Source organism: Pagrus pagrus (assembly GCF_965226575.1).
Source record: "Pagrus pagrus genome assembly, chromosome: 2".
Taxonomy (NCBI): Eukaryota; Metazoa; Chordata; class Actinopteri; order Spariformes; family Sparidae; genus Pagrus; species Pagrus pagrus.
Genome location: NC_140186.1, coordinates 27,875,059 through 28,019,237, shown reverse-complemented (window position 1 = coordinate 28,019,237; position 144,179 = coordinate 27,875,059). Strand labels below are relative to the sequence as shown.

The window sequence follows — 144,179 nt, the reverse complement described above, 5'->3', positions numbered from 1 at the left end:
AGAAGCTCTGTAAGTGTCCTGGCATTAATCTATAGGAGTTTGAAAACACTGAATTACTGACTTATTTTTCTCATATAGTTCTGATATAAACTATATATTACTGGATTGAAATCTCATGGGCCTCATGATGCATCAATCATCTGGAGGCTGACGTGTAAGTAGCTCAGGAGAGTGGAGAGAGAAGACAGAGTGGGTAACTGGTCTTCAAGATCACACATTGGCTGTTGTAGGCTCTAGGCCGGCTTAGGGGTTCCTATCTACTCAAATCAGCTGTCAATCAGATGGCTGTCATCTCAGGATCTCCAGCATAGAGATATCTCTTACCTTATCTTTTTACAGATAAAAGCATGAAAAAGCATCTGTGATGGCAGTTTCTTTGCCCATTTGGCACTATTTAATAATGGGATACTGTATTTTAGACTAACTATGTTACTGAAATGGATTTAGTGGACATTTGACAATAAGAGAAGACAGTTTTTTTGGAGTTTGATGCACTTATGAAACACCCAGACACTTTGCTGGTGAGTTTGCAAAATTTTGTACATGCTAGTTTGTTAGCTTGTTTGTTTGTTTGTTTGTTTGCTGATCTTGAAACATGAGTACAATCACAAGAATCTTGGCTTTCTAACGATGTATTGCATGAATACACACCTAAATTGAGGCGTTTGCCCATTTGCTTTGCTGTTTGTTAAAGTTAAAGTTAACAGGTTACAGAAATTCCAGACAAAATGTGAGGATAAAAATGAAGAGCATGTGACATTCACATTCATTCACAGCTTTTTATTAAACATGTAATAGAATACAGTTGGTGTCATATTTATTGTTCACACTGAATGTCACCTGGTGCCGCTACAATTGTGACGTGACAAGGCAAACAAAGGAGAGATAATCAGAGAATAACTAAACAAGTGAGAGAAACATAGGCTGCGTCCGAAATTCCAGACCAACATGCAATTTAGCACGCTGAAAAAGGATGTGAGATTTTTTTTCAGTATGTCAAAGACCTTAGCATGAAGCCAGTGGTATGTGCTGTGCATACTATTTGCAGGTAATCACTGTACACTACATCGGGATGAATGCATTGCAATGTACTGATAACTACAACAACAACATAACAGACAATGGCGGACAGCAATCAAGGCAGCTCTGGCGTAACGTCAATAACACTTCAATACGTGTGAGGTTTCACTTTGCTCGGTGTCATTTTTATTTAAAATTTGTTCTTCGTTGGCACAGGTTACCACGGTTATGCATCTGCAACCGACATGACGTGATGAGCAGTGCTTCCAAAAAGATACTGCTGTTTGTTCACAAAAAAGTAAGTTGACCGATAGTACACAGATTGGGTATGTAGGCCTAGTGCACAGTATGCAATTTCGGACGCAGCGACAGAAAGAGGAAGCAAGAGGAGAGCACACATTCTTCAAAATAAGACACTGCATTAACAATGCATAACGATTACAACACTGCTCAGGAGGTGGACGGAGGAGATGAGGCACAAAGCTCTGAAGCAGAACAAGAACAAGATGGAGTGAGAGGGACGATGCATTAATATTTTTATGAAGAGAAAAGGTAGATAGGACAAAGTGTCCCCAGAGCTTTGTTCGAGAAGTGTAGAGAAAAAAGAAATTATGGTCCATTGTGCCGTGCCATCAACAATTGGTATAATGTTTTATAATGTCTTATTTTTCACATCAGCAATGCTGCAGAGGAGAGCAGACCTTGTGGGTTTATAGGAGCTGCACTGTGTAATGAACCTTTGTGCCTCAATTGCACAGAGCTCCAACTGTTCCATTAGCAGCACAGCCAGTCCAAACTGAACAACAAATATCCAGTGTTTTTCATCAGCTTTGTGATTTGTGGTTGTTGAGAAAATTAAACGCTGGGGAAAATAGTCTGCAGCTTTCCTGTTTGTCATGTCAAAACCTGTGAACAGGCACTATCTGGGCTCCATGAAAATGTCATCTTGCTACAGGTTATAAAAAGTATATTGAGATTTCCATGCCTGCAGTGACGGCCGAGCTTGGATGGAGTCCATCAAAAATTGAAGCCATGCATTAGATAAAAAAGAAAGACAGAAAATTATGATTCTGTCTTTGTTTGAGGTCCAATGTAGCAAATAGAACCAATGTAGGTGGGTGCATCGATTCGGCTGGTAATGAATCAGATCCAATCAATAAAGACAGATCAGAGCCAGACCTGGTGCAGCTTCCCCGTCATACTTTCTATGAGAGGCGATTATTCGTCCGTTTCTCAGAAATCCTAGAAATCTCCATACCTGAAAAGAAAAACACAAAGTAGTGTATAGAAAAATATAATTACAGAAATACTGTATTCTGCAAAAATCACCTGAATGCTTGTTTGAAATCATTTTTAAATTATTTGCATGAGCAGAGAGAACTGCTATAAGGTTTACTGCAGTGTAGACTTTATCAAGTTCTGATTTTGCAAATCATTTCTGGTTGCTGCGATTGTTAGCAATTTAACTTTAACAAACAGCCTTTTATCATAAATGACAAACCAGTTTGTGATTATGCCATGCTACCTAAGAGCCCACTAGTCTTTATCAACAACCAGATAACAACAGTATAGGTTAAAAGCAATTTTACAACCTATTCTATACTTTTATTTTGAAACAGCTACAGCTGCATTAAGCCTTAGTCACTCTTCTTAGTGACTGCTTATTCTATGGTGCATAAAAATAGCTCTACATGTTTTTGAGACATTTTGCAGTGGGTTTTTTTGTTGTTGGCAGATTACTTGAACTTCGTCTTCATCCTGCTAAAAGGTGTGTTGTTACATATCTTAAAGTGTCAGTGTGTGTATGTGACTCACTCTGTGTCATCAGCGGTGGGTGTGTTATAGCTTTGGAACAGCGGCTGCATGAAGAGCCCCAGAGTTCCCACCACGCACACCAGGATGAAGATCCACAGGAACAGACGGTCTATCACCATGGCTACGTACTTCCAGTCCTCTATGATCTGGAACCAAACCAACAAGATGAGACTTTTGCGGCTTGTTAAGACACATCAAATCATGAGCATAAAGTACGTGTGTATAGGAGCAGACCTTCAGGGAAACACTGTGATTGAACTTGAGCATGAGCTTGGTGAGTTGGTCTCACAATGACCGCACAATCCAGCTGTTTTATAACTGATTGTTTGCTAAAACCCTGAATGGTAATCACCCAGGGAAAGCTTATCTACTGTGAATAGGTCTGTCAAGCTTTGGCTTTTGCATCAAATAGAGAAGCCTGGTTAGTAGCCCCACACTTAGAAGCTTGACGCTGAAGTTACCCCTGTAGCATGACTTCTGGAAGCACCCCCCAATGTAGTAGTATAAAGAGTGTCAACACTGATATGTTGATATGTTTTTAAGTATTGTTGTGCAAGTAAGTAAACTAAACATAAATTATGTAACAAAAGTGACATGAGGAAGTTTTTTCCTAAACCTAACCAAGTCGTTTTGTTGCCTAAACCTAACCAAATGGCAACCATTTGACAGCATTAACAACAGTCCAAAGGTTATAACATGTCATAATATTTAAAATGTTAGTCAGCAAGCTTTATTTTGAAAGTTTTTTTGTGCCTAACTGTTGCTAGAGGGATGAGTACAGCGATAAGTGTAAAGTATGTGTTAAACTGTTCGTCTGCTCCAAAGTGACGTTGTTAGCATGTCTGGCTAACTAACTTAATACCCACAATAGTAACCTGGCGTTGACTTCCAAGGCTATGGAGCACATCATTAACTAACATGAACTATCTACGTTAGTTTGTGAGGTAAGAAAAAAAAAAAAAGATGACGCTCTGCCAGCGTTACTTTAGAGAGCCTTATGTTTCCTAAACCCATCATTTAGACCTCATGATGGTTAAGAGTAAAAATATACCACTTTAAAATACAAGCAAGCACGTAAGCTTTTTCCTCATTACAACTCATTACACTTCAATGCCAGAACAATACTGATACTTTCTTTCAATTCCTTCTGCATGGATCAATGCTGACACGATACCTGGGACATGTAGCTTCAGCCTTAGTTGTGCATGTTCAAGGCCTTTTATTGGTGTCTTCTTTTTTAATACAAGTCAGCTGGAGACAATAAAGTGCTAACTAATGCTACTACTTTTATTTTAATGTTAAATCATGGAGCTTAATAAGTTATTAGAGTCTTTGTGATCAGAAGCAGTGTTGTATTAACTGCTGCTGTGGCAAAGAAGATTTTAGGATACCAAATGCACATCAGTGTATAATTTTAACTGCACTGCAGCCGGCAGTGCTGAGAGCAAGAGAGGCAGCCTGATGAAAAAAATTTGCCATGAGCAATTACAGCTGCAAAACTTGTTTGTAATATTTATTAAGTGTGGGACTTCTGTGGAAGTTTGGAGGCCCAGAGCCACAAACATGGGGTTAGGGTTAGTGCTGAGATAAGTCAGTTTGTATTTGTATCAGAGGATTACTGAGGATGTCTGATATTTTATGTATACAATAGAAGATTGACAGGGTGTAATAATGTCACAGCCGTACTTAAGCAAACACTGAACAATTTAAGACGTGGCATGTTTCATTTCTCAACTGGCTCTAAAAACCTCTTCATTCCTTGTGCAAATCTTCTCATTCTCCCATGTTGTACCTTTGTCATTACACATCTCCATAATCTGTTTTTACATGTCTTTACCTCTTTCATCTGTCTCCACTATAATATATTCTATCTCTCCATTCTTTCATCCTTTGATCCTCTCAGCTCATCATCACATATCTATTTTTTTCAAACCACGCCTTTGCCTCCTCACCCCTTCATCATCGTCCTCTGTCTTCATGTGCTCAGAGATGTATTTCACTCCGTCCACTGCCTCCTCCAGGTCTGCGTCCCACTGAACGGTCAAACGCTTCCGGTATTCTGGGAACCCACCACCTCCATCTGGCAAGTCACCCACCTTCCAGCAAAACTTATGTGCCAAGTCCTCGTTCACATAGAAAGATTCGGAGTCTGTTCGCATCCCACCGAGTCTGATGTTGGAGTACTGCCTCTTGTCTGTGCTGGACTGGGAGTAGCTTTTCCCGACGTTACTCTGGTTGGCGTACTTCCGGCGGAGTTTATCGCGGACATTGGAAGAGCCTGGACGCCTCATGAGGAGGAAGGTGGGCAGTCGGGCTAAAAAGAGGCGCTTGACCCAGTCGGGCATGTGGTGGGTGGATGGGGAGCGGTGGTGCACATTGAGGACGCAGACAGTGCACACAGTAGAGAAAGTGACCAGCACCATGGTGAACATCAAGTATTTACCTTGGAGAGAGTGACAGACAGAGAGGGAAAAGATGAGATACCTCCAACAAATAAATACTGTTGCTGCATGCTTTTAATCACCCTGCTCTCAGGCATTAGTCAGGCAGTATTCAAATATCGGTGTCTGAAAAAACAGCTGGTAGCATGTCCAACATGGATGAGTATGTCTCAAATAAATGCTCATTTCTTTAGGATGTACATATCATTAATTCCTTCAACAACAGACCCGGGTTGCACTCATCAACTTCTTGTTCCAAGGTTCAAATTTTGATAGAAATACTCTTTTCATTGACTGAGCAACTCCAAAGGCTTCTACTTGTTTTGTTCTCGCTGTCAGGTTGCTGTCAATAACAGTCAGCACTTCATGCAGATGTTTCACATTTAATGCTGACCTAGAAAAAAGGAGATGATGGGTGAGTTTAAAGGTCCCATATTATGCTTTTTCTGAGGCTCAGATTTTCATTTTGGGCGTGTACCAGATTACGTTTACATGCTTTAATGTTCAAAAAACAATTTTTCTCATACTGTCCATTTCTGCAGCTCCTCTAGTGCGTCCGTTGTAGTGCCTGTGCCTTTAATGATTTCTTCTGGAAAAGCTTGTTTGTTTGTGTCATTCCTACTAATAGTTAGCTCCCATATCCCTAATTTTTATCAAGTCTACACACAGTTGTGCAAAGACACACGGTGACTGACCTATGAGTGGCACTGCGAGAGAGGTGGGTGGCACTATCTTTGATATCAGCAGCAGGAACACAGTGAGCGCCAGCAGCACTGAGATACACAGCGTCATCTTCTCCCCGCAGTCTGACGGCAGGTAGAACACCAGGATAGCCAGCGACGTGATCAGCACACACGGGATGATCAGATTAATGGTGTAAAACAGCGGCTTCCTCTGGATCACGAAATCATAGGTGATATCCAGGTAGGTGATGTCATTGGGGTCCTCGTTTTTGCGGGCCGGGAGCGAGACGATGTCCCACTCCCCGCTCGGCGTGAAGTCGTCGCGGCTGGCGAAGTCGCTCGTGAGGATTAGATCCACTTCTGTGTGGTCGTAGGTCCAGGAGCGGAACTTGAGGGTGCAGTTCTGCTGGTCGAAGGGGAAGTTCTGCACCTCGATGGCGCAGGCCGACTTGTAGATGGCCGGGGGAAGCCAGAAGATGTCTCCTGTGTTGGAGACCACCGCATTGCAATAGAAGGAAACCTCGTACACGCCATCAGCACTGTGAGAGGTTGTGGGTGAGAAGCACGATTAGATCTTACAATTACAATCAACATTTAAATAAGACATATTTAAAGTCAGCTGGGCAGAACTGTCAACCTCATTAGAATTCAGGTAATCAGACAAACTCTCGCTCCTGATTGGCTGCAGTGATATTAAAACCAGACATTGTTTGAGCACTTACTAATCCCTTTCACCTCAGCGAAAAACAGGCTTGGAAGAGAGAGAATGCAGAACACTTTAATTACGAAATCCCTGAAGAAAAACATGCTTATTTTAGCAGAAGATTTCCTGCTTCTGATGCCTTGATGGTAAAGATGAAGAAAACCTCCTGGTACTGTAACTCCACCACAAAGGCTGTAAATGTAGTAGTGTTTCTTTTCATTACGCAGATTTATGGGCTGTATCATAAAACCAGAACGACTAAATCAAACACTGACAAGCTGCCTCTCTCTTCAGCAGGATGACATGCACGTACTCACTTGTTGTAGAGCACTATATCAGGAAGCCAGATGTGTTTGGATGGTATTCGAAGTTTCTTGATGCCTTCGTACTTTTCTGGGTCCCATCTGAGCCTGTAGTCATTCCACTCCTGCAGAGAGAGTGAGAGACAAACACACCCACATACTGTGCATTCATTATATATGAAATTACTGTATGTGTGCACAGGGTTGCTAGAAACACTGTATCTTACCTGAAACAGCCACAAGTTGGTCGTCATTATCTGTTCTCGCTCATTCTGCAAGAAAACAACAGTCAGCTTATCAAACTACGAGCATCATTTTGATAAAATGTCACTTTACAATGCACACGGTTGAATTATTATAACGCTAATGCTCCACTGGGCACTGATTTTAGCAAAACACATAAAAGGTCAAACTCAAATACCAAAGCACACCCTCAGGGAGTGGATGCAAAAGCATAAACATTTATAACACCTTCACAAATGTCACAAATGTGACACAAAAGTCCAGACCAGAACTGAACTGCATCTTATTGTGCAGAAGTTTCAGGGTGCAGACAGTCCACATGAGTGAATATGCATAGTCAAAAGTTAAGGAATATAACACATTACATGTTGTAGTGTTGTTCTGATTACAGACGTCAAGTATGTCAGACTGAAATCCCACTCTGACACACAAGGTGTCAGAGTGGGATGTGAGCGCAGCTGGACGGGGCTAATGTCAAGTTAGCTGATAGATACGTCAGTGAATATATTCAAACTGTTGGCTGACTGTTTGTTAAAGCAACATTACGAAGAAATGGAATTTTCTGCAATTATCGCCCAACCACAGTCTTTGAGACACTCCTGTCGTAAATACAAACCCCAGGTCTGTAACTATTCGTCAGATGTGATGTAGGTGCTGACTACAAACAAATCCCATTACGTCATAATAATGTTATGTGTTGAAAACTTGTATCTTGAAGTAAACATGTATGTAACCTGTGATCCTACCCGCTCACTGAAGTTACACAGTGCAGAAACAAGTGATAGAGGGGCCGAGTGGCTGAGACAGAGACACCATTCACCCTATTACAAGACACTGAACCATCAACATGATTCTGAAGCTGATATTTAAAGGTAAAAAAGCTACATCATGTTGCTTTAAATCACTTTGTCTCCTCTTTCTAACTCTTCATGTGCAATACAGAGAATGAGACATGTTTGTGTGGCTTTGGACTTGTAGGAGAGCCCTTATAGGTAATAGGTAATGTGACCACATATATCTATATAAGGCATAAACATTTTATGGGAAATCATGTTTAGAAGCCTATATCATGAGACAGAGGCTTAGTGGCTCAAATGTGATGGATGTTTCCAAATTCCTCTGATACATTTGCATCTTGTTTACGTCTTGTTTACGTCTTGTTTGTGGGAACATCTGTTTGCCACAGCACAGCCTTTGAAAACCTCGGCTGCAGCAAGGACTTCATTCAGTATACCAAAAACACAGATTATCCAGGGATGGATTACTTTGAATAAACCAAATTTCCAAAAGGTTTCATTTGCTACTTTGCATATCCTGTTCAGGGTCGAGGGAGGGCAGCCTATCCCAGCATGCATTGGACATGAGGTGCTGCACATCCTGGATTGCTCACCTGGCGATCACGGGCCTAACTCAAAGAGACAGACGAAGAGATTCAGACTCTTTCACACCTACTGGTAATTTAAAGTTGCCAGTTCGCCTAACCTTCATGTCTCTGGACTCCAGCAGTGTGATTCATTATCATAAAGTTTTTATCATAGCATACACGATAATGTGATTTTTATTCAGTGCTGTTAAAATATTAATCTAGCTGTATTACTTAAGTTTCATTTAAGAAAGACCAGGTGATGTTATTGTACTGAAGCAGTTACAAAGTTACCACACAGTTACAGACCCTTTTCAGGGCAGACATTTTGACTTATCAAAATACATTAACAAATCACAAATACAGTCTATACTTCTAAATACTTCTGTGTCATGATGTGGTTGAGCATTATTTCTATCCTACACGGTTCAAGTAACATTATAATAAAGTAATTGTTTAACACATTCATAATAAATTCTACAACTTCACATCCGTATTCCAATGCATTGTGGGTAATTAAATAAGCGAAGTCCAGTGAAGCCTGCAGCCCAAGCAGACTCTCTGGAAGTCTGCAGAAAGTCTGCTTGAGGACCCTTGCGGACTGCATTGATGAAATGTGACTTTGGACAGCCCTCCAGACTTCCCACAGACACGCCCGCAAAGTCTGCGAGTCTGCGAGTGCGGTGAAGTCTGGATATTTGGATGCAGCCATACAGATTTCTTGAAAGAAAACTTTGGACTTCGCTGACAGAGCAGAGGCCTACGGAGCAGAAGACTGCACTGATCAAAGGACCTGCGCACCAACACAGCAGGCTCATTAGACCTGTAGTCTGCTGTAAGCAGACTTGTTTCACATAAAACATTTTGACATGTCACAGCAGAACAAGGACAGGTGCAACTGATGAAATTAATGAGGTCTGAATTTCATTTAGCTGCTTTAGTTTCAAGGTCCTGGTGTTGTGCATGCTGGCTCAGTGTCACACTGCCATGGCTGACTGGTACCCTCAAATAGAACAGAGCCATTCTTAACGTTGTTAGGGAGATCTGTGGGTTTGAACAAGCCTGAATGCCTGCTGCGAAAAAGGCCTGTTGGGTGGAATTATATGATGCAACTGAACTAATAACAATGATTGGGGTCAGGGTGTCCTGCCCTGATGGAGCTGTCGATCAAACACGGCTGGCACCCACCCACATGGTTGTGTAAAGGGCACTAATCTGGCTACATAAGGCAAAACACCTGTGTTGGGGACTAGGTCAAATATCTCAGTGTGACTGTGTTACTACGTGCTCCAAGATTGTTATGAGTATGCCCAAAGTTCTGATGCAACTTTCGCTCTCAGCAAAGTGCGGACTGGGTGGCCACAACGTGAACTCAAGAGCCAGTATTTGAAAAGACATTTAAAAAGCAGAGTGGACAAGAATCGCTAGAAGCCATAAGAGATATGTATCCAAGTTGTCAGTTCCTGGTGACAAAACAAAACAAACAGGGTTACAATTCATGCTATGTGACCATGCTATGAAAAATGAATTACGATAATATGTATAAAGGGGCAGTGGCGGACTCAGGATGTTTGAGGGGCACCATCAAATTTTTTTTTCCTCAATAAAATAATAATAAAAATCTAAATACTTACCACACTGATGAGCTGAGACAGCGACACCTGTATGGAGATGGTGACCTGTTGGCTCTTATTGACAGCCGGCCGGATCAGCTTGTTGTAGCGCTCTGGACCCAACAGGTAGTTCACCAGCCGCTCCTCCGCATTCTCCGCCCTGCTGCCTAAAACAATGCAGAGACACGGGGAGTGAAAACTCATTAGTGAACATTTTGAAAGTGCTATAAGCCCTTGGATGCATGCTTTGTTTACAATCTTCACAGAGCAGCATGAGCATTTATTGCTCTGCTTGAAAAGAACGGTCTATTAACAAACCATAAGCTCTGTTAGCAGGGGCATTTTGTCTCCCTTTCACTGTAACACTGAATACAAAAATGTCACCACATTATCTATGTGTGCGTAGTTCCAAGCATGATAATCTCTCCATCGCTGTGTGTTTTCAGTCCAGTGTCGTCATGAATGATGAACAATAAACAAGTTGGCTGTAAGTGAAGTAAATCTACCAAAGGGTAGCGAGGCTGAATCACATGTTCTCATTCAAATGAGTGTGTGTGGTTGTGCGTCTTGCAGTGTCATGCTTTACTGCGGGGTTTTCAAGCAAGAGAACAAACAAAAATCCAGTCATGCATCCATCCCTGCGAGAGGATCCCTGAAGCTTTGTGTTTCCTCAGCCCTAAATCATTGGTTATGTAAAAGTGATCGTATGAATAAGTCAGAGGCAGAATGCTTTTGACCCTCTCTCCTGGCTTCCACAGCCATTACGTCTACATTGTCAAACAAAGTGACAACAGCGCGGAGAGCGTTTAATATCTGGAAGGCTTCACCCCCTCTGTGCCACATGAATTGTCTGGTTTTTGTAAGATTGCATGCAGGGAAGACTGAGCGAGCGTGGATGTTCTTTTTTTTCAGAGGCACCCTGCTGTTTCAAGCCTTCATGTGACAGTGAACGCCAGTGTTTTCTTGAAAGCAAGAGAGGAAAGAGAATCCACTAGAGCTTGATGGAGTCAGTTTATTTTAACTTCAGAGATAAGTCATTTGCCATAAAGTACCTGAACCTGAATAGACTGTGTAAAAGAAAAACGAGTAAAAACATTTGTTAAATTGAGGGTTAGCCTCATAGTTAAAGGTGTGTTGGTGGTGATGGTTTGACTACAGCCTGCAAATTACTCTGTAATTATTGAGAACAAGAAGCTAAGGAGAAAGAAGATAGCACCTTTGTTTTAAGGGGCATATAAACAAAACAGTTAAACACATGAGACCAGAAATATCAACTCTTTTATTCCATAATTCTTCTTCTATATCAAAACCTGGCATCTACATTACCCAATCTAACTTGGCCTCCACATCAGTCAGGCATTTGGGCGGCCTCAACCCGGTCTCAAGCAGAGATGAGGAGCAGCTACACAGGTCTGGTATGATCACTTCTTTCATCACGCACATGGACAGCTGCGACCGCCACAGACATGTTGTATTTATTTGGTTTTATTTCTTGTTTCAGCTTTTTGGCACAATAAAAACTCAAGAATGAATCAAATAATATCGCCTTCCTCTTGGTTCTGAATGAGTTTATGATCCTGTGTATACATGTGTGATATCTCTGTTGCTCATGCGCTCATCACAATATATATTATTGCAGTCGTCAATACAGAACTTGTTATCAAAGTACTTGTTACGGGTCGTCCTATCAAGTACTCATCAGGACATCATTCCCCCAAAGAAGTACACACTGACGTCCCTGACCGTACTTTGACACTTCACACACCATTACCACAGAAATGTTCTTTTCCCACTAATTTCCGCCTTTCACACATGTACAGATGTTGTAGCATTGTGACCATGCAGACAGGTCCACATGGTCATAACAAAGTGGAGGTGCGAGGATGTTCTGACAGAACCTCGACTTACACCCTCTTATGCTCTCACAGAAACCATGATTTTGGTTCAACTCTGCAAACCCACATATCTTCATTCTTAGACTTGACGCTGTTTCAAGTGACATTGGAGCTCCCCACTTTAAGTGACTGTACACATCCTTAAAGGGGTGATATTTATCACCACTTTTACACGTTAAAGTGTGTTTACAGGTCTTCAGGAGTACTACTGTGTATGTGAAAAAAGTAGTATACTGTACATAAGTAGTCTCTTGTCCACCAAATAGTTTAACTTCCAGTTAATATTTTATTGGCACCGTGTATGTAAAAAATATTTACACTGCAGTTTATATTATTGATGTCTGAGTGCAACAAGGGATATTCAAACTCATTAAAAGTAGTGTATATTATCTTGGAACTGGCGTTTGTTTTTGTTTTGTTTTTTTCATTTCTATGTTTCACGACAGCTTCAGTTAAATCACTGATGCAACGTCTGCAGAACGGTGCCAAACATGATTACATAGTACAAGGCCTGGGCTTCTTCCTCTGGTCTTCAGGGAAATACAAACACTCAAAACAACATGGTGGAAGACACAGAGAAGTGCTATGTGCCTTCTTGGTGTATTACATCATTTCAATAATTCAAACCTGGATTTCAGGGTATCTTTGCCTTGATGGATGTTAAAGAATAGCGCTCGACTGTATTGCCTGCCATACCTGCTCTTCGTCAGAGTCCAGTTGTTTTGCAGAGCAAATATGATCATTGATGAGTTCCTTTTATTCTTGTTTCTGTTTGATTTTTTAAAGCTTACTGACAGATGAGTCCAGCCTGCGAGCTAAAGCTAGCCTCGACTACAAGCCGATGCAATTTTGTGGGCTTAAAGATGCTAAAGTGAACCCTCTGTAGAAGAAAACTTGAATCAAGGTCAGGTTGATAAAAGTACGCTCTTCTTTTAGGACAGTAGTGGAGACATCCGTGTGTTTTGCCTCAAAGACGAGAGACTGTGCTTTCTTAGCGGTAGGTATAAAATAAGCCTCTGTAAATTATTCAAAGAGCCCATCTGCTTTTACTTACAAGTATTTTAAGAATATGAACGCTACACACAGTTTTAAAACCCTGTCTCTGAGGGGGGGAAAAAGTTATTGCAAGGAGTGTTGTGGCTGCTTGTAATTCAAAAACTCAAAGACACAACAAAGACGGACCACATCCTCCCTCTGCGGGACACCCAAGGGCCCTCCAAGTTTCTGGCTCTTTCTTTAGTTTTAAAGTTTCTTGTTTAACTCCACACCAGCGTTGTTAATCAGATGGCACAGAATACACATATAGGTAAGACAAGTTGAGTTAGATGTAAGATGATTTGCACAATGGTTGTCTGAACACACGCGCACATTGGAAAGTGTGCGTTGTTGCTATTTACAGAAACAATAGGATACAAAAAATGCAATGTGTACTAAGCAGAGCTAAGTTACACTCAAGGCTGTAGCTATCAGTAAGGGCACTGAGGTCATCTTCTCTCTAGAGATTGAGGGATTTGGACAGCCTGAGGTTTTGTTAAAATACTACAGAAACACTCAGACAACATATTATGGGTTATTTAAGGCTGGTTTTTCACATGCTTTTGGACCCTTTATATTCCTTTTTGGCTGTTTCTGCCTAGAATTAAAGTAAATCAAAGTAAATGCAAAATAAAAGAAAGGGTTTTGGTGGTTTTTGACCACAAAGATACTCCTGGCATGTGGAGAAAGGTTTCAACAGCATTTTACCGTCAATGGGGGAATGAAACGGTCAAATGATTAACTAGAATGGCACTCAGTAGAGCAAATACCTCCACCAAGGCCCATGTCCCCTTTTGTATTCACTCATAGATACCAGCCACCTAAAAACAGACGATTTTTTTCATCAAGTTTTATGTATTATTTCCTGAGAAAATAATGTAAGTAAAAAAAAAACAATGTTAAAGAAAGTGAGAAAAATTGATGGATCCGCCTCTTCATCCGGATCTGCACTAAAAGTGAATGGGGTCTATTCTGGGCCGAGAGCCATCCCCCAGCCAAGTTTCGTGGAAGTCCGTTCAGTAGTTTTTGTGTAATCCTGCTGACAAACCAACCAACAAACAGAAACGTACAAGGCGGAGGTAATGAAAGAAAGCGATTTTTAGCGGTTTCTACCACAATTATAGTCCTGGTATGAAGAAAAGATTTTGAATGACATTTCACCATCATAGGGAGGTAAAAACTGTCAAATGAGTAATTAAATGAAAGAAAGAAAGAAAGCAGAGTGGTGTAGAGAACGTGAGGGTAGCACTGGTCCTTCAGGACTGTGTTGGGATTGGTTCAGATTTTCTTGCATGTGCCCTTCTGCTTCTAGAAGAATATAACATTTTGACATACACGCATACATAGCCTACATACATACAGTGGACCATACTGTACCCCCACAGGTTTATTTTAAACCTGTAGTTACAGCAATCTGTTATAATTAAATGACGAAAGAATGGTATCATGGCAAAAACCAGAAGTTAGCTCAGTCTTTTCCTCATGTTCTGCAACTTCTTTAGTGTGTGTGTGTGTGTGTGTGTGTGTGTGTGTGTGTGTGTGTGTTCATTTATATCTTTCATCTTTTCATAAGATTGTTTGCATGATGGCAAAGAAGTTGTGTGTATGAGCACCGTGAACAGCCTCATCTTCTGGCCGGTTTGAGCTCACAAACAAGGCTCCAGCTGCAGCTGAACATCTGGAGATAACACTTTAATCTAAACAACAGCCTTTTTAAGACATACTACTCACTGAACTGACAACCTTTACTTCGGGACATTTATTTAAAGGATATAAAAAGAACTCACTTGTGAGAGAGAGGATGGAGAGCAGGAGGACGGTGTTGGTAGTCATCTCCTCTCTGCGTCCCTGGACCAACTTGCTACTTTTTTATATCGTCCTCCAAAAACAAATAATCAGTGTTTATATTCCGTCGTGATACAGTGACTTCTCTCTTACATCTCCTCTCTTCTCTTCTTCTTCTCCTCTCTTCTTCTGCGCGCTGGTTGCCACTCACCTGCTCCGGCTGGTTCGTCCGGTGCTGTGAATATTGAACAGCGCACACACACTGGAAGAAACTTTGGCTATTATGATGAACGGGCGATTTGTAGAAAATGTTTATTTGCCAAAGACAACATGTTGGTCATGTGTTTTTAAGTCTACGCTACAGAGGAGCTGCGCTGTCCTGTGCGCCGCCGCTTCCGCCTCAAACCAACCACGGTGGCATTTAAACCGCTTCGGTCCAACAAACCCCGCAGTTCAGATGAGTGCAAGGCTGTCGTCTCCGTCCACAAAAAAGGAAATCCTCATTTAACTTCTTCTGAGACTCAAACGAGCGGCGCTCACCTGCTTCCGGCTCGCTCTCCTCTGATGGAGCGCAGACAAGTTAGGAAATTGGCGCAGTTGCTCGAAGTGCGGCGCGCACCGCCGAGACGCAGCTCGCGCATCTGTTCCTCAGGGTGTACACTTGCAGTTAAAGTCCGAAAAGAGGCCGGGAGCGATTTCTTCCGTGAAAAGTCCGCGTTGCCCGGAGGAGAAGCGGGAAGAGGCTGTGTGTGTGCGTAAGTGTGTGTGTGCGCGCTCCTTACGCGTCGGACCGGAGTGTAAAAGATTCACGTCACGGCTTGAAGTGATGTTCAGCTGCCAGTCTGCTCTGAATGGCCTCTGTTCTGCCGGTGGGGCTTTGATAGCCTACTTTCCGTAGCACCAAGTGAACCCGGAGTTGAACAATAGAGAAGGGAAAAGACACGAGAGGCCACAGCACACGAGCCAGTGCTCCGTGCATCCATCGGATCTGTTTGTTCTTCTTACACATTTACATCAGAGCCCTTATAAGAAGACTAAGTTTAAAGCTGATTGTTCAGGCTCAGTTTTCCCAGAACAATATTAGTTTGAAGATAAGATCACGGGAGTATGTTTTGAAATGGCACAAGCAGACAGCCCGGAGTGCCAGCTGTGAGCAGATGTTGTGAGATTGAGATTTTCATGAAAAAACATTTAAAATGGAAAAGAAAAGAAAAGAAAAGAAAAGGAAAGAAAAGGAAAGAAGTGCAAAATACAACATGCATTAAAAACAAACTGCTCTTGCAGATAGTCATGGAAAAACAGCAACACCATGCATGGCTGCATGGCTGCATTGCTTTTTTTTCCCAGTTCAGCCAGCATGAAAACACACTGCAGTGCTGTGAAATCTGGTTTAAGTGGGATATCTAACCTGAATGCTAGGCTACATGCCAGCATCATTCCCTGCCAAAGTGTCACTGAGCAAGACATCCCTGCAGGCACTGCTCACTCACTCTGCACTGACTTTCATGTGGATTGCATCTGAATTGCATCAAGAAAAAAAATACCATTTTTTTTCTCCTCTGGACATCAATGACATATGAAACACTGCGCTTTGAATGATAATTTTAAAATTTAAAAATTCTTATAATCACATACCACTACCCTCATTGAAAAGACAAAATCCACAAATATATAAACATGTTGTTTTTGTTTAGTTAAAAAGTGAATTTGCTTAACCCAGGACGTCTAATATTTCTCTGAAAAGTCCGTTCTCACTGTAGGAGATTTAAAGTTTCCACCTCACACTTAGTTACATACTTGACCACGACTGGTTTCCAAACTAGTTGTGATCCCACAAAGTCATCTTTATACACATCGTTAACTGAGATTTAAGGCGATCACAGAGAAACTCATCATTCTGTACAGTGAGGGAACAATGAGTAAAACACATTTTAGAGCAGAGGCTTTGAAACCACACAAAAAACGTGGGGTGGGAATTTGCAGATTTCTTTATTTATTCACCATCAGCAGGCTTTCTGTATCTCCATCCTGGAGATTAGCTAACGCACAACATACTATGTGGATTGTGTTAAAGGTGTCATTTGTAAGGAATGGCAGTAGCTCCAAAACTATAAGATGGAGGAAACCCTCTTACTGCTGCTTATTTTACATTACTTGCTACTCTTTGCGGGGGACGGCCTTCCATTCCGACCCCAATAGCCTTTTGGGAATAGCGGGGTCTTTAGAAAAAATGGGAAACCACACCATTACGAAGAATGGAAGTCTATTTTCGGAAAAGCTGGGTTTCGGAAAGGCGGGGTGTAACCCTCTTTGCGGTAGCTATCTCTGGTCGTAGCGACCAGCCGCCATGCTAGCTGCTGTTAGCAAGTAGCTCATTTAGCTGTTGAGCTAAGTTGCTGTATTAGTTCTGCCCACACCGCAACTTTGGATGCCGTTGGGAGAGTCAGTGGGGCTCAGGAGGAGCACAGGAGGGAAACAGAACACTAGGAACACAGGTGAGCAGGAAGTAGAAAGTGAAAACAAGACACAAGATCTAACTACAAAATAAAACAGGAAATAACTCAACAAAAACCAAAACCATGACATGTACAATTGTATTCTTCTGTTTAGTAAGGAAAATAGATCTAAAGAGTGGTATTAGGAGACAGGACAGGAAGGGGCTAGCCCTTTAGCATGCTAACTTCATCTCAGCAAGACAGCAAATAAAGATCTTTGATTTAATGTCAACACTGTTGTTGGTTCATTTTTTGAGCATTTTAAACAAAAATGTCCTCAAAGAGACACTCCTTTACAGAGGAGCTGTGTCTGCAGTTACTCTTACTGTTAAGACCATACGACCATGCATCCCTATGTGTGGGAGTGGGGGGTTGCTTTTATACTCATGCCAGGGGTATTTTTAACAGTTGGACCGGTTGCACACAGCTATGATTTGCCATCACACTAAGAGGAGAGGCATGTCACAGGCCACTCCGCTGCAGAGGTCACAGTGAAGAGAGAGAAGGGCTTAGTGGGTGTGAAAGCAATAAGGAGGAGAAGACGTGAAACGGCTGCACATCTTTTAGACATTTCTGCGTGTCGCACATAAATAAACCATTGCAGATTCAGCCGCTAACACTCGCAAGCATGGATTCCTCTTGGCCAGGGGGGTGGAGAGGTTCTTTGATTGTGAGACTATAAAACATACAATGCACACAGGGGATTTCTAAAAAATAATTAACCTTATGCAAACATCTTTGGGGAAAAAAACACATTTTCATAATTGAATCTTAATCATTTTTAATTTTTCAAATGTGAATTCATGCATACACGACCACGCCCCCCCTCACACACACACAAGACAATCTCCTTCAACAGAAACAGTGATGTCAAAACAACAAGCTGATAACTGATTTACTCCGGTGCCATCATTTAGAGGTCTAGCATGTGCATAAATCCCTCACATCCGGGCCATATAACTAACATATTACTCCTTTACACGGCCCACTGGAGATTTCAATCTGCCTTAATGGAGGTGTGTGTCTGCTTCAGCCAAGTTAACTGGCACGAGGGCGCTGCAGCGTACAGCGATTCATAACAGCCTCCCTCACTAACTCCAGCTCCATCACTTACCTTTCTCTCTCATACAGGCAGGTTCAGGCTGCCAAATAAGAGTGCCAAGCTGATACCTGTCATATTCAATATTTATAGTCAGGACACACTGCGTTCGGTGGGACCGATATATCAACATATTACACAGAGGAGGAGTTACACTGTTAGCGCTCCGCACTTGTTGGTGTTTAATCTTTAGCCATCTAGATAAGGTCTGCTGAGTGTGCATGTTGGAAAGTTTGCTGAGCCTGCAGCAAACAGCCTCCCTTCCCATTCATAAACACACACACACACACACACACACACACACACACACACACATATTCACACCTGGGTGAGGTGCTAATGTGAGCCAATGAACAGCTCCAGTGGAGGATTGTCATTCTCTCAGAAAAACCGGAAAGACCAGCTGCACCAGCAGCAGCATTGTGACAGATTGAATCTTTATATTTGTTCAGTTTGTCTGATGCATAGTTTCATTTGGATGAGATGATCTCTGAGAAATACAAGTACTTCAACCTCCCATCGATTCCAAACCCACCACATGTACAGAAATATAAGGCTTGAAAATGAGCGCGATGGAGAAATTGAAATTAAGGAATAAAAAACTGCAGATGATTTTATTTATTCATATACAGTGTTTGCAATATTTCAAACTGAGGGACAAGAGGCATAGTGACAGGTTCAATGAACAGGTGTACTGCAGGAAAAAAATGTACAAGTCCGGAAAATCCATCTAATGCTTAAAATCTGAATTTAAAGAAAGAAATCATAGCAACTCCCATTAAAAGCTGGGAAACAAACTCATCTCTAATGTAGTATGTTAAACAGAAAATGAGTCAAATGAATCAATAACACTGTCTGTTTGTCTCTTAAAGGGGCACTCCAGCAATTTAGTATTGCTTAAAAGTCAGAGCCAGGCCACAATTGAAGCGGCAGAAGCCGAGATATCCTGACTTTAAGTCGCTACTATGGGAATAATTACAAAAAACCCGGAATCCTACATTTCCCATAATGCAACAATGTTAGCTTTTTGCCAGGCTAGCTTAAATTAGCATAGGAGACGGAGGAAGTTAGCTCAAACAACACTTCCAGCAGCTTTAATCACTGTGACTGTATGCACGTTCTCCAGTGCCTCGTCCCAGGGCCTCTCTCCGCTCCGCTAACATAGAGCAACAGTAGCTAATATTTGTTATGGTGTGAACATAAGCTAACGACCGGTCCCCGTAAAATCAGTGATGAAAGGATGCACTTTGTGGCGGACAGCGGAGCAGCACATAAATATTCAGTCCTATCAGAGGAGCGGGCGAGGCTGAGGGTGGATCTGATGCAGACAGCTAGGAGGCAGGAAACAAGCTAGAGTGTGAGTGTGTAACCATGAAGTCACAAGAGTCATACAGGGGAAATGTCTTGAGTGCAAACAAGAAGTTAAGCACTGCATGATGGTTTTCTAAAAACACATCAAGATCCCAAAAAAGATGCCACTGTGGGTTCACAACAAGTGCTTATGCAAAGGTTGTGTGCAGGGCAGACTGTTCCAGGGGAGAGAGTCACTCCATCATCTTGAGCGTGAATCAGAGCTAGCGGTGTACAGGATATGTACACCTCAGCCTGAGAGCCCGAGACTGGGAGAGAAGAGTAGAGTCCAAGCATATTAATGGTAGATGAAGCAGATAGAGGCCAAAGCTCGCAGGAGTCCTGTGCTCTGCTCAGCATAGCTGATAAGCATGATGGTCATACAGATCGAACACAAATCATCAGAGCCAAGGGCATCAGTTAACCTTCCCTGCAGCTCATGTCGTTTGTCATCACAAAAGTGGATGATCTGGCTGTTTACGCTTCCTGAATTTATTCACATCCCTCCTGTTTGAAAAAATAAGCAATGAAATATGACTATTACTTGAAACCTGAATACAAATATAACAGAAATCTGTTATATTTTGTAGTTGCATGTATTGCAAGACACTGTCAATATTGTCCAGGGAAAACATTGCCGACACAGACAAGCTGGCACAGGCCCACACATCGACACACACACATTTAAGGGTAACAGTTGTAATCTGTCACTGCAGTCATCAAAGTCCCAGAGCATTTGCCCTGCAGTTAGTCCTCCCTCTGCGCTCTTACAGCATCACATTAACCCAGGTTTCATTGTGGGTGCATGTGCATCCAAATGTGGCTTCTTACGCAACACATGTGAGCGTGTGTGTGTGTGTCTGACATTTTGTGGGCGCTGGACTATTTTTGCAAAAGTGCGCACTACAGTTTCAGGGCTGGAAAATAATTGGATTTATGATTTCTTAACAATTGTACATAACAAGACACAAATCCTACATAAGCTAGGCAATATGTTGATCAACCTAAACATATGTTGTTTACAGTGTATGTTGCGTATAAAGAACTTTTTCCTGCTCACTCGACATATGGTCTTGTTAACAACAGATATTTCTGGAGATGTACCTGCTTTAAACAACACAACAACATGTAAATTTGCATCTGATGAGATCCGCAGTCACCGTTAATCTATTTTCCTTACTGACACAATTTATTTAGTGTAACAGATTACATTTTCCCCGGTGTTTTGGAAGCGTTTCAATCAGTTTAGGCGGATTAGCTGACTGGATGCAAACAGCACACCTACATCTTTACTTTGCACTCCTTTCATGATCATCACATCAGATGATTAACCTGTCACTGCAGCTCTGTATGTGACGGCTTCAAAAATGTGTCTAGAACAGAATTTTCCAAAGGATGCAGGTAAAATTAACATCTTATATTTCCTCTTTCATTACCTTTTGTATGCTGGAAATAAAGCTTCCTAACAATTAAAGCTCATGAAAGCTGACCCAATCCTGAAAAAACATAAGAGGGATAGAAATGGGTGGATTGATATTATGTGGTAATGCGTATGCTGCATCATTTTCACCACTAGATGGCAGCAGCAGCAACTTAATGACTGAACCAGAGGCCCCTGTTATGCTGCAGTCAGATCATGGTTTTGAAGTGATGAAGGTTTGGTTATTGGATTAACATTAATAGCAGCATTCAGTTATTATGCGAAACATATCTGGAACAAATTCCGAGAAAACTGCAGGTCCGCTCCAACTCTCACCTCTTTTAAATCAAGGCTGAAGACCTTTCTGTTTGCCGCTGCCTTTCACTGAAGCAATGTCAAGGCTTTGAACTGCACTGTGACTTTTATTTTCTAGTCTTGTCTCTTTTACACCACTTCTCGTTTAGCTTTCTTTCCTATTTCTAAACTTGTTTTAATGTTTTGTTTCTTGATTCTTTGTTTCTTTCTATGCTCCTGTAAAGCACTTTGAGTTGCCTTGTGTCTGAATTGTGCAATACAAATACACTTGCCTTGCCTTAACCCTAACCCTAATAAGTACATGTCACATGTGAGCACAGTATCAACTGAAAGAATAAAATGATTTGACACAGGATTGTCAGTCGATACTGTGCTTAAGTGTACACAACTTTTTTTTTTGATCACCATGAATCAATTGCCACTTGGGCAGCAGGTGAAATAAACTGTTGATTTACTGAATCCGGTTAAAACTGGAGGAATGTCAGTGTTGCTGAGTTTGAACTTATGAAGAGCTGGTGTAGCCTGTTCCAGAGGTGCACGGCGAGTCGCCTGCTCTGCCAGGTAGGTAATCCATTAAATTAGAAGTCCTCATTTACTGCGTCTGTGATAAAGATCCCAAACACATGTAAATACACAAAAAACATGTGGATGTAAACGAGCTCTCACAGTCACTGTGTCTGCATCCTACAAGCCTGTCCACAGGGGCAAGTACAGTTCAAGTCTATAGAGTGTGATACTTTAAACCAAATGACACTCCATCTTCTTAAAGGACCAAGAGATGAAGGCTGACTCATCATCGCCCGTTCTTTTCCTTCACCTGAGCACAAATGAGACGACAGTGGGCCAGCAGAGGACAATGCCCAGTGTGTTTTAAGTGAGGGACTGTCCTATGCAAGACAAATGAAGTGTTGTGCGTCTGACATTAAGGAGGCTGAGCCAAAAGTCTCGGCAGCCTTCCTCATAGAAACAGATCGTCCACAGTTTTGAACTTTGCAAGGCCATGACTCCTCATGAAGAAAGTGTTTTACTCATCCTGCAAAGCTGGAGGAAGAGGAGGATGAAGAAGCACTTGCCAGCCTGGTTAGACACGTGTCTGAAGCCCTCACAGTCCTCTCATGTTCACAGTTTGGATCAAACTTACATTGAGTTTCTTTGTGGTTTTTCAGAGGTCATAGTGGAGACCAGCAGCAGGAGGGCGGGCTGTCTAGAGTAGAGGATCAGAAAAGCTTCCTCACCAGCCAAAGGTCTGGTCTACATGAGTAGTCTTCATTTATTGTGTCATTTATTACTTTTACGTATCGCATTCATTTTCACTTTTCATAATCATCTGTCAATAAAACTAACGACTGACTTTGAAAAATGGTTTTGTGGTATTAGAATATCAAAATATTCCAATGTGACAAATACGTTCAAAAGTCAAAAAGTTAACTACATAAAACAGGATGTAGAGTTATTGGAAGCTGAGACTGCATTGCTGGGTTCATGTGGAGACACTCAACTGTTGCTCCTGATGAGTTTCTCATACGGAGACTGTACTGGAAGTATTTAGACAATTATTTGGTGATGAAAGACGCTAAATGGTTAAAGATGGCTTCCAAATATCTGTCCACTGTAGTAAACACCATGCATGAAACAGTGATGTAGGTTGTATGCCTGTAGTGGTATTGATTGTGTTGACAGGTATTTATATTATTCTGTCTACTCCAGTTCAGCAGCACCACAAACTACATCCTTCAAAAATAGTAACAGAGTTGAATCAACGCCTCTCTTAAGGAAAACAGAACATCACAAGCATCATGAAGGGAGAATTCATGTCAGGACTGTTGTATCAGACCGCATCAGGCTTAGCTACATGTACCCCTTAAACTGAAAACTAAGAAGTGTGTATCTGATGCACGGTATTTCTCTTACTACTGGTAACAGACAGAGTGGTGGAGATGAAGTGTGCCATTGCAGGGACGGTGATTTTTATGGAGGTGCCACCATGCAGACTAGTGACTCCTAATAAAAATATGAAACATGAGCTGAGGTTAGAGCATCAGCAAATCATCTATGATTGTTACATCATTTTAATGTAACAGGTTATTTATCTCAAGAAAGACAAGTGAGCTTAGGTGTGACATTTAAAACTCTGTAAGAATAACTTCTTAAAACATTCAAACAAATGTCAAATTGTGAGAAATTAGTGTCGGCTATGTAAAAATGACAAATACTGTTTGTCTTTTTTAAACCCTTTTAATCTATGTAACAAGTGTAATTTAAAGCTATGGTTGACAGAGGCTTTGCTGAGGTGTGGCAGCTGGACGAACGTCTTCAGAATAATACCCGGAGCAACACCTGTGAGAGGGTACCACAGATTACAACTACACATATAACTACAACTTTTGGATTGAAATTGCTGCTTTCCTTGCAGCTGGACTTACTACACATTAAATGTCCTTGGTTGTAAAAGATTTAACAATACACATTTTATTCACACCTATTCTTCCTCAATACAGATGTCTCTATTCTTATTACAAAGAAAAACAAGGGGAAACTTGTAATCCTGCTCTTTTCTCTCATCTTTGTTTCCCTAATAAGAATGATACATTATAAAATACATTTTTTTAAAAGTACAGTACGGTGCAAAATACAATAATAAATCATAAATGTCATTTTGTTATTCGATTTTTTTTATTTTTGATGATACATGTGACATGTATCTCCTCTCTTTCCTAACATTACAGTACAACTTACTAAAGCCAGGACCATGTGATAGACCAGATACACCTGCAATGATTTAAACCGTCCCCTAGATGGTGTTAGATACCTGGTGGGATTAGCTAGATAGAGTTATCTACCATTAGGTACCAGGCTGCCACAGCAGCTCAAGGTTCAGCACTCTGGACAGTGGTCCTGACGTGGGGAGTTGTCCAGTCAGTAACCGCGGATTGTCGTTCTGCTTCCACAATGATTATCATGTGATGTGCTCTCAGAGACTAGTGGGCTGTGTAAGGTAGCTGTGAGCTATGTCATCAGCTGAATGTCACAGTTTTTTGCATTTAAAGTCGTAGCACAGACATTCAATTATATTAATGTGTCTTAACTTCTCTCATTTGGATGGTTTGTGTTTGAAAACATATCTCTAACTGAGTGGTCTTGGTATTAAGTGTCTCATCAATTAATGAACTTTCTTGTATAGTTTGAGAACAGCCTTCCTCTGTGCAACTGTGCCCTGAAAGGCACGAGCCTGCCCTGTGCCATCTGCCTTCTTCTGACTTTAAAATTTAAATCACTTGCACTGTATTTAAAATGAAAGTCAAAGGCATACATGATGTGCTGTATTCCGAATTGAGCATAATGTGAATAAATGTCACTCAGGTCAGAGGTCATGTGAGCTAGTGTTTACAGGAGTATTCCTCTTGGATAAGAGAACTACACTGCCACCAAGTGGCTTGTCCCAACTGCACACCACTCGTCTGTCTCCAGCTCCTCAGTGGAGAAGAAATTTTCTTTGTCGAGAAATTCATTTCAGAAGCGGAGGAAAGAAAAACTAGAGGACACAATGTCTTAGAAGAGGATGTTATACATTTATTATTGAACCAGCTTTTGAAATCCAAAAGACGGGGTAAGGGATTAAAAAAATCATTGCACTACTTAATAAAGTATTACTAGTAATAACTCTCATACAAAATGTACAAATGTTTGTTAAAAATTTCATTATCATCATACCAGGCCTTCAAATGATTTTGGTTACAGATATAATACATAATGAAACTACTATGACACCATTTTAATGACAGAGTTTCATAGAGTTTAAAAGGAAAAAATGTTCAAACAACCCAACAACTTGCATGGAAAAGATTAGCGAAATAAATCGATAAGCACTAATCATACTGGTTGCGCCTTTTTCTGAAAAGACATAAATAGTGGGACTGAGGTAATTGCTAGTGTACCAAGCAACAAAAAACTGTCCAACATAATACAATCCTAAGACACAAAATGGATGCATACAGTCACATTTATGACCTTTGACCCCAAAGAAAAAAGATGACAGAAAATATATTTTCCCTCCATTCCCATGGGTATTACATGATTTTATACATGGACGACGCTCAAGAATTGTAAAAATAACAAAAAACAAAAAAAAACTAAACCCCTTGGACACTGATACGCTGTTGCCTTTGCAAAACTCAGGTTTAAACAAATGTCTTGGTCTGACGTGGTGACACTGGACAGATACAAATTGTACCTGGAGAAAATGAAGGTATATTAAAGGCATCTCAGATGCAAGACACTGTGGGTGCCTGGCAGAACTTTTCAAACCAAACTTTTGTCTCTGCGATCTCTATAAGGCCTATGTTAGATTTTTATCTCGACACAAAACACCAATTGTGATAAATAGTGATAAATTACATTAGATAGCCTGCTCTGTGCATGAGGTGAACATCTCTGAGTTACATTATCACATGCTGACATAGACCTTACAGAGATATATTATTATTATCACCAAACAGAGCTCCAAAACCTCTGGAAATGAAAAGATGTGCAGTGAGAAGAATATAAAGAATCGACATATTGGAACAATGTAGAAGTTGATGTAAAGCTGATGTAAAGAACAAACCGTTTATAGTTTTAATGCATTCTAATGTTTGTTGTCAGACACACACGGACTGTGGGAAACTGATCAGTGGTTTGTTGAGAATGAAAAGAGTGTGTAGGTCTTAAATCTACGTATTAAAGTGCTCAAGTGTCAAATCCACCGTGTGGTGAAACAGTAGATTTAGCTGTGACCTTGCAAGTCTCTTCAAACTTGCTCCTCGTCAATGATGGGCAAAACATAGCATATCCATATCTACCAACACTTGCAGAACGCTGCTTGGGTACCAAGACAGATATAGACACATGTTTTCAAAGGCCTCATTCCCAGAAGAAAGCTAGAAAACTGAGCATGTATGAATGTTTTGGGGACATTTGTAATGCTTTTTTTTGCATCCACCTTGTCAGATCTGTAAGATTCAACTGTATTCACATGATGTGCCTTGGGGTGAGCTCAGTGGATATGTCGAGAAAAATAAATATTCCTGATCAGTTTCCTTTAGGTTAGGACGTATTGTATCACAAAAAAAAATGTCTTTCAAAAGCTTCCAGGCTTTACTAGTTTAAGACAAGAACAACGCAGATGGAGAGACATGGAGTGATGGAGTCAAAGTTATAAAGCATGATAGTGACATGACACAAAAGCATTGTTAACTTCCCTGGAGGTGTTCTTGGTCCTACACTTTGATTTTTGAACAAATCTTGGCTATACAAGGTCTGAAGTAACCCTCAATCTCCAGTGAGTCTAAATGTTAAAAAAAGTAGGATAAAGGTCAAGGAAGTCAATGCACTGTACCACATGAACTGTATAAATACCACAGGAGGAGAAACACACACACACACACGCGCGCATTGCACACAGACACACATATAGAGAAAATAAAGTATATTTTTCACTGTTCCAAAGTAGCTCACTCTTGGACACACAGTGTACAGTATCTTTGTTTCACTCCATACAGACTGCTATGATGCTCAATGCAAGGATAAACATATGGAAATTAAAATGGACTGACACTGTTCAACCACAATTATAACGAGCCTCGTAAAAATGACCAGAATAATAACGACGACATTATCAGAATCTTTGGGCTGTCGATTCTCCCTAGATGTTTGTATACGGAAGTCTTTTTACTCTGTCCATCACCTAGAAGACTGAACGGGCCGCATCAGTTTGGAAGGACTTTAAAAAGAAATACACATATACATGTCCACCTGCACATGACACTGTATGTGTTTCAAAGGCCATTGATAGTAAGGGGTAACCATGAGCAGAAGGCAGGGTAGTAGGAGCGTAATAGTCCAAAACAGAAGGCCTAGGAAGTTCAGCGATAAAGTGAGCATGAGTCAGTAGAAAGCTGCTGTTCCCAGGTGAGAATTACTGTTAAGTGTCCTGGGTGATAAAACAGTGAGGGAATAAGGAGCACTGGTCCCAGTTATGTGGCAGAATGTGTGAGCGGAGGCGTACGATGGAAAGAGTTCACTGATCGGTTGGTGCATCCATAAGGGTGTCGGGGACTGTGGGTGTTGGGTGCTGATGTGAGGTCACTCAGAATCCCGCTGGACCTCTGAGGCATCGGCTCGACAGATGGGGCAGGTTCGGTTAGCCTAGAAGGAAAAGAAAACAGGGAGACAAGGGTTAAACGGGTTAAATGTGTAACTTAAAGATAAAATACATACAAGGGATTGACCGATTTTGGTTCATGAGGGCCGAAACTGATTATTAGTATCAAGGAGACCATTAACCAATATTTGGAACCAATATACATTTACAGTAAAAATGGAAATCTTTGTGTCAAAATTTGTGAGGGAATGTAACCAACTATAATTTACTAAAGTAAAGTACCCGAGTATAATTATGAGGTAGTTTACTTGAGTATTTCCATTTTACACTTCCACTCCACTACATTTATTTTATTTGAATTTTTTCAGCTTTAGTACACTTAAGTTACTTTGTGACATGTAGCCAATCAGATAGTGTTGTGGGCGGGACATTGAGTGATACCACAGATTGGTGACAACAGACAGAGAGAGGATGCTGCGTCGGAGCAAAAGTGGCACAAAGTTATATTGATTTATTTAAATCGAGAATCGGACACAAAGCATGCTTGGTAGTTCTTTGAGACTATTTCTGCCTTCAATAACTGAATGAAATGGGGCAATTAACGGCCCAGGGCTGAGACAAGAACAGAAGAGTGACAGACGAGCGCTAACATGTTCCACGCCGGCCAGTAGTTCACCAGCTAGTCCTATGAGTTGTCACTACATTACCGAGCTTCCAGAACCAAATATTTTTTGAAGACGTTTTGATGAATTTCGTTATTCCGCGAGTCTGACTGGACTTTAAAAAGGCACAGGGGGAAACAGCTGACAAATTTGCATTCATCCAAAAAGCTTACTCACCTTGAGCCACTTGTCGACACACTTGGCGTGGAACTCGTGATTACACGGCAAGACCCTTAGAAGCTGGCGAGACTCGAAGTCACACATACATACCACACACCTGTAAGACAAAGCAAGTTAGGTACCATTTCAAAACAGCATTTTGTACAAATGTATACCAACTCAAACCTACAGCCACCCACAAGACACAATTACACACAGATTTTTAAGGAAGAAAGGTACTCACAGTGTTTGCTCAGACTGATGGTTGTTGGGGTTGAACCTGTATGATGGAAGCTGTTCAATATCTGCTTTAGTTAGACCGCGGGGTTTGGCTTCTCCCAGACGTTCTGCCAGGTTCAGTAGGGCCTGAAGGTTTCACACAGAAAGGCATCATTTAGAGGACAAAGTTCACAATGGAAACACATTTTGAGACGAATGGAAACTGGATTTCATAGCACATACGTGTACGTGTGAACAAATTCATTAATTAATTAATTTTATTCATTAATAAAATATATTAAATCTTTATGTGTATCATACGACAACATTATTCTTGGTTGTATGCTGTTACGGCAGTTTGTGCTACCTCATAGTTCTCCACTTCTCCGTCGTCCACATCAAGCTCTAGACTGATAGTGGGGGCCACATTCGGGGGCACAGGAAGCATGGAGCTGTAGGTGGTTAAAGACAAGGTACACAAATTTTAGGAGATGTCTCTGAGGCATACTCAAATCTATTGCAATTACATCTGTATATTTCCAACATAAACTTGAGGAAGTGAAAAACACTTACAGGAAGTAAGGCAGGAAGCTGGGGTGGTAGGCTGACGGGGGTACAGCCTGCTGAGATCGGTAACGCCGGCTAGTGAATCGGCGAGGCATGAAGTGGGGATAGGGCTGCAAGAGATAAGACAAAAAGAAAATACATTTATTCCACCAAGTGTCACTGCATCACTTTAACGTAATCATATGTTACAGTCCAAGCAAATGATGATGTCATTTAATGGATGAACTCACCACTGTAAAGAGCTCCTGCGACAGAGGGTCATGGTGCGAGAGGAACTGGAGTGGTGTGGAGGGCGGCAGGGTGGAGGGAGGCTGGTGGTGATGGTGGTGGTGATGGTGGGCGTAGCTGAAGCCTCCACCTACTGAAAGCTGTTCTCCCAGAAGCTCAACCTCATTTTCGATCCTCTGTAAGGGCTGGGAGGAAACACACAAGGTTATCCAATGTGACAAATGCATAACAGGTGTTATGGTGGGACAATAACTGGGCCAAGGATGTGTACAAGTAGGATACTTAAACCAAACTAGGACAGCAGAATATAATAGAGGTCTGTGTTTGATGGCTTCTTTGTTCTTAGTGGTTTAATGGTGCAATTAATGCTGAATGCTGCAGTTACTATGATGAAAGTAAAATGCCATGTCTACACGGTGATGACCAATATGCCAATTCACTTTACGAACAGGAAGACACGATTATAGTTAATTTCACTCTGCTAGGACCGTCAAAAAATTTTAGAAATCTGTCAGTTAACAGTGATGCAACCTTTAAAACCAGACAATACTAATTTGATCTCTTTCGCGTAATGTCTGGAGAGAATAAACAAATTAGTATATTCATTTTTCATTCTTTAATGTGCAGAAATCAGAGCAGATGTACCAAACTGGTACTCTTAACTAGTTAAAAGTTGCATGATATGATGTAACAGTTTGTCTTTTTCGTTTTACAAGAAGTCACATGCTTGGTGTGGAGTTTCCCATTTGTACATAAAGTTAACTGACAAAAATGTCATTTCTGGTTAGAAGACACCCCTCTCTCACTGACAAGATAGAAAGAAATATAAAAGTTTGTATTAACTTTTTATTGAAGTTTATAAAACTACTAGTGTTAAACTAACCACAACTTCTCAGGCATTAATGGCTTCCTCTCAGCATACCAAAATCCATACCATTATTTTTAGCACAAAATGAAGCGAGTTAATATGAATTAATATCATAAACCATTAATGAATTAAAACATTAATCATTCACGTACCGATCGTGGCTGTTGCGTCTGAAAAGGCAGGAACTGTCCTGGTGTGGGGAGGTGGGGCGGGTGATGAGAAAGGTGGGGCGGATGGGGAAGCAGGAACTGTGGGTCACTGGACAGCAGCGAGGGAAATGCGTAGGGCACTGGCAAATGTTGCATTGAACATGCCTGTAGCATCTGGAATAGGGGGATATGAGACATAAGATATAAGAGATAGAAAGGGCAGTTTAAATGCATGTTCTCTCATCACAGTGATTGCAATGTGCCAAGTCTGTCACAGGGCGGCAGCCAAGACCTGAAAAATGAACAAGCCCCTTTAAACAGGGAAATGCTCTGCAGGTCGTCACTGCTTTTTACGCACTTTTCTTTTGAGCACCTTACTTTTTCTATGGTTGAGCCGTAGGAGATGCTGTACAGCACAAAATGTACTTTTATTATTACCAAACAAAACCCACACACTCTCACAAACTGCACACTGCTGTGTCCCTCTCACCGGGTGGTAGTGTTGTCCAGTGCTAAAGACCACGCTGCAGGCAGGGACTTGTTGTTGTGAGGAACAGGTAGGGGGAAGGTGCTGGCCACTACACAAAGGCGCTGCAAGACCGTGTGGAGGGACTGGGGTCACTGTGTAGGAGACTGGTACACTGGCCTGCTGTAGCTGGGGAGAAAACACACCACAGTTAATATGCAGCCTCACTCACACACACACACACACACACACACACACACACACACACACACACACACACACACACACACACACACACACACACACACACACACACACACACACACACACACACACACACACACACACACACACACACACACACACACACACACACACACACACACACACACACACACACACACACACAGTGTCTCCTGGCTGTCTCGCACATAAATTATTTGCAGACTAACCTGTTCGTGCAAGTCCATGACCATGGCTCCCTGCTGCTGTTGCGTCGCATGATGCTGTTGCTGGTGATGGTGGTGATGGTGGTGGTGGTGAGCAGCCGGGTGCAGTAGTCGTGGCGACAAGGTAGGGGGGTGGAAAGCTCGGGGCTCCTCCAAACCTGCCGCGCCACCACCGGCTGTGGGAGGCTGGCCGTAGGCGCTGGGTGTGTGTGTTGGGTATGTCTGGTGTGTGGAGGGATGTGGGTTGCGGTGGTAGTTTTCGTCCTGGAGATCTGATGGCGACAGGCGAGGTGCGGGGCCCTGGGTGGAGGGGTGGTGATGGGGAGGCAGGTGACGGGCGGGTCTGGAGAGACGGCCGCGCTGACGCCTCGCTGGCGGGCTAGAGGTGGGAAGAGAGGGGAAAGTTTCACATTTGGACTCTCAGTTAAATTGACAGTTCACACATGGACAGAAACATTTATTTTTTCCTCATACCTGTAGTGCCATTTATCATCTAGATTGTTTTTGGTGAGAGTTGCTGAGTTTTGGAGATGTCCGCCTTCTCTCAAAAATAATGTAACTAGATGGCACTAAGGTTGTGGTGCTCAAATACATTTGAAAAACTCAACAGCAATGTATCTTTCCAGAAATCATGACCTGGTTACTCAAAATAAACCACAGGAACACCACGTGAAACTGCTCACAACAAGGTCTGTTATTTAGATGAATATATATGGATAAATAGCACTTCTAGTAAGAGGAATAATTTAGATTTTGAGCTGTACTGTCCCTTTAATGAATCACAGTGGAACTAATTCGTAGAAATCAAGAAACCCACGATACCTGCGTCTGTGCCGAGCAGGAGTGAGGCATCTCTCCTGGTGGTAGTGTGTGTGGGGGTGAGGCTGTCTCCGACTTGGGGGTCCTGACTCCCAGGGCCGGATGGGGGGAGATGGGGTGGATGGAGGGGGGGCGGATGAGGTTAGCTGTTCCAAAACAGACTGACTGGACAGCCTCTGGCGCTTTGGACTGGGGCTTTCCTCACTCTGCAGAGGGAAGGAGGGGTGGAAAATGGGGGAGGAAGAAGAGGAAAAAAGAGAGGGTAAGAGAGAGGACGGGTATTGTGGTTAATGACCCATAGCACTCGGATCAAATCAATTTCACCATGCTTTGCAGTCCGGCACTCTGGCTTACAATCCATACTAATGCATAGACACTAGGTTCCTTTGTGACTCATGGCATTTCCTGTATGATCCTGTGCTTGTGTGTGTGCTTGCTTGTATGAATTGTGTGCATGTGTGTGTGTGAAAGAGAGCATATTACACCACCAGCGCTCTGAGGCCCTGAGGGTTCAAAGTCACTTCCTCTTGGAGTGAGGAAATGCAAGACAAGCACTCACAGGCCCATGTGCGAGTCATACGAACACACCCTCGACTGGAGAGCTTCTCAAATACTTTCTCTCAGAGACAAAAAAGTCATTGATACACACAAGAACAGTGACATAGCTGAACATATAGTCATCAAGTTTCAGACTGAGTAAAGAGTTATCATATATTAGACTCATGTGTGAGTCACTTCACTTACTGTCAAGCAGTGACTCTCACACTTGGCACTTGGTGAGGCAAGAACACACACGCTCATGTGTCAGTTCTTAGTCATTCTGTCGTACACGGACCTACGCTGTACTCTGAAGAACACACCAGTTCTTTAAGACACCACACACATATTTCCTCATAGTTATCATCTCAACACTTTTTTTTCCTCTACTTACTTGATCCCTGCTTCTACCTCCCCTCTTCGTGGGAGAGACACGTTGTTAAAGTGTGATAAAAATGACTCAGCGGCTGTGACTTTTAACACACACACACATACACACTGACACACACATACACAGCTCAGCAACCTTGAGAGCAGTGTGATAGCTAACAGGAAACAGCTGGAGAGCAGGCTGCAGAAACACACACACACACACGGTTATGGAAACGCCTGCAGACATGCGCAAATTCACACATGGGCAGCTGCCACTGTTTGAGTTCTGCAGCCTATAAAGAACAATACCTTCTGAAGCTCTTTAAAGCACACTCTGCTGCTCTAACAAACCTGAACACTATGTATTTTGACTGTCAGCCCAAACGCGAGGTTCACTCATGGCTCTATCGCTCACTAGCACTGGATGTGACCTGAGCTGGAGCAGCTTATGGGAAAAACAAACAAAAACAATGACTTCATTTAGTCTTGACCAGAGTTAGAATGAGTGTATAAGCCTGCCGCAGATGAACGAGAGGTGAAGCTCGGTGTAGCCTCAGGGTACACCAGACACTAAATGACAGAGCAAATTTAGGTCATTGTGAGCGTTACACACCACGATTTTGAGTGCATCTGTCTGTTCTCCGCCTGTATTTCTTAATGAGCCGTGTAAATTACCGTGCCTGAGCATTTGTGTCCAAGTCGGCTGGTGCCCCAACCTCTTGAAAGCTGTATTATATCTAAATGGATCCTTACCTGCCCTGTCCATCAAAAAAATGTTGTCTTGTTCTTTCTGGAAGTGATGGTACAATTTATTTTTCAGATTTTGAAATGTGTGATGGCAAAGGGATTGGAATGACCCAAAAATAATTAAGGAGATTTCATTTTCTCCTTAATCATACTGCTATGCTTAAGGGGAGACACTGCAGGTGAATAGGGTAAAAAAAATAAAAAACTCACCATGAAACTTCCCAGTTGATTACTTACATGAGGAGGATTACTTTTTGTTTTGCAAGTTGGATGATATTTTATGTTTAAATATGCAATAAGGGTACCTAATTAAATATGCATTCATTTGCATACATTTCCAGAACAGGCATTTTAACTAAAATAAAGACCTAAATGTGTATTTTTGTATTTTTTCCCTCCACCACACACTGAAAGAAGAAATGTTATGGAAGCAAAAAAGCCCCAAATCTCAAAAATTGAGCAGTGCATGAAAACTCTTAGTTACCTATAGTTTCTCACTGGTGCTTAAATGCATTTCCAGCTCACTCCTGCAATAGGCAGTCTTTACTCATTTGGTCTCTTCTTAAGGTTGATCAATTCAATATTCAAGCATGTTGCTGACTCACTTTTAATTACTGTTTGGATGACAAAGAACATTTCAATTCTTCCCTGAAATGACAACATGACATTTAATAAATTATCAAAGTAGTTGGCAATTAATTTTCTTTCCATTGACTAACCGTTGCAGTTCTATTAAAATCTGAGGTGTAGGATGAGTCCATCAAAGCTTTGATTGTTCCAACACAATGAGGTCCTCTTACATTTCAGGTGACATTTGCATAGAAAGACACGTTTAAAGAATTCTACATATTCCTTGAATTTACCATCTCATAAACACTATGATGCACAAGCTTTGAGAAAGAAAAGAAACAATCGGAACCTTTTCTAAGAGTTATTTTATCAAAAGTGATTATCTTTGCCCATTTCTACACAGGATGGAGGGCATCAGCGATTCACCCCCACCCCCAAACCTCTCTGTTCCTCTCAATGACATCCCCCTCTCTTTTCCGACCCGACACCCCAAAACCCTCTCTACCAGCCTAGCCTCAACACCAACACCCTTGGGACATCTCCTGTGCCCATTTTCATATCTTAACCAGCCTCCTCCATCCCAAGCCTGACATATTCCCTCCTCCCACCCTCCTCAAAAACCACCTCCCATCCCCCCCTTTTCCTTCCATCAGATAAGCTGAACCCCTCTACAGTCCCCTCTTCCTCTTGCTCCCTCCCCCCTTTTTCCTCTGTACGTCCTGTTCGAGACCCCGGCCTGCAATCTGAGGGGACAAGACAAGAAGTTCTCAGACAGGGCACACACATGCACACATGCATGCAAACACACACACTGTCTTAACACATGCAGACTATTGCCCATTAGTATGAAAGTTTGATGGGCCTGTCTGCCCGCGTTAGTGGGAGGGGAGCAGTGTCAGACAAAGGAGTGTGTGTGTGTGTGTGTGTGTGTGTGTGTGTGTGTGTGTGTGTGTGTGTGTGTGTGTGTGTGTGTGTGTGTGTGTGTGTGTGTGTTTGTGTCCTCAAGCAATATGCCTTAACGTGGCCTTGTGCTCTAATAGAGTGCTTGTTGTTCACGCACACACACACACACAAGTCCTAACATGTTTCCACTAAAGCCAGAAAAATAAAGAAAAAAGCACGATGAAGTTTTAAAACACACACACAGAGACAAACAGACACATACAATAACTTCCCAGCTTGGCCCAGAAACATTGTGAACTGCTCTGTGGCTGATGTTATAGCACATTCTGCAGTGCACACAGTGTAAGGACCACACACACATACACACCCTCCATTCCTTTCACTGTGTCCACATTCACAGTGTGCACACACACACACACACACACCAGGCTGGGCAGACATCCTGAAGCACGAGTACGGACACACCCTTCCAAGTTCTATTTCACCATGTCCACATTTGGGATATGCATGCGTCCACTCTCTCACACACACACTAACTGTGGCAGGCAGCTGTTGTGGCTTCGCTGTCATTGCTGAGAACCAAAATAAAGAGAGGCCTGCAGAGTGCATGCAAACACGCACACACCTAAGAAATACAACGGAGCCCAGGTCTCTTCTGGTGCATGCATGTGCACAAGGAGCAAATATGGTCATTTGCTTTTACAGATTCATTAATATTTGCAGACATGCTTCCGCTAACACTCAAACACTTCTCCCTCCCCCACTTATTTTCTTTCCATCAACAAGATTTCAAAGCCCATTTTGTTTCCTCTGCCACTGTTCCTCCCTTCCTCCCCCTCCCTCCCTTGCTCCTTCCCCTCCTTTCCCTTCTCTCGCTCCAACCAAGTCCCACAGCTGGAGGTGAAATCATTAGCAATACCCCCTCCCTGTTTTTGGCCTCCCCTCCCTTCCGTCTCTCCCTCCAAGCTTTCTGCAACACCTTCCTCAGCATCCTGCCTCCCCTCTTCTCCTTCTTCCTTTTTTTTCTGCTTCATCTGCTTGCTTTTTACACAGGCCCTTTCGCTTATGACGATGACTATCATTTACTGAAGTACACTTGTACACTCTGGTGGGTTTTAAATTATGCTTATGCTGTGTGAATTACTTGAGTGTTTGTACAATTCTGCCATCACTGATATGGTAGGACTGCCGAAATTCTAAGTCGTACCATGTTGAAAATATGCAAGATGCTATTTTTTCCCTCTTATGGATTAAAGTTTAGTTTCTAAGAAAGACTAGGCACCTCAGTTAAAAAGGGAGTTGCATGATGTTTGATCCAGTAATCAGCTGATTAAATTAAAAGTTTCAACAAGTGACCATCAGCTGATGACCCAAACATGTTCAGTTCCTCCACTGTCATTTCATTCAAATGAAAAAACAAAACAAAAACACCTGGAGCAGTGTGAGCACAACTGCCCATAAGGACTGTGCTTTAATGACAAACAAGCACACTTTGCATTTCCCCATCCTTAGGGGGCTTACTTGCCACATGCGTATGCTGCTGAAGGCACTCTAAACTTGTATAATGTGCATAACGTAAATAGTGTCAACGTACTTCAGCATTTGTGAAACGTAAAGCATAGTTGTGAAATTGCAAACTGTGCTGTTTATAGAGTTTCTCAAAGAGGTACTACTGTTTAAGTGTATGCAAAACAAACACGATTAACAGCCTGAGAGTGTGGTTAAGTGTTTCTCTGAGCTAAAGCTAAATACCTCAAGTTCCGTCACTGAAAAAGTTTATTATTAAGTTATTTCAGCCCAAATGTCCAGTTATTTGTTTTATTATCATTTTTTTTGTTTTTAAAATTATTATTATTTCACTGTGGATGTCTACATTACATCTACTCAAACTCATGAATTACTAGAGTTCATGACCACGGCAGCATCACAACCAAAAATCTAGTCATACTTACTGGCGACAACACTCCTAACACCTCCTATCCTCTTAGACATCTAGGCGTTCACTGGGGAAGACACTCTATGTGCCTCAATCCTTCAGACAGCGTCAGCTTAGAGAAGATGTCATCTAATATTGAGTCATAGTGCGGCATGATCTCAATCAGGCTGAGTGTGCAACTTAAAAAATCCCCAGACTTGATATGTTAATATGAACAACCACAGTACGCTAAAAGGTGCTTGACTTACCTTATCACTCTCCTCTCCGTATGCAAGGTCTGGGTGGCAGTGGTAGGACCCGCCAGAGGCTCCTACACAGAGAAGAGCAGAATACAAGGTCACACAGTGAGACAACATATGCCTCAATCTGTAAAGCCAGGTGCGTATTACACACACCTCGCATTCATATAAAATGTTTCCTAGGGATCGTACATGCTCTACATTTTATAACTGTATCACAGAAAATGTTAAGTTACAGTATGTCTCTAATTCAAACAGCTTTTTTTCAGAAATTGCTAAATATACTAAGGCAGCATCTAGCGTTTAATGTCATTATCGACTAATCTGCTGCTATTTTAACGATAAATCTTTTAGTCTATAAAATGTCACAAAATTGTGAAAAATGTTCATCAGTTTCCCAGAGTAAATAGTGACACCTTCGAGTTTCCTCTGTTGTCCAACCAACAGTTCAACAGATATTTTTGCTTGAAAACGACTGAAATGATAAATCAGTTTTGTTAGTTGACTAATCGGCTACCCATTGCACCCTTAATTGAGGTATTGATACCAGTCACTTTTAATGCCTTTTAAGTTCAGTAATATTCCCAAAACAATATTGATACTGGGTAGAGGGAAAGAGGCCCAATTTATGTTTTTTCTTTAAATGTGAGTCCATTTGAAACATTGAGCACTGACTGTTACCCGCACAAACACAAAGACCCCCACAGACTGTGTACTACATTGTTGTGTATTATTTTACAACACAATATACAAAACATGTTCGTAATACCTTCTGTTGAAACTGATAGCACCATTATACCCAGGCATTGTTTATCTCCTAACAGTATATTTAATCCTGTTGTTGTTATTGTTCTCAGGTTTAATGAACAACAGCAAAAAATAATGACAACATGTTTGTGAGACCAGGGTGCTGACCATGTGTCCAGCACAACAGTGACTGAAACCCATATGGTAGACTCTTGTCTCAGATCAGAGGCAGTGGATGTAGGTGCACAAACCCCCCCCACCCCACACACACACACACACACACATGCACACACACGCGCAAAATAAACACAGTAATCCTGGATTAGAGAAGCTTTCTGATGATACCGCCGCTTGCATCACGGCTAAGACTTTTACTCTTTTGTTTTTCCACAATCCTTTCATCTTTTTATTGTCTTTTCTTTATATTCTGGCTTTTGTTTTGCCCTTTTTTTCCCATGGACACGTCCTGAGCTGGGGACGTCGTCACCACAGATGGTGGCAGTGGTATACACACCAAGGGTAAAGCACTCCCAAGGGCACTCCAGACAAGGCTACCTTCACGATAGAGGCGAAGAAAGCTAATGCAGAAGGAAAAGATGCAAAAAAAAGCCTTTTAAAAGCACATTTTTCACCTCTCGGCTGTTTGTTTGTGGGATTTTTCCTGCTCACAGCCTCCCTCTTTGAAGAAAAGCTGTGATTGACAACAAAGAAGAGAAGGGGGGAGAGAAAGAGAAAGAAGAGGCAGACAGAGTGAGGTTTTCACTACTGAATTCCTCAATCCTTTAAAAAAAAAAAAAAAAGCGTTTCCTCTCATACTCCAATCCCCAGAGCAGGCAAAATAAATGGATTGAAAAAGGTTGAGGTAAGTAAAGCTTACATTAGTGTAGTGAAACACAGCTAAAAGGCCATTTTCCCCGAGATGATTTGGGACGTAGTACTGCTGAAGCATTCACGGGACTCGCCGGCTGCATAGCGCTCTTCTGTACGACACTCATTCAGTGATCACAATAGGCAAAAATCCAGCTCCCTCCCTGAATATGGTCTCACTTGCACATTGTCAGAGTCTGGTAAATTGAGTCAGAGACGAGTCATTCAGTTGGAGTCACTCTATAGAGCACAATGCAGAAGCTACAGAACAGGTTTAAAATGTTTCGATGACATCATGTCCCCTGTTGGCCTAACAGACTGCACACAGCTCTGTACACACAGTTTAGTTACTTCACTTTTGGCCTCGGGGAAGTTGAATAGTAGGATGGCAGTGTGAATTTCAATGCCTCTGGACTTGGTTGTTATTTTTTTTCTCAAATAAGTGCTACAAATGCTAACATGGGCCATTTAATGAATACTGAAAGATTTGATCATGTATTCATGCATGTGCTTGTTTGTGATACATCTACCGTATATGAGTTGCCGCTACACTGCTGAGGCAGGCAATGTTGAGATTTATATGTATTATTATTTCTTTCTGTTTGTGTAGTCTTTTTCTAGAGTTAATAGAAAAAGTCAAAGCTGGACCTTGAGACAGCAGCACAGCTCAAGAAGAAGAATGGACACAGAACAGCACATCATTGAGACGTGATGACAAGAATCAGAGTAGGACTGTCTGTATGAATACACTGTGACCAGTAGCTCAGTACAGACTAACAATCTCTCACTCACACACATAACAGACACACTGTAGGCAGCACTAATGTTAGTATTGCAAGTGTTGATGCAATTAATTAGTTAATCAATTAAAAGAAAATGATCTGGCAACTATTTTGATAATCTATTCCTCATTTCAGTTATTTTCTAGCAAAAATGTCAAACCTTTACTGGTTTCAGCTTCTTAAAGGTAAGGACTTGCTGCCTCTTTTTAGTTTATGAGGCTCTTTGGGTTCTGGGAAACTGTGACAAGATATTTTTTTTACATTTTTTTTGACATTATGAAGACGAAAGAACTGATTTATCATGAAAATAATCATCAGTTTAATCAGTAATGATGAACATATTTGTAAGATGCAGCCCTAATTACCTTTATAAACACTCATCAGCCAAATGAACATGTCTATTATGGACAAGTTTCATTTTGGGGAGCTATTCATCATTTTCTTGTACTACATATACTTTGAGAAAGATGAGTCAGATTTTGCAAAGTGAAATTTTATCAAATTCCTCAACATGGTGGAGAAGAAAACAAGCTTAGAAAGTATGTCCATGGCATGATTTAAGCAAACTACCATGAAAGAATGCCAAGTTGTAATCTTCTAAACATAAACTCAATGCAACATCTCGACTTTGAAAGCTTAATTCTGAACTGAGGCGTCAAGATTTACAGCATAGTTTGACCAAATAAATAAGTTCAAGCAAACAGAGAAAAACTGGATTTCCGGTTGTGTGAGTTTAAATGTAAAACGGTGAAGCATGATACAAATGTAGAAAAGTGGACTAGCTTGTCAAAAGCTTCAAATAACAAACGGGAGAAGTGAGATTTTGCAGACCACATAAAACCATTCCTATTTTCACACCCTACCACACCTTACCAATGCTTGCAGAAAATTACCATCTACTTCAGGGGTTTGTTTTGGCAAGTTACAGAAAATTGTAGATGTACAAGTCCACAATTCCCGTTGTTGCATCTAAAGCATACCAGAGCCTTCAGAAGAGAAGAGGATATCTTGGAAAGAGGGTGAAAGACGAGGGCAGCACAGCAGTGATGGGAGGTGAGGATGAAGAGGGAGCGTGAAGGAGAGAAACGACCGGGGGAGAGAATGTGGGGGGACAGGACGAAGGCAAAGTGGTGGTACAGAAGAAGAGGGCAAGGTTGGAAATGCACATGAAAGGGAGAGAGCACTGAGGAGGAAAGGGAGATGGGAGGAGATAAAGAGTGGAGGAAAAGACGACTGGAGGGGGGAGAGAGCAGCAGAGGGTGAGAGAGCAGTCAGAGAGGGAGAGAGAGAGAGAGAGAGCTAGCGGGGTGGGGGTTGTGGCTTCCCCTCTTGACTGCTATTGATTTTCTGTAAGCCTCAGAGTGCATCAGCTATTTCTATCCATTTCCTCCACCTCTCCCTCCCCTTCTCATCCCCCCCACCCTCTGCACTCAGCTCAGACACCCTCCTCACACATCCACCTCCTCCTCCTCACACTCTCCATCACTTCATCACCATCCCTCCCTGCCACCGATCTATTTCCCTATCTGCCGGCCTGTCTCTCTCCCATATATTCCTGCTGCTTTATCTCACAGCATCCACATTTCCTTGCTTTCCCTATCGCGCCATCTCTGTCCGTGATCTCCATCACCCCCCTCTCTTGCAGTCTTTCTCTATTAAACTATCTCTTCCTTTCTTGAGTCAAAACGGAAAACGGGAGAAAGTGGGTGAGTTGAAATGGTTTTGATAGATAAGGCGATAGATAAGTAACAGGCTGAAATCAACAGCAACAAACAGGGAAAATGGACAGAAATCCCGTTGACAGTTGCAGAACTTGTTCTGATTAACATAACATATATACCAAGTAAAGACAATTTCAGCCAAGCATATGTGTAAGATGATTACATGCACATATACAATAAGCACCTCTCACATCACCCCGCCTCCTAAACACATGTCACAGCACACTTCACACCCTCGTGCAAAGCAGAGTCGAGTAACAAGCTGGCATACAGGCTTAAAATAGGTGAGCATGTAACGCCTGCCCAGCCATTACCTGGCTAACACTGCTTCATACAGGCCTGATGACATGCGTGTGTGTGCGTACACACGTATAGAAATGGGAACGATTCTACCCCTCTCTCCCACTTCATTGTCCTGCTCCATCTATTTATTGTTCTTTCCTTCCTCATTATCTTTCTCATTATCTTCCTTTCTGTTCCGTTACTGCCGCAGCCCTTGAGGTTGCTCCTCCATCCCGCACTTGTTCTCAAGTCTGAAAACTGCTTCTGCATCCCGCAGAACACACGCAGGTGTTCGCACTCAACAGACTTGATCACAAAGTTATTTTGTCTACTGGCGGACAAATTGCTTTGGGCAAAATGAGAATGCACTGGGAACATAAAGAAGCTGAGACAAAACCTGTTTCCAAACCTAGAAAGTATGTAAAATAGACCAGAGAATAAATGAAATGCTACTGCATGTCCTTCCTTGACCAACAAATCAGAGCTGGCTTGATACACACAGCATTGCAGGTACACACGATGTGCAGGTGAAATTTTGAGGCAAGTATGGTATCTAATTTAACCAGAACATTTTTTTTCATTTTAGCATGTTTTGATTTTTTTTATGTGTAAAACTGTCTTTCAGGGCAAATACTGATCATCAAGTTCACGCCATTATAGGATCAGTTAATGTGATTGAAATTATCAACCTTCTCGCTGTCTTAGTCATTTTCCGACTGAAACTGAAATATTAGTCCCATCCACAAAACAATGTGTTTGCCTTTTGTTACTGTACTTGAATGATTGAGCTTCACTGTACAGAATGATGTTTGTGGAGAGTTTGACACTGAAATGAGAATGTCTCTGGCTTACCTTAGATCTGAGTTTAAGATGCATCTGTATAAGAATCAGTTTCTGACATCACAAATAGCGTGGAAACCAGTCGTGACCAAGAATGCAGCTTACACAAGTTTGATGTCAAAACTGCCATTTCCAGTGCACATGCACCAAGAACAGACTTTTCTGTGTAATAAGAGGCTTCTTGTTAACAGCAGGTACATTTTTTAAATGAAAAATACTTGGAAGTTCTTAGAATAGAGGTATCTTTAATATATAAATTAATGTATATAATATTTAGACCCTATTTATGCAATGCTACAAAATTTGGTTTTGGGACTCCTGAAGTTCATCCTGGAAGATTTCAATGTCCTGGACAAATGAGAGAAATTGCAGTCAACGGTTGACGGCATACATCACAAACCCCCAAGTGTCAGTATTTGACGACCTAGGAATGAGATTTAACAATCATCTATATTTTTCTCCACCTTTATACAACCCAAATTGTGCTTAGAGGGAACTATTTTAACTGGACGTTATGACTGGATAGATTAATGTACATCTATGTTCGACATCAAAAGATTTTTCAGGTAAAAAAAAGTGAAAATAACCAGATAACAGAGACCCTGGTGACAGTATCAAGGCTGTCTTTAGCGACTCCTAAAATGAACCCATTACATCTTGTGATCTAGTTATATTTTTGGTCACAAAACTGAGAAGCTGTGGAGCAAGAAACAGTTGCTAAATCTAACACGTACTCTGCAGGCACATAAAAACACTGATATGTTAAAAAGGAAAACAGTCCTTCAAATAGGTTTTCATTTATAGTACTCAATACACACTAGCAGCTCAAGGACAATACCTGCCTGACTGCATTGTGATTCCCATACAGCCTCACTGCGATTAGCTCCACAGTATATAGTCTATTAGTGGCTTAGAGTATTCCTACAGGTTGATATTTAAGTGAAAGGACCCTTTAAACAATAGGTTTTGTGACATCTACCTTTGCTCTCTTGCTTTCACATCTCAGTGCAGTAAAGCTTCAACAGTGACGTCACTGTGTATGTTTGCATGTTTCTGACAGCCCTGTTCCTGCTCCCAGCCCACCCAGGCAGCAACTAAACATGGCATGTGCACATACACACAGGCAGCAGAGGCACATGAACACGCACAGAGCCAACCACTCCTTCACACTCCTTACTAGTTCACACTCCTTCTATCCTTACATCTCCCTCTCCTCCTTATCCCCAAATGAAAGACAGAAACCAGCTGAGAGAGGGAGTGTTAGGGGAGAGAAAGGCAGAGACAGATGACAGTCTTAATTCTCCTCTTCCATCATAAATCCCGACACTATCACCACAAACTGAGCCATCAACTCATTGAAACTACATTCAGAGGAGCTAAATGGAAATAGCTTGTGAGAAATGTATTTGTTCAGTGTTTTTGGGGCAATGAATGCACAATTTATAGACCCAAGATAAATGTCAGCACATAGAAAATGGGCAATTTTTGAATCATTATATCATTTATTCTGAATTGGAGATCCTTCACTCTTGAGGTTTTCTTCTCTTTTAGCTCAATAAGCAAACATAGATACTGCACTATATGGCTGTATGATGCTAACAGGCAGGTGTTGCTTAATTTAGAAGAAGGAAATGTCAGTGACGACACAAGTATTCACACACAGTTCTAATGGCTTTTGCACAGGCTCAACCAACACACGAATGTCTGAAAAGGTTTGTCCTCATAATTTCATAAGCTGAGCGGTGTCAGTCTCTGGTGCAACTACAACTCCAAGAAGTAACACAAATTTACATTCAACAAAAACTAGGAACATAACTCCACCCAAAATACGATATAAACAAAATATAATCATGAAGTATCAAACACTGTACTCAAGGTGGCTGGTAAAATGTGGCATGTTTGCACAACAGAAAACAGTATCAAAACCTGTCATACAGACTTGTCATTCATAGAAGTATCTTAGTAAAACTTCTCAAAGCATTCCTGCTGCCTGTTCTGCCTCGCTGCCCGTCTGTGTTGTGACTGTGTCCCAAACAATCCTTGTTTTTCCAAAACACCACAAACAAAGGCTGTTTTCTTACAACTGTGAGTCTACAAAACGACCAAAACAAACTTATTTACTAGATCACTCAACATCTATACAGGCTGGCAGTGGGGTGCTTAGTCCGTGTGTGTAGAGCCGATTGACTTTGCGTAACTAGTTACAACAGAGGCAGGAAGAGGACAACAAGAGGTGAGAAAAGGGAAGGACACAGACAGGGGTTTTGTTGAAACAGCAAGCAAAAGCTGGAGATGCTGAGAAACTGTTGAGACACAGGGTTGCTACAAAAGCAACTGGGGGTTAAAATTAGGGCAGCACGATATGGTAAAAGAAAATATTGCGATTATTTTGTGATAGGATTTAGGATTAGTGGGAATGATTTCTATTTTCCCTGAAAAAAAAATCAAAATCATGATGATGATTTGTTGGGGTCTGTACCAAACACACATGTTTTCTTACATCTGGAGAACAAGACTTGTACTTAATTTTAATGCTGTTTTGTCACACATTTTACCTTAATTAAAAGATTTCAGCTTCTGCAATTTGGATGTTGCACTTGGTCATATAGCAATTTCCAGCCCTAGTTCAATTACAAGTGAGAGACCGAGAAACAGTAGAATTGTTGGTATCCTTGGCTCATCTTTGAGCTGGATTTAAACTTCATGCAAGGGGTTAACGGCAGATATATCAGGCATAGTTTGACATGATAATATGAAGGTTCAGTCAGTGAGAGAGAAAGCTTAAAAACAACAATCCAGCTGCCAGAAGACCATCTAAACTACATCCAATGTACTTTGTAACCACAGATTTGCACCCATGACACAACCAAGCCACATCCGCTGGACATTCCCAGTTATACCAACGGGGACAGGAGGCTAACATGCAAACAGCAGAAGCAAACAACCGCTCCCTCTTTCCCTCCCTTCTCTTTAAATCACTCAACATTCATTCATGCCTTTCTCACACATACCTATTCCTACACTCACAAACTGCCTCCGGTCAGGGCCTCAGCCTACTCTCCTCCACTCTACTGTGCCTCAAATCTGCTCCCTGCCAATCATTCTCATCTTCATCTTTCCAGTCAGCATATCCACACCTCCTCCCAACTGCTGTCTTGTGAAGCATGCTTCCTCTCTGTTCTTTGCTTGCAATAATACTCATGACGTCCTGTTCTCGAAACTTGGTCACATCCTCTTGTTGCCATTCCTCCTGCCCTTCGGTCTAATCATCTCTCCCTTTCCTTCCTCATCCTCCCTCTGCACCTGACCTTCCTAAACCTCATGTACTGCACTTCCACCCTCCATCAACTCTTGTAACTCCCTAATCCATCCCACGACTTCTTTTATAACTGACTCTCATCTTCCAGTTAATTTTTTGCCCTCCCTCTTCTATACTCCTATTCTGAATGTACTTAAGTGACCTTTGGCATTCTCACTCCCAGTCCCTCCTAGTAGTACATCTTTTTTTCAAACCAGATTAGAGCCCATTCCTTGGATTTAAAGCTAATTTGAAGTCACTGCCCTCTACCCCCAGGATCTTCTCTTGCTGACCGAAGTGACTGCTTTGTTGTTTATTTGGAGTGACGGAGTAGAAGGGAACCCCTGCTACTTGGTCAATCCAAGTGAAAGAGTTTCTCTTCAAACCAGAGGGGGTTGCCTGGGCGACAAGACAAAGGAAAGTAAAAAACACAGAGTGCATGTTTCCACTTCTGCTGCAGACAGAAGGATGGAGAGGATAGGAGTGGAGTGGAGGGGTAAAGGTAGAGTGGCAGGAGCGTCTGCCCCTCTGCTGCTTTGGGCAGTCCATTAAAACGATCCCTCCATTAGACAAATGTGGGGGAGGAGGCCAGAGAAAATGGACCGGAGGGGTACAGAAAGGGTTGACTGATCCAAAGGGGAGGGGGGAATGCATGTGACTAAAAGAGGACAGGCTGTGACAGAGGTGGGTCAGGACCAGGATAGGATATCAACTGCCACAGAGGATGTTTTTATCCACTCGGACCAATTTGGCAGCGGTTTTAAGCATTTGGTGGGCACTTTTGCTGAAGTACTTTTACATTTACTGTGCTTCTTTTTTGAACCTCTGGTCTCAATTTTTGCAGACATGGGCTCTCATGGGTCTTTTTACCTCGCAATGCATGTTGGTTTTAGAGCTGCAACGATTAACTGATTAGTTGTCATCTATTAAATTAATCAGCAACTATTTTCAACAAATCATTCAAGGATGTCGTCTTCGGCTTAAGGGGAACACTGATCAACATTTTTCACCATTTTCTGAGACTAAACTAATCAATTAACTGACAATGAAATAATCATTAGTTGCAGCCCTAGTTAATTTTCTAACATGGTAAGCAAAGTAATGTGAACAGTACATGGGAGAGGATGTCAAAAAGAGAAGAGAGAGAAAAGTAAGCACCACAAACTGTATAAAAACCATCATGAAAGAACAAGCCACAAAAGGGGGGAAGATTTAGAATAGACTACAAGCAGAAGAGAGAGGGGGAAGGATTGAAGAGTAGAGGATATCATTAGCTTTCATGCCCAACGCAGGTGACTAGCATGGGAAGAATGGACTAAGTATCTCTCTCACTCTCTCACTCTCTCCCAACAAGCAGGGCCCATTCTGAGAGTGGGAAGAGGGTCTAATAAAAGGTGTGTAGTGTTGGGGAAGGTCCAGCTAACCAGCTGCTTCACTTGTGAATAAGAATATTCAAGTATAAATTAGCCCTAGGCCTTCCTCTAGCAAAATTAACAAAGTAAATAGCACTCAAAAATAAAACAAATGGTGCAATATTTTTTTCCATTTCAAAATAAAGGCAACGTTATACTTTTGAAATGCTTCACAGCTACTAAATGAAGCACAACCTTTTTTGCTTTAGCACTTTTGCCAACGCCAGACTTTATTGTTTCTGCTATTTAAACAGAGTACAAGTACAAATGTGTACACACTTACACACACCTGTATTCTTTACAGTTATTTTGTGTGCCAAGCATTTCAGCCAATTGAAATTAATCCAGATAATGAGTGAGTGTCTATAGAATTTCTAGCCAGTGCCTCCCCCTCCAGATCGAAATCCATTTGGAGGGAAATACAATACAGTCATTCTATCCATTGATTTGTACTATCCTGCATGTCATACCCAAGCTACTATGACAGAGTATGGGTCATAGGTCGCAGAAGACCGATAAACTCTGACGATGACTAGTTTACAGTCTGTGCAAAGGCAATGTGACATGGCACAGTGATCTGTATTTTTTATTTTGTTTTGTCTCAGTTTTTCCTCGTCTCACAAAAACACAGAGCTCAACTGCCTCTTACCACGTAATCTTAAACAAAGCTAGAAAGATAACACACACACTGCTAGGCAACCTATAGGCTGTGAGTCCAGTGTGGGCCTTTGTTTGTTTATGTGTGTTCAGCTGTTTTGTTTTTCACTCTCTCTCTCCCAGACAGGTAATTCCAGTCTCCATACACAGTTGCTCAGTCTCAGGGGCACACGTATGCAGACACTTCTTGTTTAAAAGGTGTCAGCAGAGACACAGACTTTGGGTGCTTCTGAATATTGCTTTTGCTTTTATACAGATTCAATTCATTTCACTGTGTAGTTGAAACATAAGTTGCTCAATGAGAGGACTGGTTTGTTGTACCTTTATAGTTAAGTTATCCGTACATCAGTATGAATAATAATATAATCTGTCTCGTGATTTGTAAATTTAAAAAAAAAGAGAAATGTGTACAATTTGTTTCATTAAGAAATTACCACTTTGAAAATATTACCCAAAGCGCCACAGGAGACAGCTATCGACCAAGCATGTTCCTAACCTGAGAAGCCTGTTAGGTGTGCTGAAAGAAAAGCTTTCCCACAGCCTCGCTGAATGTGAAACTCTAGCTGTGCTGTTTCCATGTTGTGTGGTTCACTGCACTGCATTCGCTGTGTGAGAGTGCCCTCGCATGTATTCCACACCCAGCACCAGTGAAGCACAAATATAAAAGCATGGCTCACCCAGAGAGTTGCAAGAAGAGAACTCTCCATTTATATGAAACAGACTCTAGCCATTCTAGCTCCTGGTCTGTTATTGTAGAGACCATGACTGTCTTCTTTCATACAGCATGACACATCCTATTTTGTCATTTTCCTGGTTGTCTTATCAGAAGTAGAACAGCAGGTGAGCGTGTACAGTGCTGTGATTTTAGCCCATGAATGTGACAACAAACCTACATATTAAATAGTTAGTGCCACCTACCCACTGAACTTTACAAGGCCATACGTAAAATGTACTTAAATATATGAATAGGGCCTGATGTCTCTTATTTCTGGTTCACAGCTTCACATTTGCAGCACACAAAGCCAACCCCCTGGGTTATTATCTGGCCATCGTTTTTATCCCGTGTACCTCTGAGAAAGTCTTCGAAAAATAATATATCATGCCTACTTTAGACAAAGATCGGCCTGTACACACTGTAAGGCTTGTTACCTAGCTACATCAATATTTGTGTAGTTGACTAAAAGTGGACATGCCACAGTGCCTTAAGAATCATAGTCTGGGTAACTAACTATGCACAGCAGTTCACAGGCTTGAGGCGACCCCAGTCCACACCACAGACTGCTGTTGTTCATTTACCTACTATGTGTGCTAACTGTGCACCACATCCACACTGCAGCTCTGTGGCAAGCACATAAAACTCCCCATCTAATTAGAATACAACAAATGTGTTCACACATGCACAGACACTTTTGTTATGCCAACCCGAGGACATCCCCCTCCTTCTCTCAATTTGCCTGTTAAAACCTCCCAGAGGTATCAAACACGTCGACTTCTATCACTTCAACTTGCTTGCAACGTGCTTTCGCAAAGAAGTCTAATAAAACGTGTGATTCCTCTGCCTCTTTTTGGTCGAGGCTACACTACCACATACACAGTCAGTGACAATGACAACTGGGGACATTTACCTGCCGCCGGGATGCGGTGCGCTCCGGGAGCCGCTGACAGCCTCTGAATGCCGGGAGAGGCGTTACTTCCCGGGGCTCGCGGCTGGTTCTCCGAGTGGTTGCTGTGAGCTCCAAGTGGTGCGCAACCGGCACCGTGCTGCTGCTGTGGATGTAGTTGCTGCTGCTGATGGTGATGGTGGTGAAGGTGGTGGTGATGGTTAGATCCCATGACTCCGCTGCCGGTTATTCCGTTGCCATTCCCACCACCATACTGCTGGTAATATCCAGACCGAGAACGCGATCGAGTCCTTGGGGGCTCCATGGCCATTTGGTGCGGGTGAAGGGGGTGGAAGAGAAAAGAGGAGGACGCGGCTGGGGACTGCGGCGGAGAGCCGTTGATGGATCCGGGCTGTAAAAAGCCCCTAGCGCCGCTCTGGCTGTAACTATAGCCCCCGAGTCCTCTGCCCCCCTCTGCGCCCCCGTACTCTGTTCGCTCCGCCGACTCCGCCGCCCCCGCCTCGTCGAATAAATCAGCCCCTTTAGGGACAGGCTCCGGGGTGGAGGGCAGCCGGGGGCAAACTCTAGGCTCCTGAGTCGTTGGCTGTCCAGCGGCTGCGATTGGCATTTCCTTTCGGGGGATTTCCTCCGTTTCTTTCTTTTTTTTCTGTCTTTTTTCTCTCGTTTCCTCTCACAGAAGAAGCTTTCAGTCACTGTTTTAAAAATACAAAGTTGGAGAGTGGTTAAGAGTTAAACTGGGCTGTGGGGCACCATATGTTAGACTATTTACACACGCACTTAATGTTAACCACCGCTGTTTATTTTCACAAGCATGTGTGTGTCTTGTAACTACTTCCCTTAAGTTTGTCTAAGTAACGTTACTAAATACAGCGTGATTCCCCCAAACTGGTTCAACAACTACACCGCCTCGTCTTATCCGAGATATCGTCGGCGTCTCGTGCTTTCAAGCAAACACAGCTGTGGCCAGGGGTCGGCGGCTTCGATTAAAACACAATGAAGCTACTTTCACAGGAGAGCAACGTTAAATCTCACGGCTCGCCGGCAATGTTTAGTTCACAACAACCGAGCAAGCGAGTACGACCCAGGCTCGCTAGCTCACGAGAGGCTAACGCTGGGGGGGACATGCTAACGTTCGTGCGCATAGCATACTGTGGCAAACGCGTTATAACGCTTCTTCTAACCGTTCAACAACCGTGGTATCGTTCCCTCCTGCTTTTTCACAAACGTATATATCCCCGCACTGAGTTTAAGGCAACTTTGTCCACTTTAACAACCATTTAAACTTGTTTAGCCAGTCTGCGTAACGTCGTTCGCTAGCTTGGCAAGCCTTACCAACCCCTCCTCCTCCACCGACCAACACAGAGAAAAATCCCGTAGCTAGCCACCCACGCCTCGAATCCCTTTAAATTGCTTGGTTATTAGTAACAAAACAAAAACCCCCTCTAAAAAAAACTTGTCCGGGGTGATTTCATTGAGTTAGGGTGAGCCGGCAGTGTTTTCCCAACTGGAAAGAGGGCAAACGCGAAAGCGCACAGAGAAAGATAAAAAGTGGTCAACCTAAAATTACAAAGAAAGAACCACGGCTAAAATTAACACGATCTAACGGAATGACCCCGCCTCTGAGTCTACCGCTGAAACCCGGTCTAATTTCCCTGCCCTGAGTAGTTTCTTTTCCAACAACTTACCTTCAATGTGCTCTCCTCGACTGTACTCCTGACTCGGATCTGTCGATAATATGGTGAGCCCTGCCTGTGAGTGTATGTGGATGTGTGTGTATGCGCCCAGTGTTCGCTTGGTGTCAGCGTGAAATGTGACAGACCGTCAACGCTCAAGTCGGATTTCACCAGGCCTGACCAATCGATACCGGAACACAGGAAGCGTTTGTAGTTGTATCTAGCTCACGCCTCCCCCGCACACTCACAGACAACAAAAGAACACGAAATAACGTTTATACGTGTTCAAAATGGTCAGTTTCCGTTTGCTTTGCTGTAAAAAACACGAGTTTACCGGTAATACGAACGTGTTGAGGATCGGTAATCGATTATGTCTCCTGTTAAATCAGAAGCTGTGGATAGCAGAGAGGCAGGCTAAAGGGGGCTTTAAATTATTTATTTACAAATACCAAGCCTTACCATTGCAGCTGTTTCCTCTGAAGCCGTAAGTTCGCTTTAAAAAGAAGTGTTCGCTGCGTGTGTGTAAAAGTTGCATACCAGTTTGCAGTGGGCAGAAAAAAACGACCGAGAGAAAAAGAGTGACGAACATAGAAACAAAAAGAGGTTTATTCAGCCCACGTCTGAAATAAATATGTCTAATTCATTCCTCTTCAGTGCTAAAAGGGAGGCGAGTCTGCCTGTGTGACCTGAGCCACATTGCTTACAGATAGAACAGGTTTGTGCATGTGCCTTTATCCCTACACAGACCAGTTGTGTTCCTTGTGTACTTAGTATAGTGCAGTGTGTTAGTATATGTGAACTGGTGAATACAGAAAGGGCATAACACTTTTCTGTGTAACATTTAAGGGCCTTTTGTATCAAAGGTCAAACATATGGTCTGTATATATAACATTTCTGACATAAATAGGCGTAAATAATATCATATACAAGTGGGTGTGGGGTGTGATGGATGGCATGTGAGGGAAAACATGTATGTGATCTCTGTCTGTCTGTCTGTCTTCACTCCGTCTCTCTCTCACACACACACACACACACACACACACACACCTAAACCCATCACAGTCCATCTCACCTCCCATACCCTATTCCCTTGGTCTTGTTCTCTCATTTCACACACACTCAACCCAACCCATCAGCACCACTCCTAATACACACATACACACAACACACACACATTCTCTCCTCATTACACTCCCTTTCCCTACTTTGATGATATGCAAATATCCCTCCCACCCTCCTCCTCCCCTCCCTCTCTCCCGCAAGCAGCAAGCCTCCACTCACACACACACACATCACACACACTCACACACAGGCTAATGCGCTGTGGCAGCGTCCACAGACAGGCGGGGAGGATCAATTTTTCACCCAGTGTGCTACCGATATTCATAAGATAAGGCCACAGAAGAGAGAGGGAGGGAGGGAGGACAGAGGAAGGTGGAGGGAGGAAGGGGAGCGGCAGAGATGGGGATAAGGAAAATGGCGAGTGGGTGTAATAATGAAGGGGAGGGAGATTGGAGAAAGGGTGTCCAGGAAAAAAAATGGGTGAGTGGGAAGCAGAGTGAGAGGAAAAGGGGGAAGGAGAACAGGGAGTAGTTAGCTACTAGGGAGGGTGAGCACGGGTGAGAAAGTAGAGAGGGTGGGGAAGTCTCGGGGGTGTGTGGGAGGGTGGAGGCAGGATGAGTAAGTGGGTTAGGGGTGGTAGGAAAAGGGGGATGGGGTGTAGAGAGGGCTCTGGGGGATGGGGTTGGGAATGGATGGGGTGGTAAGGGAAAACGAGGGATGGTGTATGTGTGTGTGGAGGGGGGGTTATTTTGCTGACGTGCTCTCTTATTGGCTTGTTCAAACGCTGGGGGAGGGGCAGCCACAAACCATACTCTCACCAGCTGTAGGGAAGAGCAAAGAAACAAAGAGAGAGAGGGAGAGAGAGGAGGGAGGGGGGCCAGATATGTGTTTTAATGTTGATATTCTGGTCTAATTAGATTCCTGTCTAAGTGGCGGAATGAATGGTGCTGATCAGATAGAGATGGGCGTAGTAGAAGAGGGAGCGGGCTTTGTTTGAGTTGGAGAATTCTGGTTTTTAGTGCACACAAGGGGTTCTTGATCTATAATTCAATTTCACTTGAGAGACAGAGAGGAGCAAATTGCCAACACTGTCTCTTATGGATACATTCAAACTCACATTTGTTCGTAGAAAAAGACTGAGCGTCTTCTGAGGAGCAGCTGAAGCACCATTGCTTCAATACCTCCAGCGTTACCTAATGGTTATGCAATATGTTTGTGGAGGTTATATGTGACAATACGGGCATTTCAGATCACCCATGTGTATGTAATTTGTAGACTAAATACAAAGTTCACTGCAAAAAAGAAACATATGGCCGTGTACAGTACGCCGTCTGCCTCGTCCATACGTATGAGTGCAAAAATATTTAATTTCTCTTCAAATATGTCCGTAAAAGGAAAAGAAGATTGAATAGAAAGCATGAACAGCACAGAAAAAGAAATACCATTCCAGCACACACAAGGAGGCAGATTGAGAGCCATGTGTTTGTGGAGCCCAGCTGAACCCCGCCTGCTAAACCAGTCCGCTGGCTGTGACAGACTGACAGGCAGGGAAATAGAGAGGGTGGTGTGTATGTGTGTGTGTGTGTGTGTGTGTGTTTGAAGAGAACAGGAGAAAAGGACGAGAAATTGAGACAAAGAGGCAGATTGACCAATGCAGACGGACACAAAAGAATAAAACAGACGGCGAGGAGACAGATCGGAGACACATAGAGACATAGAGAAACATACAAAGAGAAAGAGAGAGGGACGCATACTGTAGTCATACATGGGGAATGAGAGAGCAGAGAGTAGAGGAAGCCAAGCTTTCTGTGGCTTAGCCAGACTGGAGCGGTGGGACTTGGCTAGCTGTGGACCCTTGGCTTCACTATTAAAGCAAGGGAGAAAAAAAAATCACAGTCAAAAAATGAAAAGGGCAAAGAGCTATGCCAAGAATGCACAGGCAAGAAGCAACACATTAGGTTCTTTCCTTCTGCCTGCCTTTCTGTTTCCCCAAGCAGATCTAAACAATAGGTGGGACCAGCCTCGAGAACTGAGTGCTATACACTCAGAACCCTGCTGAGTGACTGAGGTCGACTCTGAAAGTTTGATATGGTGTATAATGAGCATATCAGCCCCTTAAGACACAGCTTAAACCTTGTTTTTAATCATATTATACTTTGTATTCTGTTATCTCTTAGTTCCAACTCATCAATGCTAACACTAATATTTACACCTCATTAGATTTTATACACATTTACACCAAATTCAGCCAGATATATTCAGATTTGAAAGCTTAACAGTCCCTTTTAGGATTTAAAATACAGCTTTGTGGGTTTGATCAATGATTTGTTGCATGGTGTGAGTTTTTGATGACTGGCCCACCAGCGGGCTCACAGTGTGTTACCAAAAAATTCAACATTTTTTACATCATTCGTCCCACTTAGAAAAATATCCTCTGGTGTGTTGACAACCATACAATCAAGCTAGCAGCTCTGTGAGGCTTTAGGTTTGAGGCACTTTGATAGTTTAAGCTTAATGCTAACATCTGCATGCTAGCATGCTGACAGTACCGATGTTAACTGTTGACCGTGTTCACCATGTTAGTTTAGCATGATAGCATGTTAACATGTGTTTACTAGCACTAAACAGAGAGTAAAGGCTGATGGGAATGTCACTATTTTTGCAGGTTATTTGGTCATAAATGAAGGCATCACACGTATTAGAAACTTGACTGGGGCTAAATTCTGCTTTGCTTTTCCATCTTGGTGATGTTTAGATAAGTCGAAATTGTGACCTGATGGTGGTAGATGAAAACTACCAGATTTCAAAGCCGTCCGTCCAAGGGTTGTGGAGATATTTCAGTCTGGACCAAAATGTTGGACCTGCCAATTTACTTGCCACTAGCAAGACTAAAGATGTAATAAAAATCTCCACTTGGCCTTCACTGTGTTTAGCCTACTCTCTTTTGGTAAGCAGCTCTTGAAGTTAATACCATCACAACAATGAGTGAAAGCCAGAAGTTTAGTTCTTGTTGCATGTGTTTGTGTAAGATTGGCATTGTATTTCAGCCCTATAGAGAGCCGAGAGCCACAGTGGCATAAACACATGTGTAATTTATGCTACTGGCACACATGCACACACACACACACACACACACACACACACACACACACACAAACAAAGAACATCCCTCTGTTAGTTTTTGTACAGACCATACAAAACAACAAAATATCCCCTAATGCCATCTGACTGACCCAGCTACTCACAGCTACTAATCACGTAGTAATAGTCACCATGCCATAATCATATCACTACATAGAGGCATGAGGGGACTTATAGGCTTTGCCAGATTAATAGTGAAAAACAAGGACTTATTTTCTTGACTTTTCCAACCGCTCATACCCTAAGTAGAGGATTATAGCCTTTAGATCGGCTGACTCCAGAAAGGCCGTCACAGAGGGGGATATTTGTGGAAAACAAACCCCCAGAAATGGCTCGCCACACCATGGTGCACAGCACACCAAAATACCCAACTGGCTGTGCCAAATGTGCACCAGAATGGCTTTGAAACAAGGGTGGGAGATTTTTTTTTCTCCTTGGCTCAGTTAGAAAACCTTAAGCTGTTCGCCTTTCATTGACAGTCTAATGATTTAAAAGAAGCAAGGAAAAGTCATTCTGATATTTTCACATTGGCAAATGAAAATATCAAAGGAGAGCAAAAAAGTTTCTTCAAACAGGTACCACAAAGTAAATCACCATGTGGTCCTTTGGTTATCTTCTTCTGTCAAACGTTTGAAACGCCGCTTGATTTGGTTTGCCATATGTCTTGTACTGCGAGGCTGATTGTGTGTATGCAGCTGAGATGTAACCCCAAAGCCATGTCATATTCTGGGCTCGGAGGAGAAAGGAGGATGCCAAGAACTGAAACGTGATGATGAGTGGGTGTGTGAGAGTGAGTGGGGAAAAAAACGAAGCCTTCCAAAGGCTCCGTTTGCTCCATGTGTGTGTGTGTGTGTCTACGTGTGTGCGTGTACTTTCATGTGTACGCACATGTGATCAAGAGTGCATTTATGTGTGGGAAGAAGGAATCCTTCCAGCCGTTTTCTTTCCTGAGCCTCTTCCTGTGTCCCCCCCGCACACAATTCTCAGAGCCGGCATCGGAGGGTTTGGCCTCGGCGAGATCCAACCCACCAGAGGAGACGGAGGAGAGGAGCCAGTGTTTCTCTCCCTCCTCCGAGCTCTGTCTGTTACCACCACTCTCTGAATGTTACTATAAATCCTGCTCACACACACACACACACACATGCACACACATTTATTCCCACATCTCTCCATCCAGCGTGTGTTGGTGTATCTCATATGACTTGGCAGAAGTGAACCTTGCATAGGTGCGTGCCAGTGCAGGAATTTGTGTGTTAAGAGTTTTGGCAGTTTTCTCAATGCAGCTTTACCAAAAGATCCTATGGGAAATGTGGTTTTAACGCCCCCTCTCTTGTCTCCTCTTGTTTCCTTTCTCTCTCCATTTCACAATTACATTGCCTCTGTTTCTCCATGCTCCACTCCCCCTTTTCTTTTTAATTTCCTTTACATTTTCCTCTGATTCAACCTGTGGAAATCCTCTCTGCTTCTCCTTCCAGCCATTTCCTTCTCGCTCCAGTGACTCCAATCTCTGCTTCTTTTGGTGCCTATTCACTATCTGCTCTCTATTAAAATCATGACATCATCATTTGCATGTAGAACAATGTAAGCTGCGGATGCATATAGGCCTCAGTTTCAGGATGTAACTCTCCTAGCGCTGTCCACACACAATGAATGCTGATGGAGAGACATGATAGGTTATCCTGTAGGGAAGGCTGGTCAGATGAAATAGCTACTTGGTATTCCATCCCTCTGCAAAGCGTGACACACAGGAGAGGGATGCTGGCAAATATGCAAATGATGAAATACTTCATATATTTCATATCCCTCTGAAGTTCATCAGCAGCAGAAATGATACGCAGATGTTTTTGTGATGTGCGAGGGCTGACAAAATACACTTGAAAACATCACAAATATTCTTCATGGGTGTATGTGCGTGTGTATATATGTATTTTCTCACTTGCGGAAAGTAACAAAGTACATTTACTTTACTCTATAGTCTATACTTTTACTCGACTACATTTCAAAAGGGAAATATTGTACTTTTATACTCGGCTACCTCGCAGACATTTGTAGTTATCAAGTGAGTTTGAAGATGACGGTCTTACAGATTTGATCAGCTCATAGAATATGATGTATTGTTAATCAGTTAAACTGTCCAACAGTGTATACAGTCTTTACAATCAGTCATAACAATACTATGTGACATTCTGATCACACATATTTGTCAATTAAATCATTGCAAACATTCATTTAATGTTCATGTTGGTTTTCACTTGTTGTGAATCACTCTCTGGATTGTTTTTGAGACGATTTTCTGTGCTGTTTCACCTCCTGACCTTCAATGAGCATTGAGTTCTTGGTATTTAGTTTAGAGCCTCTATAGTTCTCTTTCTAAGTATAAAATTGGATTTGTATTTGTTTTATAATGCTTTCACACAGTGAATAATGTATGGAAATATAAGTGAAAAAGAAGCTTGATTTAAGCTGTCCTTCATTTTGTGGAGTATTTACACATTTTGCCATGATGATCACCTATCCTACGCCTGCTTTGTAAATTTGAAACACATTTATCAAAGACGATTGATTTGGTCTCGCTTAAATTTAGAGATAGTTTGTTAAAATTGAATCAACTCTTTAGAAGTTTGTATTGTTTCCACAGCAGTCAAAAGTTATCTGCAAATAAAATAAAGTGTAAAAGCAGTCCCCAGATCTGGCGTTTACTTCAGACTCATGATAGACAGTTTTCTAAAAAGGATCTTTTTAAAAAAAAGTATTATTGCATTTAATCTCCTTTCTTGTCAAAACATGGTGCCTGTGTTCCCCACAATGCAGCTCGTTGGCCCAGAGTTCAGTTTGGTTCAATTTGCCCTCAAGCAGAGATGAGCAGCAGACTTCAGAGGTCTGGTATGCTTAGTTCTTTTTTACGTAGTAGTCTTCAGAGAACCCGAGACCTACACACTACGAAGTGCAAAATCAGTGGAGTTCTCCAAACAACTAACCAACTACAACATGAAATGATACATAAAGGCTTACAGTTATGCAGACAAGAGCAATTTTTTAATAATGAGCTATTTACCTATAAATACTTTGAGGATATTTTGCTGCTTATACTCATGAACTTTTTCTTTTCATATTTTTGTATTCCAGAGTTTTACTTTTACTTTGAAGTTTTGGGACTTTATTAAAAGATCAGAACGCTTCTTCCACCACTGTGTTTTAAAGCCTGCTATCATGCAGTTGTACGTCTCTTTCAGTCCTTCATAAGCAAGGAACAAGTTCCCCTGTAGGCGATAGGGATCGAAGCACACAGACGTTTGCCTGTCCTCCGCGCTGACTTCAGCGGCCCTGTTCAGCTCCGCGAAGTTCATCAGAGTTCATCTTCTTTGTCCCTGCTGAGCTGAGGCCGGCTACTGTCTCCATCCTTGTCTCGCTCATCTCTTCTCACCCCTGTCCCTCCCCAGGTCCACTTCCATCACCTACCCCGAGGGGATAACCGCCTCCACACACACACCCACACGCACACACATTGACACACACACCTCCCCCAGTCTGTCCCTCAACCAACCCGACCTCACCCTGCCTCTCCCTCCGCTCTTTGGCTGCAGCCTCTTTATGTGATGTCATTGAGGAGAAGTACAGCCTTTTGGTGTGTGTGTGTGTGAGAGAGAGAGAGAGAGAGAGAGAGAGTATAAATGGGTGTATGGTGTGTGTCTCTGTGAGTCAGTGAGCGTGGGCGTGCATGTGTGTGAGTATGTGACGGGAAAGAGAGAGAGGAGAGGGGATCGGCAGGGAGAAGGAGAGAAAGGCACAAGTGTCAGGTTTCCCTTTTCAATTGAAAGGATCAACTCCTTGTTTTTAATCTAGAAAAGAGGGTGAAAACAGCAGGAAAGGAGAGAAGATAGCTGGGAATTCGAGCTGCTGACAGCTGTTTTTGTCCCTTCCCTCCTCACTCTTCTTTCTTCCTTTCTCCTCTTCTTCTTTCTCCCCTTGCAGTGTCATGGCCACCCAAAGCATTTCTATAAACGTATATACATTGACTGCAAAATGAACCTTAATCACACGCCTTTATGTCTGTTATCATATATAAAAGAAGTCATTAAGGATGCCAGCTGTCTCCTGTTTTTTTTCCGCTGATGATAGTATTTACTTCTCAAATCACATTTTCTTTCTCTTCCTGTGACGTCTCAGTCACCACATCCTGGTTTTGACTTCACAAGACGCCGACAATCGCTGCAGTTTAACGGTTTTCCTGTCGATTTTCAGTTCACACATTCATGTGCACTCGCACACTCTCGCAGGACGGATTTACTCACCACGCCAGCTAAAGTGCACACACCCCACACTATACAATAAATAATTATATACCATAATGGTAGGCTACTGTCCAATCTGTGGGAAGCCCGTTTACTTTGGTGAGTCTGACCTCTTTAATTTTTTTGACTCTTCCTCTGTCTGTCTGGCGTTTTCTCTCTCTGCTGCTTGCTTATTTTCTCTCCCTCTTAAGGTTTTCTCTTTTAGTTGCCTCAATAGGAAAAAGTTGATGAATTTAAAAAAAGCGTTTTGGCGTCACCACAGAACTCGTCGCAAAACTGTAAGTTCACAGGATTAAAGAAAAGGAATGAACCGGTGAAAATGTGTTTACAAAATTCGTAATAGGCCTTTGTTACAGTGGACATGACCCGCCGCACACAGGTGTACCTAGTAATGTTAACGATGGCTGCATTCCATTTAGATGCGCCGGTATTGAAGGTGCACTATGTAGTGTAGGGGAAGACATCTGAATCAGAAGAGGAAGATCTTCTGTGACTGATTTTTTATGGCTAAACAAACTCTCCTTACTTTCATGACTGAATAAACTGAATAAACACACTGACCTGAAAGGACAACACAATTCCAATCTGTTTGACTTTGTTTATATTTGGCGGACCCTGCCACCTTTCTAGCTCCAAAGACAATGTTCTGGGAACCTTATTTTTCTTAGTTTGTGTTATTACTTCACTTCTGTGTTTGAATTTCTTTTCCAATACTACATAGTGACCCTTTGAGGCCCTGTTTGTTGTGCATATAGTGACTCACTCTACCACTACTGACAAGTCAAAATATCTGCTCTATAAAAGGGGCTTTGATATTCATGCTACAAAGGTTTATAGGTCTATTCGCTGATATATCTGGATATATTCTCTGTTTAGAGGACTAAAATAAGGCTTCTTTCTCCTTCTCTTTCAAGCACACACACACGCACACACACACAGGACTGCATGTACACGTTTCCATGATAACAACAGGATGTGGGTCTAGCCAGACAAGCTTGCATGCTGCTCTCTGGGTTTCCTCCTTACCTTCTGTCTCTCTCTTACACTCCAACCTCGTTATTAGAAGAACAACAGCACTTGAAGCCGCTATTTCAAGTCTAATTTGTTATCTTTTTCTTTTATTGCGTGTTTTACTTGCCTATTCAAGTGCCAGCTAAGTTCAAAATTCTCTGATGTGACCTGGCCTACTTACCTCTTTTCCTCCAGCACCAGCCCTCTTTGGTCTAGTTGCACTGATGAGAGTAACAGTCTGTATTCTGAGGCAGACGGTCGAATCACGCTATTTCCTGTAAATTCAATGAAAATTATGTTTTATTTAATTGGCGCGATTGTCCCACATTTCAGAGTGTCCAGACATGATGTTATAAAAATACAATGTCTGTGTGCAAAAGTCCACTGACTTTTTGGTAAAAGGAGACATATTATGCTCATTTTCAGGTTCAGAATTTTATTTTGATTTACTACTAGAATAGCCTTACATGCTTTAATGCTCAAAAAACACATCAGTTTTCTTCTACTGTCCAATGCTGCAGGACTGTATCCCCCTTCTGTCTGAAACGCTCTTTTTTTAGCTCCTGTCTATTTTAGGCCCCACTTCTGAATATCCAGTCTGCTCTGATTGGTCAGCTCACACACACCTGAGCCAGCACCGCTAAAAACAACAGCGCAGCTGTGCTTAATTAATTCTTAAGTGACAAACTGGCTGCTAGGCACAAATTGGTGGCGTAGTGTGATGTCACAGAGTCACAGAATTAAAGGCGTTGCTGACGAAGCGTTTCAAGAGTAGTGTTTTCTGTGGGAGAGAGGAGCTCCCGCTGGTGTGGACTTTGGCCTTTTAAACATTCAAGACCTTCTACATTCACAAGAACATATACAACAAAATGAAGGAAAATGATAAATAAAATAAATAAACAATAAAGAATAATAGGTCTCCTTTAAACATCCCACCCTGCCTATCTGTAACACAGTCCTCATTTTTCTCTGGTACAGGTGAGAAGAAGAGGTCCTTAGGGAGGGACTACCACCCTCTGTGTCTGAAATGTCAAAAGTGCAACAGACAACTCACAGCTGGACAACATGCCGAGGTATAAGAGGAGAATGGATGAGGAATTATATAGAGAAAAACAGTGAAAATGTGTTTGAATAGGAGTAGGATATTGCTGAAAATATGTCCTGCTGGTTGTGTTTCAGTATGACGAGAAGCCATACTGTTCACACTGCTACCTGAAGATGTTTGGTCCAAGAGGTACTGCCTTCCCACTATGAAAGCACACACACACACGTGCAGGAAAGGACTGCACACATATTATTTCTGAATCTCTTTCTCTGCGTGTATCTCTCTTGACAGGTAACAGGTGACTGCAGTGCAGTGCTCCTTCACAGACACCAGCCTGAGCCTGAATGGACCGAAGCTGACACACAGAAGACACGCACAGCCTCCTTATTGGCCCAAAATTAGAAAATGAATGAATAAATATGAAGAAATGAAGAACACAAATTAATTATTTATAAATGTGTGATGATCCTTTGATGTCATGTGAGTGTGTGATTGTTCACTTTTATAATATAAATGGGTTTTACATGTAGAAAATTGTTAGTCAGTATTAATAAAAGCATTTTTAAACACGCCAAATTCTGGTGGATGTCTCCGTCTCTGTGGTGAACTTTGCAGACACTGTAATCAGGAGCCCACATGCTCCTGCTCTGGCATTCCACAGTGGATGTATTTGCTCGCAAACTAACAAATCAAATCAAATACTCTAATCGCAGACAACATGCATGCACATAAAATGAAGTTGCGCCATAGGGTTGTCCCTCATCACACAGCCAGAGGAAAGGAAATGGAAGGGAAAGGAGGAAGGAAGGGAGGAAGGTAGAGTGGATGGATGGTTGTTTTTGGCAGAGTAAACCAGATCTTATGCCAGCAGAATCTGCTGGAATGGGTGCTACAGTCAGTGAGGCAAAGACAGATCTCACACACATACACACATGCATTCATGCACACTGCTGCAGGGGCTTGTCACCCAGCGGTGGGTGAAGTACATAGGTTTGACAGACACACACACACACACACACACACACACACACACACACACACACACACAGAGAGAGAGAGAGAAAGAGGGAAGTGTGCCTCCTGTAAAGTGTCATGTGTCACACAGGTGACATTTCAGGTATTTGTCCTTGAAGCGTAGATGGATACAGAAATAAAGGGTTTCAAGGATAAAGGAGGCAGAGGCAGAGGCAGGAGCAGTATGAAGTGAGCTGATGGACAAAGGGAGAGAGGGCTGATGGGATTATTTAAACATCTAGCGAAGAGCTGGCACAGGGATGCCTGTGTGTCTCTACAGCATGTCTTTGAACCTGTCCATCTCCTTCTCACCCCCCCCCAGATCCCTCCTTCATCCTCCTTCCTCTTCTGTCCCTGCACTCTCCTCCCCCCTCTCCCTCCTCTCTCCTTCACCCCGTAACCCCCTACCTTGATAGATCACATGACTGCTGTGATACCAGCTGGCTGACTGCTCATTTGCATGTGTTTCAGCTTCACTCCCTTATTAGAGAGATGGGCGGCGTGGAGCGGCCGAGATCTAGGTGGAGAGGGGCTGAGGGGTTAAGGGAGAGTGAGGTGCTGGGGAGAGCTCTGGGTGAATTATGGGCTTTCTGAGAATATAAAGAAAAGAGAGAAACCATATAGGGATAGAGGAACAAGGAGGGGAAAGTCGAATAGAGAAGAGTTACTGTATTACGCTTGGCAAGTTTAAGGACCTGCATTAATCCTCCAGAGACCCAAGCTTCAGAAAAGTTCTTTCTCTGGTGATGGTGAACCAGAATAACAACCACTCGTGGTTCTGAAATTAAGTTTAGAGACAATCTGTGGTTAGGCCAGGAACTCATGTGCTGGCAAAACATTAACAATGACGGCACTCAATGAGGGACTCCAAACTGGTCTACAAGGAGCACCAGTACTAGTTTACATGAAAGGAGACAAATGAATGAATAAAATAGGCCAAATGTCGAAGGAGAAGTCGTTTTGCGTGGCACTCAACACACTTTGCACTGGTCTTTATTTGTGTATCACTGTCGACATCTAGTGGCCATAAATGTTACTGCTTCATTTCAAAGGCAGTCAAACGGGGACATGAATGAATGGACAGTGAACGCATCACTTTACTTTGAATTAAAATGAAACATTTTGAATTGTGACGGATTACATATCGATATAATGGTGGAGCGTCGCTTTTTAAGTATTACCAGCAATGTGACGTGCACTATGATTTAATTCTTGATTAAACCAAGTTTGGCAGCGGTTATTGTTATATTATATATTGTTATATTATTATATTATTATATTGTTGCGTATGAGTTACAGGGTAAGTTTACCTTAAAATAGAGGCGCAGACGCGGAAGAGTTGAGCGATGAAAGTGCAAAGCTGTTTTCAAAGCAGGCCAACAGGTAATCCTAACTAAACCTTCTGACTCAAATCGTCATGGAAGCGGCTTTTTACCTCCAATAACTAGCCATATTTGTCTTTTGTTGACTTTTTTTTTTGTTTTAATTTGAAAGCTAATATTTGGCTTTAGTCCAGTAACGATAACTTGACATATGTGAACTGTTTTCACCGAGTGTTCTAGTCAAGAGTGAATTTGACCGAGAAATTGCTAACGTCTTCAATTTTCGAGAGGTCGGACTTCACACGGAGCACCTGAAGGCAACCTTAGCCAACGGTGTTCCTTTTTGGAGCGCATGCGCAGTGAGGCAGATAGGAAGCAGCGCAAACGAGCTTGAAGGAAGGATTATGTGGACATATGAGGGAGAGAGACCAGCTGCTTTCCAATCATTTATTTGGGCTTTGTGTACTCGTGGAAAGAAGGGAGTCTTTTAAAAATGGAAGGCTGACAGCTTAAAAGAAATTCAATGTAATTTGATGTACATATAACTGTTTGTTTAAAAAAAAAAAGGGGCGACAATGATGTCAGAATGCGACCCGACAGAGGCAACCGAGCCAGCGCTGGACACCGGAGCGACAGCGGTGCCTACTTCGGAGTGTAACTTTCACTGCTCGGACCCTCCGGCGGTATTATTTGACAGGAATAGGTTAGGTTTGGGGCTTGCGGCGAACCCTGGAGTCGCCGTCCGCATTTCGGACTCTTGTGAAAGCGTCTTGACCGAGCTGGAGACGGACGGTTCCGGGGAAGAGGCGCTGTTGTTACCGTGCTTAGCAGGAAGCTCGTCGTCTCCGCGGGGTGTACGAGAGAAGAGGAGCAGGCGGAACAGACACAGCTCGTCGTCGGATAAAGACACCTTGTCCTCCCCAGGTAATTGCTTCTGATCGATGCCTTTGAAATCTAATACAGGAAGTACCGTCGGATAAGTAGGCAGCTATGACAGGAACCTATGCTCAATAAGGTTATGTCATGAGGAGCATTTGTTGTCTCATATGGCTCAGTGTAAAAATGCAGAGGTTGATCACTACTGTAGGTTAGGTTATGAGTGTGGACGACAGTGAATGCAACATGGTCTTCACTGGGAGTCCCCCGAGGGCCCCTGGAGGGTCTGGGCCCTGACGTGGGGAACCTAAACGTTGGATATTAAGGATCAGAAGTAAAAGTAGAAAAGTACCTGGTTTCACAGACAGAAAAACTGTGTGAACGTTATGAAAAGTTTCCTTACATCTGTGTAACTTTGAAGGGATTTGGCTTGTGAGATTGAGTATGTAACCTGTCTGTGTGAAGACTGTTAGTTTTCCAGTCAGCTGATGTAATAGCTGTATGTTATCATCCATGTGTCTGATATGAGGTGGCACTGGAACACTACACAGTCCAAAGTACAGTTAATAGTCATCAGTTGTAAAATTTCCTCACTGTAAACACCCTTACAACAAACTCTCATGATTGCATGATTTTTCTAGTGTGTTCCCAAATTTGTCTTTGTTCATACAAGTTCAGATGTGTTTAGTGTTCAGGTTTCCTCCTTAGTAACTGGCGAACACTAAAGAAAGAGGCCAACAGAATCTATTTTTTGCCGGCCTTATCTGCTCTCAGTGTTACATATTCGCATCACCAGATCTGTTTTGGACTATAAAAAGAAAAGAAGATGGTAAAGGAGAAAACAAAGAGAAGGTGATCTAGTCACCATGGAAGCAGCACATATTCTGACTTCACTGCTAATTGGATTTAACACCTCTCCCCCTCATACCGCCCACCTTTCTTTGTTCCCTCGCAATATAGTTTTCAAGCATTTTTTTCCCTTTTATGTTCACTTCTATTGGTCTTTCTCTCTCTGCAGAGGTCTATTGTCTGACCAGTATCTATCAGGGCCAGAAATCTAGGCCACAGGTAGACGCGCTGAGCCTGAATTCGCGGGTGTTAGTGTCTCGTTTCCTGTGGCCTTTTAGTATAATAGTGTTCAGGTGTAGAATTGCAGTAGCATTTTTATTCAGTGCATTATAAATAAGGAGCCACACAGAGGGAGAGAGAGCTTTGTGTGATATAAAATGTCATGCCAGACTCTCGTATTTAAATTCTACTATGCATATCTCACACGGCCTGACCCGAAATCAGCCACAATTTGCATTCATATAATCTGCCAAGTGTACGTTATGCAAAATATGGTTTATCTTGATTGAGTCGCATACATTAAAATATTTATTCATGTAACAGTCTAAGCATAGGACTGCTATATTTCAGTATGTGTGAAGGGTATGTATAAACTTGTTTGTAAAGTTTAGTGCGGCCACACGTCTTCTCAGAGTGCAGTGTTGCGATGGCTCGCACTGTGTTCACTGCAGGTCAGCAGGTCTCTTGAGCTCTGAGCGAGTTGCACTCCGCTGTGAAAGAGCTCTGCTGGGGCCATTAACTGACCAAGGGCTCTGAGACCGACATTAAATATGCATAAGGCCTTTGTGCAAGCAAACACACACAGGCGGACAGGCAAACACTCTGCAGTCTGGTACAGTGCTTGATGATGATGCTGATGATGATTGCGAGGGCGTTTGGGAGGGAGAAAGTGTGCATGTGTATTTACTTTCAGCAGGGTGAGAATAATGGGAAGAGGGAGACATCTGTGCCTCCTGCAGTCACACTACACAATGACATTATCATAGACTTTCATCAACACGAACAATCCAGCACAAGCATACATCCTTCATCAGGCATGACAGCTGAATAAATGTACTGAATCTATTGTGGGAAATGAAATGATGATGATAAAATATTGTGTCAGCTCTGTCGAACACGCAGATAAATTGTGTTGTAAATCAGAGGCATCCAGCAGGACTGTATCGCAATCTATCTTTAGCTCCGTGTTGACAGCATATTACACCCATATTAAAGTCGAGATGGAGCTGTTTTTAGATAACAATCAGCTTCCCTTCAGATCAACGGAAAGACACCTTCATGGCCACACTTACTGTACAGTGGTAGGGTGGCGCTAACAGCTTGCTAACTGTACACCAACTTGAATGACATACCACACACAAGAACAGGGGATCACATGTAGCATATCTTTCTAATATCAAGCATTTTCCAATTGGTGTAGTACAGTGTCCAACGACAATATTATTTGAACAAAACCAGGTATGTTGGCATTTAACAATTAACTTACCCTGTATGTTACTCCGAATCAAGAGCTTGGATTGAAATCTCTACTCAAGTAAATTGTGTGTGTCAGGCAGTGGTGTACAGTTAATGGATTGGGTTCATCAGTTGACAGTCAACAATTGACTGAAGGATAATCTGACCTGTTGCTGAAGTTTGCCCAGGTTAGTTTTGTTCTTAAAATCCCCGGTGCTTAACTTTCAGGCTTTCTCTTAAAGCAGGATTTTAATCATTTCATAGTATAAACAAGCGTACTGAGTGCCACAAGCACAGCCCAGCTGTGTAACCCCTAGCTCTACCTTGAGCTGCACCTCATGCACAGACCTTGAAAACATAAAAAATGCAGTAGTGTGTTGTTTTTTTAGAGGGAGCTGTTGGTGATAATATTGAGGCCAGTTCTCAGCTGGATGAAAACGAACTAAACTGGAAGGCACAAATCACCCAACATGGGAACAAAAACAGTGTGGGTGGAAATCATTTAGAGGTTCCCTGATAAGTAAAAGACTCAATTTTACTCAACTATGATAAGACATTGTGAAAGTCCAGCTGAATACTTCTTGTCTCAACCTCGCCTACGGTGGACGCTAAGAACACAAATGCCCCACAGACAAGCCACTGTTTGGTTTGTCGGTTCTGGGCTACTATAGAAACATGGCAGTGCAAAACGATGGCTTGTCTAAACAACAATTCTTAGTTTCAGGTAATCATACACTAATGAAAACACAATTATGAATTATATATTCTATTTCTGCCAGTAGATCCCCCTAAATCCTACACACTGGACCTTTAATATATCCAACCAGGCCTCGTGGGTTACGTGGCTAAGTAAACCCTGACATGTATCTGTTTTTGAAATAACTCAGGTCCCTGAAGTCATTTTTGCATATCGCCGTCCTTCTATTCTCTCCTTCCTCCTTTTTTAATTAGCCTCTCTCTCAGCTGTCTTCAAGTGAATTAGCTTCAAAGCTATCTTTGTTTCCTCTTATCTCTCTGTGACAAATGGCATGTTAACTGTCCTCACATCCCTTTGTCCATTCTTCCCTCCCCCCCTTCCTCCCCCCCTGTTTGTCCCTTCATCCCTCCCCACATCCCACTGTGACTTTAGTGTGACTGATACAGAGCATATGGAGCCTTTCTGTCAGCTGACTGTTCTGCCCAGTGTGAGGAGGGGAGGCTAGAACATGTCATGTCATACGATTGGGCTTTCATCAAAGGAATAATCAGCGCCCCATATTCATTAGAGAGCAGTCACATCCAGAGAATTATATCAGATCTGCAAGGCAAAAGAAAATGTTATTTTCTGACTGGTAGCAGCAAGAAGGTTCATTTGCATGTTCCGTCTGTGCTCTGCAATCAACCTGTATGACCAAAGATGAGCAGGACTGTTGAAATGGTGATTCTAAATTGGCCGTAGGTGTGAATGTGTGTCCAGGTTGTACCCCACCTCTCACTCCGTGTGTGCTCGGGAATACTTCCAGTCTCAGAATGGATGACTGGCTCTGGTTTCCTCTCACATACAAACTGTGTGCATACAATGAATGTTTTTTTAGAGGAGAGACAGTAGATGGAAAGTTTGGATTAATTATTTGTACCATAATGATCATTTTCATTTAATGTTGTGCATGCATAAAAAAAGATCTAACTACAAATTTGCTCTTTTTATAGAGAAATATCATCTGTATACTTTTGACTAGGCTCTGCAAATATGACCTGAGGATTAAAAAAAACACGATTCAGTATTCACACACAAAGTTATAGTACAATCTGTATATGCTATGACACAGGTGAAAACAGGTGATGAAATTGTTTGGGTGATGAGCTGCAATGATCTGTGATTGCAGTTTCAGACTTGCAAATTATTCCTCCAGCTTTCACTTTTTGCTGCTTGTCTCTCTTTGAAATATACTTTCTACTCTTTTTAACATTTATGTTTCAGCGTGCAATATGTAAATAAGGTACCAGGAATGTTACCAATTTGTTTGACTGTTTCCATAGCGATGCTGATGATGAGGAGGAATATGAAGGGTCCTGTTAATGTATTTTAGCTGCATGACATTAATTTAACACCATATGTTTGGAAGTGGCACCATTGTGTTGTAGAATTGTTCTGTAGCACACTCATTAAGCATTAATCTTATCTTTGTAGGTGCCAACGGTGGGGACTTCAACCACTTCCCTGAAGATCCTGAGTTTGCAGATATTATCCAAAGGGCAGAACAAGCTATTGAGAATGGCGCCTTTCCAGAGAGGATTTCCCAGGGTTCCAGTGGGAGCTACTTTGTCAAAGACCCGAAAGGGGTGAGATAAAGAAATGACACTGATAAATGAGACGGGGAGGAGAGGAAGGACCACAGAGCTTTAAAAACATTTTATTTTTGTTTTAAGATTACATTCCCTTTCCAGCTTTAAATGGGGCTGCAACTAATGATTATATTTATTATCAAAATGTTCACAGTTAATGACACCTGACATTTAGCTCCCCTTGACGTGGGTCTACATGGCCCTCAAGGAGAATCCAGCAGCTAACAGCTACAGCAGAGACTGGTTGAATAATGCAGCCAGCGATGCCTGCATCGATAACAGATAGCCAGCATGCATGATTAGCATCACATTAACAAGTTTAATGTACGCTACAGGGAAAGGATATTGATCTCTAACTTGTTAGCAGCATCGCTGTCACTTTACATTTTCTGCTTGTAACTTTACACGTCTCGCCTGTTGTTCTTTAATCTGGCTCTTTAAAGGTTCAGTAAAATTACAAAAGGCTTTTCCTGCCGTAAATATGCCCCTGTGTGTGCTGTATTTTCCTATTGTCTAAATGTATTTTTAATTTTTTTTATCTTTTCTTTCCACAGAAAATCATTGGTGTTTTCAAACCAAAGTCAGAAGAACCTTATGGTCACCTGAACCCTAAATGGACCAAATATTTTCACAAGGTATGTTGTGTCTCCTGTTTTATCTGTGTGTAAACAGTCTGAAGTAGTATAAGCAGAAATGTAACACTGTTAACCAGCTTTTTATAAAAACAATTTTCTCAAGGCTTCCTGGTCACCCTCCTTCTATTTGCTTCCCTCATTAGCTGTGCTGTCCGTGTTGTTTCGGCCGAGGCTGCTTGTTGCCTAACCAGGGTTACCTCTCTGAGGCTGCTGCCTCACTGGTTGACACCAAGCTTGGCCTGGGAGTGGTTCCCAAAACAAAGGTGGGCCCTCTGAGTGCATGCACGTTCTTGCTTTTAAAGTTTTTTAACAGCAACATGCCATCAGTTTAAATGAAATCCATTCACATTTTTTTTGCTGTAGGAGAAATTATTGCACAGCAGTCACAAGATAAAACTAAACCGGTGTTAACTGAGTATCTCCTCCTTTCATCAGGTGGTGTATCTGGCAAGTGAGACGTTCCACTACAGCGCCATCGACAGAGCCAAATCCAGGGGGAAGAAGTACGCCTTAGAGAAAGTCCCCAAGGTGGGACGACGCTTCCACAGAGTGGGCCTCCCACCCAAGGTAACAGAGAGCCGTAACCTTTCACTGTCTAATGTCACTAGTCATTAGCTGTTTTGTAACAAGGTTGAGCGTCAGCCGAAAACTTTGTTTTTGCTCGTCCTGTGTGATACCTTCCTCCAGCTTTACTTTTTCTTTGCTCTATGTTATTGAGTGAAACACATACTAGTTTTGTTTTGAGAAATATAATAATACAATCATCTTTTTTGTTTTCAACACATTTAAACAATTTCTTCCGTGGTCCTTTTTACATTTTATATGTACATGGTCTGCTGTATCATCATTATGTTATAAAGAGCTGTTGTCTCAATGTGCGGAGGACTCAGAATAGCTGCTGATGCAGCCTTGGCAGAGGACAGGAAGAGGAATCGTGCCACACTGCCTGACTGTGTGTTCCCTGAAAAAAAAAAAAACAGGTTTATTCAAATAAATAGGTCAGAGGAAGAATAAATGTCATCTCTGCTTTGAATTGTGTTCTTTTCCCAGGCTCTTCTTCACACAGTGACTGGGTATTCGTATCTCTTTCGTAGTGTACTGTACTCAAACCCAGGGCCAGTTTTGACGTTTAATCAAAAGCATGTATAACAGCGTATTATGTTTGTGCAGCTCCCTGTTTGTCATCTGACGCAGCCTTCATCGTGATCTATTGCTTTGTAGATGTTGTGAAATGGTGACTGAAAAAAGTCTGTTCAGGAAGTAGAATGAGGAAGTTGGCTTCATTTTACAACTGTCGTGTAATGCTGACATTTTGACCTGTTGACATCACAGTTTCCCTCAGTACATCACTGCACCACATGGTCTCATTTCCATATAATCAAACTACCCTCTATAAACACTGGACAACGCAGTGCAAAGTTTTTTTTTATGTAAATGTGATGTGTTGTGTGTTTGCAGGTGGGCTCATTTCAGCTGTTTGTGGAGGGTTACCGTGAGGCAGACTACTGGCTGCGGCGCTTCGAGGCAGAACCTCTACCAGAGAACATCAGGAAGCAGCTGCAGTCCCAGTTTGAGCGGCTGGTAGTGTTAGACTATGTTATTAGAAACACAGGTGAGGGTGTGTCTGTGTTAACATTTAGATAGTGTCTGAATGTAAACACAGCTTTGTACAGTCCATTAGTCCAACTTTGTTACGTTCACTTCTCCTAAAATGTTGGATTGAGCATTTTTGCACACAGGCCATTTACAGCCATTGTCACCGGTGTTCTTTTGCATTTTCATTGTTGTTTGTAGACACTGTTGGCATTTTTGCACGTCAGTGTGTCGCAATTAAATTTGCGCTGGTCATCATGGCCAATTATTTTAATAGCTGTGTGATTGTGCTCTCTGATCCCAGCTATGTATGTTCATATGGAAACTTCTTCTCACTCTACACTCCCTTACTTTCATTTTCTATTCATTTCCTCCTCAGATCGAGGGAATGACAACTGGTTGATCAAGTATGAGAAGCCAGGAGAAGGAGGAGAAGACGATGGACAAAAGGTGAGGTTCAATCAACATGTATTTAAGGTTTGTTCACATTCATTATATAACAAACTCTCACCCTGCTGCAGGCAATTGAGCTGCTGTGAAGTTGGCAGGGTGCAGCTCATTTTAAACACACAACAAAAAAGCTTAAACAAACACACACACCTGTGTACACAGGACACACAGGGCCCCATATACACAAACAATAGCTTGGACATTGCAGGTCTGGAACAACCCAGTGCCCCTGTGACTTTGCTGGTGACAGCAGCCAGAGCACTATCTGACTCCCCGTCATCGGTCATTATTTGCCATGTGCTGATTAATGAGCAAAGGTTGTCATCTCTCTGTCCAATTAATCAGGCCTTTGGACAGTGATCAATAACTGGTCATCAGTCATTAATCATTCAGTCAGTTGGTGGTGGTGACGTCTCTGATCCTCTCTCTCCTCACTGTAGGATGCAGAGTGGCCAGAGAGCAGCTCAGACTCCTGCATCAAGATAGCGGCAATCGACAACGGCCTGGCCTTCCCCTTTAAACACCCGGACGAATGGAGAGCCTGTATGTTGGTCTCTTTCCTCCCTCACCTGTCATCATTCATGTCTGTCTTCACTACTCACTGTCTCTGTCAACACATTGTCCTCACTAATAATGGTGTGAACAGCGGATATTCACTTTCACCCGGGGAAAAAATAGGCAAATGGTTTTAACAAGCAACCAGAGAAGAATATGACAAAAGTATTTAAATTACAATGATAACAACAGAAAAAACCACAAGAGAACAGTGTTTTAGAATACTTATGTTTGTTACTTATTCTAAAGCTGTACTCAATCATGCCTGTGAAGATTAAAGAAATAGTTTGAATATTTGGGAAATACACTTTTTTGCCTTCTTGCCGAGATTTAGACGAGAAGATCGATACAACTGTCATATGTTCTCTAAATGTTGAGCTAGAGTCAGCAAACAATTAGCTTAACTTAGCATTAATACTGGAAACAGGAGGAAACGGCTAGCCAGGCTTTTTTCAGTTGTTAAAAAACATGCATGTAAAATCTGTTGTAAAACTACAACATTTTGTGTTGGTTATTGAGCTCTGGAGGTGCAGGTAGTTGTATTTTATTACCTTCAAAAAGAGTCAGGCTAGTGTATGTGCTAAGCTAACCAGCTGCTGGCTGTAGCTTCATGTTGACCCAGCAGACCTGATCGCCTCTCATCAGAGCTCTCGACAAAAAAGGGAATACACTTATTTTTCCTTTTGATTTCCCGTCCATCAAATGGCTAAAACGTATTACTTATCTTTCATTTCATGCCAGAAGAGTCTCTCTAGATCCTCTTTTGAGCGTCTTCTGGCAAGGAAACAAAGGATCATTCACAGTACAAAGCAGTAACACAACTAGACAATGTGGACTTGCAACAAAAATTAGGGATGAGGGAGTTCATTATTATCTGTGTCTGTTCAACCAATTAGATTATCTGCATCCGTATCTGTACTTGGAAAGGGCAGAGCTTAGCCCAGAAGTGGGTTGCGGACTAACAAGAAGTTGTTTGGTTAAGCCTGAAATCGATATGGGTTGATCAGAAGTTCCTATTTGTATTATTTACAGAACAGCCTCAGCATTGAGCTTCAGATCAATGTTTTGATCACCAGAGCAAGAACAGTTTTTAAACATGAATGAATAAACTTCTTTCTCAACCCTACAACAAATATCATAATGGCTATGTATAATTGTTTAGGAGCAATGCTGTGACTGTGGTATCAGGTAAAGGTTGTTGAGTGTCACACAGAGTGTTGTGAGGGTTGTGTGTTGTGATCATGACAAACTGTCCTGTTGGCCAATCAGACCCGTTCCACTGGGCATGGCTCCCCCAGGCTAAGGTGGCCTTCTCCCAGGAGACCAGAGACCTGGTGCTGTCCCGCCTCTCTGACATGAACTTTGTCCAGGACCTCTGTGAGGACCTCTATGAGATGTTCAAGGTACAAGAAGCCTCATAGCTTTCCTCTTCTCTCCTTTCTTCCTCTGTTTACGCAGATTAAAATGAGTTTTCTGTAATAGTCATGTGAACAAACAGCTCTCTAGCAGCAAAATGACATGTGTAGAGACACAGGACACCCACTCACAGGAATTATGTCTTTCTCTTCAGACGGATAAAGGCTTTGACAAAACCATGTTTGAGAGACAGATGTCTGTTATGAGGGGACAGGTGAGTTTTTTTGTTTCTTCATTATGTCCTCTATTTAGTTCTTTCCTTTTTTACCCTACCTCGTTCTCTTTTCTCTGCCCCACTTTCAGTCACTTAATTTTTTGCACCCATCTTGACCTGGTTTCTCACCCTCCAGCCATGTCTACTGCCCTGCTCCACCTTTCCTTGTTTTCTAGTCTGATCCTAACCTCTACCCCTGCTTTTCTTTTACCTCTTTGGGTTTATAACCACTGAGTGTGTTATAATGATTACAATGGACAAAGATAGACACTTACATCCATATAACAAGTCCCTTTTTATGTGTATGTATGTATATATATATATATATATATATATATATATATATAAACACACACACACACACACTCTGTGAGAGTACAAAGATGCCCGGACCTAAAAAATCATATTCTACAGATGTGAGGGGAAATGCTTGTTTGGTTGAAACAATCACATTATGATCACTTTATTTCTTTTTAAGTAAAAAATAATGAAAAGCAAAAATGACCATTCCCACTGAAATTGTGACACCATATCTGTGGAAATGTGTGCAATACTATCATTATTATTTTGTATTTAATTATTTTTTTTGCATAACATTCAGCCCCAGTTTTCATAATGTGCTGTCACCATTGTTGATGTTATTGGACAGAAAATTAACTTGCAAAGTCCATGTTGCTTCAGTTTGACCAGGATAAAGAATAAAAACTGGCTTGAGTTTTTGATTTCCTTCTCCTGGTTTCCTTCAGGGGTTCCCAATTCTCCCATATTTGTCCTACTTTGTGACAAGCTTTCACTCTTTTTCCCCATTTTAGTTATCACAGCCTGTTTCTGGCTCTGTACAGCATGTAGTCTGCTGTTATGTTGCGCCTCCTCCTCCTCAGTGAGTGGGAGAAGGACAGAGAAATGGATAAGAGAAAGAAATACTCAAGCAAATTTCAGATGTCCTGGAAAGAAGAATTCACGCCTCTATTTGGAGAGTTAAAAATGAAAGGGGCATGCATGTCTTAAATTCTGCCCCGTCGATTTTTCTGTCGATCACAGGGGTTGCGCCAATGTCAGTAACCATTGGGAAGCTGCCAAACACAGGGCAGTTGTTTGCATAGATTCTCCGAGGGCAAAAAATGAATGAATTAATAGAAATTGATGAATATTCATTTATGCTAGAGATTCAAGCAAGTTCAAGCCAGAGGGGCGCATTATTCAGTATTCTTTCCTGAGAATCAAAAGTAAAAAATGCTGCTACAGTGAACTCACAATGTACATTTTGGAAAGTGTGGCTTTATCTCACGTCTCATTTACAGCGCACGGTTTCTGCATGTCTGTGTTTCATACATCATGAACCCTGTTTGCCACCAGGTGCTGAACCTGACCCAGGCACTGAAGGACGGGAAGAGCCCCATCCAGCTGGTTCAGATGCCCCGGGTGGTGGTGGAGCGCAGCCGCTCAGGGGGCCAGGGACGTGTGGTCACACTTGGCAACGCCTTCACGCAAACCTTCCACTGCAAGCGTCCCTTTTTCTCCTCTTGGTAGTCAGAGACGGGTGAAGAAGGAGAACTGAAGAGAGACGTCTGCAACAGCCCTGTTTTTGTCCTGAAGTCGGGAAGTGACAAGAAGATGTGAATATTTCCTTGGTGAGAAGAGAAATGAAGAGAGAGACATAATGACAGAAAGTGAGAAAGAAGATTTGCACTCCTGAAAAATCCTCATTTTGTGAAGAGAACAGAGGAGCATGGGAGCTGGGGAGATTTACATACCAGTGTCTCCCAGAGACCTTGGGGCTGTTTGTGGTTGCCATGGTGACTTGATTGGATAATCGGCTTTTCCACAGAGGTGGGCTTTGTTTATTGTTAGGAAGCAGATAAGATTTTTTTTTTTTACCCACCCAAAGTACCTACTGAAGTAGTCTCCTGCAAGGTCTCTTAGTGGGGCTAATGGCCAAAGAACAAGCACTTACAAACCACAAACCAACAGATCTGTGGTCCACAAGTGTTTGGGAAACTAAAGGACTGGTTTCACAGATCGCTCCAGAAAGAGATTTTTTCTTTTTTTTTTTGTAATCTAGGACAGTGTTGGTCCTGGCCTGGAAAAAAGTCTAAAAATATTTGCTTTGCCTTGTAGGATTACTTATTAAAACATAGATGTGCACTTGCACTGCTGGAAGTGTTTGACTGATGCGTCATCACTGGGTCAAACAGCTCTTTACCCAGTGTTGGCTTTCAAAACCACATCTGTTGAGCAAACACAAACTCAGTGTCTTCAACTCTCACTACTGCCAAATCTGTTAGTGGAAGGAATATTTAAAAGCCTCAAGAAGAGAATATTGAAACTTGAATATGAAGTCTGGAGGAGGAGGGCTAGTGATAAACACGTTGCTTGAATGTAATCTGTTTACGGTTTCTATACAGACTCTTGCTCCTAACATTTCAGTATGAGTGACTGCTGTCAAAAAATCGACTTTTCTCGTAACAATGAATGTATTTGTTGTATGACTTGTATTTAATTGCTGGCAAGCAGCTTTCTCTTGAACCTCGTGGTACGAGGGATGGCGCCTCGTCCCTCCCCACACGTTATATGAGAAGGAAAAACAAAACGGAGGACAACGTTTCACACTTGCTCGATGCTGTTGTGTTTTCTTATGTATGCATCTTGAAATTTTTATTCCAACTCAATGATTGTATGAGGAAAAATTGTATATTTAACAGATGAAAAATAAAATTTGGGAAATTTGAATTCTGGTGTTTGTTACAGTTTCCCAGAAATGGCTTCAGTGAAAGATGAATGAGAGGAAGAAGTAAGAACGTTTTGTTTAACTGCTGTGGGAAACAGCACGACAACAGTAAGTGTTACAACTGTGTACATTTACTGTCCTCAAACGCTGTCGGCACAGGTGTGTTGAGCAGAGCCGAGATGGCATGGGTGTCACAGTTTCCATAAACCTGTGAGAGGGCCATTAAACAAACAGAAGACTGGTTTATGATTGACTGATGATGGGAGCAGTAATGCCTCTAGCGACTGTGCGCTATTAATAACTACACTGTATTTGCATGACATTTCAATATAGAGTGAATATACATAAAAAAAAAGAGAAACCACACTTCACATGGTGGGGAGGGGTTATCATTAACTCTTAACATCGTAAATGGAAAATAACAGATCAAATACATAGAGACCAACACTGATGTACTGTAAATAACCAAAAGCAGTGATGGAGTGTAACTAAGTAAATTTACCAAAGTACTGTACTGATGTATATTTTTGAGGTATTTGTACTTATCTTGAGTTCTTACATTTTCTGCTACTTACGTGTTTTATGGACAATCAGATAATTAAAAAACATCAATTCAGATAGTCAGAAAAATGCTGAATATGAAATCTGATAATTGGCCAGGCAAATAATTGGTCAACCCAGAATATACAATATTTACATGTATGTAAATATTGATCAGTGGTCAGTGGGATCAGGGATCAGTGCTGTCACCCTGCTATGTCTTACCTAACTTACTGTGCACGCAGGGCTGCGACTAACAGTTGTTGAAAGGATTGACTGATCTGTTGATCATATCTTTGAATCGTGGTACAAAAATTGTATCTATACGATGTAAGAAAATAATGAAAAATGCCCAGCCCAATTTCCCAAAGTCGGATTTATTTTTTCCTCTCATACAATGATCATAGAGCTCGGAGATATTTGATTTAAAACCATTTAAAATTGAGTGAAGCAGCACATCCTCACATTTGAGATGTCTGAATTGGTAATAAATTGAAGTGTTGGAAAGTATAGACAAACTGAAGACACCATTTAACATGGCTCATCATCTAAGGTCATGGAAACAACCTGGTAATCCATGACCTTGTAGAAAGTAATGCTGCAAAACCTCATACAGACAGCTTCACTGCATAGCCGTGATCCTCATCCTCACAGCTCATGCCGCAGGTTACACTGATAACGGTTTTCATGGAGGCGTTGATGAGCAGATGTTGTCATGTGGACACAAACACGTGCATAATTTACCTGCTCTCATTACAACATCTCCACATGCATGTGCAAATGAAACACGTGCACCGCCACACACCCACATACTTCCTCTGCATCACGCTCCTCCCCAGCCATGACACCAGAAGTGAAGCAGTGTCACCCCACACATTCATCCGTTCACATTGCACCCACACGCACTGAGATGCAGCACACATCTGGAGAGGAAACAATATGAAAGCATGTGTTACAATATGATCAGTGACTGTCAGCAGTGGGAAGAGGTTGGGGGGCACATAGCGAAACACTGCCACCATGTGGGTAATAACAATTTGGAGCCAGTGGTCTGACTCAGTTCTTCTAAAACAGTAACTGCAGAGGGGTTTTTGTCTGATGCTGTACACTGCTTCTTTACATCAGGAGCATTTGATGTTAAACCAACCTTTATTTTGAATTCTGGTTGTCGAAAAACAACACAGAGACAAGTCATTTCATCTATATTTGAAACCCTTCAATTATGTAGCCCTTATGAATATAGCTCAAACTAAATTTGACCACACTTTAACAGGCTGTTGTAGAAGTAGGAGAGAAGAAAGAGGCAATTTGTTTGAATATGACTTATTTTATAGTTGCTGCACTTTAATTCAGCTAACATTTGGTGCTTTGCAGCCACAAGCAGGAGGTTACTGTCAACACAATATTTATTTTAAAGGCTCTTAACGGACACTAGGACATTTTGACATGGACATGTAAAAGTGGGGGAAAAGCACAGGTTTTACTGATAACATTAAAGTGTCAGTTAACCCAAAAATGAACAACTCAGTCATTATCTTGCCGATGGAAAGTCAGATTAGGGTTTGTAGTCCACAAAACATTTCTGGAGCCTCAAAGCAACACAGCGTAGCAGCACTCTCTTAAACAACTGAAGCAGATGGGGACTTGTTTTAAAACCTTAAAAAACAACCAATTTGACAAGTCATTTGAAAAGATGTTATTTACAACATTTTAAAGCTGAAATCTTCACTTTAGCTGCTAAGCTAGAAGAAGATTGAGGATGAATAACGACAGATGAGATGAATAACGTCTTTTCAAATAAATTCGGGATCTCGGGGCTTCCAGAGACTTGGATTACGCTGGATGAGCTGTATGGAGCACATGTTTATTTCATTCCATTGGTGTTTCCATTTTAAAACAAGTCCCTGTCTACTTGAGCTGTTCAGCAGAATGCTGTAACGCTTGTTTTGCTGTTAAGCTCCAGAAATGTTTCGTGGACTACGAAACTTCACCAACTTTTCATCTGCACAAGGGTGAGTAGATAATGCCTGCATTTTCAATTTTGTCGTGAACCGATCCTTTCACAATCCTTTGGCTCGGCTCTGTTTCAGTGAGCCAGCACGCACAACGCCAAGACCCTGAAACTGAAGCAGCTACATGAGATTCAGCACACACACAAAACACACCAGCCATAAAATATCCAGCTATAACACTTGTTGCCTGCAGGGGTCGGACTAAAATTGGAGCAGCTACTACTCATCTTGCCTGTAGGTGGCGCTATCAACATGTTTACAGCTGCAGATCTGAAGTACAGCTGCTAATCCACCTATCTTCATTTCAGGTGGTGTATGCCAGTCAGTGTGCATTTCATCTGAACATTCCCATCTTGGAAGTTTGAGAGTTTCATAGGGACAAGTTTTATATTGTCCTGTTCCTTGTATGTCATTCACTAATTTAATTAAAATAATCTAACTAATCTGACTTTAGGTTAATGTGGGCCAGTAGGACAAAGCTGCAGTGAACTGCAGGAGGAACAGGCCCCTAAACTCATCACTGAAAGGCTGGGTTGTAATGTGTGTTTGTGCCCACTAGATGGTGCTCGTTATCAGTCTCATTGGAACCATGCGCTCCTCTGCGCCTCTTCACTTGTTCACAAAAACTAATATACACTCACAAGGCTGTCAAAGTATGCGGGAGGCGATGACTCGGCAATGTCCGGAGTTTAATCTACAGAGAGCTTAAAACACGAGCTTCATAGTGCCGGTCATTTTAAAACAGCGCCACAGACCTGTGGAGTGAAGTGACCTGTGGAGGGTGTGAACACTTTTATTTATTCAGAGTCTGAACACAGAGAAACAACTGCATGTTTGGAGGATAAACATTTAAAATGACGATATAAGGAATAAACCTGTCAGACTGTTCAGACCACAATGCAGCTCCTTTTACTCACAGCCGCGATTCTCTTTACGCACGACCTGACCGGAGCTGTGCGCTCCGACAAGTGCGCCTCCCGGTGCGACGTGAGCTCGTGTCCGAGCCCCAGCTGTCCCGGCGGGTACGTCCCGGACAGATGTAACTGCTGCCTGGTGTGTTCACCGCGGGAGGGAGACCCCTGCGGCCGCAAAAACGACCTGCCCTGCGGGGATGGCCTGGAGTGCAAGCTGCTCGCCGCGGGGAGGCGGCGAGGCTCCAAGGGGGTCTGCCGGTGCAAGATGGAGCATGAAGTGTGTGGAAGCGACGGGAAAACGTACGGTAATGTGTGCAAGATGAGAGCAGCCAGCCGGAAGGCCGAGCAGAAGGGGAGAGCTGCAGTCAGCCAGGCGCACAAAGGAGCGTGTTCACCTTCAGGCGCAGGTAGGGCCGCTGTGGGTGGTCCGCAAGTTAACTTTCTGGGTTTGGATAAAACATCATACAACTTCACAAAACTACCTCAATTGACTGTAAATGTTTTTGTGGTGCAATATTATATATGTTGCATTTGCTAATACTGCAGTTTCATACTTATTTTGCACGAGACATCTTTCATCTCTTCAGATCTCTGAAAAGCAAAGGTGTTTTTGTAAATCTTGATTTAATTTAGTTGCTCTGAGGTGTTTGTAGGACTGCAACTAACATTATTTTCATTGTCGATTAATCAGCCAGTCATTTTCACAATTAATTGATTCATCATTTAGTCTTGAAAATGTCAAAACTTGTAAAAAAAAAAAAAAAAACAGTCCCAAACGACAAGACTCTTGATTTACCATCATACATGACAAAGAAAAGCATCAAATTCTTGCATCAATGGAGCTGGAACCAGTTTATTTTTGACACTTTTATTTTCTGGTATTTTATAGGCTAATCCACAAAAATAATATAATATAATATAATATAATATAAATAAAATAAATCTTATTTGCTGTCCTAATCTGGAATTGTTCTTTTTAAACTACTTCAGCATTTAGCATCTTATTTGGCATTACTGCAGAATAAATGTCCAACTTTAACAGTCAGGTTCATCCTGAATGTGGCTTTTTCTCCTGATACTGATTGTAAAATAGACTTTATGTCTTCAGTACCAGGATATATAGAATAAAACTACAGTCATGCTTGTGAAACATGTGGTTGAGGGTTTATTGTGTGTGTGTGTGTGTGTGTGTGTGTGTGTAGAGGTGACAGGTATTTATGTTAATGCAGCGTGTTCTTCATGTCAGTACAGGTCCGTCATTGGTCCAATCAGGCAGCCTTCGCTTCAAGTTCAACTTCATCGCTGATGTGGTGGAGAAAATTGCACCTGCTGTTGTCCACATTGAACTGTTTATAAGGTGTGTGTGTGTGTGTCTACCACATGGCATACATTTCTATTTATGTTCTTTTATTTACAATATGTCATATCTTTTTTTATTGGTATTTTGTGGGGAGGCATTTTTAAGAATATTTTAATATGGGGAGGGTTGGTTTGTGGCCTTCTGGGTAATGAAGACTTGTACCAAACTTTCTTTAAAAAACAAACAAGATTCAGATATTTCTGTCCTCTTCCTGCTCTCTGTGTCCAGACATCCTCTGTTTGGTCGCCACCTGCGTCTCTCCAGCGGCTCTGGTTTTATTGTGACCCACTCAGGTGTGATCGTGACCAACGCTCACGTGGTGACCCCGACTACCACCTCGACGGGGAGGCCCCAGCTGCGGGTGCAGCTCCACGACGGCGACGCGTACGAGGCCGCGGTCAGGGATGTAGACAGGAAGGCCGACATCGCCACAATCAAGGTCAATCCTCAGGTGAGAGCGTCCACAGCGGACACAGGTCCTTTTTACATCCAGACAAGATCATAATGACTCTCTTTATCCACTTGTTTTGGTCCAAAGTGAAGTAAAAGATAGTTTTCCAGACATTTTCTACATCCCTGACCCTAATGCAAAAAACACTCGAGCCACATCCTGACACGTTCATGTGCCAAGTTCTGACAGCTTCCCTCTAGACATTCATGAGGCTAGCAGGAATACTTTCATAAACAGCAGCTCTGTGACTCAGAGACACAGCGCTGCTGTGTGTATTCTCACACCCATACCTCAAATAGTTGGACAGTTTTGTAAGCATTCAACTTCTCTTCCTTTCTCTCTCTCTCTCTGTCCGTCTCTCTTGTCTCTATCTGACATATCTATCTGTGTGCATGTTTGAGCAGAAGAAGCTTCCCGTGCTGTCTCTGGGCTGTTCAGCTGATCTGAGACCAGGAGAGTTTGTGGTTGCTATTGGCAGCCCCTTCGCCCTGCAGAACACCGTCACCACTGGCATCGTCAGCACGGCTCAGAGAGACGGCAAGGAGCTGGGCATCAAGGACTCAGACATGGACTACATCCAGACTGACGCTATCATTAATGTGAGACACACACACACACACACACACACACACACACACACACACATACTCACTGTTTGTGGCCTACTCATGGCCAGATCATTTCTTTTGTTCGGGTGTCAAAGTCATGACGTTATTGTCTCTCTGTTTCATATTTCATGTTTCCTATGAGAAGTACGGGAACTCTGGAGGGCCTCTTGTTAACTTGGTGAGCAGAGTGGTGATAATGAGTTATATGACTGTGAATATGACTGATGGATTATTCAGTAAGACTGTCAAGGGTCACACATAATGTAATGTCTAAACATTATCCTGGGACAAGATTTCAGGCCTCCAATTTCTCTTGATCCAGTGAGTTAAATAAAAATCAGTTAAGGTGATAGTGTCACTTTTTAAACACCGTGGAAGCTGCAAATGTTATATTATTATTATTATTATTATTATTATAATATTACAGTGATGTATTTCAAATATAGCATTATTTATGTAGATTGTTTTTCATTAAAACACAAACAAGTTGAAATAAATCAGTCTAATAACTATTGGAAACCCCCACCCTGCATATCAAGAACATACACACAGGCTTCTGAACCTCAGGATTATAAAACTCAGTCACTATAGTTTGGGCTTGAAATTGATCAAAGTGCTTCTGAGGGTCTAAAAAACAAAGATTATAACTGACAATGTGCTATTTGTTAATTGTTTTAAAGACTGCTGTTAATCCTCCTCATATTACTACTTTTTAAAAAAAGTAATAAAAGTAGTAGTAGTTAAAAAATAGAAAAAAAATAAATAATGATAATAATAATGATTTGACTCATTGGTTGTTAAATTGTTAAAAAAAAAAAAAATGAATCACATCAAACTGGAATTAATCAAAAAGATTAATTAAAATCATAGGGCTTCAAATTAAAAACACAAAATGAGTAAAAGCAGCTCTGATGTCAGCATATCTCATCTCCAGACCTCCAACATTTCTACCCACATCTGCAAAAAGTTTAGCGATTTCAAAGAAAGAATGAAGTGAAACAAAATGGCAATTCAGTCTGAATTACAGGCAAACATGTGCATAAACATTTTGCATCTGTGCCTGTACATTTAATGTGTTAAACTATGCAAAAAATTCCTTTAAATCCTGGGTCTTCAACAGGGGCTTCGCAGTCCCCCTGGGGTCTTCAAAATAACTGCAGGGTGGGTGCCAGATTATTGTTTGATAATATTTTTCAAGTTTTAAATTTTTTTTTATTAAATGTGTCTGAAAACACACATTAACACAAATCCAACAGATTTAACAACATAAAGACAAATTTGTTTAAAAAAACGAAACATATTTACACAGTGATGATTCCTGGTGCAATCACATGTACAAGCTAACCTAACCATACGCTAAATCAATGGCTAGCTAACCAGCTAACTATTATTAACAACGTATTTTTGAAATATTTTGGCCTGTTTCTGTATCATTATTCCAAGTGTACAGACATTCTTGTGAGCCACAATGGATCATTTAGTAAAATATCAAGCAGGAGACTCTACATACCCCTTACACTGACTTGTGTGTACTCTATTAACAGAGTTGTCCTTGGGCTGAAAAAAATTTATATTTCTACTGAGTTTTGGCCTAAATGTACGCCAACATCTTTACAGTACTTGAGATCCAGTCATTAGTAGTATTTTCTGTGTGCTCTGTATATTATACACGAAATACACGTGTGTATTTCTTTCAGGATGGCGAGGTGATAGGCATCAACACTCTGAAAGTGACAGCAGGGATCTCCTTCGCTATACCCTCGGACAGGATCAGCCGCTTCCTCAATGAGTCACAGAGCAAACACAGCAAAGGTCAGAGGTCAAAGCTGGAGCAGCACTTAGATAGAAATAAACAACAAATAGATCCAGTATTTGTAGTTTGGGGTCTTAATATCTGTAGAAATACTTTGTATAAAGTGGTTATTAGCTAGTATTATTAGTAGTGAATCCCACCCCACTTTTTGCTTGTTGTTTTGACAGAAAAGGCAAGACAGCAAAGACGACTCACAGAGGAGCCCCAGTCTGATGCAGGTGAGAGTTGGAGTTGGAGAAACGGATTTCAATGACTGTTTACATGTCTGAGGGGCTGTGCCAGGCAGCTTTCTCCACTTCATACTTTTATGTTGTTTCCAGAGTTGTCCGAAGTCAAGAAACGTTTTTTAGGCATCAGGATGCTTACTATAACTGAAAGGTGAGTTGTCACATCCAAATATCAGCTTTTTTTATTAATTTAGCATTTTTTTAAATGGTGATGGACCTATTACCTATTTCATCCAGTGAAACTCGTTTTCAATAAGTAAATGTTACTAGTGTCATTATTAATATTGGAATAAACACTGTTCGTATCGATGTGTTTATGTGTCTCAGTCTAATAGCTGAGTTGAGACGTCGTCATCAGGACTTTCCTGAGGTCAGCAGTGGAGTTCTGGTGCAGCAGGTCATACCTGACACTCCAGCACAAAAGTATGTTCACACACTCATGCAAAAACCCGAGCGCACACACACACAGCACTGAAGAAACTCGCAAGGAACGAGACCACCATTCATCAAAGTGGTTGTTAAATCATTTTTGTTGTTACTATTATTTATTATTATTACTATTGGGTTGATTTTTAAGATTAATGTTCAATAAATCATTTCATAGCACTTAATAATATGATGAATGTTTAATTCATAGTTCATTAATTTCAGATTTTAGATTATAGTTATTTTACTGTTAAGAAACAATGAAATTATTTATAAACCAGTTATTAAGCGATTGTTTATTGAAAGTTGCAACCGATGTTTATAATACTAATGTTTAATAATAATTATAAACTGTTAATAAATACTGTGTTCATATATAAACATTATTTGGATGGCCATTATAAAATTGCAGCTGATATTTATAAACATTTACAGTTGTTTAATGAATGGTTTATAAAGCATGTCATTGTTTGTTAACAGTGAAATAACTATTAACTAATGTTTAATTAACAATACATTTACCATTTATTAAAGGTGCAATATGTAAGAACTGAGCACCTGTCAAACTCAAAACAAACAGGGGCAGCATATCGCTAGAGTAACCGCTGACTGCAGCTAACTGTAGCTAACTGTAGCTGTCATTAGCTAGTTAGCTCAGTTAGCCCAACAGCTAGCAATCCAGACTGGGAGTTTGAAGAATGTGATACACCAGTAATGATGGTTATTATATGATTTCTTGTCCATAAACGATGACTCGTTACATAAGCTATGGTCAGTCACGTCATGTTGCATTAAAACTGATATCACATCAAAAGTGACGACAGTTTCTGTGTTTTAGTGGAGGGATCATGGAAGGTGACATTATAGTCAAACTAAATGGACGACCAGTCAGGACCACTGAAGACATCCATGCAGTGCTGCAGCGTGGTGGGCCTCTCCTGCTTGAGATTCGTCGAGGCAATGATGACTTACTGTTCAACATCCACCCTCAAGTTATTCTACATTGAGAAACGGCACATTTAATTTGTTTTAAGTGTGAACAAGGGTGGCATTAAAGTCCCATCTGACCGTGGACAACACACTGCAAGGAATTATGAACAAGCCATAAATGGAAAAATGAACTGAAGTGTTCTCAGTTCTGATTTCTGGTAAAAGGAGAGAAGAAAAAAATAGTGTTTACTGTCTGATGATGTATATTTTGTTTTGATGGATTTTGCTGAGCAGAATATGTGGGTGTGTTTTATAATACAGACTCTGTTTGATAAATACAGCAGTTTATTACAATACTCAAAGTACAGCAGAGGGATATATTGCACTGGATATTGTATGAAGGTTAAATCATTTCAGAATAAAAGCTTCCAAACAAGGAGCTGTGCTGGCATTTATTTCTCCGTCCAGCAGCTGTCGTCCATCTGCACAGGCAGCAGGTTCCACTCCTTTGTTTATGTCTTCTTGTCCCTCTTCCCTCCTCTCTGCCTCGGAAAGACGTTCTCTAAAATTAAACAAACCTAAGCCGACACCACGACACACACACACACACACACACTGGGTGAAGTCCTCTTACTGGAAAAAACACTTTTATCCTCTCCTGTTATGGAAATGGAAATTCTCATGCGTAACATTTTCTGAACCATGAAGTTGAGGACAGAAAATCCTGCTTTGTTGGTCTTTAGAGAATCCTGCGTAAAACTAATGGCAAAAGTCAGGTTGGCAACATTTGTGTCAAAATAACATAAAATACAATAATGTATACTTGATATGAGCAAACTCTCTTCTTTGTGGCTTCACCAGATTTCATTAGTCCTGATTTCTACAGATGTTTCCTCCCATGATGGCATTACCTGAAAACGACCCCACCTGATGTGGGTACACAGGTCATAAACTTGACCCAGACAGACGATTCTCCCTGCTTATTTGAATGGAGACTGTGCCATGTTACTATTGGCTGTGACACAGTGAGAGACAGAAACAGAAGGACGATGAAAAAAAAGGAAAAGAGAAAGGGAAAGAGACCAAGAGAGAAGGAAAAATGTTCTGAGTGAACAATAAGAGACAAATTACTACCACATCACCCAGTAGGAGTCGTCCTCTAACGTGTTTCTTTGAGTCTGGAGTGTGTGTGTGTGTGTGTGTGTGTGTGTGTGTCGCTGACCCAGTTGTTTGAGTGTGTGTGCCGTTTTCTAGTCTCGCCAAGGCATGTTGTCATAGCAGAGAGCCAGACAACTTGAGTGGGACAGACAGAGGACACAGCTGTTTGTCCTCATGCAGACAAGACTCCACATTAAAACCATATTGAACTGAACACAGACCGAATCAAAGCAACTCAAACAACAAAGAAATTTGACATTTGTCTGCATCTGATGCATTACTCTACAGTGCAGTATATAAAATATGCAGTATATTTTCCCAGCAGGCCCTCACATTTCAAGCCAATGAATGTATCGCCATCTACAGGCCAGATGGAGTTTAACTTGAAACACTTATGCTTCTTAAATAGACCTCTAGATGGCGCGTTGGGTATAACATTCGGCTCCTGACGTGGCAACTGATGCTCAGATAATAAGACTGCTGTATATGTGAAGTATAGCTGCAGCAGCAGTCTACATATAGCTCTGGTTTCTAATGTTGAAGTGAAAGTAGAGGGCACTGTTAAGCAGCTAAAACCACATGAAGGGCTCTTATGGATGTTATATTCACAAGCAGAGCGTCTCCAAACAGCGTCTTCTGTTGCTCTCATTTCACTAAACACAATCTTGTTTTTGTAAACCCTGTCTCTGTCACTATAAACACACTGAACATGTTATTAATTACCAGACTTTTTATGTGTGATCAACAAACCGGAGGGTCCTTCGTTAAATGTTTACTCTTTCGCATGGACCCAGGTGCTGTTTACAGGATGCATGATCTTAAATATACTGTTACCACCAGATGTGCTGATCACTCTGTGGCAAAACAAATAACACTTCTAGGAAGACCATGGACTTCTACTAAGTACTCTTTCAGCACTGAAGTGACCAATAATAACCACACATAAACTGTTTTAGATCACAGGTGATTTACAGGGATCTCCAGGTGTCACTGGAGATTTGAATGTGAGTTTATAGACTCTTGTGAAGACTACTTGTGTTCTGTCTCTCATCGTTGACAGTTAGACATTTTAATTGTCTTAAGTGGTGTTTCGTCTTGTCGATTTAACTGAGAGTTAATGTTCATGGATGTGTTTGGGGGGTTTAGCTCTCTGCAGAATCCTCTCTGCTCACCCTCAGTCAGCGAGGCCTTTCCAGCTCTTGAGTTCGTCCGTTTCATGCCACTTTGTTCTTCTACTTCACCACATCTCAGAGGGAAATCTGCTACTTTTCACTGCAGTAATTTACATTTGTCTGACAGCGTTGGTTACTAGTTTCCTGACATATTAAGATTGCTGTAGCCTATACAAAACAAGCCTATAAAATATGATGTATTTCTTTTAATTTGACTACCCTGCAGAACCAGCACAGCTGAAACAGTTAGTTGACTAATTGATTCTAATTAAGAAAATCGATTGGAAGCTATTAAGATGATCTTTTGAGCCATTTCTCATGCAGAAACATTCCAGCTTCACAAATGTGAGGATTTTCTACCTTTGGTTTAAATTACTTCAGTAATTTTACCAGCTGCCAAAGTGTGTGTGTGCGTGTAATGTGTCTATGCCTGTCTGTCAGATTTTTTGCAGTAGCGTTACAAACCATGCGAGATGCAGTCATGAAACTTTACAGGTGGGTAGCTGAGATCAAAATGACAAAATGCCAGGTTTAAAAATGGATGCAGTCTGAGCAAGTCATTCCCGTTCACTCTAGCGGTTATTTTTACTTTGTCTGTCTGTCTGTCTGTCTGTGTCTACCTGTGTGTGGACAGCTTTGAAAATGGCCGTGGTCTGAGCAAGGGGGCTGGAATTGGGAGGGTACCCCCATTTTACACCCCTGGCACACAGTCATGGTCATGGAGACGCCTATTGTATCAGGAACTATCACAGAGGGGATTTGAGTACTTTGCCAGGTGTTTCTCAAAAATCTAACTTTGATTGTGGTACATTTAGTCAATATTCAATGTTAAAGAGAAAAACATTGAGATTTTAAACCATGTCTGCAAGGGCTTCACAAGCACAAATACTAAAGCTGTCTTCAACTCAATCTCAGTTTTGCTCATCTGTCTTTCTTGCTTCTCATATCCATTTTTCATCTGCTCCACTTCTCTACACTCTTTCATCCTTATTTTTCATCCCTGTCACACTGAGAGCGCCCACCCATAGCCCCACCGGCTGGGCAGAGGCTGGGGTTAGGTCCATGGACCTTAGACCTCCAGGAAAGTCATCCATAGGGAATAATGGGCCTTCTGCTCAGTCACATGTTCTCAGGACGCTCTGTTTGTCATTCAGAGAGAGCAAGAGATAAAGACTGAGAGACATTTATAACAGGGCGCAATTATAGTGCCCTATATAATGTCAAGCTGTGAGTCATCCGTGACCTCAGAACCTGATGACATTCTGAGTGCAATCAAGAGCTCTTTAGTGGATGCTAATCAGCATCATCTGGCTGCTGTTTGCAAACAAATACACACACACATGCATTTTACTTGTCACTCAAATTACCTGATGGAAACATATGCAATCAGGGGGCTAAATATTCAGCTGGTTAAGTCTTATCATAAAGAGATCCCTCCGGATTTTGACAGAGATGGAAAGTAACTAAGTACATCTTTTTTAATTTTGAGGTACTTGTTCTTTCCTTGTGTAATTCCATGTTGTGATTTAATTGACAACATTACTTACTAGTAACTTTAAATATTAAGATTGATACAAAACATAATAAACAAATAAATTATTATTATTATAATTAAGCTACCTAGAAGTATACAAAGTAGTTGACATTAGCCCCACCTTTAACAGCTACAGCATTAAAATGAGGCTTACACATGAATGCATAATAACGGTCACAAAATTTGGAGTAGTTACTAGGCAACAAATGAGGACCAAATGAGGAGCTAATTGCTAATTAACCAGGTTGCTGAGGACTGAATCATGTACCTGTTCATTAGTTAACAAGTCTCCTTTTCCCTTTTGTTCTTGATTCTTTCCTTACTGCATTCTTTCCTTCATCAACTAGGCCTACTCTTTAAAATTGGATCAGGCATTACTCACTAAGTAATTGATTCTCCTGCATTATGAGTTATGTTATGTTATGTACTTAATTTTTAAAATAGTACATATACAGAGCTTGCAGAAAGGTGCAGAATAATTCTATTTGCCTTTGAAACACTATTATGATTGTGATTTAAACTATTAGGGCCCAAAATGATTGTTTTGTTTATGTCTGTGTAAAAACTCTGACAGTTTGTTCCATCTTCAGACAATAGTGAAGCGACAGTGGAATCATGTGGTATCCATGCTTGGTAAACAACAGTCTTGGTAGTTTCCAGTTTGTGGAAATGTAAAAATGGCAGGACTTTTATTTGTAACTGAGTATTTCTGAATTGTGTTACTGCAGCTTTTACTTGATAAGTAAAAGCTCTGAATACCACCACTGGATTTTATGTCTGTGTGCTTGTGGGTTCTCATGTGGTCAAGGGAATGAGTAACAAAGGACTGGGAAGCGTTCCAAGAAAAAATTGCTAAACAGTAAACTCACAGTATGTGGCTTCAGCTGAATCGCGAGTGAGCCCCACAGACTCACAGCAAAGTTGTGAGTTTGAGGAACTTTGAAGGCACAGACTGCACACTGGGGCATCTGGCATGGCAGCAGAGCTATAGACAGATTGGACTCAATTAAAAAAAACTGTGGCATTACAGTAGTACAGGCCCTAACTACTTCCATCTGTCTGTAGTCCAACTCTGTCGCTGCATGACTCAGAGCCTCACTGACCAAAACTACTGTGGGAAACTTACTGTGGAGAGGAGAGGAGAAGAGTCTTTGAACCCACTTCACACACATACACCCACACAAACAACACAGTATAATACAGCTAAAGGCAACATCTCTCACACAATGAGGGTCCATAACTGGACAATTAGTCTTGGAGAAGGCTAAGTAGATCCATGTGTTGTTGTGTTGAATGTTTGTCCTTGAATGTATACTGTGCCTCCACCTCCACAAATGTGATAAAATAGATTTTAGTGCAGAGCTGCCCATGTATACTTTCATAATAGCAGTGACAGGAGTATTTCATTTTCCAAAGCCATAGTTTTTGAAGATTTAATGAGAGCTGGGATTCCAGGCATTCCTGGCAGAGTAGGATGTGAGTTTTTCTCTGGAAATATTCTGTCTGTCCACAGTCATTTTAAAGTTGTTGCTGGACTGCAGTGAGACAGGGGGTGACTCCTCCCTTGTTTTGTCTCTCGCTCACTCTCTGTCCTTCCAGTCCAAACATCTCTGGGGGTGATTATGCAAGGAAAGGGGGGGCAATAGAGGGAATCATTTTCACACTCTTTCAGCCCCAGCCCCAGCGTTCACTCTCTCTCTCATCTCTTTTGTGTACTTTTAGTTTCTTACTTCTACATCTACGTCTATTTCTCCTTCACACCTCTCAGAAGTCAGTATGCTTCTTTTCTCAAAAGGAAGATGAGTCTTCACCGACTCTCTTGCCCTCAAGCACAAGACTAAGAAATGAATCCAGTGCAAGCTGAGGACACTGCACTCGTTTTGCTCAAAGACCTTTCATTTCTTATCTCTGAGTGTTAATATGGTTGACATTTAATCCCTTGGTGAGGGAAATGTTTAATACTGCAGTATACTTAAAGATTCTCTGGGCTCCCAGGCGTTGAACAAAAAGGAGTTGTAACATTAGACATTCAAGCCGTGAGAAATTCACCAATCCACTCTGGTACATTTTGTAATTTTTCATAGAGTAATTCACATTCAAAGCCATTCAAGAGACCATTAGAAGCACTGTTTTTACAAGACAACTGTAGACTTACAGTGTATTATACTGTATCATTTTAGCTGTATTTTAAGCAGCTATAATCACTGTTTTGGTTTGCTTGCCAAACCAGTCTGCTGCTACCTGCCCAGCACCAAACCAAGACCTGAACAGAGGTAAAAAAGAGAGCAAATATTGGTCTTACATAGAATATATACAACACATTGCATGTTTTAGTCCCTTTATGCTACTAACAAAACAAAAATTATATAATGGATGAATAAATTATAAGTTACAAGTCAAAATATAATTTGTGGGAGAGTGTGGAGAATGAGTTGATATCACTGATGCTCTGTAGATGTGTACCAATGATCTTTTGTGTGGTTTTATTAATCATTCACTTTAGAGCCTTCCTGTCGTGGCCGTGCACGAACAATATCAATTAGGAATGTTTCCAGCCAGGATGCTTTCTATGGCTCCTCTAAAAGTTAATGTGGAATTTTACCTTCTTAAGTTTCCTTAAGAAATACTTTGCTTATGTACTTTGAGAGTTAGATGAAATGGTTAGCTTAGCTTAGTATAAGGTCTAGAGGCCATGGGAAACAGCTAGCCGGGCTTTCTTCAAGTCTAAACTTGACTAATGAATATATTTTATGACATTTTTTAAATGTGCAATATGTAAGGATCTTACTTCAAAACAGTCAAAAATTAACTACAATTATCAACAGAATGTGAAGAAATATCAGTTGTGGTGTCATAAGAGTCATAAGTGGTGTCAACTGTATTGTGTTGCTTAGACATCTAATGAAGTTAGCATGCTAACTTGCTGCATGCTTGTGGTGTTAACACTAACACTCCCCCACTGCTAATGGCTCCAGTTCGGGCATACTCAATTCAGCTAATAGGACCACTAGCTATGTGGCTAACTGAGCTAGCTAGTTAACAACAGCTACAGTTAGCAGTATATTGCACCTTTAATAACCACACAAACAGAAACATAAAAAGGACCATTGTGGTTTTGAGTTAAATGCTGTGACTATTTATTTACAACCAGCGGTCAGGAGCATTGACCGCCTGGAGACTGTATAGTGTAAGGTAAGACCACAGATGATAACATTTAGATTTCTGTTTGTGTGTAGATTAACATGTGAAACAGTGAGCTAGAAAGGTGTAGGCAGATTTGTTTTGTTTTGTTTTACTTTGGAGAGATTCGGGCCAGCTGGATTCCCCCTGCTCCCGTGCAAGGCTAACTGTCTGCTGGCTGTAGCTCAATGCTCTGTGCACAAACGCGATAGTGCTATCAATCTTTTTCATCTAAATCTTGGCAAGAAAATGAATAAGCGTATTCCCCAAAACGTCTACTCCTTTGAGATTAAAGTATTTGTCATATCCTGAGCTAAACTGTTGAGCAAAACTCTTTCAAAACAGAGACAGAAGCCAGAGCTTTGCTGTGGTTTTACACAAATTCCTCAGATTTGGATGGCCCCATACACACCCTGCCGAGGAAATGAGACAAACACACACACACACACACACACACACACACACACACACACACACACACAGTAAAGTGAGCCCAGAAATTCTTTTGTCAGGGCTCCAGTGATAGCTAAATCCTGTGAGCCCTTCCTCTGTCTCTCAACTCCCTCTTTCTGGCAGACTGCTGACTCATGCTTTCTGAGTCCCCCCTACCTCCACCCCTTACACCACTCCCCTCTCTATGTCGCTCTTTCTTTATAAAAATCCAGTCTGCAGCCTTTTCTGTCAACTCTTTCTCTTTTCTCTTCCTGAGGCTTTTCTTGGGATTTTGAATTATTCAGCTGCGTTCGTGACCTCTGCGTGTGTGCGTGTGTGTAGGCAATAATATTGTAACTGTGTGTGTTGGTTAAGATCATGGATTGTATGTGTGGGTGTGTTGATGTGTGTAACCAGTTTTAATCACCCTCCCGCCTGTGCAGTTTATTTCGTGTTTGAAGAAATAGTAATTGCCTCGTACTGTAGCTGTATAGCTGGCTGAGTCTCTTAATGAGAGTAATGCACGCTGTGCCCGAGCCAGAGGCCTCGTATTCTGTGGGTAGAGTTGGCACATGCATTGAAACCACAATTTTACTGTAGCTGGAAAATGTTCCCCGTGTCCTTAAAATTCAGCTTCGTGTTGGTTTGTCTATCTGACAGAATAGGATTTGTTTACACTGACAGTTTCACCACCATCCCAGGTGGTGGTGGTGGCATGCAGCACAGTACCAGGTGGTCATACACCTGGTTTGCAAGAAGTGGCAAAATGATGCAGCTTTTTTTGGGATACAGCAGCCAGAAGTCTGTTTTTCACATTTTAAGAACCGAAAAGGAGACATAAGGGGCGCAAATTTGTGAAAATAAACAACAAGGCAGCCAAGGGAAGCAGGAACTGTAATCTTCGATAACTGCAAAGTAGAGAACCACATGTTGTCTAAATGGCCTGAGAGGGTGCCAGAGTTGTCCTATCTCACAACAAGAAGCTCCGCACTGGATTGTGAAGACAATAGTAGTATGAATTGAGCCCAAAGGACAGTTAAGTACAAGGAAATGGCCAATGAACTTTACAAACTCTGCATAAACAAAGGCTGAAACAGTTCTGATTATTTTAATTTTGCAGAAAGAAATATAATTACAATAGGGTCCTTGCAGGTTCCCTGCTCGGGCCCTAACTATTTCCCACCGATGGTAGGATGTACACAATGCAGCCCAGTCACCACGGATAAAATGTTGGCAGTTAGCGTTTCTGCAAACCACTGATACGTTCACATCTGTACATGTCAGAGGCTGCAAAACACCTCATATCACATTCACATTACATGTATATGACCAGAGTTATATATCAGGAGGTGGAGGGGGTGGTGGATGAGTTAGAGGTAAGAAGGCTGCCAAGCCAGTGACCAGTGAGTTCAAGACATTCAACATTTGTGATGACACCACAGGAAATTATAAGGAGACCATAGACCTTTCTAGGTGTGTTTGTGTTGGTCAAAACAAGTTTTTGAGCCAAAACATTATATTTTTAAGCCAAAACATTATATTTTCCGAACCTGTACTGATTGTTTTTTGTGCCTAAACCTGACTAAATCATAAGCACCACAGTGTCAAAACAATACATTGAACATTGATCCTTAAGAAATGTGAAATTGCAACATTAAGAAAGGTAAAATGTTAACATATCTGTGGTTTACAGAGACGTAGATTGCTAATATTTAATCTTGCAATTGGTTTGGACAATGATTGGTTAGTTGGTTTGTCCATCGGTCCTTCCGACTATTTCATCAGGAGGATTCATGTTTTGTCAAAAGCAAGGTATCTCAGCAAAAACTGGCCAATCTGCGGTGGTTGACCCAGAGAAGACAAGGTCAGTTCATTCCAACATACTTTATCCGTCACTCAAGGGGCAATTTGAGACAAACGAGCCTGTAAACACAACAAACACTTCATTTAAACACATAAGAACAATCTAAGAAATCAGACAATGTTAGAAAAAGTTGAAACACACAAGGATCTGCAGCTGACCACAGTATTAAATAACACCACAAAGGCACACAGCATTGTAATTTTACATGCTTTTTTGAGGACTTGTTCAGTATTAAGATGTGCAAAGGATTTTGATGTTTTGATAATATATTTATATTTAATACAATCAGCTGAGCTTAACAGCACCTTTTAATTGGCACTTTTGATAATGACATGTAAACAACAAATACATGAAAAAAGTTGAACTACTTTCGATAAAAGAGGAACAAAACAAGTTTAGTAGGCAGAAGAGACGCTGCCAATCCCTTTTTCATAATGACATCTGAATATTCACTTAACCTCAATCTGTCATCATACTTGCAGGTCTAATACTGAGAGGCAGCACGCAGAGAAACTTCCCTGAGCAACAACATGAACGCTCAGAAAACAAACTAAATTATCTAATTATCTAATGCGAAGCGCATTAATTGCAAAAGCCAGCCGGGCTTCACGTGCTAAATGCTGCAGATGGTCGAGATGTTTGTAAACAGAAAGAAATCCATCCAGCTGATAAAAGACTGACATCGCAGCACATGAAATTTGCATGACATGGATTGATGTTTTCCAATGAAATACATTATTAATATACTTGATATACTCAGAAAAGCAACGGTTGTAAATATTAATAGCACAGATAAAAGAATATTGTTGATAGGAAATTGAAAATGGAGAATATGTCCTGATCTATGCGACAGTATATGTGTCGGTAATCCGCCGTGTTTTCTCCTCACTCAGTTTAGAGAGATAACACTCGTGCTATCATCAAACGTGTGAAAAAAGACTCTCCAACCTTTATCTCATCACACACTTGCACACAGTCACTCCCCCAGTCAGCCTCCCATACTGTTCACACGTGACTGAGTGTGTAGAGAGAGGCAGGCAGGGAGGCAGAGGGAGAGTGACAGAGAGCATGGATGAAAGTGAGTCTGTGTGTGTGGCTGGACATGTGAGTGTCTGTGTGAGTTAGCGTTTGTGTGCGGAGCGCTTGCTCTGTAGCTCACAGGGCTAAGACCTATTTATACACCCAGACTCCCACGCTCCAGAAACGCTCACCCATGACATTTTGTTTGTTTCCAGTCTTTTTCCTCGTCCTCACATCATCTTCTCATGTCTCATCTTTCATCACGTCCCTCTTTCGCTTCTCATCACCGTCATCCACCGGACAGGTATCGCACTGCCACGCCATGCTACCATCACCTCGACAAAATGCTTGCTCTCGGGTCTTTCCTGTGCTGGGTAGAACTGAATAGAGTGGACAGATCAGGGTCAGTGCTGCCAAAAAGGTGTGATTCTCTTCTCTCAGTCACTCAGAGCCTAACCCCTTTACTAAAGAGCTGCACCCAGGGATGTAGACTATTGAGGATGTATTCGAATGGGAACTTTGGTTCCTTAACAAAATTCACCTGCAGGGAACCTGAGCCTCAGGATGGCTGAGGGTGACTTGCGTGCTGTGGCGACGGTGGAGGAATGGGAGGACAGATGGATGCATGGGGTGGTGGACAGAGAGTAAAGTCATTTTCTAGCCAACAGAGGTGAAGTTAAGGTGATGCAAGAGCTCCATACTGTGCTGCCGACCGTGGGAATGGTGATGTTATGTAATGGCAGCATATACACAGAGTCATAGAGCCGGGGGCAGTGGCTTTGGGGGAAGTCGGATGGACCCCTTGCCTGCTAACGGGACTTCTTAAGTGCTTCTGCCATCAGCGTTCTGTTGCTTGCATAACAGCCTCTCCAGCCCTGGGAACCCAGAGGAAACACGTGACCACTAAGAGGGTTCCTTCTGGCTGAGGGGTGATTTCTCATTCCCTCTCTTCCTCTTTTTCTCCCCCTCTCTCTCTCTCTCTCTCTCTCTCTCTCTTCTTCTCAGCAACAAAGGGGTTTTTCCTTCACGGCAAGAGAGCCATTAAGTTAACACGCTCAGGGACAGCAGTTCCCTCGAGGATGGCAGGATGACAAAAAAAAAGGGGTAGATTATTAGGCGTATAAGTGCAGAAGCTGTAAATGTGATCTTTTCAGAACCTTTTAATGATTGAATGTAAATTGAACCATCGTGTATAGCAGGGATAAACAACATCTGGGGAGCTGAGGGGAAGAAAGGCAACGCAGCCCACCTTCATGCCCATAGACAAACATATAATGTGTACATAGGCTACTGAGGGAAAAAGCTGCCCACGCACTGGCACACACTAGCTCACTCAGGCTGGCGTGCTTGCAGAGGTGATGGAAGACTTAGAATGCCTGAATAAAAACTAATGAAATGAATAAATGAAATAAAACACATTGTTCTATGAAACTGTTCTCTCAAAGAGAACAAAAGCCTCAGTTCCCCAGAACAACACGTTATGTTCAAGTGACGAGTCCCTCGAGCAGAGTAATTATGATGGGATCAAAGGAGGAAGTCACGTGACATTAGCAAAGTTCACAGATGGAGGAGTTCTGGGTGAAGGTTTGAGTCAACAAAACATCGGGCTTCAACGTGGACCGCTGTTCCTTTCTCTTCTCCGACTACCAGTTAAAGTATGTTGTAGGCAGAGCCGCAATCATTGCCAAGCGTTAACCATACTAATTATTCTAACCATGATGACGAAAATCCCGAACCCTAAAAGCAGCCCAGTTACAGGATAACACCACTGATACATTCACATTTGTGCCGGTCAGGCTTACGTCCCATATCGACATTTCCACAAAACGTGTCATTTCATGTTCGCATTACATGTTTATGACCTGACTTTAAAAAAAGATGGTGGTGGAGTTACAATGCTGCAAAGCCAGCGACCAGAGTTCAAGACTGTGTTTCAACATTTGAAAGTGTGAAACCAAATCATCGCCACAGGACAATAACAGGTATTTTACCCCAAAATAAGATAGTTTCCTGACCCTAACCAAGTGATTTCATGCCTTAACCTAACCAGAGCATAATCACTGTGTTGTCACAAGGAAAATATATAAAATTTAACCTTAAGAGGCATAAATAAATGTATATATATTCAACATATTTGTGGTTTGCAGAAACGTATATTGCTAACATTTATTGTGTTGCTGCAACGAGTCATTTCAAACAATTATCTTTCAATATATTATCCCTAAACCTAACTTGTGTATATCATTCTGGAGGGCATGGATAAACAACATATATATAAACAACATATTCTTACATTTGCATTGGATGACTTGTGGTATTAAATGCATTTCTTGGCTTGTAATTAAATTTAAAAACTATTTTAAAATGACGGTTACTAAGCTTTTTGTCCTGCTTTTTTTCATTGCCATACATTTTTCATGCAACGTTAGAATGTAATCAGAACAGAAAAAAACAAATTGGATTGTATTGCATGTCATTCCTGCCAGCTCTAAATGCAATGCAAAGTGGAGCTTTGTCCTTGTTGAGATGGAAGCACATCGTCCATGTCAAAATGTAAAACACAGCTTTGGAGTGAGACCATGTTTCATGAAAAATTCATGTCACAATGTGAAGCAATTTATTCATCTATCAGGCTAAATACTTCTCCTTTTGACACCGACTTATGACACCGGCAATGCATGACGAAAAGGAAATACATCTAACAATGTGCAATGTATTTCACTCTTTCTTCGTTTGGTTTGTTTTCATGAGGGAATTTTAAGTCAGAGGACGCATGCACATGGATGCACAAAAAAATCACTGCAAGATCATCTTTTATCATTATTATTTTCAAAACCATTAACATTATTTCTGAAGAAGGCAATGCACCATCCATTTTCCCATCCATCCATCCTGCACATGTCCGTCCTCCCCCTTAATTTTCTTTTCAGCCTCGGGTTCCACCCATCCTCCCATACCTCCTCAGCTCCCCCCTCTCTTCAGCCCTGCATTTGTGCTGTAAATCATGACACATACACAAAAAAACGCATGTGACACACACTGTCTGATATTATCAAAACTGCATTTTGATGAACACGCTGTGGAGGACAAAAAAAATGCTTTCTTACAGGCATTTGAGGGAGGATCAACACAAATCAGCACCGAGGAAGATGAAGTTCAAAGAGTTAGAGAGCCACCAGAGATTTGGTGTTGCTATGGAGATGAGTGAATCTCTGCGTGTGTTCTCTTGCGTGTGTGTGTGTGTGTGTGTGTGCATCACCTGATGTTTTGGGGGGGTGGACTAAATCTGTCACTGTGGTCACAGCTTAACTTATTTGCTCATGTTGATCCAATGGCAGGTGTTTAAAGGAAATCAAGGTTCATTTATGTGTCAGTCTATAAAACAGGGTTATAGGTATATTTATATACTGTGTGTCAGAGAGAGTATACACACACACACATACACACACATTCCACCAATAGTATCTCTTTTATGTTATTATTATAAGCATGACTCCACGGGGTTTTCATGCAAAAACACAATATCATCATGTTTCAGGGGGGAGGTATGTGGAGTATGTGTGCAAACACGGTGCCATCCCCATCTTTGATATTAACTCCTGCCTGCATGAGTATTGCAGGCGTCACATGAGCCAGCAACCGACCGCACGTGCAGCGCGCACGGCATCGCCAGCGAGAGAGGAGGCGCTGGATAGTGCGCATGATCGAGAGTAAACACAGAGCACTTGGCAACCTGAAGTCCTCATTCCCACTGCTTTTCTCTCCGGACAGCGGGAGCAGGGTAATTACTGGGGGATGTGGGAAGAACACCAACACTTAATGAGTTTAAGTGACATATAATGGCTTTGAGAAGTGGCCACTGACAGTGACAGGAAGGCTTGTTTGGGCGTTTCAGCACCGGACAGCTCTCCCACCCCTCTCCCGCGCGTCTCGTGCTCACAAACTCGCTTCTGGCATGTGCGCTGGGACAGTGTCCGTCACTAACAGCCGGTGCGGGTCACGGGCAGAGAGCATGGCGGACTCCCCACAGCATCCTCCCAGCAGCTGCCGCTAAAACCTCGAGAGATGGGCAGCATACCGCAGTTCCTCCTGGAAGTGTCCATCGTGGTGGTAGCTGTCGTCTCGCTGTTGACAAACTTGTCAGTGCTGCTATGTTTCACCCAGAGCGCCGAGTTGCGCGCACACGTGCCCGGCATCTTCACCCTCAACCTCTCCTTCTCCAACATCCTCCTCACTCTCATCAACATGCCCGCCACGTTTCTCGGAGTGGCCACGGGCGCGAAGCCCTTCGGGGACTCGTTCTGCCGGGCCGTCAGCTTCGCGGAGACTTTCCTCACCACTAACGCGATGCTGAGCATGGCCGCGCTCAGCATGGACAGGTGGATAGCGGTGGTGTTCCCGCTCAGTTACTCCAGCAAGATGCGCTACAGGGACGCGCTTCTCATCGTGGCGTACTCCTGGCTGCAAGCCCTCACCTTCTCCCTCACCCAGCTGCTGATGGACTGGGGGGGTTACAGCCACACGTACGCCTCGTGCACCGTTCACCTGGACGCGGGGGAGAGGTCGCAGTTCGCCGCCTACGCGACCTTCACGGCGCTGTTCCACTGCAGCAGCTTCGCGCTCAGCCTGCTCGTGCTGTGCTTCGCCTACCTGAAAGTTTTGAGGGTGGCCAGGTCGCACTGCAAGAGGATAGATGTGATCACGGTGCAGACCCTGCTGCTGCTGGTGGACATCCACCCCAGGTAAGGTACACCGGAGGGCAAACTTTAAGGCTCAACAGATGCTGGCGCCCGCAGCGCAGTGCAGAGAAGAACAGTCTTTTGTCATGCGAATTATTTAGATGAATGCATCAGCTGATTTAATGCTTGTGTCTGTCTGTCTGTCAGTGTGAAGGAGAGGTGTCTGGCAGAACAGAAGAAGAGGAGGCAGCGCGCCACTAAAAAGATTTGCATCTTCATCGGCTCCTTCATCCTCTGCTTCTCACCCTATGTTATAACAAGGTAGGTCATCTTTTTGTTTTTTATCACAGACTTATTTGGCAGTTGGTCAACTTCCTACATGAAGTGTGTGTGTGTGTGTGTGTGTGTGTGTGTGTGTGTGTGTGTGTGTGTGTGTGTGTGTGTGTGTGGATGCTTTTACAATAATGGTCCCTAAAGAAAATCAAACATTTCCTGTGTCTGATGTGTCTGTGATACAATAATGGGTTTATATTGATCGTGTGTGCATCTGACAGTGTGACTGTGGTGTAACATCTGCAGCACAAAGACTAGACATGATATCCTGAAAACATCAGTAGCCTAAATAATTGAAATACAAGACAATGAAACTTTACTTTAGTGGTTTTGTTTTTTATCTCACAGGGAGTAAAACAGCCTCAAAATCAGGCTCAATCACACCTCTAATACAAAATGTCAATGTCATAATGTTTAATAAGACAACATTTATTGCAGGGATATTGGAATGAATTGCATTATACTGCGCAATGCCTGTCCATGCATCTGTGAGATGAGACCAGACATAAGATATACTTTATTGACCCCCAGGAGACATTTGGCTTGGGCAGTGTTAGCTTATCACATTTCAATTTTAAAAAGGGTCTCTGTGTTAAAATTTGCAACAGTTAACGTGTATTAATCACCTTTTTTATTCTAATGTGATGTGAAAAATGAGACCTTCCCTGTGCCTATACAAGCCTGCGGATGATTTGTTGAAGTTGTTGAATGCTGCTGGAATGTGGATTATTTTGTGAGCGACTCGGGGTCTGATTTTGAGCGACAGTCTAAAGGATGTGACTTGCACATTCTCAAGCGCCTCGTCTCAGTGCCTCTCTCCGCTCTGCTAACAGAGAGCAACAGAAGCTAACCTTAATTTAGAAATGGAGCCTGCTGACATAAAAAAAACGAGCAGCTTCCAGCACAACGCTGAGGTTCCTGAGAGCCCCTTTAGAGTAATCAGCTAAAATATACAGGATTCATATAGGACAGATAATAAAGAGACTCTGGGTACCCATTTACACCAATTGAAAGTGTTGTTTTTTTATGATCATGAGAAAATAAGTCATAATAATGAAATGCCATCACATAATTATGTCTTAGTATCTCATAATTATGAGTTGCTGTTTTTTGTTGATTTGCAGAATTGGGCGTCCATATTTAGTATATCATTGCCATTTAAATTGACTTCTTCTGCTTGTATTCCTCCTGCAGGTTGCTGGAGCTGGTCCCCTCTGTGCACATCCCCCGGTACTGGGGCATCGCCGCCAAATGTCTGTCCTATGGCAAGACCTCCAGCGACCCGTTCGTCTACTGTCTGCTGCGGCACCAGTACAGGAAGGTCCTGGTTAGTATCATCAGCCGGTTCATGAGAAAGGATCATTACGCACTGTCCATCCACAGCACGAGCAGCACGCTGGACACCACCGACGACGCCTGCGTCGCCAGAGTCACCTGAGCCTGATGTGCTTACATGATTGAATGGCTCAACACCTGCATACCTTCTGGTCAGGGGCAGCCCCGCAGATGGCAGAAAGTCCGTGTCTTTAACACGGGGGTGGAGCACAGGGCTCTTTAAGCCACAGTGTCGTCCACTGGGAGATCTGTGAAGAACACAGTGTATACTCATTGAGACCGCACTGGCCTCTGATGTGTGCCAAAGGCCTTCTCAGACTGTTTCCACAGGGCTCGTCAGTTTGCCTGCAGAGGCATAGCCAAGGATACACCACATGAAACACAGAACACTATGTTTATTACTATGATCAGTGTAAATGTTGAAGTAACCTTGAATTTGTCAGAAAGTGGTCTTCTTCAGTGAAAAAACTGCAAAAAATGTTCATTCTGGTGGCTCTTTTGAAGATAATATTAGAGTTTGTGTTAATGGCATTGAACACAGAGTGTAAAAATATGTTTGAGGATGTGTGAAGATGTTGTATCACAGAAACAACACATATTCAAGAATAAAGTCCACTGCCACAGACACGCTGAGAGTCAATCATTACTTTCTGGTAACACTGTGATATTGTCATGTTGTAGCACTGCTTCCCAACTTTTTTTTGGCCTGTGACAACTAATCACATTAACTGTGAGCAATTCAAACAGAGATTGATTTTTACTTTCAGATTTGTCTCATTTGAAGGATGCTTGGAGATGTAAATATATCCAGTATTTCACAAGGAAAATGGACAAGAGTCAGAAGACAAAAGCAAAGATTTTTTTTCTATTCCGTTAAAGGAGACCTATTATGTTTTTCATTTTTTCCTTTCCTTCAGTGTTTCATATCGGTTCTGGTGTATGTAAAAGATCCTGAAAGTTAAAAAGCCTGTAGTCCACACCAACTGGAGCTCCTCTCTCCAACAGAAAACACTGCTCCTGAAACGCCTAGTCAGTAGTCCCGCCTTTAATTCGGTGACTTTATGACATCACACTACATCAAAATGTCACACATTTGCATGATCGATGCCTATATTCACGGTATTAGTTAAACTAACTGGAAGCTAAAAACACGACAAAGCTGACTTGAGACACGGTGAGCAGTGCTGGCTCAGGCGTGTGTGAGCTGACCAATTGGAGCAGACCAGGTATTCAGAAGGGGGAGGGCCTTAAAGAGACAAGATTTAAAACAAAAAAATATGCATTTTTTTGAGCTTTAAAGCATGTAAACCTATGTTCTTAGTAACACAAAATACAATTATGAACCTGAAAATGAGCATACTATGATTATCCTTTAATAATCTGTGACCCCTCATATTTATCATACGACCCTCCTGGGAATCCTGAGCCCTATGTTGGGAACCATAGCTACATACATATTATAAACTCCTGTGATAGTCTAATAATAGATGATAATTGCAGGAATACCAAAGGCATGGCATTAAGGTTGAAGGGGTTCCACAGATTAATGGTGCAGAGGTCTGTTGTTGCACTGAACTGGTGAACAGGCTCAGCAGCCCCATTATGTCAAACAAAACAGGCATGAACTTCCCTCAATCCCACCCCCACACAGGCCACGTTTCTTCCTCATGTCCACACACACACACACACACACACACACACACGGCTCTGTGCAGTGAAATATGATCGGCGCTGGCTCTGAACGCACAGAGCCATAATCCTGGCACTTTTTCTCGGGTCAGGGATGCTCTGCGCAGACAAAGGAAGGAGGTCTCCGTGCTGTGGGTGGTAATTATCATCCAGCCTAGAGAACGGGAAAAGTTACAGCTTCAAACACACACTGCCACATCAGCTTTCCCTGCGCTCCAACAACATGCATTTAGGACTTTGGGTGCTGCTTCTGTCCTTGTGGAGAAGTTCTTGGTGCGCGCCGCAGCAGACGTGCCATCCCGGAGACGAGCTTTTGGGTAAGGTCACTTCAAACTAAAAGACAGGGCTCGTAGAAATAAGCTTAAGGAAAGCTACGACGCATGGTGGCTGACGCGTGATGCACAGGGAACAGAACTTAAATGCCTATTTTGAATAAGCAATGGAGGATTTAAGACTAAAAGATCACATAACACGCAGACTATTTTAAATATTGAAAGGGTAAATGCTCTTGTAATTAAATGCTTTAATTTAAAAAAGGATATTGTGTTTGTTAAAGATTACAGTCTCCAGTTTCTCACAGCTTGCTTTTAAATTCTGCATCAGGCCAGTAAAGTGTTGTCCTGCAGATCTGAGCATGTTGTAGACACGTTGTCACCTGATGTGTTTTTGTCATAAACAGTAATAAAGCAGAGGCACTCTCTCGGCTCGTCTCTTGTTTTTGAAGAGGTCGCCCCCTAGCGGTTTGATTTGTGACCCACTAATATTTCCATGCTTTTCTCATGTGTGTTTCTCTGACCTGTGCTCTCTCACAGGAAGATGCAGCAACAACGAGTTTGAAGAAAAACGTAGGTGGAAAATTGATTTCACTCACTGGGGCTTTACACCAAGTCATATCTATGATGGATTTTAAAGGTCAGATTTCATTTTTCAGGTAGCGAGGGTGTCACGATACTAGAATTGTAAACTTTGATACAATAATATTATTAAAAACAATACTTAATACATCTTTCAATACCATGGCAAGAAGAAGACCAAGGCACACAAAACTACTAACAACCTGCACACAGTGCTGCTACAGATACAAATAATAGCTGTCCTAACTTTCAATGCTATCATATGCAGATATCGTACACTGCAAAATCTGACATAGTTACCTTAAGTTTTGTCAAAATTAACAAGTACACTAATAATTAAGTTAAACCTTTTAAGATCATACAACTTAAAACATGAAATAGTCTAATTTACTTAGTAAGTCTGAGGTAATCGGTTTCCTGGCTTTTTTAAAGTGAAGTCAACTTTTAAAGTTTACAGTGCATCTTTTTAAAGTTGCACTATGTGACTTTTGCATCGTCCTCCAAAATTTCAAGCCTGTTTTTCTCTTATGCTAACAAACACAAACATATGGCTCTGAAGTACAGCTAAAGCCCCCGTTAGCTCCTGCAAACTGCTATTCCACATATCAAGAGCTCCGTCTCTCGCTCTCGTTTTTTTGTTTATAGGCTTGTAAAAAGGTTGCATAGTGCACCTTGAGACATGTGTTTTTCGAAAATGTATCAAAGTATGGATACTTCTGACAACCCAACCAGGTACACAAAGTGATCAGAGCATAGTAAAATGACATGTTAGTAACACCTCATAATAACCATAATTAATAAATGGTGCATTTATAGTTGGTTAAGCTTTAGTGTATAGTTATTTCACTGTTAACAAAGGTGAAATGTCTTATTAACAAACAATTGTAAAGGTTTATAAACACCAGTTGCAACTTTAGAATACAGTAAAACTTTAATGGCCAGCCAAATAATGTTTATAGATGAACTACACAGTATTTATTAACCAATTAGTATTAAAGTAGTAAAGTATTAAAAACATCATTTGCAAATTTACAATAAACAATCACATACTAAATATTTATACAGCATTTCATTGTTTGTTAACAGTGAAACTATTTACTAAAGTTGATTTAACTGTAAATGTACCATTTATTAATGATGGTTCTTTTAAAGTGTTGCCGACATGCAGGCTTTGGGTGTAACAGAAACATGTAACACAACACTTACACATCACTCTGGTCTTGATTAAATAAATCAAATATATTTATTTTCTATAGTTTTTATCTGCATGTTTGATATTGCGGTAATCCAAAAGTAAAAGTGAGTAATCAAGTTACATTACTTTAATACTGTGATACTTGGATTATGTTACTGACTACATTTACGGACAGGTAATTAGTAACTGTATCTGAATACATTTTTAAAGTGACATTCCCAACCCTGCCGACATGTGACATAGTAAGTGGACTGTGTACCATTAGATGAGTTTTCGTGCCATGACTTGACCTTCAGGGCTTTAAAAACAAACTATTTGAAACACCAGGTGCCACTGCAAGATGCAACAGGTCTCGTCTCAGGTAGCCAGTCCCTGAGAGAAAAGGGGGCTGCAGCACTCCAGCATTCAAATCTGCAGGGGAGGATTTATAGAGCTTCAAAAATCACATCCTGTACTTTTCCATTGTAGAGCACCAGGTGCTGCACCGGCCAGGTGTTTTTTTATATAGATCATAGTGTTTCTTGGTTTCTCTTAACGACGTGGCAGATAAAGATCTTTTAACATGAGCCATAAAAAGATAGCTTTTCCAAGGGTTGTTCTAGATCCAGAAGTAAACCTACAGCAATCAAAGAAAAAGCTTTGCTTTACTGACTGAATTATACATGAAGTGACACAGCCCTTTTCAAAAGTTTATTCAGCAGCTTTCTCTGCCTTTTCTCTCTCATAGCCAAGTGCACAGAGCTGAACCTGGGCTACTGTAATGACATGGAATACTCAAGGTGGGTCGTAGAGGTTGGTGATAATGTGGGCGAGATATTCAGTGCCAGAAAAAAAAACTCCTTTAAACTATGCATGCATTTTAAAGGATAAGTTCACCTGCACAGTTAAAATTCAGTCATCATCGACACATCCCTGTGCCGATGGAAAGTCAGGCGAAGTTTCATAGTTCACGCATTTCTGGAGCTTCACAACAAAACATTCCCCTAAACAACTCAAGTAGATGGGGACTTGTTTAACTTGCTAACGCTAATGCACCGTGCTAAGATTTTGCCTGTAAAAGGTGTGTAAATAAAGTCTTTTCAGATCAATGTGGGATCTCAGGCTTTCTGAGACTTGGAATACAGTAGCCGATAATGACTGAATTTTCATTTCGGGGTGAACTTGTCCTTTAAGTCAATGCTGTTATAGTTTTGATTTAAAAATGTCTTTAAAGTTCTTCACAGCCTCTTTTGGGTATCATGTTTAACAACTGTTTAAGTGCTGCCCCTCCAGAACCATGTTCCCCAACATCCTCGGCCACCGGAATCGCTTGGAGGCAGAGTCCGGACCAGAGTACCTCCTCCTGAGCGTCATCCATGCCCTGCTCAACGGGGAGTGCACCCCTGAGATACGTCTCGTCGGCTGCTCGGTGCTCGCCTCGCCCTGCCAGAATGACAAGATGATCCGACCCTGCCGCAGCACATGTGAGGCGCTGAGGAAGGACTGTGCTCACTCCTTTGAGTCTATCGAAATGGCCTGGCCCTACTTCCTCGATTGTGACCGCTTCTTTGCCAGCGACCAGGAGGGCTGCTTTGACCCGCTGGCAGGACTGAAAGGTATAGTTCACACTCTTATATTGCACTGTTTGGATCAATGCATATACCCTAAATCCTGGTATCCCTCCTCCAGCCAGACAGGAGATAGCATTGTCCAACCTCTCTCCTGAAGAACCCAGCACCATCATCCAGTTCACCTACACCTCCAACGCCCAGATGTACAGCTTACTGAAGAGAACGGCGGCCAAGTGCTCCCATATCTCTCATGTGTACAGCATCGGACGCAGCACAGAAGGCAGAGATCTACTGGTTATCGAGTTCACCAACAACCCAGGACAGCACGAGCTATGTGAGTAAGGAAGAGCTGCATGAATGAATTGTCTGCGTCATGTTATTCTGATTCATTCAGTTCTTCCTGCTGTGTTACTTCCTGTGTAAAAAAATCTATTTCTGTGACCTTCCTCCCCTGCTTACCTAGAATCACCCGTGCCCATTTAAAAATCTTGATTAGCTGATTTGTGGCCACTTGGGGGCAGTGGAAACAAGCTGTAGACATTAACAAGCATATTATGGTGAACTACAGTTGCTTATTACACACACTGGGAAACATTAGCATTAATTTGGAGTTGTGTTTACCGAGACTTTCCAAATGTAAGTATATAATACATTTACTCCCCTTTGAGCTTCTCTCTCGTGTCTTTAGCTTATGCTCCACTATTTTTGTTTGCCAGTTGCTACCTTTGGTACTATGCTGGTGTGGTGTACAGTACAGTGAGTTTATCCAGAGACTGAACCTTTGTGGGCAAATTGAGACCAAAACAATGAGCTGAAAGACACTATACGTGAACCGCAATAGAGCTGAGGGGAAGTGCAGTCAGGTGATAATTCTCTGTGGGTTTGTCACGCTAAAAATGATGATAAGAGCAGCTTTAACTTTCCCCGTCTCTGCCGTTCTCTTACCTCGAAATTCAATATCTCCTCCTTGTGACACCTATCATTTTACTTATCTCTGACTTAATCTTATTACCGTCTCTTGTGGCCCGGATTGTGTTACCTTGTCGATCTATTTTCTTTTTCGTCTTAAGGAAAAACATAATACTGCTTTTCAGCAGTACAATAATATTAAAGTTCACTGCACTTTTAGATGTTGGGTGGTAGTGGAGGCCATAATTTTCCTGTTTAGGGACCTAAAATTCTTGGGCTGCCCCTGAAATTACGCATTTTTACACTTTTAATTAGCCGGCAGTGTTTGGAGTAGGCAATCTACTTAGAACATTAAAAGCATTTAAACGGGTTGAGGCTGTGATCTCGTAAGACACATGTTAAAAAACACGTTGCAGATGTTAACAAGCATGAGACAGTTTATGCAAAATGCACCAATAAGTAAGTACAATGGCGAAATGAACCACTACTCAACAGAAGTTAGTGGGAAGACAAGAGCACTAACAATGCCTGTTAGAGTATCAGTTAGAGGCTACAAGTTGTCTTAAACAGTCTTGTTAATTACGATTGTGTCAATCAATTTAAAAGTGAGACGTTGATGAGAAAAAAATCAACAAAAGGAGTTTATAAAGCCGCACAACTCAGTGGTGACTCTTGGCGTTACAGAGCATTTTACTGTCATTCAGCTCATTGTATTGATTTTAAAGCTGCTTTGGTATTTTGGCTATTCTGAGTTAAAAAGCTCTGACAAACCCACTTTCAGACAACGTTTCCTACCTGGTGAACATGGTGGATCAATTAGCTGCTTAAGAGCTGAGTGAATGCTTATTTTGCTACATGTCTGATGGTTTTGCAGATAGGAAACTGTTTACTTTGCCACAACAGCTTTCTAAAGGGAGAAAATATTGTGGTTACAACTTGTTCCACTGCCCCAAATTTGCCAAAGCATCCATTAATATAACATTAACCAGGTTTGCTTCTGTCTGTAAACCGTAGTGGAGCCAGAGATCAAGCTGGTGGGCAACATGCATGGCAACGAGGTGCTGGGCCGCCAGCTGCTCATCTACCTGGCCCAGTACCTGTGTTCAGAGTACATACTGGGGAACCAACGAATTCAGACCCTCATCAACACCACCCGCATCCACCTGCTGGCCTCCATGAATCCAGATGGCTATGAGCTGGCTGCCGCAGAGGTAGAGGATAGCAGTGATCCGGAGCTCAGCAACCAGGAAGTAAATACTGTTAACGGAAAACAAGACAAACCACCATTATCCGCTCTGAATGCGTTGTCTGTTCACGTTGTTCTGCTTGGGGTCTGAAGGTGGAGGCCTGAGGTACTCTGCTGAGGGAGCATTGCTAATCCAGATGTTTTTTTTTAAACACATTTTTGCTTTTGCTGAAGAACTGTGCAGAAGAAAAGTAGTAATAAATCAGGGATTTTGGTAGGTTTCTGGTAGATTTAACTACTATAAAGTTTCAATCCTAGTCCAGTTGCTAAAATGGATGTAAGAAATTAGAGTACTCAAGCCTTCCACCTTCAACAAGTCACCCTTTTTTCTACTAACCAGAGAATTCAACACTAATCATCACTTCACAAGCTTGTTCTTCACTAGTTTTAGTCTTCTATGCTGGGAACCTTTGAGCCTTTTAGCTCCAGTATAACAACACTGACACAACAAAACGTTGTGCATTCTTTCACTAACCTCTCAGGCCGTGTCACTGTGCCTCTAACAAGCACTGCATGTATATATCCTGTAGACTGATCATGTGTATGTCATGCAGGTCACAGTCTGACGTCAGCTATGAAGATCATGATTGTCCATGTATGCAATATGCTGTGTAAAATGTACTCCATTTTGTATGCAAGTCTGACAGACTGACCTACTGCACTGGTCTTAGTGGTTTACTATACTGTACACACATACATGGTCGAAACATTAATCAAAGTTTGCAGCATATTGCGCCTTTTATTAGTTTGATCATATTTCAGATGTATTATGTAAACCAAATGAAGTTGAAGTAATTTACATTATGTGTATTGCATGTATTATAGATTTTTTTCAATTATACCTAGTGCATCAAAGGAAATACTGAAACCTTAAACTGTTTCCATATTTGTGCTGTATATGGCAATGTATATGGGTCATTCCATACCAACTCACCGAGGCCGCTCCCAGTTTATGTCGTGGATTTTCTTGAAAAAAAAAAAAATCATGTAAAAACTTCCATTAAATTCATGGCACCTCATAAAATCCTACAGCTGTGCCGTAGGTATCACTCAGATAGAAAACCTTGACTGAATGTAATATTACAGCCAGTGAAACGTAGGAAGAACATGAAAAAATTTAATGAATCCTTCTTGGGAAATTCTACTAAATTATTAGATTAATTAAAACTATATGTTCTGAAGAAAATTCACGACATTTTTTGGGAAAAGTTCTGAATTCTGGGTGAGTTGGCCTGGAATGAACCATATATACAGTGTTTGCTTACAATATGTAATATTATGCAACAGTTTGCATAATCCAAAAATCCCTTTTTGATTGTTTGGATGGATCAAAGATGAAATGCAGTTGGTGCTCCCCTCAGTTTAATGCGCAGAGGTTTTCTCTTGTAATTTTGCTTTTTCTCATGACGGATATATGGTCTTGTCTACATGTTAACAACAGAAGTAACAAAGATAGTCTAACATGCTCCTTCTCATACTTATGACTAATATTCATATAATGTACTTATATTTTCATCACATAATCACTGCTCTTACTAATGTCTACACATCATCATCTTCATTATCGTTGTTGTCATCAATCTAAATATTGTCACACTTTCTAATCCTCCTAGCTGTTTGAACCTAAATGTTTCAGGGTCACTTGTTCAACGGTTGGATCAGTGGACGGGCCAACGCCCAGAGTATTGACCTTAACCGCAATTTCCCGGACCTCACCTCCCTTTTCTACCGCAACCGCCGCAGCAGGCACTACCGCATTGACCACATCCCAATCCCTGACGCATACTGGTTTGGCAAGGTAAGGGGATATTGTTTTATTAATCAGATTCATGGAGAATAATCCTTATTAGATACAGTATTTCAGCCTGAATCCAAAAAACAAGCCGATGCTACCTTTGGGCTGTAGGTGGCACCAGAGACCTACGCAGTGATGAAGTGGATCAGGTCACTGCCCTTCGTTCAGTCTGCCAGCCTTCACGGCGGGGAGCTGGTGATCTCCTATCCCTTCGACTTCTCTAGAGACGTGCATGAGGAGAGGATGTTTTCACCCACTCCAGATGAGCAGGTAGGGAGGGAGGATGGGAGACTGAATTCGTGGATAGATAGTTAGATCGTCATATTCCCTCTCTCACCATACACAAATAATCTCAGGTCTTCAAGCAGCTGGCTCGTACCTACGCAGACGCCCACGCCACCATGTCAAACAATGACACAGATAGGTGTGGGGCCTCCTTTCACCGAACCAGGGGCATCATCAATGGTGCTTTGTGGTACAGTTTTGCTGGTGGTGAGATACAACACTTTTCAAACTCCAGGGAGAGCCATTACATTTTTTCTAACCTCTCATCAGGGACTCATTATGTACATGTCTCCTCTGCAGGTATGTCAGACTTCAACTATCTGCACACTAATTGTCTGGAGATCACCGTGGAGCTCGGCTGCGACAAATTCCCCTCAGAGGCCGAGCTTTACCCAGAATGGAAGAGGAACAAGGAGGCTCTGCTCAGTTTTATGGAGTCTGTAAGTGTTAGAAAGGTTTCCTGACCCGAGAAAGAAATGACCAGTTTGTGTTCAATTGTACACATTTTTGTAGAATACATTATTTATTTCAACTTGTAGTGGAAGGATAGACGATTGGCATTCAAAGTGTGAAATGATAGCCAGGTGTCAAATCAACTTTGCAGGTGGAACACTAACAAGCTGGTTTTTAGACAAGACAAGAAAAGACAGAAAGTGTTAAAATAGTATTATTAATAAGATTTTCTATCATGCTCCCTGTCCCTGAACAGGTCCATCGAGGGATAAAGGGAGTAGTTAAGGATACTGATGGAAATGGGATAAAAGGTGCAACTATCTCTGTCAGGGGGATCAGGAAAGATGTCACCACAGGTAAACACATCCTACATGGTTACACATTTTCCAGTTGGGATAACTTTGTTGTCAACTTTTGGTATGTATGGTGTAACTGTGAGGTGTATTTTACAAAGTTACCGTGGATATATAACATTTGTAGCCATGCTGGGAGCGTGGTTCTTGGGATTGCAAGGTCAGTGAATTGGTCCACCGGCACCACATTGGTTCTGTTGCTTTAACCATTATTGGATAGTTTACCATAAGACTTGGTACAGATATTCATGGTCTCAACATGATGAATCCGAATGCCATTGAGGACCCACTGACGTTTTATCATGATTTTGACATTTGTGGTTTTGAGTGAAATGTCTCGACAAATCTTGGACAGATTGCCATGATATCTGGTAGACACATTCATGTCCCCTGCAGGATTAATTGCTATCACTTTGGTTATCCCTTAGCTTTTCCTTTAATGCCTTCATCATAACAAAATCTTAATATGTCAAATACTTTGGTTAATGAACAAATACCTGCAAAAGTAATGACGTTCCCATCAGCCTCAAGTGTTCAGGGCACCTAAACTACGATCATGAACACGGTAAACATATTTGCTAAACATCAGCACTTTAGCATCGTCATTTTGAGTTTGCATGCCAAAATTAGCATCTAGTTTAAAGAACCACATGGCAAAGTTCAGCCTCACAGAGCTGCTAGCATGACTTGTTTATATGTGTTTTCTCCCCTTTTGTTTCCTAAGGTTTCCTTTGCTGTACTCTTCTTCCATTTATTTAATCCCCTCCCTGACATGTTGTCTCTCTGCTCTAACCTCTCCTCCCGTCCCTCCAGCTGAAGATGGAGACTACTGGCGGCTGCTGAACCCAGGCACTCACATCATGACAGCCACAGCCAAGGGTTTCTCCAGGGTCAGTAAGAGGGTTCACCTGCCTCACAACATGAACAAGGCTGGACGTGTCGACTTTGTCTTGGAGAAGGTTGGACCTGTTCTACATTATCCTATTTAACCAATATTGTTCAGATATCCTGTTTTATTCTTACTTTCAAGCCATGCATGGTTAGTTTTAGTTCAGTTTTTATTTTAATACATTTATCAGTCAGGGACCATGTAAAAAAAACAGTAATCTCCTACAAGGAGTTGAGATGTACTTTGCAGCCCATGTACACTAATACAACTAATGCAATTAATACAAAAGCAAGCGCAAAATACAATAAATATTATATTCAATCATAGATCCAAACATACATACAGATTTTAATCATCACAACACTATGCAATCTAACGATGGTCTCTTCATCTTCACCTTTTTCCTGCATCCAGGTTCCTGTGGAGCCCGATATCGACGACCACTTCTTCCCCACAGTGGACACATGGGATCGATTCGACCCCTACAATCAGTTCGAGCGCTACAGCGAGCCAGTCGTAGGCGAGGGGGGGATAGAGCGGGAGGAGAAACCTTGGTGGTGGAACTACTTCTCCCAGTCTGGCATCTCACCTCCAAACTGGCTGCTGCGAAATGTCTAGACGCTTTGCAGGACAATAAAGATCCCAGCATACCACTGGGAGACTGGTGATGGACGGCTGTACGTCCAGTCCCACCCATTGCTGAGTGTCAGAGTCATCTACATGGCCGGAGCTACGACATTGGAATCAGCAGCATCTCGATACATTTCAGTGCTCCCTGGAAGGATGTGAATAGGCTTCTTTCCCCACCAGACTACAAATGCAATTCTGGAGTGTAAACAGAGTTTTGGACAATTTGCTTCGCAGCTGCATTTAACATGTTTAAAGTCAAAATTGAACCAATGGGAGATGAGTTATGGATGCTTCAATAGTCCAACTTTATAAGATTTTCACAGTCAAAAATAAAAGTATGCACTTATTTGAATATTGTGACTACAGATTACAGTTTCACATGTGACGGCAGCTGCATAAAATGTCTTTGTGCACATTTTTTCAAAATTGAGTTGTGTACAGATTCAATCCAGGTTGACTGTTTTAAAAAAAAAAAAAGAAATTACATTCCACATACCCAGTATGTTTAAGCCACATTGTATGCATCACAGAAGGCTTACAGTCAACATTTTCTGGACCTGTAACACCATCTCATATTGAACACCACATTTACTAAACTTGGATTAGCAGCAATACTGTGTGCCAGTTGTGAACAGTAGAAATTCTTGCTTTGTTTGTTTTTCACAAGCATGGAAATATATATTAAACATTTCTGGCATGTCTCCTTTAATTATTATTATTTATTTATTTATTTTAAGAAATTTAGAAATGATTAAGTAATATTTTTAAGAGTTTATATGCCCAGTTTTTACTCCTTGCAGTGCTAACTAATCTTTGATCACTAGGGGGCGCCAGAGAACACGTAATGACAGACTTCATTAGTGTATCATCAGTCCAATTAGTAGGTGGTAAAGGGCATTTGTAATCGTCATTCATTCATGAATTCATGTCTCAACAAAAAGTCTTTTTAGTGTTACATGCCAACAGTGAGAAACGGTTTAATTTGTGTTAGTTCTCAGAAGTCATCATAAAAGAAGACTTTCTTTCAGGGTCAAACTGCTGCTGCCGGCCTAGTTTTTCTCTTGTTAGGAGTGATCTTGCGGAAGAACACATCATTGTTTGCGCCTCCACAGGTGCATTTGGTTTGTTGTGATTATCAACAAGTTTCTTCGAGTTGAATGGAGTTGTCTTGCTAACAGGCCCTGCAGGCAAAACGTTTCAATTCATTTAATGTGAATTATTAGTGGCGCACTCGCCTGTTGTACCCGCACATGACTGCTTAGAAGTTTTAGTCACTGAATGTAGTTTTTGTGTGAGAAAAGCCCAACGCGTCAAGCTAGGTCTCCCAATGAAACACGCCTGTCCTTCAGCAGTCAGGTAGGCCACTTAATGCACATATTCTATGAAGGTTGTGGCTTTTCCTCTCTCTTTTACCAGTAAACGTATTCACCTGTCACTCAGTGGTCAAAACAGTCCGTGGATATTCTGACTGGCTAGCATGAAAACAAGCTAGCAAGACTCATGGGTCACCAGCAGACCACAGAAAACGAGGTACAGACAAGGAAACTGTCAGGAGGCTCTTGTAATGTCTTATGCAGTGGGAGCTTGTTGGACACGCGTGTTTTGTGTGAATACATCATATCAACAGTCTTGTCATAACAGTGACAGCTCAGGTATAATTAATAACACTAATGAGGGCTCAGTTTTAGTAGCAGTCGGTATACAGAACACCTGGGCTCGGCTACAGAGCTAATGGAATACAGCCATCATTTGTGTTATTGGTTGCACCTGTGTGTGCTGTGAGGAAAGTTTTCAGAAATGTTTTGCCCGACTAACACTCGTTTTTGGGGGCGAATGCCGATACTGGTATTAGGGAGTTAACTAATTCCAATATAATATAATGGTGTCTGATGAATGCAGTATATTTTACTGCACCAAAATGACATCAGGGTAGTGGAACCGTAAACCTTAGTACCCCAAGCACTGATTTATACATTTTGCTCTGTAAAAAACTAAAGGGTTACATATTGGTGCATATAGGACCACATATATAAGGATACTGATATAACTGTGATAGGCCTATATCGGCCAACAAATAAATCGGTGGGACTCTAGATTTAGGGTTGATCTTATGACAGTGAAGCTTGCAGCAGGACAACATGTTCCCACAGAAACCATGTGCTACAACTGTATTGTAATTCTACAAAAAATATATTTTCACCTCGTAGTTGTCATTTTCTGTTTTTATTGATTTAAAAAAAAAAAAATAATAATAATTTTAGGGAATATTGTTGAGGAAACTGAGTCCAGGGTAGGGTTGCAATGGTTTGAGATTTCCACAGTAATAATGTAGGGATGCACATTAAATATCAATAAATGATCAGGCAGTTATTGGGAAATTTATATTATCAGCTGTTTATTGTTAATAAAGTTATGTTTAACAAGTGCCGCATATACACACGCTGATACAGTAGGTGGTCTTATACACCTTTAAAGTTTGATTGTGATCCGCTAATAAACATATAAGATGAGAAGAAGAAGAGGAAGAGGATGAGCGGCCCAATGTGCTCATGATGTCTTTTTTTTTTTTTTAACAGATTCAGAGGAAGATAACTCAATGGTAATTTGCAACAAATGTTCCATAAGGGTTTAGAGAGGAGGGAAAAAGTCTACAAGTTTTAACAAGTATCGGCTGAAAAAAAATCCATATTATGCTTTCCTACAATAATGGTCTCAGACAATATTTAGTTACAATGACCCTTAAAGGAATAAAAACATTTCCTTTTGAAATGATCAAATCCTTTATTATAATTTCATAAAATGTAATGTCCTATAATATAATATAATATAAATGGTATGATAACTGTCAATTTGCATACCATGGTATAGCCTAATGTGAAGCAAACAGGTTGGCCTTTTGTTTGTAACCTGAAAAAAGTGACACTCATGCCAGAAAAGTAGATTTAAGTCTACATGAATTAAGGTAAAAGGTAGGTAAAATTAGCAGCAATGATTAACATAGATTAAAAACTACACTTTTATGGTCATCTTTATTGGAACTAACAAACAAAGTTATTCCCCAGTGGAAATATCACTGGATTATGGAGGTTGATACACTTTTTAAATGTAATTCTTCAATGTTCCGAGGATCCAGAGACCTCAGTCGCCACAATGTTGGTAGTTAAGGTTTTTGCAAATCACTGATACATTCACATTTGTAAGTGTCATAGGCTGCGTACCATATTGACATTTCTACACAATGAGTCATACCAAGTTCACATTACAGGTTTATGACCTGACGTTTATATCTGGATGTGGGGGAGATGATGGCGGAACTTGGCGACCATGTTGCCAAGCTGCTGAACGCAGTTTGCGACTGTGTTTCAACATTTGCAAGCTGGACACCGCTCAATACGAGACCTCGATGCAATTTCCAGCAGTGTTTAAGTGACCAAAATAGGCATTTTAAGCCAAATCATGATCTTTTCCATACACTAATAAAGTGGTTTTTGTGTCTTAACCTTACCAGACTATAAGCACTGTCACAACATAAAATTGAAAATTTAACCCCAAAACATGTAAAGCTGCAACATGTCTGTTGTTTGCAGAAACATACATTGCCAACATTTATTCTGGTGATTAGGTTGATTGTGTTGAAGCTGAAGTGCCTTTGATACATTTAAAAAAAAGTTGTATACGGATCAAAAATGTATATAGGCATACAAATAAGAAACTATGCATGGTCATGTGCAATGTAGCGTAATGATAATGATGGACATAGTTGCACTATAGTCTGAAATGTCTTTTTATTTAGGTCTGTCTATTATAATCCATCTGTACCTCCTGCATCCTCCAGCTTACCAAATTGCCACAGCTGGAGCAGAGGATGCACAGCAGTCTATCAATAATATCTGCTGGGGACGGGATTGCGTGCAACCTTTCCTAACCTCACAGTCCATCTGCTATCTGTTTCTAAAGCACATTGACCTGTGCTTGAACTAATGTAAGAGTATTAAGCCATTCATATCCATAATCTATCCCATAATTAGCTGCACTATATAGAGTCTGCATGGTATAGTCTATATTATGCAATTCATGCAGTTAACAAGGAAGCTAAAGTAGTTATTGACCTTGTAGACTGGTCATAGAATCTCAGAACAGGTTTTATGATGATGATGGGCCTAATGCAAGTCTGCAGTAGGTGGTAAAGCATCCTCATTATGAGACAGTGAACTAAATTGAGTCCAGCAGAAAATGATGTGGGCTGCAACAATAACTGTTGGACACTTCATTAGTGTAGATAAGTGTCATGTTGGAGGGCCTCCCACAAAGCTGTATAGAAACCATAGATGCCATAGAGTGAAAGGTCAACCATTTCATACTAATGTCCCTCTGTAAGCCTACATTAAGTTTGTGTCTGCAGCAGTTGTTTATGTTCCTCTCTGTGTTGGCATACTATGAACGCCAAACTGTGGAAGTCTCTGCCCTTTGAACCGCAAGTATTTAGAGTTTAAATGGCAAAAGTTCATCTTCTGATATATCACTTGATAAAACCTTGCTCTGTTGTTTTATAATAACTTTTGTTGTGTTAAAAACCTGTTGACTTTTCCCCTCTTCTCTGAACCCTTGGGGGACATGCGTTGCAATTTACACTGCTTGGCTCTGTCTAGATGCGGCATTATGGTGGAAGGTGCAGTTGCTACGTCAATGAAAGCTATTTGGCTTTGTTTTATCAGCTCTGTTTATCCCGATCATATTTTTTTAATCAGCTTCTTAAAATGAGCGATAGGACATTAGCCTTGACACACAACTTTCTGCCCATGTTTAAGCATGTTTTGAGTTTTGTGTCTGAGCTTTCTTTACTGGTTTGAAGTGGGCAGGGCTAAATAGATGTAGTAGATAAATGTGATGTCACACACCTCCCCGTAACAATCAAGACTGATGAACATTTAATTCAAAATCTGGTGAAAGTTGGCGGGTGTTTACTGATGTTTGGAGGTCTTTATGTTATTGTTAAAACCTGCTGAAGAAAAGATGGTAGCATCTTCTGATTATTGCAAGTACAACAGTGGATCCAAACTTTGTATTTTTTCTTTTGTTTTTTCCCACAGTTACTTGATTTTGGGGGCTGATACCAATATTAGGGAGAAACAAATTCTGAAATAGATGTATGTGCCGATATATACACATTTTTTAAAATGATCCACATCAAACACTTGTTAGAAAGATATGTTAACAAGGCAGGATATTTTACGCATCAAACTTTTTATTGTTTTAAAATAACATTGGTGCACAGAAACAACAAACTTCCCTGGAAATCTAATTTATGTATAACTTAATTATACATTTTCCAAAGCATCTTTTTCTACATTATAATCTCTTAAAGTGTCAGACCAGTGTTTCCCACACATACATTTTACTTGGGAAGGCTGCCCAATTATATTTGGCAACCCATTTAAGCATTTTATAGGCTACTTTTCTTTTTTTAATCTGTCCATGGGAACGACGCCATTTGTGATTGTTTAACAAGGTGACAATGAGCGATCGCTTTCTCCTCCCTTCTACTGTCAATCACATATGCTCTGCAGACAGAAATAGAGATGCTCTCTGGTATTACTTCCCTCCTGTAAATGCACTGATGGTGATGCAACCTCTCCTATTTAATGTAGGCCTACATATGCTGTTGTTTTGTACAAACAGTGCATCTGGTTGTTGTGATGTAATTCAGTCAACGTTTGTTTTGATCGGCTACAAAATTAACAGCAATCTTCCTCCACACAGCTCACCTACTCTTATGACAACAGAATCACAGGTGAAAAAATCCTAAACGACAGGTGTGTTTTTTTAACTTTTCCTGCTGACAAAGAAGGCAGATAACATTGCTGATATAGAGTAGAGATAATCAATCGAGAGAGAAACAGAAAGGCAAGGCATGCTAGTGTGTGTGCATTAAGGTGGGCAATTAAAACAACACTATGTAGGCAAACTCTTAAAGCTTTTCTGAAAAAAGTAGATTTTTGAGTCTAATTCTTAGGTCGTCAGATATATCAATTATCATTAATATATTGCTGGTTAGCTTTGTTGTTATTCTTAAGTTATAAAACTTCCATCTTCATCTTGCTAATCGCAGAATATAATTTGTTTCTCAAGATAATCTATTGTGTGGAAGCTTTCTCTTTATGGTAGATTTTATCAAAGCAGAATCTACAGTTTGGGCGGGGGTCAGTCTCTCTGGTGTCTCTATAGACATGGCTGATCTTGATGAGATCTCCCAGATAAATACAATCAGAGTTCATCTTAAAGGAGCCTCGATATACTTTCTCATAAAACTTCAGCAACGTCTCTATTTCCAAGGCATACTTATTGCCTCATCAATTAACCCTGTTGCTAATTTTATAGTTAGCATGAACAGTTATGATGTACTCTTTCTTTTTGAAAAGGACATTTTTGAATCATGCTATAATTATCTTCTTTCCAAGGCAGTGTGTTCCCAGATGTCTCCTCCTTATGTTCCTGGAGTGAGTTTCCATCTGGCAGACTTCTACTGAGGTCTTTGGTCTCTCCCCCTCTCTCTCTCTCTCTCTCCCTCTCTCCCTCTCTCTCTCTTTCTCTCTCTCTCTCTCGCAGAAAGTAGTCACTTTCAATCTGACTGCAGCAGTTTCTCTAACATAACCCGTTTTAACACTCTGCACATATAATGCAAATGCCAAACCACTTTGCTCTGAACTTTCTCCATCTTTCTCTTCTCCTCTCCCTCTTTTCTCTCTCTGTTCCTCTCTGTGTCGGTCTGTCTTTCATTCCTGTAGCTATCTAGCTGCTATGCCCCAGGAGTAGAGGCCTGCTCAATGTGGCAGAGATGATTTGTTTGCTTTGCAATTATTTTCCGTCAGTGGAGACAAATGGATTCATACTGCATAGAAAAACCCACACAGACAGGGCCAGAGCAATGAATGCAGTGAAACAGACCAACATGTAAGATACTAAAGATAAAGACAGAGACAGGGAACATAGAGGATTGAGGGTAAAGAATAGACAGCTTTATATAAAGCTCTAAGGACAAAGAGTATCTTAGTACCATATGGATGCACTGCATATTTAAATCTATGGTGGTGCGTTAATTGTTGCTTTCAAAACCAAGTCAGTGTTTTGAGGTGACAGCCTGCATTGATGCAACTGGCTTTTTGTTGTTCAGCTGATCTACTTAATCTTTTTTTTTACCCATCCAACAATGCAGTGTTGCTGCTGCATTTCCTTAAGTACCATATACCTACCTATTTGTTGTGTGATTACTTTTTCAAGCACTTCTGTATTACCAAGCACAACATTGAATAAATTGAACCTTTCAGAAAAATCTGCATTTCCCAGTCATGATTAAGACTTGGGTGGGGTGCTCTATTTACAATTCAGACACGGGTAATTTTAGTAAACATGACATGAATACAGCAGAAGAAGACTTGAGGCACTTGATTAACGTCAGGGAAAGTTTATGGTCTTGTTTTAAAACTCAAAAATACAATGCTTACTCGAAGCACAAGAAAAAAGTTTTTACTTTTTGTGTGGTCATTTACCCCAAACCACAATATCTTCCCAAGCTTAACAAGTGTTTCAGTTGCCTTAAACAAAGTACATGTGAACATCACTTCTTGCCTCTGGTGTCAAAGTGATGTGTTTTGTACGCCCAGGATCCAAGTAGCAAGTATGATCTCTCTAAAAATGTCTGGTAAAACCATTCTGGCTCTGTACAGCTTTATTCTTTAGATGAAAGATGGTTGGTTCAGCATATGATCTCATCTTACTAGTTTAAAGTCTCAAACATTGTTTGAAATACAGTAGACTGACAGAATATGTAGTTAAAGGACAGACTGGAGGTGAAGGGTCTCCCATTTGCCCTCAATGTGTGATAAACACAACTGGGCTGCAGACTTTTTCTGTCTCTGTTGAACTTTCAGACTATCCACGGTAAAAGAGATTAACCTTTTCCTCCCAGCTCGCGTCTCCTTGATTTTTCTTTGTCCTGCCCTCTGTCCTCCTTTCCTCTTTATGTCTCCCCTTTTTCTAGTGTCTCTGTTGACTATCCCTTGTCCTGTCTCCCCCTCCTCCCCTTGTATCCCCTTACCCCTACCCTCCCTCCCTTTATACGAAGGGCAGGTTCAGAGGTCACCAATTACTCAGAGAGGGCTGAGAAAGTTGTATGGGCTCTGCCCTCGGGGCTGCCATGTTGCATTATCATCAAGGAGATTGCAGGTACGCAGCAGCCACTGGCTGCCGGCACAACAACCACAACCACAACCTCAGCCCCAGCACCGGGCCGTATAGACTGAGCTAGGTTCAAACCCTCCTCATGCCTGAACGGCTAGCTGTCTCCGAGTCAGCCCCCCTCTCTTACTGACCTGCTGGGCAGAACTAATATGTATGTCTAGACTTCCTGGGAACTCCTCTACCTGAGAATACACAGCTGCACAATATGTGTGCTGATTGTTCAGTTACTTTTTTACTGATGGGTTTATATTCTGTCATGTACTGTGGCTTGAATGCCTTTTGTCGCTCCTCGAAAAATTCCTTAGAATTTTAAGTGTTTTCATAAATGACACTTTCAATCCTGACTTCTGTTTACCATTAAGTGCACTGTACTACATGCTGCTTCACAATATAATATTTGTATTTTTATTTATTTTCAGGTTTAGATTCCTTCAGTGTTCATCATTCAGGAGGTTTTACAGAGGACCAAATTATCTGCAGAGGTCACCTCTACCTCCTCGTGAACCTGATGATTAAAATGGGTAAAAACGCTGAATTATACAGTTTCATGTTGAAAATCAGTGTTTTTACGGGGAGGGTCTGCGAGCTGAGGTGCCGCTCCGATTAGGTCAACTGGTTTCTAGGTACTGAGGTTGTTTTTAGGTTCATGGTTCAAGGTTTTTTTTGTACCAGGAACTGAATTATCCATCTGCTCCCTCCAAACAGACACTTAGCTTGTTTCTCTGATAACTTAAGACACCCGGTGACTAAAATCCTTCATCCAGTTAAAAGATATGGTTAAAAACAACCAAGATCTGAAAAGTGACGGTGATGTGTCTTGAAACGGTAAGAAAGTTTTCCGGCTGGAAATGTAATGTCTGGTCATTCGGCCAACAGCCAACACTTAGGCAAAATCTAGACAGGTAATCAGTCAGTCGGCCTGCCTGCTTACAATCTGTTATCTATCTCTCTGTATTTTCTTTGTCAGCAAGTAACAGTTCATTATAGCCTGAATGGAGAAAATCTCAAGTCAATTTCATTGATATACCCCAATATCCCAAATCACAATTTGCCTCAATCGTCACAATAAAAGCAAGCTATTGACTGATTTTATCCCAGCACACATTGACAAAAGTTTTCCAAGATCATTTTACAGGTGATGAAGACTCCCTGTTTCAGCACTGTCTTTGTGTAGTAACTGATAAATCCCTCTGTGTTGATGTTCTGTGTCACCTTAAAAATTATGTGATAGATGGTGAAGATGTTGAGTTTAAGGGTGGATAGTATCATGCTGATTTATTCTTGATTCATCCCTCCCAACGAGCGCAGGAAAAATCAGGGCGGAGAGCCTGGTCAGTGGCGAAGGTCAGCCAAGATTATCCCGGAGCAGGTGACAGTGTTGCCAGGCAAAGATAAACAAATCTAGCTCTTGAGACTAAAGTTACCTACTGTGGCATACTACAGTTTAATAAAACTGACAGTTAAAATCTCACCTCCTGTTCTCATTGAAGATTACACAGCCCATGTTGACCGCGTCTTCCAGAACATTTTATCATCCAGATTTGTTTCTTTCGCTTTTGTTTTTTCTCAATGCAAAGTATTAACTGTACTACAGCAAGTTTATTTACATTAGAGGTCACGTGAGCTGCTGCATTGCTCCCTTGGGCACAATAATCTTAATATCCTCTAGTGTGTGTAATGCGCCATTATTCTCAAGTCTTGTACTGGTGTGTGCTGGTTGGATATTATAGAGAAGAACATCTGTGAAGATTGTCCCTATGTGTGCGTGATGCAACCCAATTTCACAGTCGGTTAGGATTTCAAAAGTCCTGTTGTGTGAGCCCAGCCTAACCCGCTCTGTCCTGTCTGCACTGCCTCCAGGATGTCCACTTGTATAACCTGCCTGCATCTCCCACCTGAGTGCTGCCTCTACAAAAAAGAAAGAAAAGAATTGGATTGTAGGACTCTTGATTTAGACCGTTCAAAAAGTGAAGACCTGTTTCACTTATCCTTTCCAAACCCCATCAGAACCAGTTTACAGGCTCTCAGAGAGGCCCAGCCCAGTGCTGTTTAGGCAGGGGCCAACAGAAGCTGTGCAGCCAGTTGGAGTTGAAATGGCTCCTGAATAGAGAATCCCAGAGTCTGATTCAGTGTGCTCAGCCAAACCCTCGGTAATTGCAAAAACAGCACTTGGTTCACTAATAATGGGTGCGTGTCATCTCCAATCCCCAGTCCGCCTGTCTGTCCATGCCACAGAGGCAGCAATTACAGACTCTGGCCTGCCACTGGACGTGCACACAGTAAGGGCAGAGGAACAGTAGGCTGTGTGTATGTGTATGTGGGGGCGGTAGGGTGCATGAGTAACTGAATGAGGTGTATGTATGCTTCAGTGTGTGTGTCTGTGTGTGTGTGTGTGTGTGTGTGTGTGTGTGTGTGTGTGTGTGTGTGTGTGTGTGGAAAGGGCAAATGCAGTCTTGCAGCAAAGCTCGATTTATGAATTGAACAGACAATCCTATTTAGGTGAGCAGCCACAAGAGTACTGTGAACATGAAGTATCCCAAAGTTTGAAACAGTTACAACTTTAATCTGCAGCTGGTAACTCCTCTTTTAACAACAAACAACTACGCAGTACAGAGGAAACAGTCGATTAATTGATCAGTCAGTTCTTCTTTTCTTGGTCACTGTCTACCTGTATGAACTGAAACGTCCAATGTCTTAAAAACTATTAATGTGTTCAATTTTCTGCTTGAAGTTGAAACATCCTTTTTTGTTAAGTGTTTTTTTTTACTGTCTAACTAAGTGTGATAACTAAGACCTTGTGTGAGCAGCACACAGTTGGACATTTCTCTGAGTCACTTCCTTTACTAAACACTCTCATGGCTACCCATCCATAACTCCTACAAAAGCCATCACGAGGATTTACTACAACATCGACTGATCTTTCCTGTTATGCTGCTATTGTTTTATTTGATTTTCTCTGCAGAGGCATGACGAACTGGTGTCACGGCAGACAATAGAACAGAGCCAGGGTCTGACCCCAAAACTAATTTGCCAGCTTAAGCTCTTTTAAGAGGTGGCAGTTTCACCAGTACTCAGTTTGTTTAGCCCTCGTTCTGCTTTCCCCTTTGTTTGTTTTGAAAAAGAAGTCTTTTTTCTTTTTTTGTGTGCAAAGACCTGTAAAGGAGAAGAAGAGAATAAAAAAATGTAAGACATTTTCCATCATCTGCTTTCACACGGTCTCTCATAGCCTCTCTGGCTGGCTTTTGGGAAGTTTTGGAATGAGTCTTAAGCTTTATTGGTGTTTTTCAGTCAAATAATTTTAACCCATTCAATTTACAAGATAAAATTATCTAGATGCATGACTATCATCACCAGTGTAATCAGTTCTACAACTAGTAACCTTGATTTCCTTTTAAATAGCTCATTGGTCTTTCTCATAAAGTTGAACTTCATTGCTCATGATTTGCTGAAAGAAAGTATCTGCTTTTGATTTGGTGGGAGTGTTGTTGCCATAGCATTGCACCACAACAACCAGTGTCTGGTTGCAGAAGGGGTTAGAGGTCAGAGCAGGGTAGCCGTAAGCAGCAACAAAGCGTGTGAAATTGGACACAGCTATGCACCATTTGCGTGTGATTACATCGATTTCCTAGGGCAACTTCTGTCGGCACCTTCTCACACACATATAGCATACACAACATGGGAATCTATGATAGAAATAAGCTGGTTTTGAAATTAATTTTAACTAGGTCTGTGCATTTTATGTCACAGTTCATGAAAGCAATATTTCATATACAATATCACAGAAGACTAAGAGAGAGATAAGTCGGCCTCTAATGCTACACAGAATTCACTATTTGATGTGGTCATGAGCTCAGTATGTTCTCAGTACAGCAGGGAAAACAAAATATTAGATTTCTGTACTTTCAAAAATATGAACACTAAACAGTGTCTCATGGGCTATTCATGCTGTGTGACATAAAGGGACTGAAACATCTGGATAATGGTCAGTAAGTAAACACAGACAGTACGTGTGTATTGGCCCAATTTGAATACAACTCTGTGAATGGGAAGGAACACACTGAGGTTCAGGCACTCTGAGCATATTATTCTTAAATGCCAAACTCTCTGAGTCAGACTGCACACAGTTTCCTATGATGTTGGTCATTGTTATAATGAGTGCTTGAACACTGTGGGGAGAAGGACTTCCTTCTGCCTAGCGGTACCATCACACAGGATGCAACCATTTCCTGACATAATGTTACCTGACTCGGGTTAAACAACATCATGCAATGACTAATCTTTATCCATTGTTGCTATAATTTACTCCTTAACAGGGGCTAATACAGTAATAGACTTTCGTCTTTCTTTTTTAATTTGCCATGCCAATAATGTAAACTATATGAGCTGTGGTCTTACAAGAATTTTTTGGCCACCAGTCAACAACTGATATGCTGCCAAAGCTGTCTGGGTGGAGCACTTACATCATGTCAAGATTTGAACACAGCCTTAACATTTTAATGTATTGCCTTAAGAACTTTTATCTGGTGTTTCAGCCAACAGTTTACATGTCCAGCGGACGGAGCACCATTATTATCTAGGTCTACACAATTATTCAAATTATTATGTAAATCACAATATGGCCAAGTACAATTCAAAGGTGAAATGTGTAACAAAACACTTAAGTACATTTGTTTTATTTATATATAAAAAGCAAAAAGATGGTGGTCACTTAATGTATTCAGTGTGAAAATGCTGTAGACCTGAACACCGTGCATAACTGACTACCATGGCAAGCCTAGGCCATACCAAGTCATATATTGAATCCAGTGTATGGTTTTGAGCAATAAGGGATAAATACGCATACCATTACCCCTAGCAGTTGGTCATGCAAGTGCTTTGAGGATCAAGGGTTAATGAAACACAAACACACAACACATTAATGCAAATGTACACTGGACCAAACAGAGAAATACACATATTTTTCCAAAATATGTTCTGGCTGTCTCTTTCACAGTGAAATACCCCAAAGCTATGTGGTCACTGAAACAAATATAAAGGCGGAGGAGCAAACTTCTGGGGAGCTGTATTTTTAGTATTAGTCATGATGATTCAGAGACGAAGTGAGCAGAGTTAATGAAGGGAAGAAAAAAGGTCGGAGGACATGCCATTATTATGTGTTTCACCGCAAACCAAATTGAGATCAAACTTTAGGTGCATTTGGAAAACGGCATATGAAGTTAAAATAATGTGGTTGTGTACTCAGGACTTTTTTTTAGAATCCTAACAGACGTCTGAAATTTCTTCATGGACGGGCAGTCAGAAGACTCACCTGAGGCATCTTTTAGATATGTCTGATTCACTGTCTGACTGATGTTAAATTGGGGTGATGAAGTCAAATGCTGGAGTTGAAATGTCATTCAACATAAATGTCAGGACTTGCAGTAAATATTTTTTTTATTGTTGTTTGAGTTCAAGAGATATAATGGACCATGCAGTGTTCATAACTCAGCGATGTCTTTTGTATCCGTCTTTCCAGAGAATGCTCTGAATTGGCCTTTGCACCATTCAGGTAAAAGTGTTTTTATTCATTTTCTTATGTCTCCAATCTTTTCCTCAACCTCCAATCCTTTTAGTGGAAAGCAGCGAAGTAAAATGCAATTCAATTAGGTGGTTGTTACCCCGAGGCCTCTGATGTTCCTTCTCTTCCTGCTGCTTCTCAAGTCCATCTCCCCCTCTATTCCTTATGCAATGGTGGGAAGTAGACCATGCAATATTGTTATTATTACACATGTCTACCGAACAGTAGTGGGCTCAGTGGGAAAGAAGAAAAAGGCACCTGAAACTGATACCAATGTGGGAGGAAAGGCACAGAAATACGTACAAGTATGAGCTTCTTATATAGCTTCCATTTCTTAGACTGAACATATCGTCGACCTTACCGGAAGATTTTATGTCTGTTTGTTTGTTGGTGGATATGCAGCATATCTGAGCAAAAGACTGCTTTCAAGTAGCAACCTACTAATGGTCAGTGCACTTTCTTGAAATTGAATTAGGCTACTGATTTTGGAAAAGAGGAAACTGTATTGTAATTGCTCTTGTACTGGGTCAGAAATTCTTACTAAATCATAAGGATAACTACATTTTCAGCACCACTCTTTGGAATAAGGGTTTTCAGTGTACGTGACTTGGGGAGCCGTTAAGCCTTAATCAGAACCATACTAACATGGAAATGGGACTTTATTTTTTTCTTTACATTGCAGTTTTTTTTTTAGAAAATAGATACTCAAATCTGGAGGACATCAAGAAGAGGCCGCATTTAAATGCTAACTTCCCCCAGCCCCACTTCAACCTGTTTTTTACTGAATGACGTGTAAGCTGGCCGAAGACTTTGGCAGGGCCGCGATAACTCACTAAACAGACATTAAGATCAGTGGCCTTGCTCTCTCGCAAGCCAGGCTGTGTTGGTCATGTTTCCTCAAGGAGAAATGGAAAAAAAAACAGAAGAACACTTTAAAAGTCAGTGAGGAAGAGAGAGAATGAGGAAAAGCCCTGAAGGCAAATGGCAGGGAACATCCGTCCCGTTAGACGGAGCTACTTTAGCTGTCATGCAAGAGTATGTGAGAGTACGCAGTCAGCTTCACTGAACACACAGATAGCCACGGTGATGATGATGATGCTCATCTACTTCTTACGCTTTGACTATAAAAATGAACATTTAGTTCAGTCATCTTGTTCCTATCCAGTCAGTATGGAACAATCATTAAAACCATTGGAAAAAAAGGATTTTGTTAAAATCATCAGCTTTGACCCTTTTCTGCATTTTTCTGCATTATCTCAGTGAAAAGTGTAGATGTGGATGAATGGATGGAAGTATTTTTTTTTTTTTTCATTTTAAATGGTTTTCCTTCTTTAACTTTACTTTAACTATGAGGAGAAAAACACTAAATAACACAAGATTATGATTCACTTAGATTCACGTGACTCCTGGAAAAGCAACTGACCTCAAAGCCATGCAATCTGCTGTGTAGTTAGAAGTCAACCGGCAAGTCAAACCAAGTGGCGTAAACTCTCCAGAGATATTTGGTTTGTCAGAGCTGATTAGACCCATGGAGGCGTAAGCAGACACTCTGGGATAACACGTGGTGGCGTTGGGTTGAGCTGTTGGCCTGTTTACGGGGCGATGTGTTAGGACGGGGAGAATGAAGCGGAGAACTCGTACGGATGGAGATGATGATGGTTGATTTCTCTCACACAAGTCTCTCTCTCTCTTCTCTCATCGTGTTAAATGACATTTTCTATTTGATTTCTCAGCCAAAGCTTATTATCTGGTAATTGTGTTTGCTTGTGCAGGCATGCATGAATCTCTTCAAATCTGTGTATACACAAGAACAGTGATTATAATGACTTTATGTTAGAAACAACTGTTTGCATGTTTACATACAGCAAGAGGGAGAGGATTTTTTTTGTGTCTGTCAATGTGTGCACTGCAGAGAAACACTATGGAGCTTTTCGTCACAGCTCATCACACCGTGAGATCACTCAACACGATGTGACAGTGCACAGTGCAGCTCAGCAAGTGGCGCTGGGATTTTAATTGATGTTAAAACCACCAAGCACTCAGAGGGCTGATGGGCACAGTGTATTGAGAGAGAAGGAGAGAGTGAGAAATGGTATCTGCACTACAGGATCAGTCTCGATGCAACAAATAAAATTTAATATTGAAGTTTTGCAAACATGAAAATAGTCTGCTGACTTGACAATATTCAGCATGTAGAGCACAGTGTGTGTGCTTACTGTGAGAAGGTGATCCTCTTGGGATAGTAGTCAGTTTCTGTTTCATGACATTTGGCCACATTTGTGGTTGCACTGCCAGTGACAGTCTTATAATAAACTCAACTGAGAGAGGTGGTATGCCAGTTTTAGAAGATAAGTATGCCAAAAAGCTACTAAGAAAGCAACATTTATCATGTCAACAATGGAAAACATAATGGACTATTAACTGTTAGAGCTCAAAATGAGCAAACTGTGATGATTTATTACATTATGATAAAAACAACAGAATACTGTTCATAAAACATTTTTAAAAAGTTTATATGGATCTAGACTTCAATCAAATCAAAATACTGTATGTGTTGAAATGCACAATCATGGGATGCAAGGGCCATATTTACCCATTTCAGTACAAGTCATAAGAAAATCACAAATGCTCTTACTTGCAATTTGTTTGAGAAATCTTTCAAAAATATTTCTTGAGCTGCACCTCATGCAAATCAAATGTGACTGAAAACCTTGGTTGAAGTAATAATTTGACCAAGCATGATTGAATCCATGGGCTTGAATTTTGTTTGAATTGAGCTATACAAAATGCAAACAATATGTTTCTTGACTGTTGCAGTCATTATAGACTGGTAAAAGATTAATGCTGAATTTTGATTGAAGATTAAGGCTTCGTGTTAATGTACTAAAACAAGTGCTGTACAATTCAGCTCATTCAGCTGGATAAGTAAGTTTTATCCTGAAGGCAAGCAGCAACATTAAGCATGTTTCCTCACGCTTCACCCTTTTCAGTCTTGTTCCCTTCAGCCAATAAACTAGTTAAACTTAAATCCTCTGCATATGACCCTCCTTAATCTTGTATTAGACCAAAGTGATCCTCTGTTAGCTCAGTGCATTGAGCTTATTACATGATGATGAATCTCTCACACTGAGTTAAGTCATTTGGATAGGAAACAGAGAGGTGCACTGGGGGAAATTAGCATAGCTTTAGCTTAGCCTACCATAGCTTAGCCTGGCCGGAGCTATTGAAAAAGGCACCTTTCGACTGACAACAAAGCTAATATTAGCTTAGCATTAGCGTTAGCAAACAGGGGGCTTAATCAGGCTGCAGGGCTGTCAGAACGTATAACCACATGCTTCCAAGGGTCCCTTTGGAGTTATAATCCTGGGTCTCGGCAGGCGATGACCTCATGGGCTGGACTGGTGCCTGTGGGAGGATTGGGGAAACTGTGTGTGTCTAGCAGGCCACTCACTGAGGTGTGTGTGTGTTTGTGTGTGTGCTCTTTATGGCTGATTGTTTTATTGAGGCATATGACACAGAGAGACTCTACTGACACCGACGAGTTGAACTTTGCAGACATGCACAGGAATAGAGTTCCAGCTGTTTTGTTTGGGCATTTCTATGCTGTATCTCATGGAGATAGAGTGTGTGGAGGCCCCGGGATATGAGCGCGATGATATTTCAATTGTCTCCCTGCCACATTGCATTAACAGTGTGCGTTGTTTTTCCTCATGGCTATGAGCTAATTGAAAAGGTTAACCTGTCAGTTTTATCTTACATTATTTGTCTTTCCTCAGACTAAAATAGTGGTCCAGGACATCTGTGACTGGCAAGATGGCATGCTTACTTAAGTCTACTATGACCAAAAGGCCATGTTGTACAGAAATAATGACAGTGCTGCTACAAAGCCAGACAGGAGGTTACGGGGAGCATGGTTAAGCCAACCTCCAGCAGCGGGAGAGAACAAAAATCATTTCTACCAAATAAATGTTTGTAATTGCACTTGAACTGTATCAGCAATGAAAAATTAATCACTGGGGATTTATTGTTGCCTGTCTTTTCCCCTGACCCATCATTATGGGTTACTAGAATAACAACCTAAGCAGGCCTGTAGGCCAGGCAGACCACCCCTTTATGAGAGCCTCGATCCAAGAGAGGGGGGCTTTGGGGTTAAAATAACTCCACATCTTCACACAGAAAGCTTTGGAAACTGGAAGTCAGTTGACTTGAGTTAAATGCACACACAAGTGCACACACAGACGGTGAGCCCAGGGACTCTGGAGGCAGATTGCTTTGCTGTCAGTGTCGGGGACTGTCAATAGCTCCAGCCAGCCATGGGCATCATCAGCCAGAGAGACCCAGGACTCACTGGCTCCACTGAGCTCCACAGCAGAGGCAACCTGTCAGCGTGATGCAGAAGGCCTCAGGGTTTGAGAGTTAAGACTCTTTCTGAAACATACTGTACTGAGAGAGCTTTGCTGATGGCCTCTGGGCTGGTATGCAAAGAGGATAAAGCTTGGAGATGTAAAGACAAGACATGGGTAGAGCAAGAGATAGCCTTTAAACGAAGTGCTGAAGCTGGACCGGCCAGTGCAGTAGAAGTTTAAAACACAGGGCTGATGGGTTGATACCATCATAGCCATTTTTAGATTCATCTCAAAATGACCTGCAGTCATCCATAAAAGTTAAATGTGGTACATTTACTGATGATTCAACAAATATTTTAACAGCAACGGACATCAGCCGGCATAGGCAGGATCCCACCAGGCAACTTTAAATGTTAATAACCGGTTAGGTTTGTTGTTGGAATAAAATAAAAAGGTTTCAGTTAGATGCCTGAAATAAGGTCCGTGGTCAACACAAGCTTAAGAGATTTTCACAAAATTAAATATGTTAGTTAATACCCAAAACGTTAATTATAAAGCCTTTACATGTCTGAAAAAAGACAGTTGCTAACGAGTGGCTGAATGAGACTACAGAGCTTGTCGGGGACATTAAACGCCATTACACCGAACACACAGATTCAACCTCTCTAGTCTCAGTCTGTTCTAACTCTGATTTTACATTACATTACAAATACATTATTTTTTAGTTTATCAATTTATGGTAAAGTGTGTATAGTAGTAGTAAGCTCAGTAGTGATGATAAAGTTATGGGAATTTGCTATTTTTAATTTTCTATCAAGCAGTAAAATAATTTAGAAAATACCATGGGTTCATTTGCTAATTTGATATCTTGATATGTGTGTGTGTGTGTCAGTGTGTGTTGGAGTGTGTGCACACTCATGCCCCGTGGATGTGTGTGTCCATCCTCTCTCCATGAGAACCGGCCCTCTGGCCTTCCAGCTGAGTTCACAGATCCAAAGTCGAGTTAATCTGGTTTTACCTTTAGCCCCAAAAACAACACAGGAGTAATCCAGGAACAGCTGTAATCAACCATGAAACCACTGATGGCTGCATGCTAGCTCGGGTCAGGGAGCACAACAGGAAGAGACCTCAGGAGAACGCTGGGACATTGAACTAATAGTCAGATATGACGAGGATGTGGTGGTGATATATATGTTCTGCCATGTTGATACACAATATAGATTTATACTGTAAGAGTTTGATCACTTACCTTGATTTTTATGATCTTTCCATGACAAATGAATCCTCTATTCAGTGCTATTCTATCCTATTCCCTCTGACGTCCTGTGTCATTTTACAAATTACAAGTCTGCTAGCGTATTTGGACAACAGGTCAAGGAATCTCTCTGGTTGATAGCGTCTGTCTGAAGTGAAACTGTCGGTGAATCTGTCTCATCACACTCAGAACAATTATATAAGGAGGCTCAGGACACTGAGAGACAGAAAGAGAGATGAGGGCAGGAGAGCGAGAGGGGAGAGGGTACAAACAGATGAATAAATGAGTTAAGTGGGGAGAAGGGAATTTGTGCTTTCATCGTCCCCTCCGCCCCCACGCCTCCCGCCCTCCTGTTGGACAGTCGAGTGTATGCTATAAGTGCTCTCCCCCTTCTCCTTTCGCTTCACTGCTTCTGTGCTCATCTCCCAATAGAAATTGCTCCGTGGCATTAAATATGTAAAATTAGCATTTTAAGTAGAACACATTTCTGTGTCGCGCCCCGCTCTCCCCACACTCCCCCTCTGCCTACCGCCCAGCCCTGAGCACATAAGCCACACAAACTCATGCATGCATATGATATGCATTTGGTCATCTCCATGGTAACACCGGTGGGGGAGGGGAGGGGCTTGAAGACAGAAGGATGAAAAGGTGTAGTCATTGAAAGTGGATCAGATTGTATTTATTTTTTATTTAGTGAGTTTATTCAGGGAGTAAGTCATACCAGCACTCTGTTAATGTGGAGAGGTGAGGTACAGGACACCTGCACATATATACACACACATCATAGGAACACACACTTTTAACTCTCCACTGCCTGCATACAGACTCACATTTACCTGGACTCAGGTTGTTCTCTTTGTAAATGTTTCATCATCATCTTGGTAAGAAAATTATTAAAAGTTCCTGAAGAAGGAAACATTTTGAAACAGAGTTGGCCTCTAAAATTATTTTGCTGCTCTTTCATCCACTTTACTGCCTTCTTGTTTATTAAGATGCACACACTGGTGAGTGGATGCAATACAAAGGCTCACACACCCACAGATACACACTCAGAAGGATCCATTAACTTTTGCCCTCACAATTCTGAGTCAAAGGGGCTATAAAGTGAAGTGGAAAAACCACGTCTGTGGAGACAACTGGCCTTTGATACCCTGACACCCCGAGTCCACCTCTAATTCTACAACACCTAGTCCAGCATGTGCACACACAAGATCAGTGACCTCCTGCCTACTATATACTGTATGTATTTCTTGCCTGTGGGTCACATCACCCTTTTATCTATACACTGTACATATCAGACAATAACTGTCTGGTATCTGTATGGTAAAAAAGATGTCCACCACACCTTTCCATAGTTTAAAGTGACATATTGAAATATCATGTTTTAAAACCCAAATAGATTAATTTACAATGATGTAGAACAGAGAAAAGCAACAGATCCCCACAATCCCCCCACAAGCTTAAAACAGAACATATTTTTGCCTGATAAACAATTAATTATTGACTTATTAGGTTAGTTTAAAATAAATACTTTCTGACTCCTAATTCATTAATTAATTATCTAATAATTTCAACAATATTGTTAGGAAAATAAGAATATAATGTGTGTAATTTGCAATCAGATGCACATCAACATTACGAATATTCCATTTTGATGAGTAGATAAATCGTTCAATGTATTTAAGGCAGCCTCTCCATTAAATACCTGGGGAGAAAGGTATAAATAATGCATTTGCACAAAAAATACTCGCAGTGAAGCTACTTTATACACAGAAATCTGTACATTAGTCAGTTGAGCTGAGAGTGATATGCAGTAGATAAACAGCATAGAGAAGAGGAACATAGATAGGAGTGACGTGGGTTGTTAAATCCAGGTGTTAAGCTAGTTTAGTCAGTTTACTGTATAGAAAATACAATTACATTTAGCTTAATGACTCCACAGGATGACCACTTTGCCCAATCAGAGAGCAATCTGATTTCAGGCAATTCAATAACACAAAACGCTCCAGTGGGAATAGACTAGAGCAGGTATAACACGGGTGTGACATGTACTAATACAGTATGAAGGCAGCTGAGATAAGTGAAGAATATGTTCACATGGCAATGAAAGGTAATCCCTCAGTCAGTTCAAATCAAATAGCATTTGGTTTGAGCATTTCACCTCTAGCCTGCAGCTGTGGCTGTTTGTCACAGTTTAACAGTTACCAGCAATTAGCTGAATAGAGCTGTATGCTATAATGTTACAGTATATTAATGGGTGTGTAGTTGGCACACATGAAGATTAGATAAGTCTTGTCCCCTAGAAATGATATATACATATATATATCAAACTGCAACAGCAGATATGTTTTGAAATAAATGTAATGTTGACTGGGTTATGTTTTCAGTCAACATAATGAAGAAATGATAATTAACGTATCTGGCAAATGGCAAAAATATTGATACTGAATGAAACAGTAAAATGCCGATACTTCAGTTATTACAGAAAAAGTCAAAGAACTTACTTACTTGAAGCATGAGACATGATTAATTATTTACCTTTAGCCAAACCTCAAGTGCTTTCATCGGCTAAAACTATAGCTACAGAAGGGAACTGGGATGCAAACCCCCGACTCTGGTGTCAAAGTCCTTGTGCTTTGGGCACCTTAAATAAAATTTCGACCTCTTCTCTGTGACTCCATTATTGTTAATAAACATTGCACTCGATTCACTTAAAAAGACAATGCTTCTGAACATAATTCAGTTGGTTATTATGTTTTTTATCATAATCGATAAGAAGGTTTAGTTTGATATACATTTCTAAGAACAGGGTTGCAGGTAGTATTCTGCTGAGAGTATTCTGCGCTGCGAGGTTCATCTTAATATCCTTTCAACTATAGTCTTGATTTTGCCCTGAGTTTAATAATATGAGAATTCAAATAAACACTACAGTTTAGAGGTCAGTCAATAGGCTAATGGGGAACAAGTATTCTGAGGTAGCTGTGCATAATTAACTGCTTTAGCACTGTTTGATCATATTGCCAGTGCAAAAGCAAGGTCTTGTTTAAGGGGTGATCCTTTTACTGTAACTTTTGCAGTGTCAAAATCATAATCTTCATACACGCTAATCTGTTGTTTGAATGGATAAATGCAATATTCACACAGTTCTTGTTCACAACTATTAGAGTATTACAGAGTATTGATCTGTTTTGTGACCTGTTAATAGACATTCTCTTCTTCCTTCCGCTATCTGCATGCTACTGTTTCCAAAATCCCTGTTGCTACTGTACATGCAGCAACTACAACAACAACCGTTGAGCACACTATTTTGCAAGCAGGAGCACCGTCGCCGCATCCTGAGTTAAGCGCCGCCCAAGATGATTGTGATTGGTTTAAAGACATACAAACAAGCCAGGGCGTTTTGTCCTCTTCACCAGAAAAAGAATTGGTGCACAGTACCAGGACACGGAAACTGAAGCAGCGGATGGATATTAGCCTATATCAATTATTTACACCCATCACATGTCAAAATGTTGCAGCGAAGAAGTCTCTTTGAAATGGCTGTCAACCATATTTAACAGAAATCGCTTTTTTTGTTAAAGTTGTCATGCTGACAGACCGCTAGACTTCTGGTCAAAAACATACAACCCTGAAAAGAACATGTTGAACAAAATCTCAAAAGGCCTGAGCAACTTGTTCCAATTTCCCAGTAAAACTTTGTAATTTTTGATGCTTCATTAGTGTAGAAACTCAGTCATGAGTGCAGCCAGTGTCCCAAGTGGAACACTAATTTGAATGCAGTATTCATGTGTCCGACACGGCACTCATCACATCATGACATATGTGGCTTTACTAATGCCTGAGCAGGCGGAGTCTAAGATGTAAAGGGACACTGGTTCATGATGTGAGGCATCACACATTCATTTAAAACAGGGATCAATTTTTTATCAGGCCATGAGCCAATCGACATCACTTTCCACTCCAGGATGCTGTACATTTTTAAATGGTTTAATTGTCTCAACAGAGTTGGGGAGTTGTAAATTTTGAGTTGGAGGACAATAATCACTGAAGATATTGATTAATTAATATAGAATATAAATTTAGAAACTATAACGAAGTTTTTATTTTTTCCAAAAACATTTTAGGGGTCTTTGTGTTCATTTCTCAACAAGTCCTCATGAGTAAAGTTAGATATGACCATTCCAAAAAGTGAAACTAATGAGTGTTTGATGTGCTGATTGGACATCCTTGTTTAAGTTTGGGCAAATAAAACTACTTTGTTTAGCGAAAGTTATGGTCATGTTTTAAGCAATAATTTCATATTCTTGGCTGGTAGTTACAACTTGAAGTCTCTTCTGGTTGCATGGCAAGATCATGGTGACAACAAGACTTCATAAGTACGGAAGTGCTCTCAGTCAAGAAATAATCTGACAGCTAACCCCCCATAAAACTACCTATAACAGCAGGGTTGTAGGTCAACATGGTCAGAGGGTTGTTAATTTGTTTGTAGTCTCACTCTTTCGTTTTAACCACAATATTTTCAGCTTGTGATATCCTCTTCAGTTTGTGTGTTGGATGAAAAACATAAACATCTGTGGTAAAAACCCAGCAAAGCACTGACATATGCTCAAAGAGTTACCAGCTTATTCGATAACCTATTCAATGTAATGTAAGAGCAAGAACCCTGCAATAAGTCCTATTCTTGTGATGTTCAGTTCTTGTAGACATGGTGTCACTGAGGGGCGTTTACATAGTTATTATGGTGTTGTTGGATTCTTTTTTTGAAATGTGTTTTAAAAAAAAAGTCCCCGCAACCCCAGTGTTAATGTGGTTGGACAAAACGGAGGAGGCAACTTCCTGCTTCTTAGTATGTAAGCGTCTGAAAGGAGAAAGCAACAGAACAGTGAGCGGCGGGTGTGAAGTAATTTTATGCTCTGCTTTGTGTGTCCAACACACAGCAGCGCCTCATGCATAAACACACGTGTACACCGTCACCATGTGTTTCTATTTTATTCTCTGTGTGTGCGTGCGTGCGTGTGATAGCCTCCTGCTTTACTCTCTGTCTCTCTGGGTCTGTACGAGAACCAGCCGCTGCAGTCGAAGATCATTACAGCCTCATTCATTAGAGTCATCATTTGACTTCAGATCTGCCCTCTGTCCGGCAACTCCCAAGACCTCAGTTGTCTTACAATTTGCGCACACTCACATAGACATACATTGACACACACATCAGCCCCCCTGTCCCACCCCCACAGTCATACTGGAAGACCCCTATGCCTTTTGATTCTGTGTATTTGTCTGCCTTTTTATGTTGTATTTCTTTTTTCCGCTGTTCCTGCTTCTTTTAAAATCCTAATATTAAAAGAAACCACCTCTCATTCCAGTGCCAAAAAAAAACTTCAAAATAAACTTTGGCAGGCCTTTCCATCCTAAGCGCCCACATAATCAATCATAACCGGGGCGTACAAATTCATCAGCTTGGATCCATTTTGCCGTAGTTAGAGATCAAAAGGTTGTGAGTTGACTATAGGAAGTCCAGGTACTAACCCAGACTAATTTATCTAACATGGGAGAGATTTAGACCCCTGAGGAGACGGGGACATGGTTTTTCTCCATCACGTCGAATATCCTCGATGGGGCTCGAGGGCACTTAGTGTTGCCGCAGCATATCCTGTACGCCGTTTAACATTCCATTGATCAGATTAATTGCAGTTGATTGTGTCCTGTGTGAGGAAGCCTGTGAAAGTACACATTTAACTGAAATAATTTATAAGGTACAGCAGTAACAAGACAAGACTTTTTTCCTGTTTAGGCCTTTGGTTACGAGGTGAAATCCAAACGTGTAGCTGAGTTATTTCAGTTCTGTATATTTGCGTCAAGTTGGAAATAATTTATTTAGGACAATTTCAAAGATTGACGATTATTGTACAGTGTCGTCATTTTGTTTTTTTCACTCGACTCTTTGAAAACTTTGCTTTTATCTGTGCCAAAACTTGCCCAAAAATAGACAGTTTCACCCTGTTTCTTTATTTTTTTCCCAACTAGTTTGCCAAACTCTTTTTATCCTTTTATTGAGTTTGTCAGTTTGTGGGTCTCTCAACTTTCTCTCCCTTTCACTTGCACACACACACACACACACACACACACACACACACACACACACACACACACACACACACACACACACACACACTCTATGTTTCTCTGCAATTATGAATAATTGTGACTGTTGAAATGTGTGTGAGTCTGGAATCCCCTGGTTCTCCTCAGTGCTCGAGGGGGCAGTCACCTCTGCTGCATGGGTTTCACACAAATACTCGCGCACACACACTTTGCACGTTAAATGAAAGGGCAACGTTCAGGAAGTGGCAGCACTTTGAAGACAGCATTTCATGTTTCCAAGCGTGGAGCACTTATTGGAGGTCAGACTAAGGGGTCTATTAGGCCTCTCATATTCATTACGCAGGGTGAGAGGCGAGAGATCCAGGGAACAACAATACCCCCTAGTTACCATGACCCCTGGACCCAGGATGTTTTTCTGTTGGTTTTTGGTTGTTAACTCCTAAGGCCTTGAGAGAGGACTCAGTATATACAGGCTGCAGTTGTAGGTTATGTTGGGTAAGTTTTTCATGTGCTCGCAGAGAGACCAAATAGGGCTTAGAAATAGCGATTACTCAAAATATTCATCACTGCGGTGTGTTTTCAGATCGTGATCCCTGTATGAAACCAATATTAGAAGAAGGTTTGGTATTTTTGAAACAAAAGAGCCAGAGGCAACGGCCAAGAACATTTGAAAGACGGTGGTGAAAATCATGGCGATGATTATTATCCAGACATCGAGGGAGAGGCAATTTCAATTCACTGCCTGAGGATTAATGCCAGTGAGTATTTCCTCAGTGTGCTTTGTGAATGTCTTCCAGGCTGCTCAAATGTACCATTACTATGCAGTAAAATATAGCTCTGAGAGCCTTTTCGTCTCTGTTACATGCTGGCGAACATGCCAAAACATGCAACGCTCAATCTCACATAGTCACAGAAACTTAGTAGATCAAACACACACACACACACACACACACACACACACACACACACACACACACACACCTTCTGAGCCCCTTGAGGGACGATATTCAACACCACAGGCCAAAGCACATATCCTTACTGATGCAGTATCACCAAGCCCTTGTCATGCACACTACCTGGAGTGTGTGTGCGTGTGTGAGTTAAACAGACACGTCAGTTTAGACTAAGGTGATCGGCCTGCTCCGACCCAGCGCCGGCCCCGCGGGGGTATCCCAGTGTCCCGCTGTCCCGGTGTGGGAAAGCAAAGTGTTGGATGGGGTATCCCGTAGCGCCTGCCTGGCTCCTGGGCAGCAGACAGCTAAATCAGTCACAGATTGGATTATGAACGGCGAGTTATGAATACATCTTTCTTAGATTGCGCACGCAGGAAAACACAGGCAGCCGTGAACGTGCCGAGGCTATTCATTATGACCCCATTACAATGTAGACATAACACGCACATCAGCACCCACATTTAAATACACTGAACGCTCTTGCTTTTTTTGTGTGGTTTACCTACGTTACCCTTTTTTTGATTTTTCTTTCTCTAGACTGTTCCGGTCTATGCCTCTGTTTTTATCCAGTTTCTCTTTCTCTCTCCTTTGCTATCCATCTTTCTCTCTCCCCCTCTTTCTTCCTCTTTCTTCTCTCCCCCTCTCTCTTGTCCTTCTTTCTTCTCAGCCCTCAGGTCAGAGACTCAGTTTCAAAGTGTTGATCCTCATCTGAAATCTATTGCAATCAGCGCAGCGCTGGACATGAAATACAGGCCTGTGAGATCCGATACATGTGTGTGAGCCTGCCTGTTTGTGTTCAGATGGCATTTTGTTACAGTTTCATCCCAAAATAATCAATGAGACACCTGGTAGAGCGGTTGTGAAACATGTGAGATGATACATTATTCACATTTGTGAACTCTCACTGTTGTTGTGTTTATTGGATACGCTACAATGCCTCTTAATGTTATTTTGCTATGAGAGTAATAAGTGAAATGCAACCAAGACAGTATCAAACAACAACCATCATATTTATCTTATTTTGGATATTTTCTTAAGATTTTCACCCAAATCTTATAAGATTTTGACAAACTAATGTTTACGCAGTCCAGGAGAGATACACACTTGTCTATGTATGTATACACTCAGTTGCCAGCTTATGAGATGCAGCTACAACAGCTAGACTTAGTTAACATTATGCAGTAATTCAATTGCACCACAAACTGCAGCCTCCAAAATGACCAAAAAGTTAAATTAACCTTTCTAAAACAAAAACTGAACATTATAACCTCCATGAGTCGAGGATTTTTTGCAGGACTGTTTTATTAGACTGCATTAGTTTTACTTACACATGAACTACTGATGACAGAATGTACAATATACTAGACAACCTGTTGTAATTATTTAGCTGTTTAAGAGCTAGGCATTTTTTTCTTTAACAGTTTAAATTATTTTTGGATAATAGCAGAACCACGTTAAGCACTATATAAAAACTACATAAACCTTTTGAATTAACTTCACAGCAGATACTGCATGTTGGGCAGGGTTAAATGCAACCCTGCCATTTTGGGCACCACCTGAGCCCATGAATATGAATCAATGTGGAGAGCATGAAACTATTTTCAATCATTTTTTATTTTTTTTTATTTTTTTCAGATCAAATGTTTTTACTTAGTCCTCACTACTTGAGCAAGTTTATCATCAGGCTTTTCTGTCATTATTTGTCATCTGCTATTGCTTGTCCAATGTTTGTACATGGATATAATAATGGTCCAAAATGATGTGTAAGTGCACATTTTTTATTCATTTTCTTTTTTTTTCCCCTTCTGGGAAGAAGAAAAAAATACATACAGTACGCTATTGCCAAATACATACTGTCATCCACAAACCTAGTGAGATCCCTGATGGGTTCACATAATGTATGAAATTTTGGGGGGATAGGCAGAATGGTTTGACCTTAAAAATCTTCCAAAATTGAAACTTAAAAACATTGTGCAGCGTCCTTCTTGGAATGTCAATCAAAAACCAAGGCAAAACTCGAGGGGTTTTAAAGTTGAAATAACAGAGCCATTGTTGGGTGGATTATTTCTCAGTGGGGCTATTTTGACTGTCATCAACTTCCGTAAGTAGTTGTTCAGTCATTATTGAGATTATAGCAATATATATGTAGTGTGTGTGCGTGTGTGTGTGTGTGTGTGTGTTTGAGTGTGCGTGAATGCAGCTTTTGCTGATATGTATGGCTTTATTTGTGTGTGTGTGTGTGTGTGTGTGTGTGTGTGTGTGTGTGCGTGCGCGCGCGCGCGTGTGCGTGTATGTGTATGCTCCTTGTCTGTGGGGCACTGATCCCCCCATGCAGGGTTTTGAGTATCCGTCCTGATCAGCAGGAGCTGATAAGATGAGTGTAGTTGTTGTCTTTCATCGCC

The 144,179-nt window shown here is 41.5% G+C and overlaps 7 protein-coding genes across 9 annotated transcripts; 5 read left to right on the top strand and 2 right to left on the bottom strand.

The window, feature by feature from the left end:
• Positions 1-821: 821 nt before the first annotated feature.
• On the bottom strand, positions 822-15,035 carry chrnb5a (cholinergic receptor, nicotinic, beta 5a). Its single transcript, XM_084370066.1, has 8 exons — positions 14,901-15,035; positions 10,205-10,350; positions 7,192-7,236; positions 6,980-7,089; positions 5,972-6,498; positions 4,788-5,278; positions 2,836-2,981; positions 822-2,278 (listed from the first exon to the last, which is right to left on the bottom strand). Exons 1-8 carry the CDS (start codon positions 14,944-14,946, stop codon positions 2,263-2,265), a joined length of 1,527 nt encoding a protein of 508 aa, XP_084226192.1. The 5' UTR covers positions 14,947-15,035; the 3' UTR covers positions 822-2,262.
• A 10,089-nt stretch (positions 15,036-25,124) lies between these two features.
• On the bottom strand, positions 25,125-51,655 carry rnf38 (ring finger protein 38). The gene is made up of 13 exons (XM_084380705.1): positions 51,520-51,655; positions 49,838-50,526; positions 37,616-37,677; positions 32,306-32,508; positions 31,487-31,862; positions 31,059-31,223; positions 30,572-30,742; positions 29,554-29,736; positions 29,330-29,433; positions 29,124-29,208; positions 28,782-28,903; positions 28,556-28,655; positions 25,125-27,760 (listed from the first exon to the last, which is right to left on the bottom strand). The coding sequence occupies exons 2-13, from the start codon at positions 50,439-50,441 to the stop codon at positions 27,698-27,700; spliced, it is 2,238 nt and encodes a 745-aa protein (XP_084236831.1). The 5' UTR covers positions 50,442-50,526; positions 51,520-51,655; the 3' UTR covers positions 25,125-27,697.
• An 8,323-nt stretch (positions 51,656-59,978) lies between these two features.
• LOC311251214 (cysteine-rich protein 1) lies at positions 59,979-62,620 on the top strand. The gene is made up of 4 exons (XM_084343580.1): positions 59,979-60,101; positions 61,992-62,086; positions 62,193-62,247; positions 62,350-62,620. Exons 1-4 carry the CDS (start codon positions 60,059-60,061, stop codon positions 62,358-62,360), a joined length of 204 nt encoding a protein of 67 aa, XP_084199706.1. The 5' UTR covers positions 59,979-60,058; the 3' UTR covers positions 62,361-62,620.
• Positions 62,621-64,769: 2,149 nt separating this feature from the next.
• pi4k2b (phosphatidylinositol 4-kinase type 2 beta) lies at positions 64,770-77,492 on the top strand. Its single transcript, XM_084339844.1, has 11 exons — positions 64,770-65,318; positions 69,745-69,896; positions 70,454-70,534; positions 70,678-70,797; positions 70,970-71,101; positions 71,993-72,146; positions 72,507-72,577; positions 73,018-73,120; positions 74,402-74,535; positions 74,703-74,762; positions 76,119-77,492. The coding sequence occupies exons 1-11, from the start codon at positions 64,970-64,972 to the stop codon at positions 76,290-76,292; spliced, it is 1,530 nt and encodes a 509-aa protein (XP_084195970.1). The 5' UTR covers positions 64,770-64,969; the 3' UTR covers positions 76,293-77,492.
• Positions 77,493-80,939: 3,447 nt separating this feature from the next.
• LOC311272860 (serine protease HTRA3-like) lies at positions 80,940-87,153 on the top strand (the record flags this gene model as incomplete). The annotated part of the gene is made up of 10 exons (XM_084379576.1): positions 80,940-81,363; positions 82,208-82,313; positions 82,545-82,767; positions 83,172-83,366; positions 83,521-83,553; positions 85,073-85,187; positions 85,356-85,406; positions 85,509-85,566; positions 85,743-85,838; positions 86,680-87,153. The coding sequence occupies 10 exons, from the start codon at positions 80,940-80,942 to the stop codon at positions 86,846-86,848; spliced, it is 1,470 nt and encodes a 489-aa protein (XP_084235702.1). The 3' UTR covers positions 86,849-87,153.
• A 13,850-nt stretch (positions 87,154-101,003) lies between these two features.
• On the top strand, positions 101,004-104,103 carry LOC311267203 (G-protein coupled receptor 26-like). Its single transcript, XM_084370112.1, has 3 exons — positions 101,004-101,873; positions 102,018-102,131; positions 103,338-104,103. Exons 1-3 carry the CDS (start codon positions 101,197-101,199, stop codon positions 103,579-103,581), a joined length of 1,035 nt encoding a protein of 344 aa, XP_084226238.1. The 5' UTR covers positions 101,004-101,196; the 3' UTR covers positions 103,582-104,103.
• Positions 104,104-105,226: 1,123 nt separating this feature from the next.
• cpz (carboxypeptidase Z) lies at positions 105,227-116,033 on the top strand. Of its 3 annotated transcripts, none has more exons than XM_084380832.1 (13): positions 105,227-105,484; positions 105,980-106,012; positions 107,944-107,995; positions 108,489-108,811; positions 108,885-109,100; positions 110,690-110,886; positions 112,558-112,719; positions 112,828-112,986; positions 113,073-113,208; positions 113,302-113,441; positions 113,711-113,810; positions 114,621-114,766; positions 115,111-116,033. In XM_084380832.1, the coding sequence occupies exons 1-13, from the start codon at positions 105,391-105,393 to the stop codon at positions 115,312-115,314; spliced, it is 1,962 nt and encodes a 653-aa protein (XP_084236958.1). In that variant the 5' UTR covers positions 105,227-105,390; the 3' UTR covers positions 115,315-116,033. The 3 variants fall into 3 exon arrangements, with proteins under 3 accessions (XP_084236958.1, XP_084236957.1, XP_084236959.1); XM_084380831.1 differs by having other exon boundaries at positions 110,690-110,925; XM_084380833.1 differs by having other exon boundaries at positions 105,458-105,484; positions 105,980-106,079; positions 110,690-110,925.
• Positions 116,034-144,179: the final 28,146 nt, after the last annotated feature.

What these genes read in the sequence shown, in the direction of transcription:
- LOC311267203 (XM_084370112.1), top strand. Translation starts at nt 101,197, where the DNA reads ATGGGCAGCATACCGCAGTTCCTCCTGGAAGTGTCCATCGTGGTGGTA. An exon ending in CTGGTGGACATCCACCCCAG is followed by an intron (nt 101,874 to 102,017) that starts GTAAGGTACACC and finishes TCTGTCTGTCAG; the next exon opens with TGTGAAGGAGAGGTGTCTGG. An exon ending in TCACCCTATGTTATAACAAG is followed by an intron (nt 102,132 to 103,337) that starts GTAGGTCATCTT and finishes TTCCTCCTGCAG; the next exon opens with GTTGCTGGAGCTGGTCCCCT.
- cpz (XM_084380831.1), top strand. Translation starts at nt 105,391, where the DNA reads ATGCATTTAGGACTTTGGGTGCTGCTTCTGTCCTTGTGGAGAAGTTCT. An exon ending in CAACGAGTTTGAAGAAAAAC is followed by an intron (nt 106,013 to 107,943) that starts GTAGGTGGAAAA and finishes TCTCTCTCATAG; the next exon opens with CCAAGTGCACAGAGCTGAAC. An exon ending in CCCGCTGGCAGGACTGAAAG is followed by an intron (nt 108,812 to 108,884) that starts GTATAGTTCACA and finishes TCCCTCCTCCAG; the next exon opens with CCAGACAGGAGATAGCATTG.
- rnf38 (XM_084380705.1), bottom strand. Translation starts at nt 50,441, where the DNA reads ATGCCAATCGCAGCCGCTGGACAGCCAACGACTCAGGAGCCTAGAGTT. An exon ending in AGCTTCCTGCCTTACTTCCT is followed by an intron (nt 29,209 to 29,329) that starts GTAAGTGTTTTT and finishes AACCACCTACAG; the next exon opens with CTCCATGCTTCCTGTGCCCC. An exon ending in GAGAAGTGGAGAACTATGAG is followed by an intron (nt 28,904 to 29,123) that starts GTAGCACAAACT and finishes TGAAACCTTCAG; the next exon opens with GCCCTACTGAACCTGGCAGA.
- LOC311251214 (XM_084343580.1), top strand. Translation starts at nt 60,059, where the DNA reads ATGGTAGGCTACTGTCCAATCTGTGGGAAGCCCGTTTACTTTG. An exon ending in TGGGAAGCCCGTTTACTTTG is followed by an intron (nt 60,102 to 61,991) that starts GTGAGTCTGACC and finishes TCTCTGGTACAG; the next exon opens with GTGAGAAGAAGAGGTCCTTA. An exon ending in CAGCTGGACAACATGCCGAG is followed by an intron (nt 62,087 to 62,192) that starts GTATAAGAGGAG and finishes GTTGTGTTTCAG; the next exon opens with TATGACGAGAAGCCATACTG.
- chrnb5a (XM_084370066.1), bottom strand. Translation starts at nt 14,946, where the DNA reads ATGACTACCAACACCGTCCTCCTGCTCTCCATCCTCTCTCTCACAA. An exon ending in CTCCATCCTCTCTCTCACAA is followed by an intron (nt 10,351 to 14,900) that starts GTGAGTTCTTTT and finishes GCATTGTTTTAG; the next exon opens with GCAGCAGGGCGGAGAATGCG. An exon ending in TCTCGCAGTGCCACTCATAG is followed by an intron (nt 5,279 to 5,971) that starts GTCAGTCACCGT and finishes ACTCTCTCCAAG; the next exon opens with GTAAATACTTGATGTTCACC.
- pi4k2b (XM_084339844.1), top strand. Translation starts at nt 64,970, where the DNA reads ATGATGTCAGAATGCGACCCGACAGAGGCAACCGAGCCAGCGCTGGAC. An exon ending in GAGTGGTTCCCAAAACAAAG is followed by an intron (nt 70,798 to 70,969) that starts GTGGGCCCTCTG and finishes TCCTTTCATCAG; the next exon opens with GTGGTGTATCTGGCAAGTGA. An exon ending in TGTCTGTTATGAGGGGACAG is followed by an intron (nt 74,763 to 76,118) that starts GTGAGTTTTTTT and finishes GTTTGCCACCAG; the next exon opens with GTGCTGAACCTGACCCAGGC.